Source organism: Rousettus aegyptiacus, unplaced genomic scaffold (assembly GCF_014176215.1).
Source record: "Rousettus aegyptiacus isolate mRouAeg1 unplaced genomic scaffold, mRouAeg1.p scaffold_m13_p_6, whole genome shotgun sequence".
Taxonomy (NCBI): Eukaryota; Metazoa; Chordata; class Mammalia; order Chiroptera; family Pteropodidae; genus Rousettus; species Rousettus aegyptiacus.
This window is the reverse complement of record NW_023416309.1, coordinates 5,319,311-5,463,489: the sequence shown is the minus strand read 5'-3', so window position 1 is coordinate 5,463,489 and position 144,179 is coordinate 5,319,311. Positions and strand designations below refer to the sequence as shown.

General features: G+C 40.3%; 3 protein-coding genes, 2 long non-coding RNA genes and 1 other non-coding gene across 11 annotated transcripts; 4 read left to right on the top strand and 2 right to left on the bottom strand.

The window, feature by feature from the left end:
• Positions 1–39,099: 39,099 nt before the first annotated feature.
• Positions 39,100–51,298, bottom strand: LOC107498385. Its single transcript, XR_001594051.2, has 3 exons — positions 51,027–51,298; positions 48,420–48,565; positions 39,100–44,572 (listed from the first exon to the last, which is right to left on the bottom strand). It is a non-coding gene; the product is annotated as an uncharacterized LOC107498385 (long non-coding RNA).
• Positions 51,299–68,205: 16,907 nt separating this feature from the next.
• On the bottom strand, positions 68,206–69,669 carry LOC118603912. The gene is made up of 2 exons (XR_004951475.1): positions 69,621–69,669; positions 68,206–69,485 (listed from the first exon to the last, which is right to left on the bottom strand). It is a non-coding gene; the product is annotated as an uncharacterized LOC118603912 (long non-coding RNA).
• A 3,324-nt stretch (positions 69,670–72,993) lies between these two features.
• On the top strand, positions 72,994–88,930 carry GHITM (growth hormone inducible transmembrane protein). Of its 5 annotated transcripts, none has more exons than XM_016121397.2 (9): positions 72,994–73,127; positions 75,044–75,208; positions 76,189–76,288; positions 77,555–77,666; positions 78,131–78,272; positions 81,233–81,341; positions 85,569–85,757; positions 86,212–86,383; positions 87,626–88,930. In XM_016121397.2, exons 2-9 carry the CDS (start codon positions 75,080–75,082, stop codon positions 87,708–87,710), a joined length of 1,038 nt encoding a protein of 345 aa, XP_015976883.1. In that variant the 5' UTR covers positions 72,994–73,127; positions 75,044–75,079; the 3' UTR covers positions 87,711–88,930. The 5 variants fall into 5 exon arrangements, with proteins under 5 accessions (XP_015976883.1, XP_036078916.1, XP_015976892.1 ...); XM_036223023.1 differs by having other exon boundaries at positions 73,057–73,127; positions 74,985–75,208; XM_016121406.2 differs by having other exon boundaries at positions 73,058–73,199.
• Positions 79,558–79,676, top strand: LOC118604613. The gene has a single exon (XR_004951784.1). It is a non-coding gene; the product is annotated as a 5S ribosomal RNA (ribosomal RNA).
• An 11,358-nt stretch (positions 88,931–100,288) lies between the features above and the next one.
• On the top strand, positions 100,289–108,097 carry CUNH10orf99 (chromosome unknown C10orf99 homolog). Its single transcript, XM_036222333.1, has 3 exons — positions 100,289–101,380; positions 103,050–103,124; positions 107,889–108,097. Exons 1-3 carry the CDS (start codon positions 101,290–101,292, stop codon positions 108,095–108,097), a joined length of 375 nt encoding a protein of 124 aa, XP_036078226.1. The 5' UTR covers positions 100,289–101,289.
• A 6,470-nt stretch (positions 108,098–114,567) lies between these two features.
• Positions 114,568–136,364, top strand: CDHR1 (cadherin related family member 1). 2 transcript variants are annotated; one of them, XM_036223654.1, is made up of 17 exons: positions 114,568–114,736; positions 115,393–115,488; positions 116,411–116,556; positions 117,403–117,453; positions 118,676–118,765; positions 119,955–120,041; positions 121,258–121,374; positions 122,444–122,587; positions 124,367–124,445; positions 125,780–125,880; positions 128,478–128,681; positions 129,237–129,389; positions 130,823–130,987; positions 131,475–131,542; positions 132,100–132,328; positions 132,994–133,251; positions 133,920–136,364. In XM_036223654.1, exons 1-17 carry the CDS (start codon positions 114,682–114,684, stop codon positions 134,457–134,459), a joined length of 2,583 nt encoding a protein of 860 aa, XP_036079547.1. In that variant the 5' UTR covers positions 114,568–114,681; the 3' UTR covers positions 134,460–136,364. The 2 variants fall into 2 exon arrangements, with proteins under 2 accessions (XP_036079547.1, XP_036079548.1); XM_036223655.1 differs by lacking the exon at positions 118,676–118,765 and having other exon boundaries at positions 114,590–114,736.
• The last annotated feature ends 7,815 nt before the right edge of the window (positions 136,365–144,179 follow it).

Here is a 144,179-nt window from a genome sequence, read left to right as displayed (position 1 = left end):
TCAATAACCACCCTAAATGTAAATGGATTAAACTCAACAATAAAAAGGAACAGGGTTGAACAATAGATCACACACACACACACACACACACACACACACACACACACACTGCCTCCAGGAGACACATCTCAGCTCCAAAAACAAATAGACTCAAAGTGAAAGGGTGGGAAATGATATTTCAAGCAAATGGAATTTAGAGGAAGGCAGGAGTAACAGTACTAATATCAGATGAAACAGACTTCAAAATAAAAAAGGTAAAAAAAAGATCCTGAAGGATACTTCATAATGATAAAAGGAATCATGCACCAAGAAGACATAACACTTATTCACATCTATGCTCCCAATCAGGGAGTCCCAAAATATATAAAACAATTACTAACAGAACTAAAGGGAGAAACAGACCAAAACACTATCATAGTAAGGGAACGAAATACCCCATTGTCAGATATGGACAGATCATCCAAACAGAAAATCAGTAAGGAAATAAAATTCTTAAATGACACATTAGACCAACTGGACATATTGACATATACAGAGCCTTCCATCCCAAAACAGCTGCTTATATATTGTTCTTTAGTGCACATGGAACATTCTCAAGAATTGACCACACACAGGGACACAGAGATCGCCTCAACAAATATAAGAGGGTTGAAATCATACCAACCATATTCTCTGATCACAATGCTTTGAAATGAGAGGTCAACTGCATAAAGAAATCAGGAAAACCACAAATACATGGAGACTAAACAACATACAACTGAAGAAATAAAAAGAGAGATCAAGAGATACATAGAAATGAATAATAATGATAGCACAACATATCAAAACTTTGGGGACAAGGAAAAAGCGGTCATAAGAGGAAAGTTTAGATCATTACAGGCCTATCTCCAAAAAAAAGGATAAGCCCAAATAAACAACCTAATGCTTCATTTAAAAAATCTATAAAAGGAAGAACAAATGAAGCCTAAAGTTAGCAGAAGGAAAGAAATCATCAATATTAGAGCAGAAACAAATGAAATTAAAAAAAAAGAAACTAGAAAAAATAATGCAACAAAGAGCTGGTTCTTTGAGAAGGTTAATAAAATTGACAACCCCCTGGCTAGACTCACTAAAGAAAAAAGAAAAAGGACACAGATAAACAAAATCAGGAACAAAATAGTAGAAGTTATGACAGACACTGAAGAAATATTAAGGATCACACAAGAATACCATGAAAAGTATATAACACTTTGGTTAATAACCTAGAAGAAATGGACCAGTACTTAAAAAAATACAACCTTCCTAGACTGAATCGAGAACTGGAAAATCTAAATAGATCGATCGGGAGTATGGAAATTGAAACAATCATCAAAAACCTACCAAGAAGTAAAAGTCCAGAACCAGATGGCTTCACCAGTCAATTCTACCAAACATTCAAAGAAGATTTAATACTTATTTTCCTCAAACCCTTCCAAAAAATTGAAGAGGAGGCAATACTTCTCGATTCATTTTATGAGACCAATATTATCTTGATACCAAAACTTGGTAAAGAGAACACAAAAAAAGAAAACTACAGACCAATATCTCTCATGAACACAGATGCAAAAATCCTAAATAAGATACTAGTGAACCGAATACAGCAACATATTAAAAAGATTATACACCACGATCAAGTGAGCTTCATCCCAGGGGCACAAGGATGGTTCAACATATTCGAATCAGTTAATGTGATACACCACATAAACAAATTAAAAATAAGAATCATATGATCATATCAATAGATGCAGGAAAAGCCTTTGACAAAATATAGCATCCATTTATGATCAAAACACTTAACAAAATCAGTATAGAAGGAAAGTATCTTAACATACTAAAGGCCATATATGAGAAACCCTCAGCCAACATTGTTAATGGTGAAAATATAAAAACCTTCCCTCTAAGATCAGGAACAAAGCAAGGCTGTCCACTCTTGCCACTGTTACTCAATATAACATTGGAGCCCTAGCAAGTGCAATCAGACAAGAGAAAGATATAAAAGGCATCCAAATAGGAAACTGTCGCTATTTGCAGATGACATGATTCTCTGTATAGAAAACCCTAAAGATTCCACAAGAACACTACTAGAAATAGTAAGCAAATACAGTAAAGTTTTTATATACTAAATCAAAGTTCAAAAATTTATAGCATTCCTATACTCTAATAATGAAGTGGCAGGAAAAGAAGCGGAAAAAATAATTCCTTTTGCAATTGCAATAAAAAGAATAAAATATCAAGGAATAAATTTAACAAAACATGTGAAGGACCTATAGAATGAAAACCGTAAGACCCTATTAAAAGAAATTGAAGAAGATACAAAGAAATGGAAAGCTATCCCGTGTTTCTAGATTGGAAGAATCAACATAGTTAAAATGACCATATTACTGAAAGCATTATACAGATTTAATACAATCCCCATTAAAATCCCTTCACCACTTTTTAAAGAAATGGAACCAAAAAATCATCAGATTTGTATGGAAGCACGAAAGACCCTGAACTTCCAAAGCCATCCTGAGAAAAAAAGAATGAGACTGCAGGCATCACTCTGCTCAACTTCAAATTATACTACAAAGCGACAATAATCAAAATGGCATGATATTGGCAACAAAACAGACACACAAACCACTGGAACAGAATTGAGAGTCCAGAATTAAACCATATTCATATGGGCAAAAAAGCCAAAAACATGTAGTGGAGAAAAGACAGCCTCTTCAATAAATGGTGCTGGGAAAACTGGAAAGCTACTGGCAAAAGAATGAAACTAGACCATTGTTTATCGCCACGCACTAAAATTAACTCTAAATGGATTAAGGATCTGAATAGAAACAATAAAATGCATAGAAGAAAACATAAACTCAAGGACCTTGGACTTAAAGAGGATTTTATGAATTTGACCTCGAAAGCAAGGGAAGTAAAAGCTAAACTACATCAAATGGGACTACATCAAACTAAAAAAACTTCTGCTCAGCAAAAGACATTGTCAACAAGGTAAAGAGACAACCATCTGAATGGGGAAATATATTTGCAAGCAACACCTCCTATAAGGGCCTAATATCCAAAATATACAAAGAACTCATACAACTCAATAACAACAAAAAAAAACACATGATCCAATCAATAAATGGGCAGAGGATTTGAACAGACACTTCTCCCTAGAGGACATACAAATGGACATATAAATGGCCAATAAATATTTAAAAAGATGCTCAACATCACTAGCTATTAGGTAAATACAAATCAAAACTATCTCACACCTGTTCGAATAGCTATAATCAACAGGACAAGTAATAACAAATGTTGGAGAGGAAACAGAGAAAAAGGAACCCTCTTACACTGCTGGTGGGACTGCAAATTGGAACAGCCACTATGGAAAACAGTATCGAGGTGCATCAAAACACTAAGAATTGATCTACCATATGATCCAGCAATCCTTCTACTGGGTATTTACCCCAAAGACTTGAAAACCCATATCCAAAATGATATTTGCACACTGATGTTTATAGCGGCATTATTCACAGTGGCCAGGACATAGAAGTAGCCAAAGTGTCCTACAATAGATGATTGGCTAAAAAAGCTGTGGTACATATATACAATGGAATATTACACAGCCATAAAATACTGTCATTTTTGACAACATATATAGTCCTCGAGATAATCATGTTAAGTGAAATAAGCCAGGCAGAAAAAGTTGAAAATTACATGATATCACTTATATGTGGGATATAAATCTAACAGCAACTAATGAACAGGACAAACAGAGATTCATGGACATGACTATAGACTAGTGGTTACCAGAGGGTAGGGGGTTGGGGAGGAGGTGGTATATAGACAGTTAAAGGGGGTCAAATACAGGGGGATAGAGAGAGAGTGAATTGGGTAAAGGGGATCAACTATATGGTAGCCGAAAGAAAGCGGACTTTGGATTGAAAACACACAATAGAATATACAGATGTCGAATTATAATGTACACCTGAAAATCATATAATTTTATTAACCATTGTTATCCCAATAAACTTAAAAAGAAAATAAAAGAAGTAATGGTGATGACAAAAAAAAAATGCAGCATACATGCAAGAAAGTAAAACTTATATATTCAGTTCAATAAATAGTTGTAAAGTCTATTTGTGATCACCACCTAGACAAAGATATAGAACTTTCCAGGAGCCCTCATATGCTACTTCCTAAGGAAAATCTCTTCCTCAAACTTCCAATTAAGATGGCAGAGCAGATAAACATCGTGCTCACTTCTTCTTATTGCCACATGAAAATTACAACTAAATTGTAAAACAATAATTTCTGAGAACCATCTGAAGACTAGCTGAACAGAATTCCTATCACAAAAGATATAAAGAAATCACATTGGAACTGATAAGAGGGGCAGAGATGTGAAATGAGCTGGTCCCATGCCCAGATGTGATAGTTAAATCTCAGGACAGACTTAGCTGCAGAGGTCTCCTGTGAGGAGCATTCCCACACTAGGCTCACCAGCCCAGAACATCAGTATCAAGAAGAGAAGTCCCCAGAGCTTCTGGCTATGAAAAGCAGCAGAGATTGTGACTGAGCAAATTAGAAGGCAGCTGGAGTCTCAGATATTTCCCTTAAAGGGCCCATGCACAGACTTACTCATTGATGAACTCACTGGCCCTGAGCTCCATCTCTGGGGCAGCAGCTGGAAAGGCACTGGGGACATATGTGGAGGGACTGAATTGTCTGCTTTCAGGGCTAGGGCTGGAAGAGGAGCTCTCTTTAAGACTAATGGGTCTGTAGGTGCCATTGTTCCTTCGTTGAGCCCCTCCCCACAGAGCCTTCAGGCACAGGTGGGTGCCAAATATGAGCTTTCTGTTAACCTGTCTAACACTGCTCTCAGCTACCCTTGTGATTCTCCAAGACTTATCCCACCCAATTCACACACCTAGCTGGAACCTCTTTCAGAAACTAACTCACACAAGTGGCTGGCCTGGGCCCACACTGTGAACTTTCCTAAAATCTCTCAAAGATCTACAAATCCCTAACAAGCAGTATCTGGCCTCAATACGCCATATACCTTTTGCTTAGTGGTCCCCATACCACATTAGTGGCAGCCAGCCTCAGTTCACAGCATAGCCTCTCCCATGTACCTCGAGGCCAATATAGGCAGTACCAATGGCAGATAACTTTGTAGCTCCTACCAGGTGACCCTGGGCTATAGCTGACCTGAGCCTGCACCAGAGCTTCTCCCAAAAGGCTCCAGAACCAACATACCTGTTATCAGTTTCAGACCACAGCAGAGCACCACCCAATTATCACCACAGACATACTCAGGAGTGGTTTCAGCAGACACCAGTGGCCCACTAAAGTGAATCCCTCTCCATGGGGTCAGGCTCTACTAGACAGCTTGTCTTCTGCAGTAACAGCCATTCTTCACAGCCAGTCAGCCTGAGGGTCAATCTCACCTACTGACATGACAACAGCAATCAAGACTCAACTACAACAGGAAAGCACATACCACCCATAAAAGGGAAATACCTAAAGAACCTGGCTCGGTTGATCAGGGAGACTGTATCCTGGGTACCACAGGACACCTACTACATAAGGTCACTCTTCCAAGATTTGGAGACATAGCATATCTACCTAATACATAGAAACAAATAGAGAGAAGCAGCCAAAACGAGGAGACCAAAAAAGTCCCAAATGAAAGAACAGAACAAAGCTTCAGAAAAAGAACTAAACAAAATGGAGACAAGCAATCTACCAGATGCAGAGTTCAAAACATTGCTTTTAAGGATGCTTGATGAACTTGGGGGAAGAATAGGTGATTTCAGTGAGAACTTCAACAAAGAGATGGGAAACATTAAAAAGGAAATATAATACATAAGAAAGCTACAATAAAGGAATAATACAATAAAGGAAGGAAGTGAAAAATACATTACATGGAACTAATAGCAGATTAGATGAAGCAGAGGATTGAATCAGTGATTTAAAAAACAAAATAGCAGAAAACGGCCAATCAGAACAGCAAAAAAAAAAAAAAAAAAAAAGAATTTTAAAAATTCAGGAGAGTTTAAGGGACCTCGGGGACAACATCCAGTGTAACAACATTCACACCATAGGGGTACTAGAAAGAAAAAAGAAAGAACAAAGAATTGAAAACCTATTTGAAAAAATAGTGACAGAAAATTTCCCTAACTTCGCAAAGGAGATAAGCATGCAGGTCCCAGAAGTACAGAGAGTCCCAAACAAGATGAACCCAAAGAGGCCCACACTAAGACACATCAAAATTAAAATGCCAAAGGTTAAGAACAAAGAGAAAAATCTTAAAAGCAGTAAGAGAAATGCATTTAGTTACATACAAGGGAGCTCCCATACAACTGTCAGCTGATTTCTCCACAGAAATCTGTGAGCCAGAAGGGATTGGCAAGAAATATTCAAAGTGATAAAAAAAAGCAAGGATCTACAACCAGGATTACTCTACCAAAGAGACCAGAAAAAAAAAAAAAGAAAAAACAGCTGGGGAAGTTTTTCACCACCAAACCAGTATTACAAGAAATGTTAAAGGAATTTCTTTAAAAAGAAGAATTAAAAATATAATGTAAGAAAATATCATAAAGAAAAATATTCTTACTGACAAAGGCAAACACATAATAAAAGCGGTGGATCAATCAACACTAAAGGTAGTACAAAGGTTAAAAAGAAAAGTAGAAAGATCATGGGTAATTACAACAATAAATAAGGGATACACACACATACAAAAAAACTCAGAATAACAAAAACATAAATATGGAGGAGGTGAGTAAAAATGGTATGTGTTAAAATGTGTTCAAACTTAAGTGACTATCAACTTAAAATAGACTGCTATAAATGTAGTTTGGTATATAAAAAGTATGTGGTTATCACAAACCAAAAATCTACAGAGATATACAGGAAATAAAGAGAAAGGAATCAAAACACAACACTATGGAAAGTCATCAGTATATAAGAGAAGAGAGCAAGAGAGTAAGAAAGAGAGAACTACAAAAACAATCAAAAAACAACAAAGTGTCAATAACTGCATATCTATCAATAATTAGCTTATATGTAAATGAATTAAATCCTCCAATACAAAGACAAGTGGATAAAGGACAGGTGGTACATACAGACAATGGAATACTACTCATCCACAAAAAAGAATAAAATCTTACCATTTGCAACAACAGGGATGGATCTAAAGGGTATTATGCTAAGAGAAATAAGTCAGACAGAGAAAGACAAATATCATATGATTTCACTTATATGTGAAATCTAAAAAAAAAAAAAAAAAACAAGACAGAAACAAATTCATAGATGGTTGAACAACTGATGGTTGCCAGATAGATGGGAGAGACGCAGGGGAGGGCTGGATGCAAAAGATGAATGAATTAAGAAGCATAAATTCAGTTACAAAAGAGTCATGGAATGTAAAGTACAGCTTAGGAATATAGTCGATAATGCTGTAATAACTATAAAGGTGTCAGATAGGTGCAAGACTTATTTGGGGATCACTTTGTAAGTTATGTAAATGACTAACCAATATGCTATACATCTGAAACTGATATCCTATTGAATGTTAACTGTAATTAAAAAAATAGAAAATAAATTTAAAATAACCTCTCCTTCAGATGTACCAACTCTCTTAAATTTATGGTAACAATCTTCCGTCCTAAGAGTGACATGTTTAATTCTCCCAATATGATTGTGTATTTTTCTATTCTTCTTGTAAGTCTATCATCAACTTTTGCTTTATATATATTTGATACTATAACAAATTGAAATTTCCATATCATCTTGGCGAACTAAACCTTGTTTTGAAATGATTCTCATTACCTCTAGTAATTTTTAGCATTGATGTTCATTTTTTCCAATAATAATTTAAATGTTAACCAACTTTCTTTTGGTTAACATTTCTATGTTTTTTACTTTTAAACTTTCTGAATCCTTATATTTTAGGTATATCTCATAGGAATATCATATGCTATTAGATGGAATTTTAAGATCCAATCTGATAATTTTTGTATTAACCTGAACATTTAGAACATTTAAATTTAATGTAATTACTAATATTGTGGAGTTTAACTATCCCATATTTTTCACACTGTATTTGTTTCACCTGTTTCCTGTCTTTTTTTCTCTCCTTTACCACATTCATTTAGATTGACAATATTTTTTTTATTTCATTCCTTTATACTTTATGAGTTTAGAGATTATACTCTCTCTATTTCTTAGTGATTGTCTTAGTCAGCAAAGGCTACCATAATAAAATACCATAGAGTTGATGGCTTAAACAACAGAATTTTATAGTTCTGGAGGCTGGGAAGTCCAAGATCAAGGTGCTGGCAAAGCTGTTGTGTCGTAAGAGCTCTCTCTTTGGGTGGCAGTCAGCTTCGTTCTTACAGTGTTCTCACATAGCCTTTTCTAGATGTGTGCATATCCTATGAAGAGAGGGATCTCTTCCTCTTAGAGGCCACTGGTCCCATCATGAGGGCCCTACCCTCATGACCTAATCTAACTCTAATTACCTCCTAAAGGCCCATCTTCAAACATCATCATGGATCAGGGCTTCAACATACAAATTTGGTGGGGGCAGGGGCACAAACATTCAGTCCATAATAGTGATTACTCTAGAAATTACACCATGCACACTTAAATTATTAAAGTCTAAAGTTAATCAAAATAGTTGTTGATTCCCGATAATATACAAATCTTAGAATACTGATGTTTAATTTTTTTAACACCACCTCGCATTATTATCATATTTCATATACCTGACATTTATTTACATTTCCCCATATATTTTTCACTTTCTTCGACCATAATGCCTTCTGCCCCTCAGTCCTGAATCTGAGGTCACTTTCCTTCCACTTAAAGAACATCCAGTAACATCCACTGGTGATGAAAACCTCAGTTCTTATTTATCTAAAAATGCCTTTATCGTGTTTTGATTCTCGAAGTATATTTTTGCTGGACATTGTTTAGCAACTGTTGTCCCTCAGCATATTCAACATACCTTCTGACTACTACCCCCGCTCTTGAAAAGTTGACTGCCAATTTAATTCCCACTCCTTTGAAGACAATTTTATTTTTCCTCTACCTGATTTTAATATTTATCCTCTTCTTTAGTTCTTACATTCTCACTCTAATGTGTTTAAATGTACTTTATTTTTATTTATCATGTTTTTTCAATGAATTCTGGAAAATTATCAGTCATGTCTCAAAATATTGTTTCTGCACCATTTCTGAAATTCTAACCTCTAACTCCATCCTCCATGTCTCTTACTCTTTTTCCTGAAGTTTCCATACTTTCCTTCTTTCTATGCTACATTATGGATAATTTTTTCTGATATATATATATATATATATATATATATACACACACATATATATCAGATACATGTATGTATGTATGTGTATGTGTATATATATATATGTGTATACACACACACACACACACACACACACACACACAATACTATATATAGTAGTTCACTGTCTGATGAGTCTAACCCAGCCAATTATCTCCACTGAATTTTTAATGTTAATTATTGAACTTCTTACTTTTGTAAGTTCTATGTATTTCTTTCACAAATCTTCTCTTATTATTTTTATGGCTTCCTATTCTCTGTTAATATTTTTAAGTTTACCATTTATTTTCTTAAAATAGAAAGCATAATTGTTTTAGAATCTGTGCCTGATAATTCTGTTATCTAAGGTATTTATGGTCTATTTCTACTCTTTTTTTGGGGGGGGGGCTGGTTCTCACTATGTTGCCTTCTTTTAGGAATTTACTTACCTTTGGATGGTGAACATTGCCTTAGAGAAATGTTTTATAAAGTGTGTATGAGGCAGGATGAATGTTCACTTCATCAGAGATGCTTTTAGTGCTTCTACCAGATATCTTGGGGAGAGGATCGCTTCCAACTGACTTTACAGCTTGAGGTGCCCAAGCCCACTTGGCATACATGTGTATACAAAGGCAAATCTGTTGTCACAACTTTTCAGTAATAATGGGTTTTATTTTTCTTCGATGTTTTGTTTTTATGTCCTGCTCTCTTCAGTAGAAACACAGGCTTTCTCATAGTCCTCTGTCACTGGGTGATAGGGAGGCAGTTTGTTTTAGTTATACCTTATCCTTACCTCGGATTTAACCCTTGGGAATCTCAGCTTAGTGTGGAGAAAGACTTCCTTAAGATGTCCCACCTGGGGCCAACCCCGGACACCTGTCTCTTTTGCTCTTTTAACCACTTAACTGAAGCCTTTGTGTACAGCAGCAGCGGCAGCAGCAGCAGCAGCAGCAGCAGCAGCAGCAGCAGCAGCAGCAGCAACAGCAGCAAATGCCCTTTGGAACCAGCATTCCAATAGTTCATTTACTTTTCTAATGCCAGGCTTCCTCGTGAGATTTAGACCATCTTTTCCTTACTAGAAACAAGAACCTCTCTCTTTTTTGTCTCTTAATCTTGAAGTGCCCCAGGTCCACACCTTTGGATCAGTCCATTTCTCTATCTGCACTCAGTCCCTAGCTGATCTTACCCAGATTCATGGTTTTAAATATATATGTAATGATCGTATGAATACCTCTAGAACCCTCTCTAAATTCCAGACTTACATATATTAGACATCCAAAGGAAGATGTAGAGTCCACTTACAAACACACATATGTATATGTCTGTGTATTTAAGTGGACTCTACATCTTCTTTTGAATGTCTAACAGATTCCTCAGACCTAACATAGCCCCTTTCTACTACTCCTCCCATGCCCATATTCTCCCAATTTTTAAGGCTCATTCCACTTATGCAAATAACTTGCTGGTCTCCAAATCTGCCATGTAACCACTTAGCTCCACACTTTTGTGCCTCCTCCCTCCTCTTGTTCACACAACTTCTATTTGCTTTTTTCCAAAGTTTATTTAAGAAACGACTTACTTCAGGAATCTTTCCTTGACCATGTGTATCTGTTTGGTTGGGTGTCCCTCCTAATTTTTCCCATAGCACACTGTGTGCTTATCTACCACTGTATTTATTAAACTCCTAGTAATAGCACCTGGTTTACTGTCTATAGTCCCCCAGTAGCTGGGACCATTTCACTCATCATTACTTCCTGATTTCTGGTACCATGCTACAGACACACTTGACACCATACTTGACATAACTTTTTCAAGTGAATAAATAAACAAATTGTGTATAAAGAATATTTAAAAAACAATTTTTAAAAAAATCAGTTCTAAAAGTCTGCAACATAGCAATTCCATTTGTAAAAGTGTACTGTCTTTCTAGAAGATTCCTTTGAAGGAGAAAACTAAACAGTTGTTTGCAAATCTTTGCAAATAGGTTGCTTTTTATAGTTTCTTCTTTCTTCACTACACATTTCCACTAAGATTTAATCTTTAGTGCACAATAAAAATAAAAGCCAAACTTAAATAATAGCATGGAGTATAAATAGTTCACTTATACCTGGGCAGGAAAGGTATTATTTATGACTTCCACTTCTCATCCTATCATTTTGCAAAGACAGACAACTGGATTGCCAAATAGAATAATTGTTGTCCTTCCTCTGGCCCTTCGGATACTGTGAGGGAGTAATGCATAAGGCTCGAGAACTTATCTTCCTATTATTCCTTCTGTCAGCTTCAACATTGCCTCTGCTCTCCTTCAAATGGAAGCCTCAATGAACACCATAGATCATATGACTTCTACCAAGAGCTTAAACACAAACAAATATATTAAAAACATTGATAAATGACTTTCTTCATGGGAAGAAATATATCACTTAATATAGGATGTTTATCCTATTTAAATAAAATGCTTTCAAACACAACTTTTGTGACCTACAAAGAAAGGAAAAGAGAGTAGTGGGAGAAGAGGAGTCAAGACTGTTCACATGAAAAGACATCAAATCTAGGCAAAAGATGAATAAATTATTTCAACCTTAAGGAGCAACTCTTCAGTATTCTCCTCTGCTCTGTTTCCAAATCTCTTTCTGTGTTTCTATGTCCAAGATCCACATCCACTGCATCCTAAGGAAATATTACCTAAAGAGAGAGAAAAAGAGAGAGAAATTGAGAGAGAGAGAGAGAGAGAGAGAGAGAGAGAGAGAGAGAGAGAGAGAGAGAGAGAGATTGAGAGAATAAGACAGCCAAAAGCAAAGTGACTTCTGGTTAAAGGAGACCCTTGGGTCAGCCGAAGAACCTCATCCAACAACTTCTGTATATGCCTCCCAAGATTTGAAAATGTGATTCTATCAAATACTTTGAAAGTGAGTTGAAATGTATCAAACTTAGCTAACCAAATTTTCAGGGAATAAGATCAGTCAAGATAAGCTGCAGTAATAACCTCCAAACTCAGGGGTTAACACAACAAACATTCATTTCTCACACTACATGTACAATGCAGGGCAGGGGGCGAGGGAGCTTGAGTTATTTTAGTCACTCCAGGACCCAGGCTGATAGAGGATTCCTCTCCATGTGTATTTCACAACCACTGCGGCAGGAGGAAGGGAATGTGGTAGGTCATGTGCTAGCTGCCCAAGTTTCTGCAGGAAGTGACACGCATCATTCCCATCTCTCATTGAACAAAACAAGTCACATAGCTACATCTAAGTTTGAAGTGGGTGAAGAAACACCATCCTACCATGTGCCCGGGAAGAGTGGGGAACTGGGATATTTTTAAACAGCATTATATTCAACCACAGTGATCCTCCCATATTTTCCCATGCTCTGCCCTAAACCCTTTTAGTAAATATATTTTCAGCAAGCCCCACTCCAAGCTAAAAACAACCAGTGAGCCACCTTGAAAAGGAAATGACTGACCTGTCTACAACAAAAGACTACCAAATAAGGATATGGCATAGGGGATTAAAGCATTAGAGTGAATACTGAACTAGATCATCCTGCAAGTCTTTCCTTAGCCAGAGTCTATAGTTCCAGGATATACATGGAAGTCAACCGAGGCCATTTATCAAGTTAAGCTAAAGATAAAGCAAGTAAACCAAAGCGAAGATTTTGGGATACTTTGAATTGTCTAGATAAATTATCTTGATGGCCATTAATTCACTCAAGAATGAATAAATTATGTCAGTAAGGGAGGAAGATATGATGGGTGCTGTTATGATAGGGAAGATAATTATTAGGTAGTTATTTATAATTCCTATTTTCTAAGAACAGTAGATACTGAGGAGGATCTTTGATTTTTTTTAATTTTTATTTTTCAATTAGAGTTGAAATTCAACATTATTTCATATTAATTTCAGTGTACAGCATAGTGGTTAGACATTTATATAATTTACAAAGTGATACACCTGTTTAGTCTAGTACCCACCTGGCACTATACAAAGTTATATTATTATTGACTATATTCCTTATGCTGTACTTTACATCTCCATGACTGTTTCGTAACTGCCAATTTGTACTTCTTAATCCCTTCACCTTTTTCACCCATGTCCCCAAAACCTCTCTCCCATTTAGCAATCATCTGCCTGTCCTCTGTATCTATGAGTCTGTTGTCATTTTGTTTGTTCATTTACTTTGTTCATTAGATTCCACATATAAATATAATCATATGGCATTTGTCTTTCTCTGTCTAACTTGTTTCGCTTAGCAAAATACCCTTTAGTTCCATTCGTGTTATTACAAATAGTAAGATTTCATTTTTTATGGCTGAGTAATATTCCATTGTATATATGTACCACATCTTCTTTATCCAATCATCTATTGATAGGCACTTCAGTTGCTTCCATATCTTGGGTATTGTAAATAGTGCCAAAGTGAACATGGGAGTGCATATATCTTTTCAAATTAGTGTTCTGGATTTCTTCAGATAAATACCCAGAAGTAGAATTGCTGGGTCATAAAGTAGTTTTATCTTTAATTCTTAGAGGAACATCCAAACTGTTTTCCATAGCGGCTGTACCAATTTGCAATCTCACCAACAGTGCACAAGGGTTCCCTTTTCTTCACATTCTCATCAACACTTGTTTTTTAATTTATTCATAATAGTCATTCTGACAGATGTGAGATGATGTCTCATTGTGGTTTTAATTTGCATTTATCTAATGATTAGTGACATAGAACATATTATCACATGTCTGTTGGTCATTCGAATGCCCTCTTTGAAGAAATGCCTATTCAGGTCCTTTGCCCATTTTTTAATTGGATGTTTGTCTGTTTGTTTGTTTTTTGTGGTGTTGAGTTACTTGAGTTCTCAATAAATTTTGGATATTAACCCCTTATCAGAGTTATCATTGGCAAATATCTTCTCCCATTCAATAGATTGTCTTTTTGTTTTGTTAATGGTTTCCTTTGCTGTCCAAAAACTTTTGAGGTGATTAGTCTCATTTATTTATTTTTATTTGTTTGTTTCCCTCACATGAAACTACACATCAGAAGAAAAATATATTACTAAGAGCAACGTCAGAGAATTTGCTGGCTTATGTTTTCTTCCCGGAGTTTTATGGTTTCGGGTCTTACATTTAAGTTTTTAATCTATTTTGAGTTTATTCTTGTATATGGTGTAAGAGGTGGTTCAGTTTCATTTTTTTTTGCATGTATCTGTCCAGTTTTCTCAAAATTATTTATTGAAAAGACTGCTTTTATCCCATTATATATTCTTGCCTCTTTTGTCATAGATTAAATGACCATATAGGCATGAATTCATTTCTGGGCTATTCTGTTCTATTGAATCTTTGATTTTTTTCTTTCATTCTAGGGTTAAAAGTAAGGATGAAAACTGCAAAAGAAGAGAAGACTAAATCGAAACATAAAAGAAGTAATAAAGAGATATGGAGGGGAGGACCCAGATATGGGGATGAGACTAGAACACTTGTGGTCGAGAAAAGGCTAGAAATGGAGAGAAGAAGAGAGGGATTGGCAATGGAGGAGGCAAGGGAGAGGAAAAGCAGTAAACAGGGCAGTTTCCCAGGGTTAAGACATTTGGAAAGGAATCAAGACATTAAAGGAGGAAGGAGAGATAACTTTTGCTGTGTGGGGTGCAATATAAGCTTGTCCTTACAAAGGTCTCCTCTGTGAGCCATCAGTGTATTAAAATACATAATTGTATTTAAGGAGGAAGTTATAATATACTGAAATCGGCCCCAAGAGTCACCCAAAGAAATCTAGGAGGTTACCCTGTAAAAGCAACATGGATAAAATAATGCAGAAACACAGGTGCAGGAAATTCAACTTTGTTGAAGAAGAGGAATTGGGAATAATTCAAAAAGGAGATGGAATAGGCTAAGACTTTTAGAGACCTTGAGATTGAAAGAACATATTTTGCATGAGGGAGGATGTGAATCATTGGAGGCCAGAGGGTAGACTGTGGCAGACACACCCTAAGGTGAATTCCAGTGAGTCATACATACTGTGTAATCCCTGCTCCCTGGGTGTGTGTAGAATCTATGACTTGTTTCTACCCAATAGAATAAGGTGAAGGTGAAGGGATAGTTATTTCCTTAATTGTGCTCTGTTATATAAGACTCCATCTTAGCTGAGTACAGTGAGAAAGCCTCCTGCTGGCCTTGAAGAGTAAATTGCTGTGTTATAAGGAAGCCACAAGGTAGGGAGCTACAGGAGCCTCAAGGATATGAGAGTGGCCTGCTGCAGACAGGCAGCAAGAAAGCGGGAACCTCAAAGCTGCACCCACAAAGAACTGAATTCTGACAATAACCTCAAGAGCTTAAGAGAAGATCCTGAGTTCTAGATAGGAGTTCAGCCCAGCCAACACCTTGACTGAAGCCAACAAATCCATGCCCAAACTACTGTCTGACAGAAACTATGAAATAATAAATACATGTTGTTCTAAGTTAATATGATTGTGGTAATGTTATGTGGCAATGGTAAATCAATACAAGAGGTGAGCTTCAAGGACCAAGTGGGAAGAGGAAAACCACTCCAGGCAAAGAAAGTGGCACAAGAGCAGAGAAAATGCTGGCTTATCTGGGGAACAGTGAGTAGTTAGGTGTGGCTAGTCTAAAGGAAAGCCTACAGAAAGAGAGTAGACAGCGAGCTACAGAGAGGGGAATGGATGAGATCATGGAGAGTCTGCTCTTTTGCCAGAGAGGGAATTTAGACTTCATTACTAGGTTATAGGGGACTCTTAATAGACACTTTTTGCTCTGTTTTCAGATTTCTAAAGCTTATCCAATATAAAAGACAAACTGTGGATCACAGCTACCTTGATTCCTTCATGTCCGACACTCAGCCTGCTGCCACCTTCCATTGAGTTCCTATGCAATGGAGCGAGAACACATTATGAAAAATTGTTCCTAGCTCCTCAAGAGTAGACACTTTCTTATTTCTAAGTCCAACATATGAAATTGATTTTCTATCCATTTATCTATTTAATATGTATTTATTGAATATTGTATGGATCCAGCACTTTTACAGATGCTTTGGACACAACCATGAATAAGACTTGAACTTAAGGTTTATATTCTATTAAGTAATGTTAGTAATCAATGCTTCAGCTGTCAACTAGCAATTCTTCACTCTAATATAGAACTTGGAAGTTAACTACTTTGGCAGTTATTTTTAAATGCTTTTACATAGGAATTCAAAATTATTACCATTCCCATATTCACTTGTCAGAGAAACTACTTGATCTGCAGACAGACATGTTTTCTATCACATGACACCCCTACCCTACACAATGCCACCATAATTGATTGGACCAAGCGTAAGCACTTGGTTCAAGAGCAGCAAATTCATTGTCTTACCAATGACAAATGACCCAGCATTGCCACAAGTTGGATCAATTTAGTTGTCTTAGAAATTTTAGCTAAAAGAAAAGAAATTAATTAATTAAATTAAATTAAATTACATTAAACAGAGAATGAGCCAGTTAACAAAGAGAGCTGAAACTGAAAAACTGATGTAAAATACTTCCAGTAAGGGTGACCACATAATTTATCAGCTCAACTGAGACACTTCCAAGATTGAAAGAGGACACTAAAACTATTTAAAATTATGCAATTATAATTACTGAAAATTTTAAAAGCATAAAAATATGATCAAAAACAAAATACAGAGCTATAGATTTATACCACACAACAAATTACAAAACCACCATAGTAAGAACATTCAGAATGTCATTAATAGGGTTTATGCCAGGACTGCTCAGCCTCTATTTTACTGCACTTAGTTCACATACCTCACCTACAATTTCCTAAATTTCTTAATGACTTTGTGACGACTTTGTGCATATATATCACAGGCTCAGACCTCAGAACAACCAGCTGGTAAATCAAGTGATTGGCCAAGGCAACACTGGAATATTTCTCTTACAGCCAGCCAAGCCCCACAGCTACCTCTAGCTGTCCCTAGCTAAGGTGTATATTTTATCAGTGAGAGCCCTAGATACTATCCATGAAATGGGAGCATTAGTTACATTACATCTAGAAAAGTCCAGAAAAGAGAAACTAGTTATCATGGTCTTCTCTCAGATTTAACCAAGGGTTAACAAGTTTGCTGCACTTGTATCTCATGTTTGGCTAGACAAAACCATGGCAAAAGCTGAAAGTACAAAGTCAAAGCCTACCAAACCTATTCTAGCTTATTTTAATGCTATTATTAATAATAATATTTCATTAAAAATGAAATATCCAGGAGAAATGTTAAAGCAGAAGGGATGCCAGGACAAGAGATATAAAACCGATATATCCCACCCATAGAGGGACGTATATTACCCAATATAACAGCTGAGTGCAAATTGAAGTTCTGAGTCACACAGCAGAGGCCCAAAGTGAAGCAGAGATATTAAGATGTGTGATATGATGGGAACATTGAGAAGGCAGAGAGAGCAAAAGGTAGGTAGAATTGTTCCTTGCTGGGTTCTACTGTCACTCCATGCATATCTTTATAATTCACTTCCATTTTCCAGTGAGAGCTTAAATCAATCTTGATTTAAAATCAAAAGAACTCAATTACAGCGGTACACCATTTGGAGTAGTTAGAATTCTTTTGGTTACAAGCAACAGAAAATTCAACCTAAACTGTCTGAAGTTAAAGGGAATGTTTTGGGTCACATAGCTATACAACCTGGCTTTAAATAGGTGTGGGTCTATACCTCAAATGACATCACCAGGACTAACCTCTTGGCTCTGCTTCCTCTAGATACAATCCATACTCAGGCTCCTGACCATGTTTCCCAACAATCCAAGCTCTCTCCTCGTGGGGTTAGCAGCTCTAAACCTCATATCTTACCCAGGGTACAGAAGCTGTGTCCTAGAATTTCTGTAAAAGTCCTGAGGTTTGCCCTGATAGGATCGGCTTAGATCACTTCCCAGAGTTTGAGCTAACAATGATGTCCAAAATTATGAGATAAGATAATTGATCTAAACCCCATAGGGCCCTCCCCTAGCATCCTGAGTGGAGTCAATTCTATCTAAACCTCATGAGACAGATCCTGGCTAGTTGTCCACCAAAGCGTTTCCCTTTTCCTTGGGGGCACAGTTTCCCTTGTGGCCAAGTCACCTAATTCTACCTGATGGGTTGGAAACAGAAATGAAGTGCACTCCCTCCCAGCCTGGCCCATAAAACCTCCCACACAATCTCCCAGGTTGTTCTAAACACACTTTAAGGTTTTTCAGTAACTGAATTAAATATCATTCTTAAATTTTTAATTCAAAAACTAAAATTAAATTAGAAATTTAGTTCCTTGATTGCACTAGCCATGTATCAAGTGCTCAAAAGTCACATGTGGCTAGTGCTACTTTATTGGACAAGAGAGTCTCTACTTTACAAAGTCGCTAGATTTTCTCCCTTCCAAATCATTCATTTGCCTTTGACTGTAATATTGGGGGGGGGGGGAGGGATGGGAATTGGCTGAATTTCTTGTTTATCTCACTTCTCAGAATTTCTTTGGCAGTGTAGAATTTGCCCCAAGTATCTTGTGCTAAATTTTGATCATCGCCCTAAGTATTCATATGAGAGAACGTACTAAAATTTAGAATAAGTTTTAGATTCTATAGTTCCCTTTCTGGTCATCAATATCTACCATAATTGTCTCTTGGTGCACGGTTAAATAAAGGAGTAAAACAATGATTATTAAGAGCATGCTACATAATATAGTAAAAGAGTGAGTGTGCTAGAAGGTAAAGAAACTAAGTCCCAATGTCCTCTGTGCTACTTGTCATTTAATGCCTCTCAGGTCCAAAACCACTCTCCAATGCCCTTCTGGGATGCTGGGATTTCTCCTCCGCCTACTAGCACGATATTAACCTTTGTCAGTAGAGGGCGCTGGAGGGACACAAGCATAGGAAAGCCTTTCCTCCTGGGTGTTTAAGTTATTTCCTTCTCCCTGTTGGCTACGTTGAGCTGGTGTGAGGGCACCAAATGAAGCCCTCTCCTAAAAAATTTAAGTGACGCTTGTGCAGATGGAATCTCATTGAGATCATGGGTGCTCCAGCTAGCTTCCTTGCAGCAAGTTCAGCAGCATCCTCTATGGGCAGCTTTCCAGGAAGATTTGAAGATTTTAGCTGCACTCCCACCCAATAGATGGATTCCCAGAAAATTCCATGAGTGCCCCAACTGGTTTCCTAGTGGTGAATTCAGCAGCACTCCTCCACAGATAGCGTCCAAGGAAATTTCATCAGCACTCCGGCAGGCACTTTCAGGTCAGTGTAGGACTACTGGCTCCCCAGGATAGTTATTTTCAGGCACAAGCCCCAATCCATAGCTCCAAAGCCAATTATAGACCAGCTCTGGCCAGGCAACCCAGTAAACTTTTCTCCCATCCAGTGAGCTGTAACCACACCCTCTTCAATGAGGTCTAAATCCCAGGTATGGGGAAGGCCCCCATTTCCAAGTTAGCCGGTCCTTGGGTAGTCTCTCAGAGTCCTAGAGTACATTTTAGAGTTCTTTTCTATCTTGCCTCAGTAAAGTTCCCGTAAATAGTTAGTAATTCTTTATATGAAATATCCCTGTCCAAATTACTGTTTGGGTCCTGCCTTCTGATGGGAACCTAAGTGATATACCACCTTGAAATTCCTTGTCCTGGTGATATTGGATGAGATATTGAAGAGCCATTTCTCCAGAATTTGTTTTTTCTGTAAAATAAGAATATCTGATTAGCTTGTTGTGGTGTGTTCAAATTTAAGACCCACGGAGCCAATTGAGATTAATTATGAACCTTTATTAGCTGGCCGGTGACTGACTCTCTACCATGCAGGGTTAGAGGAGATCAGCCCCGGGTCTTTGTTTGGGGCAGTTTTATAAAGCCTCGGACTACATCTTAGAACAAAGAGAGAGTAAGGAAATTACAGAAAGCAGAAGTTAACCATTAATGTCCTTTACAAAGATAAATGTATCTGGGGAATTGCTAGATCAAACATAGCCTGGTAGACAGTCTTGTTATCTGTATCTTGGAATGTTGTGCCTCTTCCTGGGACTTTGGTGCCTAGAGGAATCACCTCCTTGTTACTCATTTACTGGGAAGTCTTCACTCTTACAATTTCAAAAGAGGCAACCCACAAAGACCAAAACTACATTAAACAAGTAAGCAGTTTACAGAAAGCAGAAGTCGACCATTAACACAATACAAATACATCACCTCGTACTACACTCTGGTTAATAAGTGAGCAGATTACAGAAGCAGACACTGGCCATCTTCATATCCTATACATTTCCTAAACCCACACTCAAGCAAATAGGACAACTTCTGGTATCTAAAGATATTTCTTTCCTGTAACTGACTTAGCTAGTTGGCTCACTTTGAAGATTTTCCACCCTTAACAAGCTCAGAACTAGGTAGACAGAGCTACAATCCTTGGGAATCCATGAATTGCCAGTTGAAAATGATTAAAAAGCAACTTCACCATTTTTCATGCAATTATTAAAACCACCGACTTCTCAGTTTGAGAGAGAAAACAAAAACTATCACAATTCAAGTTTTTCTGTAACCTGTGAAAATGGAGAAATGTCTTACTGAAGTGGATTGTAAATGAAACGCTGATATTGTCCCTCATGCTATCTCACTGGCATTTTTTTTTTCATATTTAACATTGTTGAGTGGCATTTTCCTCCAGTGTGGGTCTCCAGAGATCATGAATAGAGAGTGTAAGAGGCGCTGCATGTACAACTAAAGCTGACCTGAATCTTCTTGTGCTGCTGGGCATTGAGCAAGGAAGGTATCTTCAATTATTCATGCTGGCTTTCCTGTGAGATAAATCTTTTCAGCTGTTAATCTGCCCATCTCAAAGCACAGTGTTGTGAAACCCTTTGTGAAGGTAATGTGGTTTTCTCTGGCCTGCTGTGGCTTGCCTGGCATTTGGGCCTCAAGCCTGGAAACTCTGTTCTATGGGAATTTCAAACAGAAATTTTACTAGTGTAAAAACACCACAAAACTTTCAACAGGAAGTATAGTTAGATGCAGAAATCACACTGCTATCAAGCAGGGATCACCAGTCCTGATCTATAGTGTGCAGATTGGACAAAGGAAGAAAAGGAAGAAGGAGATAATGAGGTGGGAGCCATATGCAGTAGCACCACCAGAATGAGCTAGTTTGAGCACTTAAAAGAAGCTATTAAAATAAGAGAGAAAAAGAGAGAAAGATTCAAATCCAAGTTAATTTAAAATGACACAATTTAAAATGGCAAAATTATAAAAATCAAGTATATAACTTCAAAGGTGTTTTTACATATGGTCTACACTTTTCTGATTTTAACTCGTTGAGTTTTAGAACTCTGATTAGCATAGTCAGAGGAGGAAAGAACCTTTTTTCTACCCTTCTAGATTCACTGAATGGCACCGTGCAAATCGAATTGAGAAAAGACAGATTAGCAAGAGAAGATGGTTTGTTTCAGATACATGAGTATGGCCTCACAGAAATGAAATAAAAACTTCAAAGAGGTGACCAGACCTGAAGGCTTTATACCATTTTAACAAAGGGCAATAAATTTGTGGAGAAATGATAAGATAAAGGGAAAAGGTTTCCATTTCCAGGGGTGGTAAATTGTGGGAAGGTAAATAGATGGAGAAACTAATGGAAAATAAGGGTTATTTGGTAAACTTTGTGCAGGCCCATCTTGGCACTGACTTTTCATTTTCTTCTAAACCATAAAATTCCCCTGAGAGAGGAGATTTATGGCAGTCTTCATTTCTCAGAAGTTTCTGCTCTTAGTCAGATAAGGGAAGCTCTAAAAGGCTTCATTCTGTATCTATTGATTCTTAATGGCCATCAGCTAAAAATAATCCATATGCAAAAGTGGCATATTTTGGGATGGTATAACAAGTGTTATTATCATGAATATATATAATTGCTGTCTTATTTTAAAGTGAATTTTACCTGAATAGTAAAAGTTTTATAAATACCAAGTCCTACTTGGAAGAAAAAATTTTTTTCACTCCAGGAATTAGCCGCAACAGGAAGGTAACATGAAATATTGAAAGTTATTCCAAGATTACATGAAACCATGCCCCAAATATGCAGATGCTATTATGCTTCACAAAGCATTTTCATATTTATTCAACAAACATATTTAGTGCTACTAAGCATCAAGTACTATTCTGAGCATAGTGAATAAAATAGACAAAATGCTGACTGTCACAAGCTTACAATCATCATTTCACTGGGCTCTTAGTCTTGCTATTTTGAGATAAATAGTCTAGTCTAGCATTATAAGCTGTACTATGTGGCTAGAAAACTGAGACTAGAAAAAAAAGAAAATTTGTTCGTGCAATATATTGAAGAAGGGGTATGGGTATCATTGCAAGCCTTGAAATCACACATAGCCTGATTCAAATCCCACTTCCATTTCTTATTAACTGTGATCTTTGGTTAATAACTGAATTTTTCTTAGCTTTGGTTTCCTGTTCTGTAAAATGGAAATGATAGCAGCCTAACACCCCGCATAGTAGTGACAACTAAATCAAATTATGGACACATCGTTACCAGGTTTACAACAACAAAAAAAGGTGTATTGTTTATGTTGTTGTTGTTGCCTTTCTTATACTTTCCATTCCATTAAAAAAAAAGTTTTTGTAATGAATCGATTGAATTGAATGGAATTGAGCTTACTTGAATTGAATTAATAAGGAGTACTATAAAACCAACGGGGATAGGAGCATTCTTGATTATCTCATTTATTGCCTAAGAATCATTTAAAGAGTGGATTCAAAAGATTAGTAGTTTGTAAACTGCTTGAACAAAATTGAATCTTTGTTGGTACTAACAGTAATAATCAAAAGTAATAAAAATAATTGAGTATTTATCACATAACTGGTACTTTACAAGTTAGGTTCTTTATGTACACAATTTTATTTAATTATTCAAAACAAAAATGTAGATACTATTATTTAGGGAACTAAAAGACAAAATTTAAAGTTAAAGCTTTGGTTTATAAAAGCACTGCATGGTGCCTAAGAGTTTGGCCATTTGCTTGAAAACTGCCTCCTGCCCAGACCATGCACTGGTCTCTTATGTAGCTCATTGCTGTGGCCTCTTTAGTAGTTTTCCCATCTCCATTACTGCTCCCTCTGTCTATCCTCTATACTGTGGCTAGAGTACTATAAACATGTTTAGTTGTGTTTTTAATCTGTTTAAAACCATGTAGTACAATGTTTCTCGAACTAAAAAGTGCACACGGATTACTCAAGGGTATCATTTAAGTGCAAATTCTGACACTGTGGGAATGGGGTAGAGGCTGAAATTCTGCTTTTCTAGCAAGCCCACAAAGGATGCCAATGCTTCTGGTCCAAGGACCATACTTTGTGTAGCAAAGCTATAATAGATTATCATGACATACAAAGCAGAACCCAAACAATCTGGTTCAATAAGCCTTATACAATTATATTTCCTGTCACACTCTCAACTAGCTCCAGAGGCTCGACAGAACTACTCCATGTTACTAGGAAGTTTTCTTTTTGCCTAGTTGAATATTTGTTCTTTGGCAAGACTGTCTTCCAGACTGCCTTTTACACCTACTCCCAATTGCCCATCCCACCCCCAGCCTCTTAGAGCTCCTCCCCACCCGTGAAGCTTCAGCTCAATAGCAATTTGATGAAACGCCTTCTCAAGCAGAATTAATTATTCCCTTCTCTGCCCATCTCAGCACTTTGTATGCATTCAGAACTAATTGCCTTGTATGGCTGCATTATGGAGTGCCTATTTCCATCTCCAGACCTGTGGCCCTTGCTAGCCTAATTCATGTTTGTGTTTGCTGTTCGCTTTGTGCTAAATATCAACAAATGCTTGTCAAGTTGATATGTACTAGAGAAGTTTAAATCACTTTTAGAATGCTATTATAGACACTAGAAGGGTCTGTAGAGACACTGCCTCCCAGAACAGAGTAAGCTAATTTATTATCTAAGATCTGGAGCTGAGATCTCCAGCAACAAAATATTGAAAAATGAAAGGTCTCTTGAGCTTAACACCTTGTTGATAGCTATGAGAAAGAGAGAAGGTGGGGGAGGGGAGAGTAATGAGAGAGAGGGTGGAGGGAAGGAGGGAGGAAGGGAGGGAGGGAGGGAGAGAGAGAAAGAGAGGAAAAAACCTGTGCTGTGGCATCTCGAACAAAGCTTGGTTTATGACTTATATTTTGTTTGAGGACATATTTGTTCCACTCAACATTCACAGGGGAATGCCAGTGATTCAGAGAGTTTTCAAGCCATGTTTCGCTTCATTTTCCATTTCAGTGGTGACCTTGCCCTCTCCTCTGTTTCATTGTTTTTCATCCACAATTTATTATTCCAGTCCAATAGCTTTCTCAGAAACGTGGCACTAAAAGGCAATGAGAAACACTTTCTATGACTCAGTGTCAAAGTGATTTTTCCCCTTCTTGTATGTTTTACTTTACTAGATCTTAAATTACAAAAGTTATGGATGTAACAAGTTGTACACTGAAAATATAAATTTTCTAAGTTAATTATCTCCTCCTGAACTGTCTTCCCTAAATTCCAGTTTTAAAGGTAAAGACAGAATTTGCTAATAGATGAGATTAAAAGGTGAGGGACCACAGAAGGCTCTCTGGTCAAAGTGGTACCATTTACGAAGATGAGAAAACAGCAGGGAAGGACCAACGAGAGGAGAGGAGGTGAGCAGTTCAGGAGCTCCAGCTTGGCCATCGAAAGATTCTACGTTATCCAAGTGAAGATTCAGAGTAGGCATTTCAGTATCAATCTGTTCTAAAGAGAGAAGCCCAATCTGAAGGTGCCCATTATAAGTCATCAGCACATAAAGGACATCTAAAGCAATGAGTCTGACAGAAAAGGACAGCAGGCGTGCATGTCCTGTGAATAATTTTTAGGACAATGGCTTTAGTGTTTCACCATGTATAGTGATTACTATTCACCTCTAGGAAATAGTCTGTTTCATACTAGGTTTTTTAGTTTATTTGATTTTTTGTTGTTTTTTAGAATTGGCTATTCAAAATCTTATTACATGGCTTTCAAGCAACTAGGAGCATAACATAATCACAATTTATTGATATAATGATTATGTAAATAGATTTTTAAATATTTAACCATCCATGCTTTGATAGAAGAAATCCTTAGTTTTGATAATTATTCATTTAAAGTGTTTCTAGGACTGATTTATAATTCAGCACTCTATTTGGAATTTTTACATCAATGTTCATAAGTAAAATTGGTATATAATTTTCTTCTTTGTGTTATCTTTTTACGTTTTTGTCATTAAATTTGTATTAGCCTTGAAAATTTTTTCTTATTCTATTATCTAAAGTGTTTCATTAAAATAGAAATTATTTAAAATTTAGATATGTTTCAAGGGTAAAACAATCTGAGCCTGGTAAGTTTTAAATGATGATCTTTATTAAAGTTTCCAATTCTATGTTATTGGTATATTCAACTTTTCTATCTCTTCTTAGATCACATTTAGTAATATATATTTTGAAAGAAAATTTCCTATTTTCTATACATTTTAAAATGCATTTCTACAAAGCTTCATGTAAATTTTCTTACACTTTTAAAAATATTTTTCAGTACTTTGTTTATAGCCTCTTCCTAATATCATCTCTCTTTCTTTCTCTCTCTCTCTCTCTCACACACACACACACACACACACACACACTCACACACACACACACCCCACATACACAGGAGCTTTCTGTTTTTTTGTTTTTAAGAACTGGCTTTAGTTTTACTGACCTCTTCCATTATTTTTTCTTATCTATTTCATAAACATTAGTCCCTTCCTATTTCCTTTTAGCTTATTTTGCTATTTTTTCCAAGTTCCTTTTGTTGAAAACTTAGTTCATTTATTTTCAATAATTTTTTTAAGTTATGAAAGCATCTAAGAACAATGTCCAATTTAACTTCACTCTTTACTAGCTGTAGTCTTCCAGAAAAATAACCCCACCGAGACTCAGTTTTCTCACTTATAAAATGGAGGGAAGATGATTATAATACCTATGCTATCACCCAGCAGAATAATTATGCAAATCAAATGAGGAAATGGATGTGGTCACACCTGGGCAATAGTAGTTTTCCCTTATCATATTAGGTGAATGTTTAAATTTAAAACTAGGTCATTAGGATATGCAATGGGAAGTGAGTGATTTTAATTTCCACCGTCCCAGCATGAAAATAACAACTAGAGCTACTTTGTGGACACAAGAAAGTACCATGGGGGATATTTTCGAAGAAGTTGATGCTGAAAAAGGCAGGACTTGAAATGTTCAAGAGACAGAGCAAGAGCCAATGAAAGGCCAATGTCAATGTCAATTTATACTCCCTGACCTGCAATATTTGGATCACACTCTTAACTGATACAGCAGAGTATACTGGCCCAGAGCTCAGGTGCTCACAATGGCAGAAAGCCTGGGTTTGAAACTTGAGGTACTACTTACTATCCATATCACCATGAAAAATTCCCTGCCATCTCTAGGCCATGTTTTCTCATCTGTAAAATGAGAATAACACGTACATAGCATTCAGAATAGTGCTTGGCACAAAATAGTACATACTCAAATAAATCTTAACAATAATTATTAACTAAAAAATTATTTACAAAATTACCTCTCCTCTCAAATATTCTTGTACTACAATAAGATATGTATTTGAAAGTGCTCCATGAGTTATTTTTGTTTCCTTCAGTGAAAATCCATCAATCACTGCAAACTAAAAACAAACCTATATAGAAATACACTAAATTTAAGAGTGGAAACAAAATATAAGTATTTTCTCAGGCTAAAGAGACAAGAGTTCATTCTGCTGCTGAAATGCTGGTTAAAAAAAGAAGGTAAAGATTTAGGGGGTATATCTGAGCTTGGAGTGAAAACAACAGGGGTCTGCAAGGGTTGGTGGGAACCAGCCTCAAAAGGACAAAAAGGAAAATGCCAGTTCACAGTACACTGTGTTCCTTCTTCAAGGATGCCCAGGCTGAAGGAGATGAGGAAGGAGCAGGCTGAAACCCCAAAGCCAGTGATTGCTTTGCATCACAAAGCCCTCCTGCTCAGCCCCTTGACATCCCCAATCTCCACACCTTCAGTGTTTTTTCTTACCCCACTCTGGCCCCAGACTCTGCAGACTTGGCCAATGCTGGGCTTTCAGTTATCATATCATTTATTTAAATCACTTCGAAAGACTCTGATATGTCACCATCAGTGATGGATAGGAGCTGCAGTCCTTAGAATCAGGCAGTATTCCAAGTGGCTGGCAGATCCTAATCATACCACTTTGAAACAAGATTCTGTGTGCCTTCTTTCCAATACCCAGATTTGAGTTTGCTCCCACTCTCATGTTTTCATATACACGTGTGCATTCACACACACTCTCACACCCATGTACACATCCACACAGTCGTGTAGATTCACTCATTTTTACATGCTTGTGCATGCACTAATACACACTCACAGGCATACATGTGCACACACACGATGCCCTCACAGCAGCAACATCTGGAACAGGCTGCTTCTGGGATGCTCTGGCCTTGTGAGAAGAATAGTGGGGTCAAAGATCATGTGTCTCTCTGGGAGCTGGGGGCAGGGAGAGAAGTCTGCACTGTTGTCGGTAACAGAGGAAAGTACGTGCAGGGTCTACTTTTGGAGTGCATTTTCTATTCATCTCAAAGTGCTACTTTCAAATGGCTTTTCTGACTTCTTTCCATTGCAGCCTTAACAGCCACTTTAACACATGACATTAAAAATTTTTGTAAAGGTGCCACTTTTGGAAAAAGGGCTCAGGAGAGACCAATTGCTACCCCTGCCTCATTCCAAGATCCCTTCACATATTTCTAGGCCTATTAATATCACCTATTTCTGTTATGGCAAGTGTCAGCAAATTTTATCTTCCTAATTTACGATTTGCCAACATTCACTGCTGGTAGTCAAGATAAAACTGGGAAAAGGGTAATTAATTTTGTATCATGAATGTTATGGATAAAAGATGACCACAAATTCTTGCTTATCCTTCCATCAAGACATGGAATCTATGTCCCTTTCCCTTGAATCTAGGCTACAGAGGGACTTTCTCTGACACAGCAGAATGCAGCAAAAATGACAACACATCAGTTGGAGACCTAGACCCTAAAAACCTTGTCAGACTCTCCTTTTGCTCTTCAGGAGCTCTCAGCTACCATATCAGGTGGGCTACCCTGCTGGAGAGGCCATATGAAGAGAGAAGGGCACCTGGCCATGCCCCAGGTGTTCCAGTCATTACAACACAGGTGCCAGATATATGAATAAAGCCATTTTGTTTCTGTCCCAGCCAAGCTTCTGGTGCATGTAGCCACACAAGTGACCCCATTTCCCAACACTTGGAACAACAAAATGTTGTCCCTACTGAATCTTCATCAGGTTGTAGAATACTGTGGTTTAAGGCACTACGTTTTGGGATGATTTGTTACACGGCATTAGATAGCTGATATAAAATGCATACTCAAAGTAATAAGGGTCTTCAACTGAAGGATGAATGTGCACATTGACTTCTGCTCCATGCAACACACTATTGTGATACTTTATATCTAGGTTACTTGTAACTATTTTGAGATGATAGATGATTGATTGATAGATAAATGGACAGATAGATGATAGATACACAGACAGACAGACAGATACCTTCTAAAAATCTCCTCTACAAATCAGGAATAATTATCCTTATTTTATACTTTAAGAAACTGATGCTTAAAGACCAACCTACATATGTCTAGAAAACAACAGAAACAGCCACTAAACAACCCAGGTGAATCTAATTCCAAAGCCTATGTTTTTTCTGATAAAATATACTACCCTTCAATTATCATGTGATTCTCCTGCAGCCTGATGACATTTCTAAAACATGAATTAAGTGAATAGTGCTGGACGAAATAAATTGTTGAGTAAATAAATGCTTCCCAGAAACACTAAGGAAAGCTTCCCCAGCATCTTCCACGTATTTGCAACACACCTTGTGGTGCCCAGGTACTGCTTCCATTGAAAAGCAACCATAGTATTTGTTTCTCTCTGTAAGCCTGATCTTTTACCAGCTATTACAACATGAGTGTGATTTGGATTTTCTGGGGTTTTTCGTTTCATTTTAGTGGATCATTCCCTGGATTTTAAGTAGTGTGAAGTTCGCCAAAATTGATTAAGACCTTTCTCCATGATTTCACATTGAAAATAAAAGAAGGAATAGCAAATTGGTCATTTATCTAGGAGAAAAACAAAAGTGTGTGTGTGTGTGTGTGTGTGTGTGTGTGTGTGTGTGTGAAAGAGAGAGAGGAGAAGGAGGAGAAGGAGGAGGGGAAAGTAGGGGAGGGAAGAGGAGGAGAAGGGGGAGATGGGGGAGAGGGGAGAGAAGGTGAGAGAGGGAAGAGGGAAGAGAGGGAGAAGAGGAGGAAAGGGGACAAAAGGAGGGAGGGGAATAGGGGTAGGAGAGGGACGAGGAGGGGAAGGGGGAGGAAAGTGAAAGAGGGAGAAAGAGAATATGAGAATTAGATTCTGGAAGATGAACCACTATGTATCCTTCAATATGAAGGCCAAAATACTCCCTTAATAAACACTTGTAAAAGCCCTTTTTCTTGCTATGACATTTGGCATCCCAGAAGAAGGTTTAGGGCAAAAGCCCCAGTCCCAGAGTCTGGCCCATTTGACCAACACGTACCCAACCTGCCACTAGACTAGCAGAGGATGTACTAGGCCAATGAACCATCAATTCTTAATTTCCAGAGCAATTTGCCTGGTGCACACATGTGCATGTTTGAACAGCCACGTAGCTATATGATCAATGAGCCTTCCCATCTGCTCCTGGCAGCAGCTTCCTGCTGGTGAAGAAAGATGGAGAAAGAGGCTTTACTGCCAGTCAGCATAACTTAGCTCAAATCCTATCCCCACTACTTACTGTGCAATCATGGAAAAGGAACTCCTCATCTCTAAATTTAAGTTTATAATCTATAAAATCAAAACAGTAATACTTCTAAGTATTGTTGTAAAAGGTAGGGGGCACCCTTTGTCATTGTGTCCCATCAAAGAAAGGCAGAAACACACCATAAGTATGACAGTCCACTGTGGATAAACATATCTGCTACAGAACAAAGGGAAGAGATATGTGACTGACACTATTAATTGTCTCCCGGAATCCATTCTCCATTGTCCTTAGTAAAAGAATCTCCTATATTTAACTGAGCACATGGCTGTCTGGAATAAAGACTACATTTTCAGTCACCGCTTCCAGGTGTGGACACATGACAAAGCTATGGACAATGGAATCTAAGTAGAGTATCGTGTGAGACCCCTGAGAATACTCCTTAATGGAAGGAGCTCTGCTCTTATTAGTCCTTTTCTCATTTTTGCTAGCTGAAATGTAGATGTGGAGGCTGGAGCCAAAGTAGCCATATTGAACCATGAGGGTAGAATCCTAGCAGTGACAGACCAGCAACAAAGAATACTGAGTTGCTGATGATCACAGAGAAACTAAACCTGCCAGATTCCTTTAATAAGAGAGAAACAGACTATTTTTTACCACTATTATATTAAGATTTGCTCTTAATATATGCTCAAGATTATTTTTTTCAAAAACGATTATTTCTGATTCCTTAAAAAATAAATCAGCTAGTCATGTTTCCTGAAATGTTCTTCATCTTCTTCAAGCAAGGACACTGTTGGTCCCTCATCTAGTGTGCTTGTTATCAGAGTCCATGGCACTCAACATTCTTCAAATATTATAGGAATCCCATGGCTTCTGAACTGAAAAGTTAAATTTAAAATGAAAGACACAACTTTTGAGAACTTGTCACACCAAACCAAATTATGTTCATTCCTTAATAATGAAAATAACCCTATCTAGAATGTTTTAATGTTTACTATGTGCTAAATACTATATACTTGATATGGAGCATCTCATTTAATCTTTCGACAAGCTCGTGATTTGGTACTATTGCCATTTCTGTACTGCAGATGAGGCTCTCAGCTACCTCACCAACTCTCTTCCCAAAACATGGCACAGATGGATTCAGCCCTTCAGCCAGGCCCTCAGGACAACATAATCCTATTTATCCATATACTCCCACATCAAATTCTGAAAAAGGTGAAGGGAAACCCCTCTTTTTAGTGCTGCTCTGTGGACAAAGAGATGCTCTTTTGCAGGCTTGATTCCTGAGTGAAGAGGGCTCTCACTTAATAAAGGTTCTTTTATTCTGGTGGGCTCTTGTATGATCTCCCACCTCACATATAACCTCCAAAGCTAGAGACAGGATTTGGATTAACATCTGGTCATACTTTATTGATGACATTTCATTTCAAACACCATTGATATGTCTAGCATTGATAAAGTTCCTGAACTTTTTGTTGATTCTTGAGATTAGTTGTGAAACATGTATGCATACTCTCAGTCACTTTAAAAGATCTGACTGCAGTCTCCAGGATAAATTCTATGCTGTTCTCTAAATTTATCATCACCTTCATTTAAGGTTTGTACTTGTATACACTTGAGTTACCTGGACCTCTAGTTAGATGCCAAAAGTCAGATCCTGACTCATGTTTCGATTCCTGAATCTCATTAAAAATTCTGGATGCACAAAAATTTCAAGTAAGATAAATATTTGGCCCTTCACATTATACTCTAAGATGATTTTGTGTTAGATAAAATTGATATAGACTTTCATTCTAAAGTTAAATAAATTATTCTAAAATACAGAGCCTCTCTCAAAACAGTCCTAGTCAATAAAACACCTGAGTGAAAAAAAAAAATGTTCTTCTTATGCTTGAAGCCAAAGAACAGATTGAATATGTTGATGGTACCGTAAGTAGTTAATGGGTAAAGATTTCTGAACATTCACAACTGAGGAGTGAAGAAGATTTTGGTGAAAGGAGATGAGCTGAATTCCCTTGAGAAAAGCTGGCTGCTGGGCAGGGTTTGCCTTCCCTTGTCACCAGTAGTCACAGGTATCTTCCACTGGTAGCGAAATATGCCCAGGGAGCTTAGGCCAGTGCAGCTGCTGTGGTATGCATCTACAACAAATGAGCAATCCAAAGCCTTATGTTGATTGTCCAGAAGTATTAGACACTGCATCTTACCTTTTTAAAGTGGGTATGCACACACTCATATTGAAAGAGAAAGGGTGGGCTGCTCTGTATGTCTCTATACTTACCAGATCGAGATTAAGGAGAGAGACCTCTGGAGTCCATACACCACGCTCACTAAAGCCATTGATGCTCCTTGAGATGCATGAGAAATCTATTCATTAATTCACCAAAAATGAATTAAGCCCACACTCTATGACCCCACATTGTTCTGGCTGCAGTCTACAAATAACGCTAAATTCCTGCCTTCATAAAGCCTACATACTGGTGTTGGGACACAGACAACAGAAAATAGTTCAGTAAATATATACTGTATGTGATAAGCACTTGCTGCAGATTCTTTGAGTGCTACATTCATATCCCCAGGGTACCCATTACTGACTACAAATGCAGTGCTTCTGATCACAAGCCAGTGAATTGAGTGCTTTCTCTGGCAACAAGAGTATGATTGGCCTTTGTAGAAACAAAGTGCTGGAGAATTAATGCCCCCAGAAATGACTCTTAGTCAAAGAGAAATAGGAGTTGATATATTTGCTTCTCAGTTCCAACCAAATCCACTCACCTCTTGGCGTGTCCCTTGTCAACTGGCACAGCATTAAACTTTGTTAACAGAAGGCACTGGGGAGACCCTAGAGGAGGAAGGGACTCTTTCTGTTCTGGTGTACTCTTCACTTGCTCTTCTGGGGAAACAGCTAGCATTGCAGGGACATCAGGGGCACTCATGCTCCCCCACCAAGCCACTCCTTAGGAGTTTCAGAGGAAACCAATCTCGCAAGTAGCTAGCTCCCCAGAGAGTTCTGTGCAAGGCACATCCCTAGGGTCAACTCCCCCTGGCATCCTAGAGAGTAGATTCCCACAGAGTTCCACAGGTGCAATACCTCAGTAAACTTCACTATTTTGAGTCACAGCCACGTGCTCTATAATTAAATCTAGATTTCTTTCCTAATGGGGAGACCCTTTCAAGATTCATTCCTTCCTCATTGGTCTGTCACAGCCCTAGAGGTAGTGACTGCTCCTTTATTTGTTATTCTTGTGTTCTTTAAGCCTTAGTAGGTAATACCATGATATAGTTATTTCTTTACACAGTATTGAATTTTACCTGTTCAAACTATTCTATAGCTTCTGTCACCTGATTGGACCCTGACAGATATACAATGTTATTTTTTAATGACTATTTCCTTATTCAATTCCTAGCTCAAAATATTAGGGTCATAACCCCAAGCATCCTAAACTTCTCTAAATTATTATCTTCACCTAAAATGCCTGAAAATATATTTATATTCAGAAGCTAGAAATTGATCATCTTTTTCCTGACAACTTCACTTTTAAGAATCTTTAACAATCTGAAGAGTAAGCAAAACTTTGAGCAAGATGTTCATTGCAGCATTATTTGTAATATCTCAGCGCCTTTCCCTTTTATAAAAACTGTTATATTACCTGACAATCTTTTTTGCCATTTGAATTTCTAACCCCAGGTGGAACCTCCTTGAGGAAAGATACCATTTCTTTCCTGTTGAGACTAAATGAAGTCACTGAGGGAGCCAAAGCAGAAGAAAGATCTAAAGAAAATAGGAAAGGGATGGAGAGAAAATGTGTAGAGTGTGAAACTGACACCTTATACGTCCACTCTTACCCATTAGGGTAGACTGGTGTTGTGTGACTAGAGAGTATTTTACTGAGAAGCAGACCCCACAAGTGCACCTGGTACCAACTAAGCATGAGAAGAGAAGAGAGATAGCAGAAAGGTACAGCTGGACAGGAGGGGCAAGAATTGACTTGGAAAAGATTTATAAGGCTCTAAGGGTCCTTTTAGGAAAGCAAAGAATCGATAGCAGAGGTCTGTGTGTGACTACTCACCTTAAGTGAGGCTGTGTGTGTGTACTCATGTAGGCAAGAGGGGAGATGGCTACACACCTAGGAAGTATAGCTGAGAAGCGCAGACTACCTGCATCACAGGCTGAACTAATTGATGCCACCTGTAGAAGACAGGGCTAAATAAGCAGTGTGGATATGGTCCTAGCAGAGAAAAATAGGAGGCTAAGAGGAAGCCAACTTTTTTTTCCTCCAACTATAGTCATCACCAAAGGGAACTCCCCAGGGAAAAGCCAGCAGCGTGAGGGTCACAGCTGTGTACCACATTGGGACTGAGAAAAGAACATTGAGTCCACCTAGGAAAACCAGAAGATCGTGCTTACTATTTATTAAAGGGCCAAGCTTAAGTCCTACCCTATTCCCAGGAATGAAAAACTCATTCACAGTTATAAACTAATTGTGGGTTTCGTTGTTGTGCTCTCAAACTTTGTGGACTGTTAAAACTTCTCAATTTATTATACATGTACCTTATAGTCTTGACAAGTATTTCACAAACTGCAGTTGTGTGTGTGTGTGTGTGTGTGTGTGTACGTGTGTAACAGATATCACTGTTTCAACTTTTACCAGATTTAGGTACCACTTATAATATTATTTACTGTTTTTCTTTAAAACAACTTGTTTTTTTACTTAGCTTCGATCCAAGCAGTAATGTGTTATAGGTTTGTTATACTAATTATATATTTATTACATATTTTATTATATACACTAAAATAAATACCTACTTATTCCTCCTATAAAAATAAAGGTCTGATCTTTATATTACTTAAAATCATTTCACATACCATTGATAAGTGTAACACATTTGGGGAAACATGGTACTACAAAATGTGTAAGGTCCTTCATTATTTCCAAATCACGTGAATGATTTACAGTGTTTTCTGGGAAATGTCAGAAAGATTCAGAAGTGTTGGCATTTTCCTGTCGGAGAGGAAGTTACTCTGCCCTATTTTAAGCTTTTCTCTTTAAACGAATGCTCATAATTAGAGACATTTGAAAATATCAAGAACTTAAAACAGCTAATAGATACTTTCATTTCCTTGCTAGGGTATCAACATCCCAAGTGACACCAGCTTGTACAAAATGAGACCACTAAGTTTTGGTGCTATCTAAACAGACAAAGGGAAGAGAATATTAAGGCAATTATAATATGAAAACAAGTTGCTGTATTCAGTGTCATGGAAATGACACTAAAATAGGAAACTAAGAGGATCCGATTTTCTGCCTTACCTTGGCCACTTGCAAGTTGAGCTAGAGATTCATGAGTTAACTGCTTCCCATTTGTGAACCTCAGTTTTTTTTTTTCAATAATGAGAGGGTTGCATTAAACAAAAGTTTCTCAATCTAACTTATTGGATAGACAACATTATTTAGTAACATCCTAATAAGAATGCAAAATATGCAGTAATGTTCATTAATTTTTCTAAATTTTGTAATTCTCCTGGGAACAAAAAAGAAGCAACCACTGGACAAGGTGGTCTCTGACACGTATCTGAAGCCAATATTCCATCCAAGGTCCCAAGTCAACTCCCCATAAAGAAGATTTCAGAGGGGGCATCTTCTCAGTGAGGAGGTCCTGGGAAAGTGATGTGGGTTGGGACCTGATGACGAAAGCCTGCACTCACCCAGGACAGAACAGATGGGGACTTTCCTTTTTCCCTAGGCAGGGAAGTTGGACCTTGAGTACAGAGCACGAAAGGCTAGCCTCAAATACTTTCCCATGTCTTTGCTGCCTTCCTCATCTTTCCACTCAATAGTCTGGCTTCCTCTGGGGACACTCAGACTCAGCCCTGAGGTGCTGCAGAGGTTAATTCATGTGGGCTAATTCATCCTGGTAAAGCTTGGTCCAGCCCATGAGCTGCAACACAATCGGTAGCCTTTTGGGTTCTAGAGCACTGATTTTCACCAAAGAAAACTTATGTTTTCTGCTCTGCAAAACTTTTTCTAAACAGCAAAGTAAAGTTTTGTATTGATTAAGGTAATACCTTCAAGATACACAACATGGCTCAAAGATTTACGGTCTGAATTTTTACTCATTACTCTTTTAACCTTGGTCTTGGTCTTTTAAGCCTGACAAGCATATCTCCCTATACATGCATTTGTATTCTGTAATTTCTTGTTGTTTGTGTGAACTGCCTTAGAATGGAAGCTTCCTGGCACAGGGGTGCAAACTCCTTAAGGGTCATCTTTTTGTGCCTGCACTTACCATCAGCAGGGGCTACATGCTCTTCCAATTCAATCACGTGTCATTTCATTGTATGACAGGTTTATGAGGCCTCCTCCAGGCTTGCCTTAAAAACCAGAGAGGAAGGACTCAGTTTCTTACAGAACCTTGAAATGGGCTAACTTCACTACTAATCTCAATCTGAAATGAAGACCCTCATTCATTTCTGATGTTCCAGCCAGCAAGACTCTTGCCTAAGACTCCTGGCTTCACACTCAAGGTTGTCCCTAAGTCAGCCCCAGCACCCCTTCCCCACCCACAGCTCCTTCCACATGCCCTATTGCACCAGTAAGAGCTAAAACTCAGTAGGTACCATCCAAGTACTTTATACCTATTAACTTACTTAACACACATAATAACGCTGTAAGAAAATAATATGGTTACCACCCATTTACAGATGAGGCAACGCTGAGACAAAGAGAATAAGCAACTTGCCTGAAATCACAAAGACTCTAAGCACTTGAGCTAGTATTAAAAACCAGGCAGCTACCCTCTGCTCCCTCACACAGCATGGAAAGGTACTCGTGTGCTGAGTTCTTGATCCTGCTGCAGGTGATTTGAGCACAAAACTGTAAGCAAGATCCACTGCAAAGCACTCCAACTGAGTTCTGGTTTAATACCTTCTCCTGGTAAAAGGCAGAAAGTCACAACAAAAAAGGGGATATATGTAAAACCACAAGAAACTTGGGTAAGGCCTGTTGGTGTAGCCTATGAGCACTAGTCTTGATGGGCACCTCCCTGTTCTTAGCTCACTGTGGCTGCCTGCACCTTGTTGCTGGGTCCAGGTAGAGCTGTGTACCTCCACCTGGGCATTGGCAGTCGGAAATACATTATGTGACAATGACTACTTCTCTGTATAGTGTTTATTACTAGTTTTGAATCGTTTATCTCTTTATAGCCTTTTAAATAAACTCTGAAATGTCTTGTTTTCTGTTGGAATCTCACTGGGGGACCGTGTTCTCTTTCTCTATGCGCGCACACACACACACACACACACTCCAGTTAAACTAGGCAATTCCTAGTGCCTGCCTGTACTTTCTTTAATGTGCTTCCTCCATATTAAATGCCCGTAAACAAGATTAGAAGTCTAACTCAAATGCAAACTCCAGAAAGCTTTCTTTGATCTCTCCAGGCAAAAGTAATTATATTCTTTCCCCTCTCTAAACTCTAAGAGTTTTTTACTTTATCTCTTGTCTAAAGATATACCTCCATCCTACCTGTTTGTATCTCATCTTCCCTGATCCCCATGAGAATGGATTACGTTACTATGCATTTCAGCTCCATAATGGTTATATCAGTGATAATCAACAGATATTTGTTGAATTTATTTTGATAATTTTGATCCTCAGTAATAGCTGATGTTAGAAATTAGATTGTGATGATCATTCATGATCTCTAGTGATGATAAAGATTAAAAACAATGAAAGACAATAAGAAGTGCAAATGAAGGTGAACAATTTGATTCAGAACAAGAAAATAAAGAAAAATTATGCATCCCATTTCTCATACAAGGAATGTTATAAATTTGCATTGAGTAAGGATCCCTACCAGATAGAGCCAAGAGCCTGCAATTATCACCACCTTACTGCTGAAATTCTGTAGTACACATCCTTAGTTCTTATTCTGGTATAATAATATAAACACATTCATTGATCAAATTTTTAAAACATCTCGACAGGGCAAATAATTATTTTAACATTCTTTTCTCAACCCCATCACCCTCAAGTGATATTGGTGGATGCCTTAAAATATGTAAAAATATTCAATGCCTCGATTATCATCTGGGAATTTTAACTGTTGTTGTCATGTACATTAATAATTTCTTGGTATAATTTTTCCCAGGAGAATGTATCCAAAAAAAGTATGCATAGATTTACATATATAATTGCTAATAAACCTCCCAAGAAGAAAATAGCCTTCCATCCAGGTGGAAACTATATCACTTTAAATCAAAGCTTAACGACTATCAAAGTATTTTTATGAAGTTATAGAAGAATGCTAGGCTGTAAGTCAAAGGCAATTAGGCAATAAAAATGGTAACTTTAACAAGTGGCTACTCATCTGCTGGTTGAGCACATTCCAGCCTCTATTACGCCTTATCTGCCATTTCATCTGCCCAGAGTGTATATACCCTTCTTATGGGAAGGTGATCCAAGACAGCTGGGATATATAGCCCCAAATTCCATCATGGATGCCAAAGGGACAGACATTCCTTCTTCCAGCTCTCTAGCTCCAAGGGTGTAGAATGATGAACCTTGAAGAAGTAATAAAAAGGATTGACTAATCTTTAGAGTTATTGCAAAAATTTAGTTTAAGGAAAGACAGCATCTCAAATTACAGTCATAGTGTCATGGGTAACTTTTTTTTTAAGTCAATAGTGGAAATATAAAATACTTACAAGTGACTGTGATATTTGAAATTGCTTCAAAATACTCCAGCAAAAACATTATAATTAATTTTAAATGGGGGCTAGATTAAATAAGATTATTAGAATTATAATAATCAGAGAAACTGTAAATGGATGTATGGAGCTTTATTATAGTCTGTGATTGTTGTGTATACTTAAATTTTTTCATAAAAAGTTAAAAAAATTATTTTAAAATCCACGAGTGTTGCAGGGAAGATCCCACAGCAGTGCTGGTATTGGAGGGAGTGGTGAGCATCCAGTGGCACAAGGGTCGCCTGCTTAGCTTATCTCCAGTACTGTCAATTTTCTGAGCTAGTTTCTCTAGTCTTCCTGGAGATTGTGAACTATCCAATATCCTACAATACATTTTTGTTTTCTGCTTAAGTGCCTGTAGGTTGCAACCAAGAACCTGAATGTTAACACCTAGTAAATTAAAAACTCCAGAAGATTTTTTGAGTTGCTTCATCTAGTGAATGCAAATATTAATGTGCAACTGGACCAAGAATGGCATATTCATTTTAGGAGTGCAGCTGTTCTCTCCTCCTAAACCCGTGACTGATTTTGATGATTAATCCCACACCTCCTTATAGCCTCAGAATCCTTCTCAACACAGCTTTTCAGGTAGCACTGCCTAACATAGCTGACTGGGGAATTAAAAGATATTTATCATTCCCAATTTAAGCAAAGTGAAATAAACAGGAAAATTTTCCACTTTCCTCTAATAAGAGCACATATTTTTAAACTGATTAAAATGAGTTTAAGATTATTGTATCTGCCCTCTTTTCCATCTTCCCTTTACTACTTACAAAGGTATGTATGACATATACGCAATCTTTGGTATGAATTAATATCAGAAACTCTACAAAAGCAAACTTTACTATAGAGTACTACCTTGGACCTGAAGGCTTTAGAATTCCTTTTGTTCAATCTTATCTCTGTATCTGTTGGTTCATAACCCCAGGAGATCTTCTGGTGAAATCTGAAACTGCCCACCCCTACATAGAGGACGAGGAGAAACCAAAGAAAGGCTCATAAGCTCCCAGATCTTAATTCAAGGCAGTTTATGCCTCCCAGCTTTGCAAAATGACATGCTAAGTTCTCTAATTTACTATCCTCTTCTCCCATCTCATCTGCTAGTCCCAAAGAGTAGTGGATAACCATGTGTTCTTTTTTAACCTCAGCTCTTTCAGTTTCCTAATTCGAGCTTCAGTCTCTGGTTGAACATTGTGCTCAGCCAACCACGCACAGTAGAGCCAGCCCATTGTAGGACCATTCGTTTCCCTTCTTTGCCACAGTGAATTCTCTACAGTTTCTCAAGCCAACACATGAGACCAGCCTGTGTTTTTGAAGTGTCCTTATACACTTGTGATGGCCCACAAGCATCTAACATGTGTGCCACCCCTCCCCACATATAGATCAATAGTCCCTGGAGGAGTCCCCCTCCTCCTAGGATGCCTCTTTCCCAAGAACCATTTCTTTGGTCTCCTGTCTGCCTCTCCAATTGTTAATTTAGGACCCTGGGAGTTTCCCAGGTGAAATCTGAAACCAGCCCCTGTACACAGAAGACAAGGACAAACAAGAATGAGGCTTGGTAGCTGGCAGTTTTAATAAGCAAGGGAACTTACAACGCTTGAGAAGATGTCTGCATTTTCTTGCCAGAATCTTAAAGTTTATAGAGGCCTTAACTATGTTCAGTTATATACATAGTCCACATGGTCGCAGGAACACCTTTCCCTCTCAAGGCTGCATCCTTGAGGCAGCGTCTAGCTGAAGGAAGGTTAGCAGATTGCACATTGCAAGGATGAAGAGGGGCTCACAGGAGCCTCTGATTGCCCAGTCTAGTTCTCAGGTCAACCAGGGGTCACTTGCTCTCAATGACCTCCTCCAACAGAATCATCTAAGCTGATTGCCACAACCACAAACCACTGCCCCATTCATACACCTCATACGTGTTTCATACTGGGTGTTTTTAAGCCCTCCCAAGAACAGGAGAAGGGCACGTGAATTGGCATTCTTCCCACACTGGGAGAGGTGCTAAATTGCATACCACAAATTCATGTTTCTGGAACTTTCTTACTGTAGGGGCAGAAATGAGTAAACAGGATCACACAAAAGATGAAATTCAAAGAAACCACCACGAACAGAAAATTTCTCATGATTTCTTTTTCAAATTAATCTAAATTTCATACCCTATTTCATAAGTCATATTTGTTTAAATATAAAAACAGTGACTTTCCTTCAGGAGTTATTTCAAGAAGGAACGTCAGCTTCCTCTCCCACTCACACACCTCCTAAGACCTTCGTACCCCATTTACTGGACAGAGGGAAAGAAGCTAGGCTCAGGTTTCAGGTCTACTACTTAGAGCTTGACCTTGACAGTAGCCTCGTTCTGGACCTGTCTGCTCTTCAATCTGTGCCCCACCTAGATGTAACAGGACGGCTTTGTGGGATGTTCTTGTTTTCCTGGAATTGGCAACCAAAGCCCATGGCCAAGATAAAAGGGGCCGAGTATCCTTGTAGCATGTTCAAAATTCACCAGCAGTAACCGTTTCAAGGTTTCCTGAGGGTTCATTTCAGTTCCTACTGTCCTTCCACAATCACCCTACCCTGTCCAACCTCAGGAGCAAAAGAATTCCTGTGGAGAGGCATATCTTTCCTTAACCAACCTGCAGGGGGAGGAGGCACTACTGGCTTCATTCCCTGAAGCCAAGAGAAGGAAGCCCCAAGAGAATCCTGCATTACTTTTGCAGGTGATGGGGTATTCAGGAAGGAGGGATTTATATCATATGCTTTGGCATCTGCCTGACCACTGGGACTGCTGGTAGAATAGCCAGGCAGAGAAGGGTAGGAATGGCCCCTACAGTATCTGAGCCCAGAGAGATGCAGAGAATAGACTTGACCATGCCTTCAGACCAAATGAGGTTAGAGCCCTTAGACTTGTTGGAGAAACTGGAAGCCATAGGTGCAGCAAAGTCTAAGAAGCACCGTCCCTCAGGAAGCAGCTAGACATCTATGGGGCTTGTTAGACACTGCCTATCCTCTCTGAGCCTACAGACAACAAGCAAGATCAGTGTTGGTAATCTATAGAAATGGGGTCCAGCACCAGGTTGGCAAGCAGAGGAAAGGGAACAGAGGTGGATGAGAGAGTAGACTGTTCCTTACCTTCCCTATCTCTGGCCTCGCTGCACATTAGAATCACCTGGAGGCTTTTAAACTCCAATTCTACCCCAGCTCAGCAACATCAGCATCTCTGGCACTAGGGCCAGACACTACGTGTCAAGGATTTGTAATGCTTTGCAGGTGATACCAATGTACAGCCAAGGAAGAAGAAACTTTAGAATTGATTATAATTTTGAAGTTTTAAAAGACATGAGAGTGAGTCATAAAACTGGAATGAATTTGTTTAATCATAAGTGGCCAAAAATGTATAGAATTAGGGGAAAATGTGGGGCCTCCCAATCACAAAGAAAGTTTAGCAATATCTATAAAGATTAAACTGTTTTATGTTTATATCCTCCAAAGAGCTGAGAATCCTCAATCACATTCATTATACATGAAATGGTGATAAAAATAACATCTAACTCACAGGGCTGTTGTGAGGCTTGAAAGAGGTATGTGAAGAGATCATGGGAGAAGATATTTTATTTTTTTCAATAGCTAAAATCCTCACCTAGCACACAATAGGCTCTCAAAGGTATTTGTTGAATGAACAGTCATGAACAAATTACTAGTCAAATTTAAGTTTATGTTTCCTTCTTCCTTTAGGTGGCTTTCTTTCCCAGGACACACCACAGCCTACATAAAACCCTCCAAATTAATAAGCTCTTCTTAGTTTGAGTTCCCTAAAAGCAGGGACTGAGACAAGGACATGTGCTCAGGAAGTTAATTTGGGAGGTGATTCTAGGAAGCCAAAGAGAGAGAAGGAAGGAAGGCAGGAGGCCCAATAAAGGTGTTTGATTGAGCTGCTAACTGCTGCACAAGATGAAGTTCTGTCCTGCCAGGGGAGCCATGCAGAAATGAAACTTAAGGTTGTGGTCCAAGGCTTAGGGTTGGGCATTCATCCTGCCTGCAGTGGTGGTGGTTAATGCAGGGACACCAACTCGCTCACACTTCCAGGCCTGAGCATATGGGCTTAACGAGCTCCTTGCACTTTGGAGAAATTTCTAAGGCAAAAAGCTGAGACCCATGAGTATTAGATGTGGGAGGTGGTCTGCATGAGAGCTCTTACCGCACTGCAGCTGGAAACAGAGGTGGGAGAGGGCACGTAACATGGGGCACCAATAGCATCTATTCCATGCCTCCTAGATAATCAAGTGTTAACAGGTGTTAACTATTTATGAAAGTTGCGTGAATACCTCGGGAGACAATCACAATATCTAATCACAGAACAATTTTATAATTTAAAAGGATTTGATTCTCTTCTCTGTCTAGACAGAAAATAAGCTGGGAGAATGATTCAGACTCTGTATATTTAAATAGAACGTTTCATGTCTACCTTAAGTTATGTTAGTCTCTAGTGTGGAAAGTCATATTAATACACATTACTTTGCAGAGAAACTAATTAAATTTTTCTATCTTCTTCCTTGGCCTCTATCAATTAACTGTAATTTAAACTTTACCTGGGTCTTTCCATAGAGGAAATAAAGCACACAAGCAAAGCCCTGAAAAGCAAATATAGTGTTTTTAGGGGGAAATGTGTAAAGTATGAGATAATAACTGAGAACCTGGGTAGTTTGGAGTTCAACTAATTTCACTCTATTGTATATACAAGGATAAAACCTAGATGGCACAAAGAACTCGACAAATGTGCTAGCCCACCTTATCCATTTCAAGGAGATATTAATGAAATATGTATTTCCCAAATAAAGATAATCAAGCAGAAAAAATAAAACAACAACAGACCAAATCACAGGGCAAAGAAAACTACATAATATTGTTCCCTAGGCTTTTTCTTACAGAAGTTCTGGATGTTACTGCAGGCTAACCAAAGTGCTAGTTGAAGGAATGATCAGAATGAGAGAGGACACAAAACTGTTCTTAAAGGGTAATAGGACTTTGCCCAGGCCTTTATAGTCATGGGAGTTAATGGGATGCCATTAGCAAAATAACTCATTTTTCACTAGGTCATGCCTCTAAAGGGCACTTTAAGTGTTTCATAGAATCCCTAGGTATATCACAGGTGGATTTATGAACACATTTGCTTCATCTGAGTGCTGCTATTATTTCCTGCCAGATTTCCCCTCTCACACTGCAGCTGAACTCCTGGAACCCCTAAGATGTCAACATTGCACAGTGGTCCCTCTCCCTTTGTCTTATGCTCTGTTGCAGCTATGTGTCAAAGCTATGTGGCTCATGCCTTAGTGTCTTAGAGAAATAGCCTTGTTGTATTTTACATACTGCATACCTGTTCTCTAAGGGACTCTGATATCTCTTGTGAAATCCAAGGAGTAAGAACTTGGAAACAAACTGAAGTGACAAATACTTCTAAGTCCTACCAACAACATCCCATTGGCTTTGGATGGTTCAAGACTTCTCCATGATTTCTTCTTCCTTTAGGTGGCTTTCTCTCCCAGGAGGCACCAGTCTGCAGATATAACCAGGTGGTCCTTAACTCCAGTCTAGGACTCACTTGATTTAAAAAAAAAAAAAAAAAAAGTATATTTATTTTACTCAACTTTCAATGCTTGTTCTCCTTAATGAGTACTTTCTCTACTAAATTTTTCAATTAGTTTTTATTAAACATATCTAGGAAATCATGTTAAAATGCAGATTCTGATTCAGTAGATTTGGGGAAGGGCCCGAAATCTGTATTCTTAACAAGCCCCCAGGTGATGCTGATGCTTCTGGTCTTGAACCAACCCTTGAGAAGCAAGTCATAAGGGTTTACAGATAAAATGACACACCCCGGTTACAGTTTGGCTAAAAAAATAAATGTACCCCTATACAGTCAGCAATACAAGGAAGTATATATCTGAGAATGAGTACCTATTCTTGAAACTGCTCAGAATGTGCAGTAACATCCAGAACTCCTGTAAGAAAAACTTGGTCCATGACCAAACTCATATAAACATCTTCTACAGCAGAGGTTCTCAAACTTGAGTGTGCATCAGAAACACCTGGAAGCTTGTTAAACTCAGATTACTGGGCCCAACCCCCCAGAGCTTCTGTTTTAGTAGATCTGAGCTGGAGCCCAACAATCTGCATCTCTAACAAGTTCCCAGGTGATTCTGATGCTGCTGGCTTAGGACCCACACCTGGAGAGCCTCTACTATAGCAACATTAGTAAGTCTCCTGCTTACTAGTGTGCCCACCCCCACACTCAACAAAACTTTTAAAGTCCAGACCTCCAAACATATACCCTGCCGCCAGCAAACATATTTACAAGAGTCTTTCAATATTAATCTCCATCCTTTTATCTTTAAGCTGAATCTTTGTATTTAAAGGGGACCACTTATAAGCAATAGACAATTGGGTCTTTTATTTTAATACACTCTCCATCTTTGTCTTTTGATTGGTATATTGAGACAATCTAAATTTAAAGTGATTATTTGGATTAATATTTACCAGGTTTGTAACTGTTGCCTATTGGTCGCATTTGTTTTTTGTTTCTTTTTTTTTTTTTTGCCCCTCTTTTTCTGCCTTGTATGGTTTCAATCAGAATTTCATATGATTCAACTTTAACTTATCTCTTAGTGTATCAATTATACTTCTTTTTAAAAAAAATTTAGTGGTTGCCCCAAAGTATACAATATACATAATAACTAATCTAAATCTACTCAAATTATACTATACTTTTTTCATATATTGTGCAGGCATTTGATAACAGTATTCTCAGTTCCTCTCCTACCCCATGACACTGCTGTCATTCATTTAAATTATCCGTATGTTAATAATCGCCCAATACATTGTTAATATCATTGCCTCAAACACTTATCTTTCGGACCAATTAAAAAGAAAATTAATTACTTTATGTTCTTAATTTATCCCTTTGTCAATTCTCTTCTTTATGTAGATCCAAGTTTCTGACGTATATCATTTTGTTCTGCCTGAAGGATTTCTTTTAACATTTCTTACCGGGCAGACTAGTGATAATAAATTTCCTCAATTTTTATTGTTCCGAGAAGTCTTTATTTCTTCTTCACTTTTAAAGGAACATTTTACTGGATATAGAACTATAGGTTAAAGGGTTTTTGATCAATACTCTAAATATTTCATTCCACTCTCTTCTTGTTTGCATGGTTTCTGATTAGAAATCCAGTATAATTCTTATTCTTGTTTCTCTGTAAGAGGTATGTGATTTGCTACCAGTTTCATTCCAGATTTTCTCTTCATCTTTCATTATCTACAGTTTGAATGTGGTATGCCTAGGCAAGAGTTGGTTTTGTTTGGTTAGTTGGTTGGTGATAGGTCATTTAACTGTTTGGTGCTCTCTGAGCTTCCTGGATCTGTGGTTTGGAGCCTGTCATTTATGTAGGAATATTAAATAGGATAGTCTCAACCATTATTCAAACATCTCTTCCATTCTATTTTTCTTTCTGCTATTCTAATTATGCATATGTTACACCTTTTGAAATTGTCCCTCAGTTTTTAGGTGTTCTGTTGAATTTTTCCCTTTATATATTTTTTTCTCTTTGCATTTTAGTTTTGGGGAAAAAATAAGACCTATGTTTAAGCTCACTAACTCTTTCTTTGGCTGTTTCCAGTCTGTGGATGCCATTCTTCCTCTCTGTTACAGTGTTTTTGTTTTCTAGCATACACTTTTGATTCTTAGATTTTCCATTCTCTGCTTACATCACTTATCTGTTTGTCCATGTTGTCTACTTTTCATATTAGAACCCTTTGCATATTAAGCATAGTCATTTTAAATTCCCTGTCTGATAATTCCAAAATCTGTGTCTGTTTTGAGGATGGTGTTTCTCTTCAAAGTGTGTTTTGTTTTGCCTTTTAGTATGCCTTGAAATTTTATGTTGGAAGGTAGACATGCTGTATCAGGTAATAACAACTGGGGTACATAGGCATTTAGTGTGAAAGTTTATGGTCACTGGATAGAAGTCAGATTATGTTTGCTGGAGCTGTAGGTGCCAGAGGCTTTCCTTAGTTTTTGTCTCCCCTCTCGACTTTAGTCCTCACTTAGTACCCTCCTCAGAGAAAGTCTTTATCTTGTGGCTCTCTCAGCTGTAATCGGCTATTATACTGAAGCCCCATTGTTTACGGGTAAAGGGATGGGGAGTGTTCTGTAATCTTCTGATTAAATCTCAATATTTTAGTGGACCTATGACTCAGTGCTGTAAATTTTACAAGTGTTTAGCAGTATCGCTTTCTTCCCCTCTGCCTTACCTGACTGCAGCATTTCTAGTCCGTGTCCTTGAAGTCCTGACCTCTGTTAACTATTACCCCATTAGGTGAGATAGTAAAGTTAGAGGAGGCTGGAGTGGGAGAAATATGTTCCTCCCAGTTGTGATAAGGCCCTGGTAAAATCTTTACCTCTGTAGAGTAGGTATTTGTTATGAAGAAGACTGTGAGTATATTTCATAATTGTCCTCTGCCAGATCTGCAAGGGGATCTTTCTCAGATATCCACCATGAGAATCTGGTAAGGTACTTGAAGCTAAAGTTCATGAAATTGAAAATTGCTATCCCCAAGAGCTTCTCACTCTCATGCATTCAACATCTAGCAATTTCCCAAAATTACTGACAAGTATTCTTACCAGTTTATGGCTCTAGCAACTCCCACTCCAGGTAAACAGTTCTCAGCTACATCTCTCAGGATGTACCTGTTTCTCCAAATTTTAGGGTAGTAGTTTCCTCTGTATCTTTCCAGTTGAACTGGAAGTCCTTTCAATGTTAATCCAAACACAGTAGTTTCATAAAGAAAAGTTCTTGATAAAAATAAATTTATATGATAATTCAAAATCAAAGTCTATCCCTTCCACTGAAGTATTTGCCTCAGAACTTTTGTTAGAACACAGGACTAAAAACATGAAAACTCAGGTACTTGAGTATGGTGTTTCTGCGCAAGACATCCACAGCCTTTTCTTAGAGGGGCCTAATTTCATCTTCAGTTCACTCCATCTACCCCAAAGATAATGTTTTCTTGTCTTTAATAGCTATGTTTAAAGAGATCTGGTTTCATGTACGATGTGACCCCCACACTGGAATAAGCCATACCTGTGTTCTCTTTTATTTCTAAAGACAAAATAATTATAATAAATAATCATCATAATCTAGAAAGCTTTGCTGTTAGGCAAGCATTCTTGAGTTTAAAAATTGAAAACTTCACTTAGTTTCGTGCTGACTCAATGCTAATTTAGAATATGCGCACCTCCTTCTCTGTAGGTACATTTATCAAATGTGTATACGACCCTATTGTTCGCTTTCCAGTTCATATATTAAAACTGTCTTATTCAAATATTAGACATGACTAAAAACCATAGAAAATGTAAGTTAAATGAAGAATGAAGTATATTTGTACCCACACTATGTTCACGAAATTAGGAACTCCAGGGGAACAGAGAACATGGTGAGGTAATGCGAACGACATCAGATCTCCTGACACAGCTGACGACCGTGTCATCTTAGGAAAGTCACTTGTGTGCTCATCTCTAAACCTTGGCATTCTCACCTGAAAATGAGAGCAATAATGTCAACCATTTAATGATATAATAATGATAAATGAGGGAGTCCATGAGAAACTTAGACAGTATCAACTTGACAGTGAAAACTGAGTAATTATTGCCAAGTCCAGTGTCATTGTGTTTGTCTGAAACACTCCTAATTTGTCAGTTCCACACATGTTTAGCCTATAATTAGTAGAGGCCTGAAACCTATGGTCTCATATTGTCTTTACAGCCCTTTTGGCTTCTCCCACCCCATTGCTTCTTCAACCTTTTACGTGTCTATCAGACTTTTTATACCTTTTTTATTTTTCTTACTTTCTATGTCCTTTTGTTCCCCCCTACTTAGAATTCCATCTCTGGCTTAAGTTCACAGCAGAATTTCAGCTTCAGTAGGTTTTATTGTCAGCAAATCCCTAGACAGAACTTGCATTGCCCTTTTACCTCTTTCCATATGAAGAGACTCAGCCCACCTGACCCTACACTGGTCTCTTGAATACCCCACACACTTGGAAAACCTTAGCTGGTGACATCCTAATCAGTAAACTCTTTTAAAAGGCAATATGAAAATATGTATGAAGAATTTAAATGTTTATTCCCTTTGACTCAGTAATCTCACTTTCAAAAATACATCCTAAGAAAAGAATAAAAAATATAGGAATAAAACCAAGGAATGTAACACCTTTAATATAGATTTATTTATGATAGTGATAAATTAGAAACAAACTAAATGTCCTATAGTGGAGGAATTCTTAATTAACTATGGCACATTTACTCTGTGGAATATTATACAGTCGTTAAAAAGAAAAATTAGAAAGACTGCATAGCAATTCAGAATAATGCTTATGAGTCAAGTGAAAAAGCCAGGGATAAAACTATATATTCTGTATGATTGCAATTAAGTAAAAACATAAATGTATATAGAAATGTATAAGGAAATACTCAAAAAGGATAGAAATTATGTTAACGAGATTAGCAGTGGTTTTTTTTTCAATTTTTAACTTTCTGTAATATTATTGCATCATTTTTATAATTTAAAAAGTTTCTTATAAATGTAAATAAATAATAATAAGGGCAAACTCAGCTTTCGGAATATCTTGTACCTTCAGCTAAAATTGTTTGTATTCTAGGCTTAATTTCTCATGCTCGAAGGATGTTCTAGAGGCAAATATTTTTCTTTCCAGATATAATAAAAGCAGCAATTTAGTTTACTGAGTAAACTATGTTAAAGTAATGTTATACTTAGATAATGCTGTTGCTCCTTTTTGAGCAGGGCTCATGTTTTGAATTGTTTTTCCCTTCATGGGGACAGAGTTAGGCCAAATTATCATCTCTCCTTTCACCTTGCTCTCCATTCAGCTGATGATGAAATATATCTAAGGCTAAGGACAGGGGCGGTGGGCATTCAGAAGCGTGGTCAAGCAAAATGAATTGACCTGTCCACTAAGCAACTTGACCAAATATTCAATCCAAATGAGCTAAATTGAGATATAATAAAATGTTTGTAGGTGATTCTGTGCCAGCCAGGTGAAGCACATTCATTGACATTGGAGTGATGAATTACCTAGAATACCACAAGATAACTGTGTGTGTGTGTGTGTGTGTGTGTGTGTGTGTGTGTATTTTAATATAAAGAACGGGAGAAATGAGGGGAATTATCCGTGTTAATGTATAAAGAATAAATATTATACTTACAGCCATAGTCTATGAGTATGAAAAGAGGAGAGTATGTAATAATAATCTTCTAAATTGGTTCCCCCTTTCTCCTATCATCCTCTTTCCCAGCTCCTTCAAAGCCAATGAAAGGGTTATCTATACACACAGTCTCTCTTCACTTCACATAGGAATCTACCAATCCTGCCTTTGCCATTATATTGAAATTGCTCTGATTAAGGTCACAAATTAACTTATAGTTGCCATCTGTTTTAGTCTTTTTCTTACTTGACTGTTTTGTAACTTGGATGCTGGCGAACATTCCCTTCTCCATGAGATGTGTCCTCACTTTCATTTTCCCACTGCTCTGGTTTTCTTCCTACTGTTTTATATTTTCTCTGCATGAGTTTCTTTTCTTCTTCTTGTCTTTATGTTGCTGTTCATTCACTTACTATGACTTTTCTGTCTCTACATACTTTTCCTGGACAACTTCATGCATGTCCATAATTTCAACTCCCACTTACCTACTGATGACGTACGGATTATATTTCCCTGCCAGACCCCTCTTGTAAGTTCCAGCCTTATGTACAACTAACTTCTGAAACAATCCTCCATGGGGATACCACAACTCTGAACGTTCATTGTTGAGTTTGTTTTAACTCTCTTCTTCCAAAACCATTTATTCCTCCAATATTACTTACCTCCAAAGCAGAAACCTGGTATCATACTTGATGCCTTCTTTTTTTGCTCACATCTAATAAGCCACCATGTTATCTTGATTCTACATCTTGAATATTTCTCATATTAATCACTTACCTGCATGCCCTTACCTAAGGCCCTTGTCATCTCTCCTACATTATTTCAGCAGTCTTCTAACTCGAAGTCTTTCTGCTTCCAGTCTTGCTTCCTTCTAATGTCTCATCCGTCTATTAGTTTCACAGTAATTCTGCCATTCCTCAAAATAATTTAGTGGCTTCCTTACAGAACTCCAATAAAGAAATATAGAAGGAATGATGGAAATAGAAAATCATCATTAGAACCTTACAATAGTAATGACTCAGATAAGATTCATGGGTAAATGCTAAAATAAGTAGGCAAAAATTAAGGAGAAACAAGAAATTAGTATGGTGTCAAAGAATTTCCCCCAAAATATTTAGTAATCACAAAGAAAAAAATAACTTCACAGGATAAACTTGGCATATAATACCTTAGCCAAATGAATGAGATTAAAATCACCAATAATAAGCATATAAACATGAAGTATTACCTGGTATGATGCCCTGAGAAAGGTAAATCACTTCTGTAGTATTCTTACCAAAAAATCATAGCCTTAGTCTATTAATGAGGGAACTTCAGATGAACCTAAACTGAGAGACATTCTACAAAATACCTAATCAGTACTTTCAAACACACAAAGGTTAGGAAAGACAAAAAAGGGCTGAAAACTGTCACAGATTAGAGAATGCTAAAGAGATATGACAATTAAATACAATGTGGCATCCCGGATTGGATTTTGGAACAGAAAAAAACAGTGGGAAAAATGGTAAAAATATGAATAAAGACTAGAATTTAGTTTTCAGTATTATACCAATGTAAAATTTCTAATTTTGACAAACATATTACTTGTTGACATTAGAAGAAGCTGGGTAAACAGCATATGGCAATTTGTACTATTTTTGCAACTCTTATATAAGTATGAAATTATTTCTAATTAAAAAGTGAAAAATGAATATTTCTCTAATATCTAAAAAATAAAATCCAATTTATTTGGCATGACATATATTGTCCCTCATGATCTGACTTAACTTGTTCACCTCTATCTCCCACCAATGCTCATAACACACCATATTTTAGCTATGCTAAACTTCTTAACTTGTACCATTTTTATGAACATACACACAAATACACAGACACACACACACACACACACACACACACACTCTTATACACTTACACACCCCAAACACATGAGGCCCACAGACAATTGCTGAATTTTGTTTTGAATAGGCAGGACTATCCAGGTTTCCTGATTCCTAAAGTGCTAATCTCTAGTGAATCACTATAATTCCGATCCACTTTCTCGGACATTCAAGTTATGACATATGACATGTTATAGCTAAGTCAAGGTAGTCAACTTAATTTTACCATCAGCTAAATTGAACCTTTTGGTGGAGAGTAATACCGATAATGGTGTATGTCACACATGGAATTGAGGTCTGAATCCATTCGTCTCAAATGCAAACAATTCTCATAAAGCCAAAAATGGGCACACTTATGTATATTTACAAAATGCAAAGTTCTGCTTTTCTCAGTCCTATTACAATCTTGTCTAAATCCTAAAGTGAAAATAAATGTCACAATGAAAAAATTTCTGGTACATATGAAAAAATTACTGGTACATATGAAAAAACCTGGACTAACTTTTTAATTTATTCATAGATAGGGATTTGATTATTCCACTAGTTGTTAGGAAAGGTTGCATTAATATTCAGTAGTTAAAACATGCCATTCTAAATTTTTAATAATTTCCCATGGGGGAATACATTTTTTTTGAAAATATTCCCAGTAGGTGAATGACTTTAATAGCACTGTGTCTGTGAAAATGACAAACATAATGGCTCATAGGTCGATGCTTTGGCAAATAGTTGAAATAGCTTTTCTTTATAGACAAGTGTTAGCCTTACTCATCTGCGGTTGACTGAGATTGGTTAGCTTCTGTATATAAGTATGCTGACAGTTCTTTGAGTCCTATTGACTTTTTAGGCCCCCAAATTCTTTCCTGGAAACTTTAAAAGCTAATGGCTTAGTAGAGAGAGCAGAGAGTACAGACAGATGGGCTTGAGAGAACTGAAAGGCTCCGAAACTTAAAAAATAAGAATACTAAATGAACTCTCTCTCTCTCTCTCTCTCTCTCTCTCTCTCTCTCTCTCTCTCTCTCTCTCTTTCACACACACACACACACACACACACACACACACACACACACACACCCTTTCTTTCTTGATTGTGGAGGAGAAAATGACCAACCTCTAATTTTTTAGAAGAATACTAACTTGAAGTAGCAGAAGGGGAAACTTCTTATTAAAGTGAGGAAAATTGCTATGAGAAGCCTCAGGAGCCAAGAAGTGCCAAAAGAGAGCCAGAAAGAACTGCAATCCCATCGAAAGCTTTTCTTCATGGGCTATTGGAGAGCACCATGGAGCACTCTGCAATTCACAGGTGGGACTGGATGCAAAATTGTCTAGATAGAATCACAGCAACTACACACAAGGCAAGTGATGGACTCTCCTTTAGAAATTGTTCACAATCAGATAAACAATGTTTTTCCTTGAGACTGCCACGTGTGAAGATTACAACCTTTTGAAGTAGAAACTACTTTTCTGTCTCTCGAAGTTCCGAGGTAGGTTTGTAGATGTAGATGTAGCGACTGGCAATACCCAGGCAGGCTCACATTCACAGGCAAAAACCTCAGAGACAGTAGGAAAGGGATGGGGAGAAGATTTGAGGACAGTCCCCAAACTCCTTTCTCTGAGGGAGAGGACAAGAAAGTACATGAAAATAGCAACAGTCCTAAAAGGGGTAAAATGACCTTATAGATACATATATATTGGAGAAACATAAATATAGATCAATGAAAGAGTTACGTGGATAGACAGATAGACCAACAGTGATTAATCTACATCGTGGAAAAAGTTCTAGAGGAGCATAACCATTGTATTAACAGTGCTTATCTCTGAGCACTGGCATTATGGGTTGCTTTGTTTTTCTTATTTTTGATTCTGTGGAGCTTTTACTTTTTATAAGTCTCTGGAATAATCTTGATTGTTCATTGGAAGCCTTGGCTTTAGGTAGCACACTTCCAGGAAAAAAGATCAAATCAAATGAAAAAATGTTCTTCTTGGGCCTAGGATTTTGTCATAGAGAACTAAAGAGAGGACAAAGAAAATTATACAGAAATCTGGACACTTTGCTAAGTGTTTTTTTTGTTGTTGTTGAAAAAAGAATAAACTCTTAGTGTATATTTCTACAGAAATGCCAATTTTATTTGATGATTACCTCTCACATATTTCTATATTACCCTTATTATTTTAATCACTTTTTAAATTAGTCTATAAAAATTACAAATGAATTGTGTTACAGTAGAACAGCATTATACCTTACATTAATGCAATTCTAAATTAGGAAGAAAAAATTAACCCTAGTTTTTATTTTAGAGATGTTTGTTAACTTACACTTGAAACCCACTGAAATAAACACTTATTCTAATTTGCCTTTACTGACCTCAAACTCTAAAGGAATGTATAATTAAATACCATAATCTCTTGTAGAAATGGTAAGATAAAATATTACTTTGTGGTAAAATTACTGAATTCTGATTCCTCACAGTGTGTCATTAGGACTTTTGAATAAAAAGCTCGGCTCCACTACTCAGAGGCACTGGCTCATGAGTACTCACAACCAGGCAATAGGGAGAAAATGCTGTATCCTCACTGACTTAATAATTCAAATTTTATGGCAAATGTGCAAAATGTTCAGCTCCCATTGGGTATAGTGAACTTGATAGTTCTGAAATACATGATGACTTCCTTCCTTGAAATTAGCCTCAAAGGAGGTTGCATATTGCAAGTGGATACTAATAAACCTATAGCTTTGTACAAATTCCTTCCTTTCTCTAGGTTACATGAGAGAGTGTTAGGATCTCTTTAACTCCAACTGTCAGTAGCCTCAACATTAGTCTTTGTCCTACAAGCTTCAAATTTACATTCATTTCTAAATCAAGAGCCAAGAATAAATAGTAAATGGAGAATGAATGAATGAGTGATGATGAATATAAATGATTCTACATAAAAAGGATTTGGATCTAAATATTATTCTAGTTTCTTTCAAGGGCAAGACTCAAGAACCCCAATGTGCTAAATATTCAAGACTCAGGAACTCTGCTCCTAAGTCTGCAGTGATACGGGTGCTGTCCCCATGTGTCCCTGTTAAAATATTTATTATAAAGGCTAGAACAGAAAATTTTCTTTTATTTAATAGATACAATAATATAAACAGCTTTAATAGATAAGCCCCCAAAACACTGTGAAACATACCGAGAGAGGCATCTAGGATGCACAGCAGGAGGCAAAGCCATGGATGCTCAGATTTTCCCCCCAGATCTAATTTTACAAACTTCAGTGCAAGTTAACTCCAAGGAGAAATTGTATTAAGCACAGACTCATTTATTTTCTGCTGATGAACACAGCCATGTGAACAGCTGATAAAGTCATCTCTCTCTGAAAAAGGATGCCAGCCATGTAGTTATAAGTTTCAGCTCCAAATTTCAAAATCACCCAGTTTGTTAATGCAATTATAGGTTTGCATTAGGCTAAATATATAGGTGACTTAGTTCCATCTTTTTTAATTAGAATGTGTTCTGCCTACCAGAAAAAAAAATCTTATATCTATTTGGGAAATCAATGCAATGGGAGGTGATATGAGTATTTCTGGAAAAGTGTCAAAAATTCTTAACAAAAGAAGTTCTCAGCATCAGTATGCTGAGAGTGCATTTTTAAATTGGATGAGTAAAGGCTAGCAGCAGTTTTCAGCTGCCATCTGCTCAGGGTCTACAGAGAAGTCTCCTCCATGGCCCATTGCCAGTGACCCTGTGCTGGGGTCATTTTCAGGGAATTTCTTATTGAGTCTCCATTTCATTCCATTTCAAATCCTTGAAGATAGTTACATAGAATATGGCATCTATTACAAATTTCTCCACTCTAGTCCTGCAACTGTTTTTAAAGCTATTAAGCTTATAGATGGGACCACATAAATGATCTGAAGGGTCCAATAAGAAATAAAATTCTTGATAATGTTTTAACATTTTCTAGACAGGAAAAGCAGAGAGCATTAAACCAAGTACTTAGGATTCTCCTAAGCAGAGAGCCGTATGTGACTGCATAGGCCACACACCCATAAAAACATCCGTGCCTATATAAATGTCATTTGCCTTCTCCTGCAATCAGTGTCATATATAATGGCTACACTTCTCTCCCCAAATCCATGTGATTTCCCTGATTTTGTTCTCCCCTCATTAAGCTAACATGATCAACTTCTTATATATAGACACCATGTGCTTATTTATGTGTGTGTGTGTCTGTGCGTGGAGGTCGGGGATGTGGGGGCTCGGGGGGAGGCGGGAGAAGGGAAGAACCCTAGGGAATACATTTTGTAAAAAAAAAAAAAGCAGAGAACTCTGATTCTTGTTTACTTGATCTCATCAAGCTCACTGCTAGATTTCTTTAGGCATTGGACTTATGGGACAAAGCACAAGATGCTCACATTTAAGTCCTTGCTGTAAATTATTTTTCAAAAGTAAAATATTACCATAGCATAATGATATCAAATGCTCACATCGTAATACAAAAATAATATTGAAAGGAGAAATGTCAGCCCTTTTATTTACATGTTTAATAAAAAGGATGCAGAGAGGTTAGGCATGAAATATTATAAACTATAAAATGCTAGGAGTGCTTCTGCTAATATTAATAATTAGCATTCTGTATTTAACCAGGTATGATTAGTATATAATTTGTTTAAATTAATGTTATAACATAACAGATTCATAATCACTATGAATCACTATTATTTTCTTCAGCATCCAAAGATGTTGAAGACAATCCCATGGATCAGGTTTTAATGACCTGTTTTAGAGCAGCATCTCAAAAACATTGCTTAGGGAAATTCTCTAAGAGTAAGTAAATACAAAGCAAAAATCTTGAGAGAAAGAAGGGAAATCAAATGACTATTCAAGTATGTCTAAGCAAGGTTAATTTTTAGCCCAATTTATCGCTTTTCAAATGCACAACTAGCGCCACCTATAGAAACAAGAGCGGAAAATTATGTTGACAGCAAATAGGTTATTTCTGCAACAATTGAATGGGATCAAACGTCACAAAGGAATGAGTAAGCATTTTAGCAGAAAACTGGTCTTTGTTCAGTAAACAAAGAAAACTACTTTAATGAGCTCCTACACTGAACAACTAAAGATTTATTGGAAATAGAAATGTGGTTTATTATCAAGGCTGCTTCTAAGTCTTATCCCAGCCTATTATCAGAGAAAATACAAAAGTGAAACAAGCACAATTCCACCAGAGAGGAAAGGAGTATTGAGATTTTAATTTCAACAAAAATACCACACTGCTTATCCTTTTCTTCTCTAAATTAATTGTTAGGGTACATTATAAAATATGTGGTGGGACATCTACATTCTGCCAGGTACTTGAAAATAAAATGCTTATTCTATTTTCAGGAGTATGTAGCCTAATTGAAAAAAAAATACATACAGATGTACATAAATAAAGAATACAGCAAAGTAGAATAAAGTTTATTTAGGGTATTATTAAGATTTGAACTCTGGAGTCACAAATTAGGAAAAATTGAAATGTGTTCTGGGAAAGACAAAACTAGAGCTTTTAAAGGCAGAAAACCATGTGTGCAGTTCCTATTCTGGTCCTCTCGGGCAAATGAAGGATTCTGACTAGTGTAGCACAGATTGGTCAGGTTCATTATGTAAACAAAAGATTAGGATTGGTAAAACCAATTGGCTCTTTTCAAGGTGAAGAATACAGATGGTCTAGAGGCCTTGGTAAGGAGGAAGTAAAGTTTCACAGCTGGCTTAAATGTTCAAAAGTTTATGAGTCAAACATGCTCAAGGCAGATTTCTTCAGGGTTTCCCAGCTCCATTTCTTTTCTGTTCCCTTGACATAAATGACTCTATCTTGGTAACTTCCATTCGCAGGGCAGAGATAAAAGCTGTGATGTGTAGATGAGGGAGAAGATACTCCTAGCAGGGAAGATCAAAGAAAGGCACACAGAGAATGGGTACGTACATAAGTTGAACTTCAAAAAGTTTGATTTGGAAATGAAACAATTGGGACAGAAGGTAAAAGTGAGAGGTACCATTTGTGAATGGAGAATAGCAAACAGCTCGGAAAGAAAGCAGAGAGAGAAACATTGGGAAGGGTACTTCTGGATCTAGATCATAAAGCATCAACAACACAGTGATAAAATAGTAAAAGCACTTATACAGTATATGCAAAGCGCCAGGTACCGGCCCACAGCTTTCTATAGATTTACTCATGTCATCCTCAGAATGGTCATTAATAGATAAGTACTATATTTAATATCTCAGTTTTAAAGATAAGAAACTGAAATACAGTATAACAATCTAGATCACTTACATAACCAGTAATGTTTGAACCATACTCATAACGACCGCCTGCTACTGCTTCCTGATTAATTTTCAAAAGTAAACAAATTCTTCTCATATAGAAAAGAAGTAAAAGAACTACACAGATTAACTAAGTAATGTTAAACCAAGTGAAATTCAGAGCCTGCTACTTGCCAGTTAGCCTGGGGAACCTGGTTAATCATCCATATAGCCAGACCATGCGGAACCTACAGGAAGATTTCTGCTGAGACTACTAACAACTTGCTTCCTCATACCTTTAACACCGCTTACCCATATCATGAAAGGAAAACAGGAAAAAAAAAAAACCTTTAAACTCTACCCTGCACAAGTTAAAGATAAATCCAACCATTCATTCCATTCTTTGCTCCCCGTAATCAGTAATTTTCCACAGAACCTAAGAAGCAGATATAAACCCAATTCCTAAAACACTCAGGGTCTCATTCTCTGACTTTGAGAGAAGACATGTGTCTGTCTATGGAGCATTATCCCTTCTCTAATAAACTTTCCTTTATCCCTAACTCTGGCTTGCTCTTGAATTCTTTCCTGTGCACAGCCAAGGACCTTCTCTGGTGGGCAAAGGACTTGAGTACCCACTCTGGGGGATTCGTTAGTCCTGCATCACTTCCATGAAAAAGGAAATAAATGCTCATTATAGAGAACTCAAAAAATAAAGCAAAAAGAAGTGGGGAAATACAGTTTTACTTTCCAGAGACAAATGCTGTTAACATTTTATTTTGTTTTATTACAATATGTTTTAAAACCTCTTGGAAGCGAATCAGAGAATAAAAAAGAGTTCAGGCTGAAAAGAAACATCACCTACCCCCTACCGTGCCTGTTCTCCACCAATTTCCAGAGGCAGCCTCTTTCTTGATTTGAAAATTGGAGGCAAAATCTATTGATTTCAGGTGTGCTACTCATCCTTCTCCTAATGTTTGACAATTACAGTATTGCTTTTAAGACTACTGTTGGTTATCTTTATCACTTTAAATAATATAGTAGTCCTGTACTTATTCTATCAAGTTTAGTTGGTTCATTCTACCCTTTGCAAAATGAGAATATTAATGCCTCTTATCATTCTTCAGTTATCCTTCCTTGACTCCTACAGCCGCACTTTCACTGTTACAGTAGCAAGCTGTTAACATTTATGTCCTTTGCTGCAACCACAATAAAGTCTTCCATCTTTTGTATTTAGGCTGACTTTAAAAGTTAAAAGACCAATAAACCAGCATTTACATTAATATGACTCAATATTTTTTACTGCAAGACCAAGTATAAAGCTAGGATTATATTTCCTTTTTTTTCAAGTCCTGTGTAACAACTCCTGGACCATGAAGAAAAGAATGATTCCTGCATCAAGGTAAAATGAGTTGTTTTACTTTCTATCAATTTTGTTTAAAATCATTGCAGTTTTTATTTTACTTTAAGTTTGGATCATAACATCGTGTCATTTTACATGGATTTCATTGGGGGGTGGGGCGGAGTGGTTTTAAATTGCCTTTTTTCAGACTTCTGTACTCCTATTTCAAGCTGCAGTGTTTGTGCTCCAGACCTGTGGCATAGTTCTTACTCTGGCTTTTCTTTCACTGCTTCTAGAATTCAAACCACTGCTCACTCTTGTCCTCTTAGAGTGAATCCAGCTTCGTTTTTTGAATTCCTCTTTTCCTTTTCTAGAGTATATATCATCATGAAACTCCCTAACAGACAGTATGCCAGAGGTAATCTTTCTGATCCCATAAATTTTTGAAAATGTCTTATCTTGCCGTATCACTCAGATTCCCAAAAGGGAAAGTGAAACCACTATAAGCATTTAAACTGATGAAAATTAATGGAGAAAATCAGCTATCGAAGAACTGAGAAACCAAACAAGAAAGGCAACCCAGATATTATAGATAGTGCACATTCAAAAATCGAGGCTGGCAGGACAAAGCGAGAGTTGATGTTAGCAGATCCCAGCCCTGGGCCAGATCACCTGAGAGAAACCGAAGCCACAGGAAACACACACAACAAAGGTCAGATTTTACTAGAGGGGTAGGAGTAGGAGGAATTGGAAAGAATTATGCCCCAGTTACTTCATTCCTCCTGAATTCTCATGCTTGAACCCAACCAGAAGCCAATGAAACAGAAGCCTGGGAACTGCAGGCTGTAGAGCCAGCCCCCTACAATATGGAGCATAGAAGAAAGAAAGGCAAAGGAGCCATTCCAGTGCAAACTCCTGCCCTCACTCACACTCGATTTGTATTCTTACTTGGTATAAAATTCTAGGTCCTCAGTTCTATTTTTTTCAGATCTTTGAAGGCATTCTTCCACTGACATCTAACATCTAATGTTGTGCATAAGGAATCTGATGTTAGTTTGATTCTTCTTCCATTTTAGGTGGCTTGTCTTTTCTCCAGCTCATCAAGTCCCAACCTTCCTATTTAAGTAAGACATTGCTCCCATCAACATTCTGTCCTTCTCATCCTCCTCGACCCATCCAGCCTGTTGTACCACTTTGCCCCCAGAAGAGAGAGAAGAAGATTTGCGCAACTCAAATTGCTGCTATTCAGGAGAACTGTCCTCAGGAGGATACACTAACTTGCCCACAGGCCACCAAACTGTTCATGCCCCTCTCAGAGTAGGGGTTGAATAAATCTGTGTTGAAAAAAGAAATGCAACTACCCAGAGATAAGAAACCTTCAGGACTCTCCCCCTCACCTCCTTGTTTATCCAGATGCCACCAGAAACCTAAGCTCCTGGATCCTCCATCAATATATACTTATAATGATCTGGACCCACCCTAATTTGATCTTTTTTTTGCACCTTTCCCAAACCTTCCATCGTAAGCCCTGGAACTCATGATATATCATCTGTCAGATTCCTTCCTCAAACCCTAGCAACATTTAAACGTAAATTGAGGCATTGAGTCCTCAATTATCATTCATTATCCCACCTCCTACCCACTGCTAGCGCTCACCCTACTTTATTAATGACTCATATCTGCTATGTTCATTTCCTACAGCCGCTATAAAAAATTATCACAAACTTATTGGCTTAAAACAACACAAATTTATTATCTTACTGTTCTGGAGTTTAAAATGGCTTTAGCCGGGCTACATTCCTTCTAGAGGGGAGAATCTGTTTCTGTGCCTATTCTAGCTCCTAGAGTTGCCCACATTCCTTGACCCATGCCCCACATTACTCCAACCTCTTTCTCCATTGTCACATCTCCTTCTCAGACTAAGCTCTATTGCCTCACTCTTAATAAGAATCGTTATGACTTGCCCCTCACACCCGTAGTCAAAGATAAATTCCCAATCTGAAGATTTTTAATTTAATTATACATGCAAAGCCCCTTTTGCCAACTAGAGTAACATAGTTGTGGGTTCTAGGAATTAGAACGTGGGTATTTTTAGGAAGCCCTTATTGTACTTACTACACCTGCCATCCCTTCCACCCCTATTCCAGTCACCACTCTCAGTACATCAGCATTCACTGGAAGATCAGTCCAATACCTAGACCACTTAGCTCTTTGTCACTTAAAATCTTTTCTACTACTATACCTCAGTCTCCTACACCCATGGTCTTACTCATGACCTTGCCATTAGTAATAACCACACTTCCTCCAAAATCTGAATTTCAAATATCCAGTTTTTTTACTACAACCTCATTTTATTGAAATCATAAACTCTAGCAATTAAATGAATTCAAAAACTTCTAACCCATTAGCTATACCAGTTTTTTTATTTTCTCTCAACCTTCGCACATCCATCCTGAACCAGCCTAGATCCTATGGTCCATCGTTCAATCTCTCCCTTGGAAACTCTTAATTTATTTTCTCCTTTTACCTGCTTACATTCACCTAGAAAAACCCCATCTCTGGTTAAATCCAATCGAGTGGTTTAAATTCTTCTGGGTGGGGTGAGTAGCAGAGGAGAAGGCAGAGCCAAGTGTCCAACAGTCTTACAATAATACATACAACATGACCAACAACTAGTAATATCTACCCATGGTAGAATTCAATAAGCCGTCGCTATTATTAAACTATTCTTTTGTCCTAATTTCTGTATTATTGCTAAAACAGAATAATCTTAACAGCTAACACACTATTTCACCATTATCATCCTTTTTTAAAAGATTCATGTGAGCCCCACACTTCTGGGTTTCTGTCATGTGGTCCAGTACTAGAATATCTGGATAATAGTGTTGTATTACAAGCATACCTACTGTTCCAGTAAATCTAAATAATTTGAGTCCTAAAATATAATTTTTTTTACCTGAAAAGATTTCAGTATTTTTTAAATCTATCAGTGTGTTCGATGCTTGAAACTGACATATAAAATCGTATGAAATTAGTGCTTTTGCCCATAAGCATTTATGAACTAAAAAGACAAGCAAGGCAAGATGTAAAACATAGAAGATAAAAATAAAAATAATGTTGAGTCTGCTATTAGAGAAGAACATGTTGATACATGGTAGGTGAGCTTCATCAGGGACTGATACAAAGTAATTCACTCAGAAAAAAAATAATATAATCAACATTTATAGAATAATGAACTCAGAACCATCTGTTATAAACCAGCAAAGACATTATAAACTGCTAAAACGAGACACTAATCCAACATGCTACAGAGGTGAGAGAGGGGTGTGAGAGATCAACAAAAAACAGGTTACAAATAAAATGTAAAAAGGCATATTAAACCACATAGTATATATAATGTATGAACACCTATATGATTCACCTCAAAAAAGATAACTGAAGCTCAAAAGAAAAACCAGAGAGTATTATCTAAAAATCTTAAAATGAGATTCAGTGTTAACTCTTAACACTGATAATAAAAATAATGAAGTGATTAATTATTGTGTATCAACCCAGCTCAGAAACTTATTGTATGTTATGTCATTTAATCCCCACAGGAATGCCATGAGACACGTGTTACAATCATCATCTTATAGATGATGTGTTAGTCAGCTTTTGCTGTAACAAAATACCACAGACTGAGTGGCTTAAATAACAGAAATTTATTTTCCCACAGTTCTGGAAGCTAGAAGTCTAAGATCAAGGTGCCATGAGGGTTGGTGTCTCGTGAGACCTCTATTCCTAGCTTATATACAGCTGTCTTCTCACTGTGTCCTAAGATAAGAATGAATAAGAGAGAGAGGGAGAGAGACAGAGAGATCTGGTGTTTATTCCTCTTCTTATAAGGACATTAGTCCTACCAGATTAAGACCCTACTGTTATGACATCATTTACCTTTACCTCAGTAAAGGCCCCATCTTCAAATATAGTCACATTGGGGTTTCAACATAGGATTCTGGGGAGACACAATTCAGCCTATAGCAAATGAAAAACTTGAGACCCAATCCCCACACTTCTCTACCCTGTCATGGACCCTGGAAGACTGATCTCTGAGGACTGCATTGTCCTACTTCCCTCTGGCTTGGATTTGGGTTCAGCCATTGGGAGCCACCATCAGGTAGTCAGAGGTGAGAGGTTGGATTATTTATTCCCCTGGCTCCCATTCTGCCATGGTATGGAATTAATGGTGGTCACAGCTTCTGCTTGCTGATCTCTCTCCAATACCTGCAACTTTTGCCAGGATTCACTAACCATTCCTTCCCTTTGTCCCTCCAGGACTAGGGTGATAACAGCTTCCTACTGCTGCTAATTCCTGGGTGCTTTACTATCCCCATGTGTGTGTTATCCCAAAACACATTTGCAAATAGTGACTTTATTAGTCTCTTCAATTGTCTCTTTTCAATGTATCACCTGTTTCCTACCAGATGCTAATACAATCAGTGGTACCCAAGAGACTGGCTCTCAAAAAAGGATCCTAAAATGGATCACATATTTGATGAGAGGACAAATAACCTCTTTTCCAGACATGTAGTAGCATCACAATTACTCACATTATTCCTGGTAGTGGCAAGGGATGCAGTTTGGGTCCAGAGAAAAGAGCTGAGAGATAGTTTTGGCATGTACTTGCTAAGACAAAAATGTAGCATTTATTTGTTAAGGCAACAGAGGTCATTATAAACATTATTGGGCAAACCAGATATTCTGACTGTCCTACACAGAGGAGAGGACACTGAAACTTTGAAATCCAAACTCAAGTAATGGATGTGAAATCAAAATACCTCTATGACAAGAATTTCATGTCTCCTGTGACATTAGGACAGATGTAGTTCCTCGAGGCCTGATTGGAAGGGTTATGAAGTTGCAGTATGAATTAACGGGGGAAATCTGCCAAGTCTCTTATGCATTGGTACAGAGAAAAAAGTGTTCCTTAATCTTCTTTGCTGACAGTAGTAGACACATGCACACACATACACACACAACCCAGAAAGAGAAGTACAAAGCCTACTCCTAGAGAGACATATTACATACCAAAGGAGTCATAGGATCTCACCAATTGGTATCATCAGAAGTCTAATTAGCATGTATGGAAGTGGACTTTGAGTGTATTAGATTAAACAAAATAAAATGTATGGTTTGATTATCAATATAAATGCATTTGCCTGTAATTCAGGATTCAGATGTGTTAGTGTAAGCTTGCGGAAGAGCCTCTATTGTTTTCTCCTTGGTGAATTGAAGCTTAGACTCAATAATGGCCTATAGTCTGAGTATGAGATGCCATAATTTCTAGGGCATACCGTACAGTGAGTTTTAAATTTTAACATGCATACGTACCACCTAAAGATCATAGTTAGACAGTTTCCTGGGCCCCATACTGAGAAATTCTGATTAAGTAAGGAGAGGGGCTTGAATTTGCCTTCTTTCAAGCTCGTGGGTGATGCTAATGGTGCTGGCTTTGGAACCTAGGATTACACTGTGAGAAGCACTGCAGTAAAGAGATCTCACGGCTCAGGGAGAAAGAAAATTGAAGTATATCTATCATGTGCAGTCTTCTAGGCCAGCCCTGTTGGCCACACTCACTGACAGTGCTTTGGTAAGAGGATAACCAACATCTTTAAAAATTTCCATGGTGGCTGGGCTTTATAGGTTGGGGAGGGCAGTCTGGAGATGCCAGCATGGAATTGGGCTCCCTGGGCTCAATGGAAATACTAATGAGATCTCAGTGCAGCTGAGACCAGGTTTTGATCCTTAACAATTATGTAAAGATGGGAATAATTACCCCCAAAGAAAGAGTTATACTCAGAGTCCTTTGCCTCACAGGCAAATGTGACTGACTAAATGGACCATTTAGTCCCTGGGAATGAAATGAATAAGTAGCCTAATGAAGTTCCAATGGAAAATATATAAGAAAAATTCTTGGTTTAATGAACACATACCAGACTAAGTTGCTACAGTAGAGATTTATGGCTTCTTGCCATAAATCTTTATCTGAGTGGTAGGATGGGTCCCTCTGAAGTAGGATTGTGAAATATGGCCATAAGCATGGACTGTGACTCTTCCTCCAAGTCTTCTTTGGAAAGATTTATGGCCATTTACTAGTGAAACGAAAATACTCAGACCTTACAGGGGTTCTTGTATTCTGACTCTGAAGTGTCACTACTCCCTGGAGAATCACAACATCATCATGATCCATTATTACAAGTGAGGACTATGGAGGTCAGGTGATATGTGGAATGCTAGCTTGAGTCTATCTCACAGTAAATCTAATGGGTCTGTAGGCACATCCTGTGGTCATTTTTCAAGAACTGACATGCATGGTGAGAAGATTACTTTGTAACTGGAAGAATCTCCACATTGCTTTCCTGACCATGAAAATTATGGAAGAAAGGGTCAAGTGGAAACTGCTGGAATACTCCCTGACAAAATAGAAAACACAGAGCAATATTCTTGAAGAAATGCAAAGATTAATGTCACCACCAAAGTCTAAAAAGATACAAGGGTGGTAATTTCTATCAAATCCCCATTTAACTTGCCAAGATGGCTGGTGCAAAAGTCTTCTTGATCTTGAATATGGGTCTGAGTTATCATAAATTTAATCAGGTGGTGATGTCAATTGCAGCTGAAGTTCCAGATACAGTATCATTACTGGAGCAACCATCTGGTATGTAACAGTTAATATAGCATATTTTTTTTCCTATTACCATCAATTAAGATCACCAGATAAATTTTGCCTTTACATGGTAGAGTGATCAGTTCACCTCTGCTTTAACTCAGGACTACGTCAACTAGACTGCTCAGTCCTAATATACTCCAGAGCAACACTATCCAATATGGTAACCATTCATGATTACTGAGTACTTGAAATGTGGCTATTCTGAATGGAAATGCATTGTAAATATAAAATACACACCAGACTTCAAAGACTTGATACAAAAAAAAATAAAACAGTTCATTAATAATTTTGTATGTTGTATATTGAAATTATAATATTTTGAATAAGTTTGGTTAAATAAAAAGATTATTAAAACTAATTTTACTTCTTCCTTTTTACTTTTTAAATGCAGTTCACTAGAAAAATTTAAATTTTATGAGGTTCATATTATATTTCAATTGGACAATTCTAGTTTATTGAACCTGGTCAACAGAGAGGAGCAAGTACCCAGGATGCCTTAGTAAGACATAAGGATATGCCAAAGAATAAGAAATAAAACCTACAAAAGTACAGAGGCTGCCAAACTGGCAGTTTCTACAGGTTCCAGAGGTCTAGTAGGATGTGCCAAGACATCCATTCTGGAATGAGACACAAGTCACTGTACCTCACACTATCTACCACAAAAAAAAAAAAAAAAATGCTTGGTAGGTCTATCTGAAATTTAGAGGATACATATATCACACTCAAGTGTGCTACTCACAGATTTTATGTGTGTGTTGTTTGTGGTATTCCCTTTTGATTTCTGTTTCAATTTCACTGATTTCTGCTCTTATCTTTAGTTTCCTTCTTTCTGCCTTTTTTGGTTTTAATTGCTCCTCCGGTACTAATTTCTTAAAGTTGGAGCTTTGATTGTGGATTTGAGACCATTTTTCTTTTCTAACATAAGTACTCAGTGCTATAAATCTCTCTATAAGCATTGCGTTAACTGCATCACACAAATTTTCTATGTGGTACTTTGATTTTAATTGTTTAAAAAATATTTTCTCTATTCCCTCTAAAAATTCTTCTTGGATCCATGGTTTATATGTAATATTGGAGACAACTTGATTTTAGATATGTTAGAGAGAGCTCTCCTAAAATCATTAGAAGAAAGATATTGGAACTCAAAAAATATAGTTATGTAGTCTTTAATTATAAATCAAGAGATGGTAAAATTACCTCATACAACATCTCGCTGATAGAATTATAGAGGTAAACACCCAAAACTTTTCTGCTGAGCAAACCTCACATCAGCTTGGAACACCATGAGTCTAGAAGTCCTAGATTCTAGGCCAGTGTTTCTCAACCATTTCTTCATATTTATTTCCCTAAAGAGCCTTTTTAGACATTTTATTCCTCATTATCTGCCCCCCATGAAATTTTAATGCCACATATATACTAGCATATGTACTATATCTAATCTATAACTGTGAGATATGTACATATAGATATATAAGTATATATATTTATATATAATAAAGATATGTATACATACACATATCTATAAAGATTTTTTTCACCTCTCAAGAACTGGTTTATACTCCCATTGAAATATTCTAGACCCAGACCTACCATTACCTTGTTATGTTTTCTTAAGCTATTATCATTTCTTAGTCTTAGTTTCCTCTTTGCAACCTGACTAGGAAGCAGCAGTTTATTCTCAAGATTCCTCCAAAGTTCTGCTTCTTCACAGATACTATCTCATTAATGAACTCATCCTTTGACCCATCTACAGCATTTGATTGCATCTTTGTGAGGGGTATTCATTGATAAATTGCCAGTAAAATGAGTACAAAATGAATTACATTTTTCCTTATTCTGGCATCAATGTTGTTTTTGAGACCCCAGTCAGCCTAAAGCAGATAGTTTAGTTTACTATATTCTGGAAAGCTGAAAACAGTCTGACAATTTGTTAGTCAGATTTAGGACTTATCAGCATGTCACCTTGGACTTTGATAAACTTAAAAAAATAGCCAGATATTCCTCCAGGAAAATTAGATTTATTCAGAAACAACGAAGAATTGCAATTTGAGACATGCAGTCTAATGGCAAACAACATGCAAGTCCAGGGAAATAAATCATACAATACTTTTTTTATAGAAGAGAAGAGGAAGTTAGAAGAACTATTATAAACAGAGTTCTTGTCAAGCTCCATGATTCATATAGGGCATCAAAGCTTCCCTCTGGCCTCCCAACTTCATTTTAAACAAGGTTTTTGTTTATTAACTTTTACAAGTTCAAAGCCCTTTCTCCTCCCCTGAGCCCCATATGGATTAGAAATACACACATTAAACAAGAAGAAAGGGTGTGGCCAGCTTATTATTCCTCCATTCTACTTCCTGGTCAGGGAACCAGCTCCCACGTAATGCCTTCAGCAGGACCCAGATGGAGCAGCTCCCTCCTCAGTCATGGCTTCATTTTCTTTCAGTTGCTGGAAGGATTTCACTGCTGAGATTGGTGCAGCTCTGTCTCTCAGATGAAGTCGGATGTTGGTTTTGTTATGTAGCACACACCATTATCTCTTGCTACCCATTTTATGCATTTCGCCTATACATATTTCTGGTGTCCCCCCTCACTACTGAGCAGTGTCTTGAAGGGTGCAAGCAAGCCTGCCCATGCTTACAGTTATAGTTTTGGTTTATCCAGGCCTCAAAGATTTTAGGAATCTCTGACATGGCAAACTTTAAATCCAAGGGGAAAACAAGGTTGGAAAGATCTTGACTCCTTTCCATCCATTTTGTTTACTGACACTTAATAAACACCATGTGAGAAACAGCTGCCACTTGGTCCCCTACATTCAGAAACATCACCAATCTTTCAGGCAGGAGCATCTTCTGTTTCTTGGGAGCACATAAGGCCCCATTGGGGATGGCAGAGGATAAAGACCTTGCAAACTCCTTGTGAGAAACAGCTGCCACTTGGTCCCCTACATTCAGAAATATCACCAATCTTTCAGGCAGGAGCATCTTCTGTTTCTTGGGAGCACATAAGGCCCCATTGGGGATGGCAGAGGATAAAGACCTTGCAAACTCCTTGTGAGAAACAGCTGCCACTTGGTCCCCTACATTCAGAAATATCACCAATCTTTCAGGCAGGAGCATCTTCTGTTTCTTGGGAGCACATAAGGCCCCATTGGGGATGGCAGAGGATAAAGACCTTGCAAACTCCTTTTCCATGCTCTTTCTTTCACCTACACCACATCTCCTGATGGAAAAGTGTAGTGAGGCAGGATGGGGCATTTGTTTTAACTAAAAAATGTGAACAAAAAGAGTTTTATAGAAAGTGACCTCACCAGGGTGATCTGATCATAAATTCCTAAGTGGGCAAATCATTGTGGGTAGTCATGCACATAACTTTTTCTTATAAGGTTTGACTTCGTCTTAAGCTAGCCCTGTCAATTGTTTTTGTTCATCGAGGTTAACACGCCTTTGCAACAAGCATAACCACCTTCAAGAGACCACATAATCTTGTTAACTATCCTATAATTCAATCCTTGCCTTGCTTTCTCCCACCTTCATGTAATCTTCCTTATGTTTCCTCCTTAATTTCAAATGTATTAAAGACACTGCAGAACTGTCATTCTCCAGAGCATTTGAGATTTTCTTTGCCTGTAGTTGTCTGTTTGCCTCCAATAAACTCATAAAAATTTTCTATGCATTTGGACATTCTTTTATCTACAAAAGAAAATATTTTTACTTTAGTCCCTGGCTTTTTCTCCTCTATAATCCTGCACTTTCCACTTAGCCAGGAGGCAGAGGATAAGAAATCAGTCAGCAGCCTTAGAATTAGGATTCATGATTCACACTTTTTTCTTATCTGTGTATGCTCCAAGGCCTTAGAAGCAGAGAACTTATAATTTAACACAACATGCTGAGTTTTATTTATCTACTTCCCCCTCATTTATATCCCTTCCTGTATTCTATCTCTAAATTAATGGTGTAATTATCCACTCTATTTCACTCAATTCAGAACAGAGAGATTATCCTGAGTGTCTCCCTCATCTTTATCAGCTATATTTAATGGTCATTAAACCCTGTAAATTCCTCCTCAGTCATGTATCTCTGTCTTAAACCCCTTCTCTGTCCCTCTATTGTCTTGATTTCAGCCTTCATCACCTTTTGCTTGAACAATTGCAATAAATTCCTAATTGGCCTCCCAGTCAATGAAATCTCTCCCCATCCCACACTGAGCATACCTTCCTGAAGATGTGACCAGATAATTTTCCTGACTCAAAACACTTAATATCTGTGGAAACAATTCAAGTCCCATACTTGAGTAAAGAAAATATTAAACCAGAAAATTTCTTTCTTATTGAAGAGAATATTAATAAGACTCTTGAAGCGAATCACTTGGACTTAAAAAGTTATTTTGTTTATTCAGGTACTTTGTTGTGAATTTTTTACCTTTGCCGAAAATGATAGAATCTCTGGGGGAGGTGGGGGATATCGCGGAAGGAGCCAAACAGAAGATCCATTTGCTAGGTAATCAAATTGGGTGAAGATCTAAAATAAGATAAATTGATCATACTGTATCTGTTCACTATCTTAAGTCACAGATTTCTCTACAATATTTTCCTACCATTTTTGGAGAAAAAAAAAATAAGAATTGTGTGCCGCCAAACTGTTTCATTACCCACATAAAATGCAAATCTTTATGTTTGCCAAGATTTACATAGTTAGAGGATTATTATAAATCACAATTAACAATAGCTCAGGAGAAAAGGTTATAAATTTTACATAGTGTTAATCACTTTATCTAAAATAGCACCCCTCTGGGCTTTATACAACTTTGTTTTTCTTCATAGTTCTATTACCACCAAACATTTTGTCTCTTTTTCCTCTCCACAAAGGCAAGGACTTTATTTTGCCAAGTCATGTGTTTTACTCATTAGTTTACAATAGTCCCCATTTATCTTCAGAGAATACAAGATCCCCAGTGGATGCCTAATAGCATCAAACCCTATATATATATATATATATATATATATATATATATATATATATATATCGTGTTTTTTTCCTATATGTACATATCAGTAATAAAGTTGCATGTATAAATTAGGAGCAGTAAGAGATTAACAACAATGATATAAAAGAGAACAATTGTAATAATACGGGCTCTCTTCTCTCTCTCTCAAAATATCTGATAATCTGGTAACCAAGACAGCAAGGATATGTCACTGGGCTATCATCCAAAGCCCCTAATGTTTCTCAATACCTAAAAAATTTCGGGAGCTTTGCTTGCTTATGGGAACTGAAAAGGATTCCCAACTGCAAAGACCAAGGTGTGGAACACAAACACCATGTGGCAATGAGGCATCCTGTGCAAAAGAGTTAAATGCAACAGAATAACTATAAATGCCTAAACGAATTTATTCACTCCAGGAAACAGCCTACAAATACAGATAGCTCCTCTCAGTCAGGAAGAAAGTGCCCTTAGAGCAGTTAGAGCATGAGCCTACCCTTCTCTAGTCTTTGAGTTTCTGGTCTGCTTTACCCAACCCTGTCTCATTCTACTGGCTTTAACAATAGGGTAAGTGCTAGGCAGAAGGACCTTGGTTTGGGTCCTTGGCCCAGAAGGACCTGAAACAGATATGCTGGATTAAAGTGATTATTCGTGTCCTGGGCAGGACAGGGCAAGACAGTGCAAGATTTCTTCATGCTACTGAACAGTGTGCAGTTTGAAACTTATGAATTACTTATTTCGGGAATTTTCTATTTAACATTTTCTGACCCAATGTTGACCACAAGTAACTGACACTGTGGAAAGCAAAACCAAGGATAACAGGGTGCTACTCTATAACCCTAGAACAGTACTTGGTATTAAAAAAAAAAAAAACCTTGGTAAATATGCAGTAGGTAAAATAGTGAAAGAAAACAACCACCTCCCTCATATAGCAGAGAAACGCTTTTCACAAATTATGTTCAACAAAAATATTTGAATAGTCAGTCCTCAGAACAACTCTGGGTACTGGGCAAAGCCTACCTTATCTGCCCTATTACACCAGAATACACTGAAGCTTTAAAATGAGGTCAAAAAAGCAGTGAAAAAAAAAATGAAATCCTGCCAGGTCGCTCTCTAACCTCTTGTGACCTCTTTTCTAGATTTCAGGAGCTAACCTTTGGTATCGGACCCAAGAAGCTAGCGGGCGCTTGTCTGAAATTGCCACATTTAGCATACTATTTATCTTGCAATACATTCTTGAGAAGGCGCAAGGGAATAAGAGTAAAGGAACAGCCGAAGGGACAATTTTTAATTCTCACACCACTCTCTTTAAATTTTTACATAATTTTTGCAGCTGTTGCAAGTGAAATCGTTAAGACAAAAAAGGCGAACATCGCTACTCAGAGATAAGATGGCCTAAACGCCTTCTCCGTCCACACCCAAAACGCACGCTGACGCTACCGCTACTACAATGCTCCACTGGCCCCGCCCCTCCATCCCAGAAGCCCTCCTCCCTACTGTGCCCGCCCTTCTGTCAGAGATATGCTCATGATTGGCTACCCGTAGTGTTTGTCGCTTCTCCGGATGTTGCGTCACGCAGGGAGCGGAGGAACTGCGTTCTCACAAACTGAAAGTGGCGGGTGGGCGGTCAGGGTGTACGCTTTTGCGTCTCTCTGGCCCGGAAGGAGACCAGCGCGGTTGAGGTGACTGGGGACTAAGGTACTGCTATCCCGAGCTAACAGGCACTCGAGGTCCACCGTACTCTTCATGCCAGGCCCGCGGGGCTTCTGGGTGCGTCTGGAGAGGGCTGGAGGCGGTGGCGCTGCTGCCTGCGTCACAGCCTGGCGGCACATCAGAATGGTCGTCCTGCGGTTGACCCTGTGAATGGGGCGGTGACTGCGGGGCCTGGGGTAGGTGGGCAGGGGTTCGCCCATGCGGCCCTGCTCTCCTTGGGTAGCGGGGTGCTGAATCATACTCACTGCTGGCCCGTACAGCCGCCGTCCTGGGAAATAAGGAGGATGCTTGAGGCGAGGCTGCTGTAGACTTGCGCTCAGACTTTGGGAGGCTGGAGGCTTGCTGCAGAGTCTAGTGAACTGGGTGAGCTTTCTCTGAGGACTAGACGCCTGAGCTCATCAGTGCTCACAGAAACGTACAGGGTTGGTGTTTTACCTATTTTGTAGCTAAGGAACCTGAGTCCTAGAGGTCAAACACTCGGCGCGAGGCCACTTCTAACATGCTGGGATAAGACTCATTTTGTACTGTCACGTGATGTGCAGGCCTCTCTGAGCTGGGCCTCTTTCCCAGTCGGTGTGTTGAGGACTGAGGGAGATAGATGCACAGCAGCTATAAGCTGATGCAATGGCATGAAAGTGCTAGAAGAACTCGGTATTCTCCCAAAGGACAGGTGCCCGATGTTGTATGCGCAGTGTACATAGAGCTGGTGGTTGAGCTGGAAGTACACTAGATAGGTATTTTTAAGCAAGGCTTTTTAACCTTAGGGGTTCTAGTTAAAATACATAGTCCTGCGTCCCATTCCTGGAGGTTGAATCCTTAAGACCAGAGTAAGACCCAGGAAATATACATTTTGAATTACATCCCAGGCGGTTTCAATAGCTTGAATATTTTTTTTCATATTCTGTCATGTTTGGCAGAAATTTATAATGTTTGGTTCCCATAGATGTCTTACAGCTTTGCAATGCACTGTGACCTTGAAGAGTTACTCACCTCTTCCTTGGATGACATTTTTCCTATGCTCAAAAGTTATACTATGGAGTCTTCTTTTAAATTTCCCCATTGAATGCTGATATAAATCTTAAGTGAAAACCACATTTATAAAAGCAATCACAACCCTGTAAATTCTCTTAAGATATTAACATCCACTCTATATTAGCCATATAACTTATACAGTCATGCATTTTGTTATTGGTCAAAGTGGGACTTAAACCTAAAATCTCAAAACTGGGTTTTATGGGATGGATTTCTTGAATTCACATGGGACAAGCAGAGGATTCATTATTAACACTTAACCCATTCCCTGTTTGCCCCGAAAATGCTCGCTGGCAGTGCTTGCAGCATTACAGTCCTAACCTTGCCCCCAAAGGTTGCCATGAGATATCTCGCTTTTATCACCGTAGTATATCGATAGTCTTTGGAAACATGACATCATCCTATTTATAGCATTCTGTTTTGGGTAGTGGTATTTCCATTTACAAAATATAGTAATTCTTGATCGCTGAAAATGTCAAATCCTAGAAAATCTAGCATTCCTATGCATGATGTTATCATTCTCGAACAGTTGTTAGCCAAAAATTCATTTGATGAATACAATTTATGTATACATTTCTGTTACATTAGGCTAGAGACAGTTCTATTTAGAAATAACTCCAGGAATAGTTTTTATGTTTTATTTTCACGTTGAAAACCAGTCAGATTTGCTTCAGCCTCAGAGAATATGTTTATATAAAATTAAATTTAACGCTGGCAGCAAGCTGCACTTTTTTTTCTTAATGAGAAATCGGTTAAACAGGTAATTCTGCCTTTTCTACTAAAATGTAATTGGTTCCGTCTTGTTTCTAGACTCCTTATGACCTTTCCTCGCTTGGAAATGTGTTATTTTTTGTCTCTGGTGTAACTAGCATTTTAGATCGGTTTGGTAAACCTGGTGCACCACCATGCTGGCCGCAAGACTTGTGTGTCTCCGGACACTACCTTCCAAGGTTTTCCACCCAGCTTTCACCAAGGCCTCCCCAGTTGTGAAGAATTCCATCACAAAGAATCAATGGCTCTTAACACCCAGCAGGGTAAAGACAATCTGAATTGTTTTTATATTGTCTGTCTTTCTCTTTGTGCTCCTAAAACCATTTTTTTCTTTGATAATATGAAGCTCCCTACTCTCCCAGTAGTCATTTACTGAAACAGCCTTGATAATGTCCCAAATCAGCTCTTTCTCCTCATTAGTTTTGTATCATTCTATTCCATCTTTATCTCATATGAAAGAAAAAGAAAGAACTCCTATAACTGTTTCTTTCCTTACAGCTCTTGGAGTTTCTCATTTAGAGTAATTTGTGAGGGATTGAGAACTGTATGATGTAGCATAGAGATCGTGGAGCCTATAATCAAAAGCTTCAGAATCTAAGAATATGACTAGTTGACCAATAACTCATTAAGACATTATTAAATATGTCATTTCAGTTCTTGTTTAGATAATGGCAAAATAAAATCTGTCAGGTTAGAGAGACACTGATTTCTTTTGATAATAGATTTCTCCTCTGGAATTCAAAGGAGAAGTATAAATTTCGCAATGTGAAGTAGATAAGGAAATACACAGAATCTAAAGGAGACAATGTTCAATGTTCCTTTCTCTTAAACTCACCATTCCACTGTTGAAAAGGAGCTAAAATATAGATAGTAGTCATCCCTCCCTTTGGCTTTTGTTAAGGAAAGAAACCCAGATGAAAACATGTAGCTAATACTGAATGAATGTTTTTAAAAAGTTAGTGTTTAAAATATAATTCTAGAGATATAAATATAATTTGTAGTATGAAATAAACAACTATTCTGAAACTTAAACTAAAAAGTGGTAATGCATTAGTGGGTCACTTCAAAGATAGAGTACAAGTAGGGTCTCTATGTAATTTTTTAGATTGGCTAACACTGCTTTCACAGTGAAATTACATAGAAAGTACCAAATTATATAGAGATTTCTAATGTAATTAGATCTCCCATTTCATTTTATTATTATTATTAACATTCTGTTTGTCTTTGTTTTCATGAATATCAGGAATATGCCACCAAGACAAGAATTGGGGTCCGGCGTGGGAAAACTGGCCAAGAACTCAAGGAGGCAGCATTGGAACCATCAATGGAAAAAATATTTAAAAGTAAGTGTCAGTCTTTAGTTTTTCAACAAGGTCCATGAACAGCTTCCTAAAAATATTTACAAACTTGTGTATATGTTCATTTTCTGGGAAGAAAGATAATCATTTTTGTTGTTCTTAGGGATCTGATAACCCAAAAAAGATTGGTACTTCACACTGGATTCAGTGGTTCTCAGTCATAGTTCTTTCTGAGAAAATTTTACTTTCATTATTTTTTTTAAGTATTATTAGATAATATGCCATAATCTAAAATGTATACTCTGTTAAGAAAGTTCATTTGAAGTTACATAGAATCTTCATTAAAGCATATGATAGTTGTGTATATTTCAGGTCTGGATTATATCTTCAAAACACAGATGTTAATAAAAGCCTAGCTGTTCAGGAAGGGTCCTCTTAACTGGCTGCCACTTCAGAGCCTCTTAGGAAGCAATACCTTAATGAAGTCAGTTTGGTCCACAGTTTAGATTTCAGCTTTGCAAGCTCAGAAACTAGTTTATGAATCTAGCCAAAGTCAGTCAAATTACACTACTGCTCCTTAACCTTGCAAAATGTCAATATGTTTGTTATAGTCGGAGAGATCCCTAATTGGTATCAGGGTATTGCTGACAAGTGAGTTGACCCTAGAAACCAAATTATATGAATCATATAGTGACAGAACAGTAACATTCTCGATGAACAAATTTAGACTAAAGAGGGGAATAAAAATACCTTCATCCAGTTAAAGTTGATAAGTTTGTTTTTCTCAGTACTCCGAAACAAGGGCACCCTCCCTTGATTGTGCTGCAGAAACACCACTTGTATTTTTCTTTGGTTTCTTTTTTTCTTGACTCCATTTAAATGAACATTTTTGCTAATAGCTCTTTATATACAATGTGATATGACTATTAACATTTCTTTTTCATCTTTATTTTCTAAGCATCATGTGAACACATCCCAGACTCATCAGTAAAACACATACCACAGAAGTCTTCCCACATCTATAGGTACACTGCCTCCTCCAATTTTGTTGGAGTGAGATTAAAGGTTAATCAAGTCAGATCCTTTTTGTACTGATTATTACACCTATGTTTCTGCAGTGTTCTTTTTTACTAGGCCCCTAATTTGGAGGCCATTTCTATGTCCCCTTATGTACTAAATATGGCTGTTACAAAGAATTATGGTATATGGTTTGATTTCCCTCATTTAAATATTAGAAAGGGCTTACCACCAGCACTTTAACTTAGGTAAGAGATGATAGTATTAACCTGCATTTCCGCCTGTGTTCTACAGTTGATCAGATGGGAAGATGGTTTATTGCTGGAGGGGCTGCTGTTGGCCTTGGAGCATTGTGCTACTATGGTTTGGGAATGTCTAATGAGATTGGAGCTATCGAAAAGGCTGTGTAAGTAAATTGTTCCCAAACAATTCCAACCTTAAGGGTTTCGATTTTCTTGTCATCCTCATCTTTTGCCACTTTTGCTTTGTGTATAGTCTTTCATTTATGTAGAAATATACATGAGTAAAATTAGAATCTCATAAGGTGACATTAAAGAATTTAAAATTAAAAAAATTAGAATCTCTTGTTTCCCTCACATATTTGTTCAGAACAAAATAAAAATCTTCCAAGTTTATATGTGTTTAAACAGAGAGAAAATGTATTGCTATGTACATGAGCCATGTGCTTATGTTTTCTATCATTTGCTTTTTATAGTAACTCCAACATATGCATTATCATTTCCATGACAAATGAGGTGAATAGATTTAGAGCAGTAAAGCAGTATTTCCCAAGGCCTCCCAGCCTATAAATGATTCGACCAAAAGTCATATCCCTAGTCTTATAAATTAACCATATTGTGCTTTTTACAGAATTTGGCCTCAATATGTGAAGGACAGAATTCATTCAACCTACATGTACTTAGCAGGAAGTATTGGCTTAACAGCTTTATCTGCCCTGGCAGTGAGCAGAACTCCTGTTCTCATGAACTTCATGATGAGAGGCTCTTGGGTGGTAAGTCAACTTGTTTTTGTTTTCCTTTTCTACTACATATCAAAAGATTAGACAAAAATTACTCAGGGAGGGGTGTTAAATGGAAAGAATACCTTACTATATCAAACAAATTCAACTGAGACAAAGTAGGAAGTCAGCTATTCTGATATTCTGAAGTCAGCTATTCTTTGTTAAATATGTATTTTATAGCAGCAAAGGGGTTGGCAGCCAAATTTACAGGCACATTGTACTTATAGCAGCAGATATCAAACAGCCTTTATTTTATAGTAATTTACTAAAAAATAAGGCAGACCCAAAACCATGTTAGAGGCCAGTGGAAAATACCTGTCTCAAAAACCCAAGCATTCAACTATTCTGAACTTTCTTAACCCTATATAAATTTATATATTCAGCAAATGTCTCTTGAGCATTTTTTGTTTTGCTTGATACCAAAAAAATGATTTCAAATGTGGTGGCTGGAGAGATGAACTGGAGTAAGTGGTTAAGGATATACAATAAGTAGAAAGTGTAAAATCAGTTGCAAGACTGTTTTTGTCTTGGACTAATAGGGAAGTTCCATGAAGGAGACATTTCTTTTATCAGAACCATTGAAGCCTAGCATTTTTAATTTTAGGAGAGGATAGCAGTAGTCCAAGTTTGCAAAACAGCTTGAGCAAAAGAGGTAGTCAATCAAAATAACTTTACAATCCTATTAGAGTGAAGTCAGAGTACTTGAGATCTGCAGTGTGAGTAAGACAGAAAGGTAATGTTTAGTTGCCAAGCTGAGGAGAGTGCCTACGCAGTGAGAGGCCATTGCAGATACTGGAATAGCAAAACTCTGATGTGTATTTGAGTATTAAGGACTAAGGTGGAAGAGAGAAGCAGGTATACTAGCTGTGCCTTTGCAAGATCTGAAATGAGGGATGACAGTGTTAACTAGAGCAATGAGTATGAGCCTGGATGGGAAGGGAAGGCAGGAGAGTTTATATAATTCATATTTTCCACAGCAAACTGATTTTCCCCATAGGTAACCCAAATCCGTCTAACCTCCAGATCCATAATATTTTGACTATAGTGTACATTCCAAAATGAGAACCATTCATAGTAGCATAGCTATTTGGACATTCCAGTATTCTTAGGGTATTACTTCTCAGATGGGTGTTGTGAATTTCCTAGTTTAGAGATTCATAAAAGCACAGAATAAGCATGGTGCATTCCCACCAGGAATGTCAGTTTTAATCAGAGGTAAATAATTTAAAATAGTGCTTTTTTAAATAAAGCAAACATGACTGTTAAAACATGAGGAGTCTACGGCCATGCCACCCTGAATGTGCCCGATCTCATCTGATCTCAGAAGCTAAGCAGGGTTGGGCTTGGTTAGTACTTGGATGGGAGACTACTTAGGAATACCAGGTGCTGTAGCCATAAAAAATAATAATAATAAAAATAAAAAATAAAACATGAGGAAGATCAAAATATGCAAGAATTTAGCCCCCAAAATAAGACTTAACAGTTTTGTGTTTAGGCCATATTCTCAATCCCCTGTGGACATAAGATTACTCTTACCTACTGTTAGGGCTTAAGTAAAATCGTTTGGAAAGCCAGGCAGGTGCTTTAGAGATGAAGCTTTTGTAGGGATATCAGACATACACACAGATAATGTCAACATTCGTATCAAGTGCTTTTGGAACAGAGAAGAGACATCTGACACCTGTTATGACAGCTAAAGGACCTACCAGAAAAACTCTCCAGATAAGGAGGTATTCCTTGAATAAATCAAACAACAGGAAGGGGGTATTTTTAGGCTCAATGAATATAATTAAAGCTCAACAAACAATTAAAGAAGCGTGAAACTGGGGCATGTTTGTAGCTCTACCATTTCAGTGTAGCTGGAGGGAGCATAGAGTATGGAAAGATAAAAGGCGAAAAAATGGAACTGAATCATGAATGACCTTAAAAGAAAAAGTTATAATTGTGATAAATATCCTGAAAATGCTTTGCATTAAGATGTATGAAGTAGTTTTTAGTAGATTTTAGTTTTGTCATTAGAAAATGGTAGAGTAGAACCCAGTGTGCTTTTCTGTATTAGTATGAGTAAGGACTTTAATTTTCAGCAAAATATTATTCTTGTTACTCGTACTTTACATCAAAGGTTACACATTCAGATGCATGTGTCAGATAATGCAGATAAGTGAAGCAGGCCTGGTTTGTGGAAAGGGATTATTGGCAGCTAGAGAAAAGCATTCCTAACCAAGAGCAGTCTCATTCAATTGCTTTTTGAGTAGCCGGCCAAACAAAATACTTGCTGCCTGATTCTGTCCGAAGGCTGCAAGTTTGCAGTTTCTGCTTTAAATCAATCTCCTGAAGATTCATTATCACTTTACATTATCTGCTTATCTCCCTTGTCATGCACAAGGAGTATTTAAATGTAATAACAGTGGAATCTAACTTAAGCAAAGAAAAAGGAAGAAGACCAAGTCAGCCAGAACACTGGGAGGATAGAAACATAAAATCTTTTTCCATGCGCTTCTATCTTTCAGGTTTTTATTTAAGTAAATATGGAATTCAAGGCAATGTGTGATATATTCTAATTGGTATATTATGACTAATTTTTCTAACTTTTTGTCCTACCGAAAGAAATATAATTAAAAATAATTATTCTGCAATTCTTAAAGGGGTTCTGTTAAACCTCTTCTCTAACAATAAAATTTTTAAAAGATGATGCTGTCAGTCACAGCTCAACTCATTCATTTGAAGCTATCTGCAAAACTTTATGTATGGCATTAGGGGGCACTCTTTCTAACCTCACCAAACTGAAATTAACCCAAGGCCTTTATATGCTGGAAAAAAATAGGATTCAGTTCATTGTCCTTCATCTTTGTAAACGTGGTATATTGGTGGGACTCACTGAACTTAGGATTTGTGGGTTTCTACTTTGTTGTTTTAAAGATCGATTTTTCTTAGTAATATGTGTCTTTCAGACCATTGGTGCAACCTTCGCAGCCATGATTGGAGCTGGAATGCTGGTACAGTCAATACCATATGACCAGAGCCCAGGCCCAAAGCATCTTGCTTGGTTACTACACTCTGGTATGTTCTGGTTTCCAATTATTATTAAACAGTATTGAATACTATATTTTTGGTGACTCTTCACAACCGTAAATTATTTGTACATAACTAAGCTCCGTGTTTAGGAAACAGTTCCCTGTGCTTATTACTGGTTGTAAAATTGCCAGATCTCTATTCTGGAAAGTTCATGATTCTGATACTAAGACCATGGACATCCCCGATATTATACTTGCATACTTTGACAGTTCCAAAAATGTAAATATTTCTTTTTATCTAATTTGTCTAATAACAAGAACATTTAAAATCTTGATACACATCACTTGAAAATTGTTTTTGTTATATATCTTTAAAAAAATAAAAAACAGGTAAATAGAAGAAAGGTAAAATGTGAAAGAATGGGAGATTTTTGCAGTGGAGCCTTGAAAGAAAGCAGTCAAAAAAATCTTTGGAAATGCACGTTTGGGTCTGATATGCTTAGCTAGGTCAGTATTAAAATAGTTCTTGGCACGCAATGTTGACAAATTTCTGGTATGAAATATGTCATTTATATTCTTCATGTGCTGTCTTTATTTTGGTAAATATGAGACAGCATGATTTCCCAACCTCGGTTTTTAAGGCTCTCTTCCATTAGGTATTAGGTTATTCACCCATTAATAGATAGTCTCTGTGGAGCTTTAAAGGGCAAAACCCGTGTGGTTGAGAAAGAAGTGGTCTTTTATCTTCTAGTACCAATAACCTGCTTTTAATTTAAAAAAACATTACTCAAAATATAGTATGTACATTTGCCAAGTATGTATCCTTTCATTGAAACACCATAATTCTCACCATCTAAATTTTAACATTTACATTTATGTTTCTAAATAGAGTGTTGCACCTGTTTCCCATTTTAGACACCAAATTTCTTGAGAAAACAGGTTCACTCTTTTTTTTTATCTCTGCTAAATAATAATCACTTCTCAAACAGGATTAAACTAGCTATGTAGTTTTAATTTGAATATGTAAGCTTTCTACCCGGTTTGCTTAGAAAACTCTTTGTAATCTAATATTGTAGCATGTAAATTAGTTGAGCAAGAGTATTTTATGTGTGCTGGGCGGTCCCCAAGACCACCCATTCATTCTGGATTGATGTGTTAGGAGGAGTCACAGAACTCAGCATATAGTTTATACTCAAGCTAAAGTTTATTACAGCAAAAGGACACGTGGCAGGATCAGCACAGGAGAATCACACACAGTCTTTCACTGCTCTCTTCTTCCTGTATGGGGACACGCCAAGGTTTTGAAAAGTGCAGTAATGTGCGATGTTTCTGCCCAGGGAAGCCCAGTAGAACTCAGTGTCCAAAATTTTTATTGAGGACTGGTCGTGTAAGCACTCTGCTAGCAACTCTCAAAAACCAGATTCCGTGGAGGAAAGAAGGCCTTCAGCATAAATCAAAGTGTGTAATCTAACCCTCTCAGTTATGGAGTGGTTAAGGTGTCAAGTTCTCAGATTATCAGTCAAAGACTAACCTTGTAATCAGGCTTTAGTAAAGATAGCCTTAGACCTGTCATGTCAACCCATTCCTGCAAAGTATGAAGATCAGTTTTTTTTTTCTTTTTCTTTTGTTGTTCAAAATTTGGTTTATTCTTCACACACATTTTTGAAAGTTGAGCAGACATTAGCATGCTCATTTCTTAGATGAGGAAGCTGAGAGTGGGTGAGGTCACATACCAAGAAGCGCCAAAATCAAGACATAACACCTCAATCTTATTTCTTCAAGACCCACGCTTTGTCCATTTCTTTATTCATTGGCATGATTGAGATGAGACCCAAAGATGGTTTGGATTACCCAAGGGCAACCACTCACAGCTGCAAAGGGACATCAAAGTTGGCTTTTAACCTACTATTCACATCCGAATACTTTTCATTTTCATTTTTTTATCCAGATATTTAGTACCACCATGTAGACACAGCTGTGGTCTCAGGACTAAATAATATTTGCTGAAATTACTAAAATACTCATTGAAAAACTATTCTAATTGTTATTCCCCCAGTTTTATTGAGATATAATTGAAACATAACATCGTGTAAGTCTAAGACATGCAACTTGTTGATTTTATATATTTATGTATTGCAGAATGTTTACTACCATAGCTTATGGTTACTACCTCCATTCCATATTTACCTTTTATTTTTCCTGGTGAGAACATTTACAGCGTACTTCCTTAGCAACATTTAGGTGTATGATTCAGTGTTACTAGCTGTCAAAAGTTCAGAAATAGTAGAAGTAAAACCAATGACTTACTGAAATGGCAATTAGTAAAAATTTATTGTGCACATACCAAATGAGTTTGCAAGCCAAAAACACTGAATCAAAAATATAGACGGAGGCTCAGGAGTATATTATTATAAAGCAGTTTATAGATTGAGAAAGCAGTGACTTTTTCACAGTGATTGGTTATAATATTAGAATTTTTTGTGGTTACCTCAAATCAACCTTGGGAAACAGTTTGAGTTTTTCTTAGGATTTCTAGAAGCATAAGCAAGAAATGACCCAGAGCAAGTTAGTCTTTCACTATAAACTAAATTAAGTTTTATTTATATGACCAAACTGGTTTTGTCTGCCCAGGGAATATTAAAGGCTGGTCCTTGTTTCTTTTTTGTTTTAATGTCACCATGGTGTTCATTAGATCCTCAACCTTGTTAATCTTATAACTAGAAGTTAAACCCTTTAACTAATATTTCCCCATCCTCTGCACTCCAATTCCTGGTAACCACCACTCTACTCTGTTTCTCTGAGTTTTGACTTTTTTTTTAGTTTCCACATAAAAGTGAGATTATACAATATTTATCTTTCTCTGACTTATTTCACTTAGCATAGTGCCATCAGGATTCATCCATGTTATCAAAAATGGCAATATTTCATTCACTTTTTATTGCTAAATAATATTCCAGTGTGTGTGTGTGTGTGTGTGTGTGTGTGTGTGTGTGTGTGTGTGTGTGTGTATCACATCTTTATCCATTTATCTGTTGATGGACACTTAGGTTGTCTTCATATCTTGGCTGTTGTGAGTAATGCTACAATGAACAATGAAAGTCCTGATATCAGTCCCTTTTGATAAAAACCCAGAAGTGAGATTGCTGGATCATATGGTTTTTCTACCTTTAATTTTTTGAAAAACCTTCATATTTGTTTTCTATACTGACAGTATCAATTTGCTTCATCCCAGTTTTCATTCAAAATAATATTGATAAGCTGCTGTTGTTAGTTTTGCACTTAGTTTGTCCTTAAGTAGCAAACATCTATTACCATTTAAGATTTTTATCAAAATAGCATTGAAAAATCTCTAAATAATCTTAAAAGTTTTGCTAAGAATTTTGTTGTCAATTGAAAAACTGATGGGAATCCTAATAGAAATACCATACAGAGGAATTTTTATTCACTATCTTTCCTGTAGCAAAAAATACTTAATTATTCATCATTGTGAGACACAATTACTTTATTACACTTGATCTAGAAACGTTATTCTCTTAAAAGAAACACACTAATATTGAAATTTCAGTATGAGGACAGCTCTATGCCTATTCTGTGAATTAAACTGTGCACGTTTAATATTTAAGAAAAAGGTAAGTTGTTCTACTCACCACTGAAATAATGCCTTATCTAAGATTCATTTTTTAGTTGAGTTCTATTTACCTTTGCTAATTATATTATTGCTACCTTTCACTGTAATTTTTTCTTCTCTCTTTATAAATATTTGACAAATTATTTTTTAAAAGCTATGATAACATTCCTTATTACCCAAGATAATAGCAGTGCCTGCCTTTGAAGTTTCTGCATTTTAGGATTAGTACCATGTACTTTTTCTCTCATTTTTACTTTGTTTCTTCTTATCAGCAGGAGGTTTGCCCTTCAGTTATTCATTTCAGGCCATTTTAACTCAATTCTTACTTACATGAATATTGTTGAGACTAGTGTTAGGTTCATATCCAACATAGAACTACACAGAATTTGACAGAGTTACCAAAAATTTAGATTAGTATTTGTACTTGTGTGAGGTGTTACTGTTGTGATTTAGAATATGGATAGCCACAAGTTTTGATTGTGGAATTTTGGGGGTAGTATTACCTAAATAAGAGGAAGACTTTTTATAATCCTACTTTTTAACAATGAGGTATAATGTGTTCAAATGATACATTAGATAGAAGTGGCATTTTCCCTTTGGTTGTTACTTGGTAAATACTTAAGTGCCCACTTGTTCTTTCTCCAGGTGTGATGGGTGCAGTGGTGGCTCCTCTCACAATATTGGGGGGTCCTCTTCTCATCAAAGCGGCATGGTACACGGCAGGCATCGTGGGAGGCCTCTCCACTGTGGCTATGTGTGCACCCAGTGAGAAGTTTCTGAACTTGGGAGCACCCCTGGGAGTGGGCCTAGGCCTTGTCTTTGTATCGTCACTGGGTAAGGCACTGTGCTTTGACACTTGGTTCTTGGTTCATGATGTCACAAAATCATCTTACATACCCAGGTATTCTACTGGAGGGAATTTATGTAGTCATTTTTAAAAGCTATTTAAAAGATATATGCTAATTTGACTTGATTTTCCTTTTTGGCATCATGGTAAACCATCATTATTGGTTTTACCAAACATATCTAAAATGGTAATAATGTTGGTCTAGAGAACATGAAAATTGCTCTGATGCAAGAGCCTTCCTGTAATGTGGGCAAGTGGCCCTTTGCAGGAATGAGTATCATGGGGTTTGAACTGAATGTACATAAAATTACTGCTTATACACACATTTTCTTATTCGTGCCGTATAGCAAAGAAATTTTTTTTTAAGTATTGGTAATTAGAAATCTGGTTATAGAAAAGTCCTTTTTTAAAAAAATCTTTTTTTTTCCATTTTAATTTCAGGATCTATGTTTCTTCCACCTACCACTGTGGCTGGTGCCACTCTGTACTCAGTGGCAATTTATGGTGGATTAGCTCTTTTCAGCATGTTCCTTCTGTATGATACACAGAAAGTAATCAAGCGTGCTGAAATAGTACCAGTGTTTGGAGTTCAAAAATATGATCCCATCAATTCGTAAGTAGTCTTTAATGTCTTTCCTTTATTACATAAAACATTTGTGTTATTTTGTCCTATTGTTTTATGGCTGTATTAGTTTCCTAGGGCTGTTGGAACAAATAATACAAACTTGGTGGTTTAAAAGAAATCTAAAATCAAGATGCCATCAGGGTTGGTACCTTTAGATTAAGGCTCACCCTACTCCAGTATTACTTCATCTTAACTCACGTGTTAATTATATTTGCAAAGATCCCGTTCCCAAATAGGTCACATTTACAGATCACCAAAGATTGGGACTTCAGTATATCTTTTGAATTCAACCTGCAACAATGTCTTTGTCGAATTTTACTATTTTACTTCTGTTGTTGTTTGTTCTATTCTTTCTCTAGTAGCCATAGAAATTTGATCATATTGCAACTAAGTGTGATAGGTAGGTATTTATTCAGTTAATTCAGAGTATTTTACCTTATGGTACTCTTGATGGTCAATTAATTTAGTATTTAACACTTTAGAACTGAAGAAAAGATGTATTTGTTAAGTATTTGTTGGAAAGTATACAAAATCGACTTGAAATTTTTAGTGTGAAAGCCTATTTTATTAAAAATTAAAAACACTTTAATATGAAAATTTTATTTTGGAGATATTCAAATTTAACTGCCATTAAGTATTACATAATAATACTTTTGTCCTTTTCTTGGCCTCTCCACCAAAGTAGGTTATTTAAACAATTTTTTTTTGAGTTTAATGGTGCTAATCACTTTTTTAAAAGTAATTTTACCCTTTTTCTTTCAAACTAAAAATGTAGTGGTTTTATAAAATGCTGCTATAACACTTACAGATTTATAACAGTTTCTTTGGGTGGGGTGGGAGGCGGTGGCGGGGTGTTAAGGGGTTATATTATATTTAAAAATGCCAGACTTGTGTCTCACACATTTTGTGAAGGTGTTTCTTTGGTTTGGTTTTGATTCTTTTGTTGTCTATCACCCATTTTTTCTTTTAACTCAAGATACTATGCTCATAGTAAAGTGCAGAGGAAAGAATAATGATTTATAAACTCCCCATTAACATTTAAAAGATGACTGCCAGAAGAAAATCTTGACTGTTTTCTAGTCCAAGACTTCCTTAGTTGGCATCTTTTTAAAAAGTTTCCAACTTATATACCTGGAACAAGTAATCAGTATTGCTTTTACTTTTCTCTATAATAGTATTTATCATTGTTATTAGAATTATATCATATTTAATAGGCACTTTCTTTTCTAGGATGCTGGGAATCTACATGGATACATTAAATATATTTATGCGAGTTGCCAGTATTCTAGCAACTGGAAGCAACAGAAAGAAATGATGTGACTCAGCTTCTGACTTCTTTAACGCATCAGATACCTTGCTTGTTTAATAGGGGCAGATATTCATTAAGTTATTTGTTCAAGCAGCTTTTGTTGAAGTTTAGAGGGTAAGAACTTGTCATCATGTTTCAGACGTTCCAGTTATGTGATGCTTCAGGTGTGCATTTTCTTCTGGAGAATAAATTCAGTAGTTCTCATCCAAATAAGCATAAACATGTCCATTTCTCATGTTCGATTAATTCTAAAATGAATCAATGAATGTGAAGACCGAAGTTTGTGTTGTGAGAATTTAACTTTTATCTATTTTTTAAAATTATTTGGTTAAGTAAAAATTTAAAAACTTGTGTTTACCTGCATGTGTTTTGGAATGCAGAATATTAACAAGTAATGTCATGAGTGAGATAGAGGTTTGGTAAAGGGACCGGAGAGAAGTAAGGGGTCACTGGCAGTCTGAGGACTTAGAACTTAAAACTTGTGTAATTGGTCATGAGCCAGTGAAAGGGCTCTGGCTGTGTGGAAACAAGTCATCTCTTTTTATATTTGTCTGCTAAACTTATCAAAGTATTGAACATAAAACAAAGACATAGGTGATGCATTTTTCCACTGTTCCTTTTCAGTGCTCTCTTTGCACTGTAGATGTGATCATGTTTGGCTTCTCATTCTTTGACATTGTTAGAATAGTCCAGAATGTTAATCATATGGAGAATTCCTGATATATAAAATATGTGTGTATACGTGTAGGAAAATTTTACTTTTGAATCTTCTAGAATAAAATGTTCTTAAAATATCTTCTCAGGATAAAATATCAATACATGAAAATTGTTCTATTTTCAAGTATACAAACAGTATATTCATAATTGATTTTTTCACATATTTATTGAAATGTTTAATAGATTAGATGCTTGCCCTTATCTATTCAAGCTTTGAAGCTTTTATTAGAAAAGCCTATTTGTGGCTTACACTTGAGATCATGAAAGCAGTTTTTTTCTAAGACTTGGTTTCTTGCGTTTTCTCTCAGACTAAGCACTAAAAAAAAAAAAAGGAAAGCAAAGCTAGTCTTCATGAGCTCTATAAATCAAAAACTTAATGGGTGGAATGCTTCATTAGAGTGTCCCCTAGCAGAATTTCCCTTCTCTCCTGCACAGACCATTACTTAACTCTCCTGTGACATTTCTGATAAGTTGTTTTTGGAAGTTCTTAATGAAATAAGTATATATGATTATTGAGATGATTTGTGTTCTTGATAAGCATTTATTACATAATCCAGAAATAACTATTCTACCATTGGCAGTTTTTTCTCTAAGAAAACAAGTGCTAAACTGTTTTTCCCTTCTCTACTTTAGTCCCTGTATATGTCAGTGTGATCTTTAAAGTGAAATCTTAAAGGTCCTATTGGTCCTGTTGTCTTCAGTCACATTTTAGAACCCAAAGTATATATCCTTATGAATGGATGGCATCACGCACAAAAAAAACAAAATGATATAAATTTAACGATGAGTATCAGGCAGAAGCTTATCTAGAAAATCAAAGGTTTTTTTTTTTTTTTAATTTAATGACTTCGTATTTTAACTTTTTCTGACTTTACTAGGACAGTGAAGACTTTTCAATATGAAAAGTTATGTAAAATGTGAGTACTTTTAAAATATACTAGATCTAAAGTGACGACAAAAAAAATCGCTAGTCCCTTGGTTCCTTTAAAATACTGCTGGGGTTTTCTTCACATCTTCACTCACAGGGAAGACTGAAGACTTGAAAATTGATAGGCTTAAGCAAAAAAGTAAAATATAATTTCTGAAATATTAAAGGATAACTTGGGATGTGTTGTTAAAAATCATAAACAAAACAAACGCCCCTTATGTTTGCTTAGAATGGTATCTAACATTCAATCAGAAAACATGAGTGTAACAGGCAGGCTTGCCAGCTGGACGCAGTAGAGACAATGATGAATAAAAATTGCCTTATAAAGAGTAACATCCTCATGTAAACCATAGTCTATTGTGGTGATGAGTGTCAGAAGAGAAGTGAACAAAGTAATGAGTTCCCAAGATATCCGAGGAGGAAAGTCTTCAAGAGTAAATATAGTAGTTAAAAGCACATTAAAAACAACAACAACAACAACATATCACACAGCAGAAGTATGGAATAAGAGTAAGGATATGGAGAAAGATGGCAAGAAACAAATTTCCCTGGAAGCCTGATTTCCTGCTCACAGCAGGTTTATGTTCTGTGCCTAGGGTCCTGAACACTTGAGTACTTTTTGTGCATTTTAAAATGTTAGAACCTGGGAAGAAAGGCAGTAATGCTTCCCTTAAAATTGTTACCTGGCTGCTGTGTCCACATTAAAGTTCCTAAAACTAAGTGATACCCAAGATTTATGTCATTCCAATAGAGTAGGAATGTCCAGATAGACCGGTAATAGCTAAGGATTGAATTGATTTTTTTAAAAAACTTTTTTTGTATATTGTATGCTAAGCCATTTGCACAAATCAAGTACTGCCATCCCCATTTTGCAGAGAAGTAAACTGAAGCCAAGTTCAATCTTTGCACAATGTCGTCTGACTGGGAAGGATAAAGAGATAGAGTAGAACCTCCTAACCAAGTATGCCTGGGAAGTCTGTGACGAATGCCATAGGGTAAAGTCCTATTTGAGAATCAAAAGCACTGTACAAATTAAATATGCAAGTTGAGAATCTGCTGAACACACAACTTAAGAAATTTAGTGTTTATCAAAAGAGATCGACCTTAGTGTCTGAGGATAAATGGTAATGTTTTACTTCCCCTGATACTATTTCTTTATATATAGAGTACCAGAACTCCCAGTCTACTTTGAGCTATAAATCAAACCAATTTTTTAGGGTCAATTGATGTGTAGACTCCTCCCTAAATGTACTCAATTTAGCACTCAAAATGGAAGCCAGCTTTTAGGAAAAATGAAAGCTGTGGCTTTGAGGTCTTAGTCTTTTGTATAGCAGTTCAGGAAGATGGAGAAAGTTTCCCCAGTATTCACACTTGAAAACAGCAAAAGAGCATTTTATTCTAGAAGCAAAGGTGAAATCAATTAGAATTCTGAAGCTGGAGAGGGGAGGGAGTAATGTGGACCATTCTGACCAGTATCTCACAGGGCTGCTGGTCAGTTAGCATGAGGGCAGGTCCAGCACAGTCTCTTCTCAGCCTCAGCATTCCATTCTCCCTCACTCTTGGCTTGTACAGGTAGGTTCCTCACCTAGTGGGATATCAGTCCTCCTAAGGGGCCTCTCAACCTTCCGCCTAAAACTGAGATTGTTGGGTGGTAGGAGTGTTGCAACCTCATTGGATGTAATTAGAAGCCTTGGGGATCCCTATAGCTACACCCATAAATACAGAACTGATACTTTCCAGCAGGACCAAATTAACAGTTTTCATAACTGGGCACACAAGTTGAGAATTTTGAAACATTTAAAACAAATGCCTTTCACTGAGCACTTTGTAAAAGCTGCCTGATCACTTGTTAGTATGGTTTCAGCTGGCCATCATACTTCCAGGTTAGCTTTCCATGGGCCTAGAACATGTGGACTGCTCACCTTTGCATTCCTGAGTGGTTTTACATAGCATCGCAATTTGGTATAATGAGGTTCATATGGTGGTCTCATAGGAAAGGTGTTATATGTCTTAATTTCATTACTTTTTAGTCATGTTACCTCAATTATAAGATGCAATATTTTTCACACTTCGTTTCTGAAATGTATATTCAATTTTTTTTTTTTTTTTTTTTTGCAAACTAAATAGCATATCTTAAAATCAGTGGCATTTTAGAATTGAAGAAATATGCTCTTTTCCACTGGTTTGTTTTCTGTACTTTTCGAGTAGTTCATTGTCCTATAAGAACAGGTATACGAAGGTTTGTCTTTTGATAATTGTTGTAACAACTAACTTTCACTGAGGATTCAAGAAAGTACAGAAACATGGCAGCATGAGAGATATTCCCAGATCTTTCCCCTTGAAACACCAATAAGCTGAACACCTAAAACTCAACAGAAAAAAACACCCAAACTGCACACCAGCACATCTGAGCATGGAATCTGAGCATAAGAGCTACCACAGGTCAGAACCCTGGGTATTTGGTGGTGGACTGGGATAAACAAAAAAGCTGCTTCTCGCAGCAGGAGCTTCCTATAGGAGGAGAGGGAGGGGAGAAGGTGCGGAGAGGTCCCTAAACAGCCCTGCCTGAGAGTGCTGTGAGCTCCACACGGCAGTGCCCAATCATCAGGGAAGAAGGCAGAGAAACAGACGGCAGAAAAGTGGGGACAACAGAGAAACAACAGTTGATTTTTATCAGCTCCAGTTGCAAAACTGATGTTTCAAGCAAATGCCATCCAGAGAAAAGCAGTAGCAGTACTAATATCACCGAAATAGACTTCGAAATCAAAAAAGGTAAGGATAGATACTGAGGGACACTTGATAATGACAAAAGGAATCATGCACCAAGAAGACATAACACTTATTCATATCTATGCTCCCAATCAGGGAGCTCCAAAATATGTAAAGCAATTACTAATAAGGCTAAAGGGAGAAACAGACCAAAACATATCTGTCAGATATGGACAGATCATCCAAACAAAATCAATAAGGAAGTGACATCTTTAAATGCACATTAGACCAACTGGACATAATTCACATTTACAGAGCCTTACATCGCAAAACAGCTGCTTATACATTCTTCTCTAGTGCACATAGAACATTCTCAAGGATTGACCACATACTGGGACACAGAGATAGCCTCAACAAATATAAGAGGTTTGAAATAATTCCAACCATATTCTCTGATCATAATGCTTTGAAACTAGAGATCAACTGTAAAAAGAAAGTAGAAAGAACCACAAATAAATGAAGATTAAACAACATAATACTGAAAAATAACTGAGTCAGAGAAGAAATACAAAGAGAGATCAAGAGATACGTAGAAATGAATGATAATGATAGTACAACATATCAAAACTTTTGGGACACGGCAAAAGAGGTCGTAAGAGGAAAGTTCATATCATTGCAGGCCTACATACCTCCAAAAACAAGAAAGAACCCAAAGAAACGACCTAATGCTTCATCTTAAAAAACCAGAAAAGGAAGAACAAATGAAGCCTAAAGTCAGCAGACAAAAATCAAAATTAGAGCAGAAACAAATGAAATTGAAAACAAAAAGTAGAAAAAAACGAATGCAACAAAGAGCTGGTTCTTTAAGAATGTCAATAAAATTGACAAACCCCTGGTTAGACTCCCTAAAGAAAAAAGAGAAAGGACACAACAAAATCAGGGATGAAAGAGGGGAAATTATGACAGACACTGCAGAAATACTAAGGCTCATACAAGAATACTATGAAAAGTATATAACACCAAGTTTAATAACCTAGAAGAAATGGACCAGTATTTAAAAAATACAACCTTCCTAGACTGAATCAAGAACTGGAAAATCTAAATAGACCGATCAGCAGTATGGAAATTGAAACAATCATAAACAACCTACCAAAAAGTAAAAGTCCAGGACCAGATGGCTTCACCAGTGAATTCTACCAAACATTCGAAGAAGATTTAATACCTATTCTCCTCAAACTCTTCCAAAAAACTGAAGAGGAGACGATACTTCCCACTCATTTTTTGAGGACAATATTACCCTGATACCAAAACCGGATAAAGAAAACACAAAAAAAGAAAACTACTGACCAATATCTCTCATCAACACAGATGCAAATATCCTAAATAAGATACTAGGGAACCGAATACAGCAACGTATTAAAAGATTATACACCATGATCAAGTGGGCTTCATCTCAGGGGCACAGGGATGGTTCAACATACGCAAATCGATTAATGCGATACACCACATAAATTAAAAATAAGAATCATATAATTATCGCTAGATGTAGAAAAAGCCTTTGATGAATTAAAGCACCCATTTATGATCAAAACACTTAACAAAATCAGTGTAGAAGGAAAGTATCTTAACATAATAAAGGCCATATATGAGAAACCCTCAGCCAACATTATACTTAATAGTGAAAATATAAAAACCTTCCTTCTAGGATCAGGAACACAGCAAGGCTGTCCACTATCGCCACTGTTATTCAGTATAACATTGGAAATCCTAATAAGTGCAATTAGGCAACAGAAAGATACCAAAGGCATCCGAATAGAAAACGAAGAAGTCAAACTGTCACTATTTGTGGATGACATGATTCTCGGTAGAAAACTCTAAAGACTCCACAAGAACACTACTAGAAACAATAAGCAAATACAATAAAGTATCTGGATACAAAATCAATGTTCAAAAATCCATAGCGTTCCTATATTCTTATAATGAAGTGTCAGAAAAAGAAGTGGAAAAAATAATTCCTTTTGCAGTTGCGACAAAAAAACTAAATACCTAGGAATAAATCTAGCAAAACATGTGAAGGACCTATTATATAATGAGAACTATTAGACCCTATTAAAAGAGATCAAAGAAGATACAAAGAAATGGAAAGATATTCCATGTTCTTAGATTGGAAGAATCAACATAGTTAAAATAACCATACTACCTAAAGCATTATACAGTTGTAATGCAATCCTCATCAAAATTCCATTGACATTTTTTAAAGAAATAGAACACAAAAATCATTAGATTTATATGGAAGCGCAAAAAACCTTGAATTGCCAAAGCCATCCTGAGAAAAAAGAATAAGACTGGAGGTATCATTCTGCCCAACTTCAAATTATACTACAAAGCGACAGTAATCAAAATGTCATGGTATTGAAAGAAATATAGACATGGACCAAGGGAACAGAATTAAGAGTCCAGAAATAAGCTTATATTTATATGGGCAAATAATTTTCGTCAAAAACGCCACAAACATACAATGGAGAAAGTCTCTTCAATGAATCGTGCTGGGAAATTGGAAGGCCACCTGCAAAAGAATGAAACTAGTCTGTTGTCTATCACCACAAACCAAAATTTACTCAAAATGAATTAAGGACATGAATATAAGACCGGAATCAATAAAAATGCATAGAAGAAAACATAGGAAATAAATTCAAGGACCTTAGACTTAAAGAGGATTTTATGAATTTGACCTCAAAGGCAAGGGAAGTAAAAGCAGAAATAAATGAATGGGACTACATCAAACTAAAAAGCTTCTGCTCAGCAAAAGAAACCATCAACGAGGTGAAGAGACAACCATCCAAATGGGAGAATGTATTTGCAAGCGACACCTCTGATAAGGGCCCAATATCCAAAATATACAAAGAACTCATACAACTCAATAACAATGAAAAAAACAATTTAATCCAAAAATGGGCAGAGGACCTGAATAGCCACTTCTTCCTAGAGGACATACAAATGGCCAACAAATATATGAAAAGATGCTCAACATCGCTAGCTATAAGGGAAATGAAAATCAAAACCACAATGAGATACTATCTCACACCTGTTAGAATGGCTATAATCAACAGGACAAGTAATAACAAATGTTAGGATGTGGAGAAATGGGAACCCTCATGTACTGCTGGTGGGACTGCAAATTGGTATGGCCACTATGGAAAGGCATAAGGAGGTTCCTCAAAAAATTAAGAATTGACCTACCATATGATCCAGCAATCCCTCTACTGGGTATTTACTCCAAAGACTTGAAAACCCATATCTGAAAAGATATTTGCACACCGATGTTCATAGCAGCATTATTTATGGTGGCCAGGACATGGAAACAACCAAAGTGTCCTACAATATATGATTGGCTAAAGAAGCTGTGGTACATATATACAATAGAATATTACTCAGCCATAAGAAAAGATGAAATATTGCCATTTGCAACAACATGGATGAACCTTGAACTAATCATACTCAGCAAAATAAGCCAAATAGAAAAGGTTGAAAATCACATAGTATCACATATGTGGGATATAAACCTAAAAGCAACAAATAAACAGGACAAACAAACAGACACTCATGGATGTGGACAGTGGTTACCAGAAGGGAGGGAGAGGGTGGAGGGTGAAAATAAAAATAATGAAATGTTAAAATAAATATGTATATATAGTATGAAAAATAATAATAAATAAACTGCATTAAAAAAAAAAGAAGAAAGTACAAACTTAGCCCCACCAAGTTATATACTTCATACAGGTTGAATGCAGAATGACTCCCAAACAGGAAGACCAGTGGAAGCTGAGAGCGAGCATTAGTGGTTTGGTATGATCTGTTTATGAAGAAAATAAAGGATTTACTAAGTTTGTTCAGTTTGGTACTCCTTGAAAGAATTCTTAGCAACAACTAATTCTTAGCAACAACTTAGCAACAATTAGTTCTTAGCAACAACTATGAGGAGAAACAAGGACGAACGAGCCCCCTTCTGCCTTTGCGTCACAGCCTGGCTACAAATTGGCCGGTCTAGAAAGACAGCATCTAGTGGGCGGAGGCGGTAAGTAGTAGCCAGGAGAAACCTAATAGTGAGAGACAGCTCAGGCCATGCTGACCTTTCATCAGGGAATGCTGGAAACAGAATACCTTACTGTAGATGGAAAATTTAGGGCCCGAATACAACAGCGTTAATCATGACAAGCCAACTCTTTAAAGATATCAAGTCAACAGATAGATATTAGGCACTGTATTAGGTACCATGCAATTAAAATATGAGAAATAGCAACAAATGACTAAAGGTAATTATGATGTAGTTATCCAGAAACTACAAAACCATTATAAAGACTAATTGTTATAGAAGTTCAAAGAAAAGGGACAGTTATGCCAAGTGCCCCCAGGAACATAAGTGTCCGACACACAAAACAACACAGGTTTGGTGGCTGGAAGGGACTCCTTGCTTCAGTGGGAAGGGAATTGTCTGGGGTACCCTCCACGTGAAGCATCATGGGAAGTATCCTGACCTATTTACAGAAGACTCAGGCTTCTCTGACTGCAAACCAAATGTGTTTGTGACTCTACTTGCGTGCTCACAAATTATATCACCCTTATCATACTCGTACCTCACAAAAGATGAGCATTTGCTCACCTACCTCATTTAAGCAGAAGAATCATTTTAAAAGAAGTAAAAGAAGTTGGAAAAATTACAAGATTTTCACTGTTATTAATTCTGAGTGGCAAAAAAAAAAAAAAAAAGAACATTTGGTAGGAAAATGAGGTGTTTGGTATCTTTTTAAGTATATTATGGCTGCCCCTAAGTAATTTTTTACAAAATACACATGGAGAGAAAATACATTGAAACACACTTTTCAGATTTAAGAAACTTAGTAGAAAGCAGAACATCTACTATCTTGTGGCCTTTAGCGTGTCTCATTTCTGAGTAGAACTAGACCCAGAGCCTGCAAGGTCCTCATAGCCCTGGCATGCTGTGTCTGCAATGACACCATGGTTAAAATTTTCCCCAGGACTGCAGAGTTCTGTCTGCACCTGACAACATACCCTCTGTCCTGGGTGTTGCTAGATATGGGGGTGGTAATAAGGAAATGTGACACCTCTTTTCTGGGAAGCCTGCTGAAGAGCCTGCAGGGCACAGAACAGACACTGACAAACAGCATCCATCCATTCCTACTTGTGGTTCTCTAGTTCCAAGGGCTGCCCAAAGCAGGAAACCTTGGCATTCTCGTTCTCCCTACTGCCCAAGTCTCTCATATTTGCTCTACCAGTCCTCCCACTTTTCTCTATCGAAATCCACATTTGTGAGTGGCTCTGGTATCAGTCATTAGACCTGAATTTCAGGGTGAGTATTTTTCTTTGCCCCAAATTGTGATAAGAAAGAAAAGTCATTTTTTCATGTGAAAGAAGACTCACACATCCTTGAAAGTAGGAGTTTGATATTTTTTTTTGGAGACAGGTTCCTGTTGAAAAGAGAGAACGCTATGCACCCCCACTTTTAGCAATTGACCACCTCATATAACAAAAAAATTGTTTTCGGATAACACAGCACTTTAGCACTACACTCTCATCAGAAAGATCTGGTTTTCTCCGGCTTCAGCTACTGTTTTACACAGTAACAGAGAAACTAAGGAACAAAGAAGTTAAGTAACTTCTACAGGGTCATACAGCTAAAATGTGGCAGAGCTCTGTTTAGAGCCAGGATCATGTGACCCTAGAGCCTATGCTTTTAACAAGTGTAGGGGAGGTAAAGAGACAGAAATCAAAGACAAAGGTCTCGAGTCCCCCAGTCTAGGCTAAAGCCATGGGGTGGGTGTGACAGGGTGGGAAGCAAAAGGCCAGGAATTTTGCAGAGAGACTAAGAGTAGAGAGCATAAAGCCAAGGGACTCAGAGGTGGCTTCACTGATGCTTCGGCATCAACAAGGAGTAGCCACAGGCTAGAAAAGACGGCACCTTCTAGTTTCCCCAGGTACCTTTATGTCATGGAAGAGAAGGTGGCATTACAGCAGGATCCCCAGTAGGAGCCCACAATCCTGCTGGCAGTCACCACTGTGAAGCAGATAGCCCATAGCCATGGCTTTGGGTAGACAGCCCCCACCAGGCGTAGAGAGATGTGAGTAACTGAGAGGATGCACAGCATCAGCAAGAAACAAGGGAGTCATAGAGGGCGGGTGTGGAAGGGGCAGAACCCAGATTTACCAGCTTTGACCCCAGCAGCAGGACTCCCAGAAGCAGGCAAGACCCATCACCCAATAGGTCGTAGGCTTATGAGGAAGTTGAGATTAATTGTAAAAAATAGAGGAAGCTGTTGGGGTTTTTGTGTGTGTGTGCAATTTGGTGGTGGTGTGTAAACATCAACATTATTTTCAATGATTTATGAGATCTCATGGAACTAACAACAGGAAAGAACTTTGGAGTTAGACATGGTTCCAAGTGAGAAAATGCCATAATTTATTTTGCGAGGTGAAGGAAACTTCACTTTCCCTTGTTGCAAGATGAAATTTAAATGCCTGCCTCTCTGAGGTTGGGGAAGAATTCAATGAGAAGAGAATTGAACAGTCACTGGAGTGAACTTGGAGTCTAACCCCTCCTTCTATTATAAACTGATCTGCAATTTGCTAAGCAAATAAAAGAAGGAGAGTCATTTCTGATCAATTATAAGATCCATACCCTTGGAAGAAGAGTGTGGCAGCCGAGTGAAGGGAAGGACGCAGGCAAAAAATGCTCTAACTGTAAAGGGTGGAAATGCTTCAGGCATTTTCCTAATTGATCTTAGAAATCACAAATTAGACTTGAAAATTTTTTCTTCCTTATAAATTCCCCTGTTCTAAGCATTTAGAGACTTTTTTCTCAGGAAGGCTGCCAAGTGTTCAAAACCATCTCTGGAAATTATTCAAAGCCTCAAATTTAATTATTTTTGTACCTAAACTGTGTATACTTAAAACTAACAGGTGTTCCTGTTAAAACACTTCTCATTTTCACCTCTCTCGGCTCAACATGAGATTTCAAATATTCTAAAAAGCCAGAGGTGTTTCTTCCTTTTATTAAGTAAGATGTCAACAGCTATCTTTCGAATGTTAAAAAAGCAGGTGAAACCCTGTGAACAGGGATTATCTCTGGGGAGTGCTATTTGGGGTGGAACTTGTACTTTATACCCTAACTTAGTGCAGACAGAGATTGCTTCAGTCATATATATATAAGCACTTAAAAAGCAGGTGGAATTCTGACATCTGAATCTATCCTTCCCATTAAACATGTTCCTGGGGACACTTGTGTATCTTTGGATCATATATGTCAGTGTGTAAGGAACAGAGACTCAGATAGCCAGTTTTTCCTGCTTCTAGTTGTGCAGGGCCCTTACGGCTCTGTTCTGTCGTGAGAAAAAAAGCTTCATTGAGAACCTGATGTCTGTTTCTGAATCCTTGGTTGAGTGGCTTAGAGTCCTGGGGAAATTACCCAAGGCCTGGCTTAGTTGGACAGTGGATGCAGATGAATCTCTCTTTTCTAGGCAGAGAATCTCTCCTAATTTCTACACAATTGCTAAGCAATTAGAGTTCAGCTTTAAGATTTGACCTAATTCCTGCCCTTTCTGCCAGGTAGGTTGTTCTTTTCCCTTCTATGATGGTTTCCCAAAAGCAAAAAGGAACCATGCCAATGCAAAAAGTACTTGTTACAACAGGTAATGGATGAATGGGAATCAAAGGTATGCTGTTGCCCAGAGGACTCGGTGGTGGCACTCCAAACTACTCCAGATAAAAATAAATAAAAGAGAGTAATAGTCCTAGATACGAACAAGGGCTATAATCCTAACCTCAGGAAGCATCTGTAGGAAACCTGGCTGAGTGTATGGACCTGTAACATGCAATCTAAGTAAGAACAGCCAGCTGGCTGGCCTATGCAGCCTCAAGACAATGGCACCGCCCCCCCCCACCCCCACCCCTCGCCCCGCCGCTCCCCCACCAAGTCTCTCCCCAGAACCAGCTCTGGAGTTGCTCCTGAGAGACCTCCTGGGTCTTCCTGACCACACCCTCTGCCATGGCCATGCTGGCTTAGCACAACCATCAGCATTCAGAACACAGCTTGGAAAGGGAAGAAGGCTGGATCTGGGCCAGTGACTAACAGCATGACATATGGGCCTTAATTCCAGTAAGCTCCAACCAGTTCCTTTGTGTGGATTGGTTTCAAAGTTTTATAAACACATGACTGTCAAAATATGCCCTGAACCCTAATTTGCTCACTGAGTTGTCTGAGCATGTGGTCAAAGCTTCGAATGGAGTTTGTTCTTTGGTTAGAAGGGCACACTTGTTAAGGCAAAGGAGAGATGATATCACAGGGCAAATACAAATTCTGTGTATCCAAATGGCTGCCTCCACTAACAGAAGCTCCCTGAGGTCAGGCACAGTGTCTTCAGTGTCCCTGGGGCCAAACACACAGACAAACTCATAGTACATGTCCAGTGAATAGGTGACAACTGGCCATCCTGTACTCATCACCATGCTCTACCCCATGCTTGCCCTTGTAGGATTTTTCCTTCCTCCACACCTTTGCTCAGGCTAATTCTGTACCTGAAGTGCATTTTCATTTTGTCTTAAACACCCATCAGGGTCCAGCTGCAGCCCCACCTCCTTTGCAAATGGCTTCTACACATGGTTTCTTGTTCAGACTCAGAGGCACTCAATGGTAAGTTCAAGGTCATATAGCTGATGTGTGGCAGAGCAAGGACTAAAACCCAAATCGTCTGATTCCCAGCCCTCTGCTCCCTACATTTCACCCATTGTTCAAGACTGTTCCCTAAGGCTTTGCAAAAGGTTTTATGATCCTCCTTCCTGCCACGTCTAAGGAATGAGAAGGACGATCTGTATTTGATGAAATTATTACTGACACTAAAAGTTAACGTTCAATCCTGGGAAGTGACTCTCCCCTGGCAGAAGTTTCCTGCTTTGATCACTGAGGCCATTGCTGGTAGCTCCCTGGACTGGACCTTTACTGCTCTGTGTCTTATACTTGACTAAATGCTCTCAACTTCTCGAAAAGCTGGTTTTTTCCTCTTGGGAGGGGCTGACTCTACCCAACATGAGAATTCCAAGGTTGCCACTGCCCTGCCCATCTGGAAATACCTTTCATCACTTTATAAAAATCTGGGTGGCCTCAAGTGAGGACTTCTGCAGCACAGACGCCTCCCTAGGACGAGAGATCAACTCCCTGCCATGAGGTTTCTAGTCTACTTCAGCCTGCTGTGTGTCTTGCTTCTCTGCTTCTCCGTCTTCTCCATAGAAGGTAAGGCTATCCCCCTGGGATGTGGGGGCCCTGAGTGACAATGATTCCAGTGTCTGGGAAGGCTGCAATCAAAAATTGTTGGAAGGCAGGCCCCCAGCAGGCAGCCAGGCTCTCACTCCTAAACTTATGTAGCACCTCTACCCATAGTAGCAGTACCAAGAGTGCCTCAAGAGCTTTCAACCCCGCAATCTCCATTTATGGCCCTACCTCCCCCAAACACACATACAAGCTAAGTAAGAGCAGTGTGCTTACCACGCAACACACAACCTCTCAGCTAGATTGCTTTATGCCCCTAAGTCCTATCTAACTAGAAGTTCTAGAGCCACTTTGTTGTCTTGTATCATGCTTAGAACACAGTAAATTTATGTTAGGTAAATGAATACATTAATTATTAGATTCTCTCAGTCTGAACATTCCCAAAATTCATACACAGTAAACACCTGTGGTTGATGGAATGTGTGCCTATGGTTGGGGCAGGCATGTCTGTGTGTGTGTTTAGAAGTGGGGAAGATAGTCCTTGCACCTCTGTGGATGTGAATATGTAGCTCTCCTAACTTTTTTGATCAGATAGCTGAGTATTTTTAGCATATTCTCTTGCCTAACTCGCTAGAAACTGCCTACTTTTATTCTTTGTTTTAGCGGTTATTTTAACATTTATTGGAGTTGGGGATAAAGAAATATATATAGGGGTGAAAATACCCATAATTTCATGATGCAAGAATAGCCATATTCAACATTTTGTTAATTTCTTTTCAGTATTGCACGTGAGCATGACATTTTTTGTAATCGATGTCTCTGTATGTTCGATGTCATATCATTATTTGTCACTATATTATTATAATCACCAAAAATACTTATGATTGGATTTTTCTGGAAGCACTTACACCAGAATGTCAACAGCTATAATCTCTAAACAATAGATTACAGGAAGTATTTGTTTTCTAACATTTCTGTAATGATCATAGCTACATATATAATATAGAAAACAGTGATTAGAATTCCTTGTAAACACAGTCCGTAGCAATGCATATAAGACCTGGATTTCAGACATGTTTGAGGTTGCCAGTGTTGCCTTAATGACGATTCAATGAATATGAATATCTTTCCCCATAAAGTTTTCCATTCATTTAAATATGTCTCTAGTGGTTTCCTCAAAGTGATGCCTTTTAATTAATATTTTTTAGGTATATCTTACCATGAAGTGAATGTGCTATGATGAATTTATATGCTTAGACATTTAGATGGTTCACAACTTTACACTATTTTTAGTTTGCAGCAAAAAAAGAATGTATATATAAAATATTTTCTATATTTAGGCTAGATTGCCAAAGGGAGAAGCATACGTCAAAACACAGAGACACTTCTGAGCAAAGGTGTTGAATTGTTTCTCAGAAAGGAATATGAGGAAGACATATTCCGGGGCCAGGGTGTCTCCCCACTTTGACTTTGTTAGTTCTGGAAAATAAATTGCCCAAGGCCCACCTTTTCCCCCAGGCCCTCCCATAGCCTGGCCTCTCTTGAGTTTTTGTGAATAAAATATTCCTGAACCCTGAGCCTTGGGAACTGAACAGCTCACCCCCATCATTCCCGTACAGACCCACCCCATGGTGTCTCCAACCTCCCGTTGTCCCCAGCCCCCTAGTGTCCCCAAACATGGTAAGAAAGGGTCTCTGCTCCTCTGTGTCCTTAGGGAAAAAGCGTCCTGCCAAACCCTGGAAAGACAAGCCATGCTGTCCCCAAGCCTCTACTCTGAGGGGCCAGAAAGGTAAGCACTACACCTTATGCAGATGGAGGGAGAGGCTCTGAGGAAGTCATAGGACAAGCACTGGTACGGAGGGGCCACAAGCAGATATGATCTCAGCCTCATGGAGCTTCCAGTCTAGTGGGGAAAACTGAGCGTCCGCCCTGCACCCTCCCCCGCCCCAAGTCAAAAGAAAGAGCAGGAAGAAATTAGCAAGTGGTGTAGGGAACAAGGAGGGTGACAGTAAATTGTGCAAGCAGGGAAAGCAGCAGGTGTGGAGGCCTCAGATGGGCAAGAGGGAGGCATGAAAGACAGAGGGATGGGGGAGGAGGGAGGTGTTCATGGAAGCATCAAACCGAGGAAGGGTTAGCCTTGTGAAATGGCACATGAAGTAGAATGACCAGCAGGTAGATGGGGTACACAGGTCCAGGGAGTCCCAGAGTTGTAGACAAACAGCAGAGCTGAGTTCCACTCCAGGGTGAGGTCTGGCAGAGCAAGGTTGAGTTCTCTCACAAGGCCTGGAGGAGTACTGCATGGTGAGGGAGACAGGCCCAGGGAGGGCTGCAGGCACCCAGCTCCTAGCACTAGAGCTCCAGGCCAGGGGTAAGCTGACACATAGGAGTTGCCTGGCCCAGGGTCAAGGGTAGGACTGCTGGACCTCTACTGGCCTTTGATAGGAAGGTTCTAGAGTCTGGCAGAATACCCAAGGGAAATCTGCAGAGTCTAGAACCAGCCAGGCCTGACACGAACCCAGATCTCCTGCCTCCTACTCTCTGCAGTTTAAGGCTCCTTCTCAGGGATTTGAGCCCTAGCCCTGTTGGCTCCTCTGGGGCCATGGTTCTGATCAGAACTGGAGTCTCCACATCCTTCCCAACTACAAAGAGCCCTGTGTACTAATGGGAGCTTGGGTGTGAAGGAGAGAAGGGGAGGGAGACTGCATGGCTCAGCCTCCGGCCACTTCTCTGTAGAAGGTGATAGCCCCTCCTTCCAAACTGTCATCACATCCAGCTGGAGCTGGGTAAAAATAACCAGGTTTCACACACCGAACCTGAGTGTGAGGCACCCGGCTGAGCAAGGTGGAAGGTAAGCACGATGACTGGCTGCCTGCAACTCTGCTCCCACCTAAGGCCCCAACCTAGCAGAGGAGGAGTGTTTTGTGAAATAAATAAGGCAAAAGTCTAGGGAAGAGAAAAGTAGGGCCCACCCCACAGAGGAGAGCAGGGTATGTTCAAACTCTTCTTTCTCCCCAAACCGCTCCCCAGGCTGAACTTGCTCAGAGGCAGCAAGAAAAAGATAAATTAAGAATGTGTGCACAGGCACACACATAAGTACACAGTTCATAGGAAACAGCCAGGTTAAGGGGACAGTACTAGGGCAGGCGTTCTGTTCATCACACAATACTTTAGAATAATCTCGATGTATGACTCCCATGTTCGGTCTGGATTTTCTTTTAGTGTACATATTTTTAAAATTCCATTGCAGAAATTTGCAAACTACTTAGAACAAGAAGAGCGAAACAGGCATTTTTATTGGGTCCTTATCATGTAATCTCATTTAAATCCTTGAAACCATCTGTAGGAAGCATTGTCACCTACAGAATGGGAAACTGAGGCTCAGGAAGAATCTGAGTCAGAGCCAGAAACTCAGTCTGTCTGCTTCTTTCCACTTTAACAAACTGCTTCCCCAGTAGATAGCAGGTCTCTGGTAGCACACTTACAAACACGTGCGATGCCCAAAGGAGACTGCAGACTTCCCAGAAGGAAAGTACCGGATGGGTTGGCATCTCACCTCTGCCACCTGCTGGCTGTGTGCCCTTAAGCAGGTCACTCAGCTCTGCAGAGCCTCAGTCTCCTCATCTGGGAAAGGATGTGACCATAGAATCTACCTCATTGAGCTTTGGTGAGGAGTCAGTGGGGTTGTGACTATGAAGCCAGGTATCAGCCTGGCCCCAAATACCCTGGAAACACACCCTGCTGTTTCCGTGGAGGAAGTCTGAGCCTAGCCAAGGCATCTGAGTCAGGAGACCAGCAATTTCCACACTGAGAAGTGACGCCAGTGCATTCTTACCCAGTCTTGGTGGCTCCACCCGCTGTCTTCTAGGCTAACCCTGAGGCTCCCTCAACACTGTGTAATGAAGAGCAGGCACTGATTGAGCCTCTGTGCTCTCTCTGGTTGACTGCATAAGAGTGCCCATGCACCTGTATTTCAAAAGAGAAAATAACCTAGGGCTGCATGGAGGATGTTCCTGAGCTGTGACACACACATGCTGGATATCACCTACACCTGAAATTAAAGTGTCTCTCCTGAGTATTGTTTTATATCTAAGCACTGTGCTAGGCCTATGGGGGTGACAGGAAGTGGCAGGCATAGGACTCTGGTCAATTTGACAAAATCCATGATAAAAAATTAACATACCGAGTAGTTGATTTGCTGAATTTACTACATTTACCAGTTCACTGAAAAAGGCTTTCTCTTGAGTATTTGAAAAGTTTGAAGCAATCCACATAGCACATTGTCACAGCATCAATTTTTTTTAAAGGAATGTTCAATTTGTTAATTCTCTTAGCACTTGAGAAGCATCAGGCTTAGGTCGGAGTCAGACTGACAGCTGCTTAGGCTCCACCGGTTAGGAAAGTCTCTGACCCTGGGGCTTGGTCAGGTCACCTTCGTTCCAGGTGTCCTGAAGCTATCAGTGAAAAAGCTCCTGGAGAGACTGGGAAAGTCTTATGAGAAGGCCCCTGGAGCCTGAGAAGGTGCCTGTCCATCCCACAGACTGCCCCCCAGGGCCTGAGAGCTCTGTTCCACTCTCGATGCTTTGAAGTTCAACAAAATGAGTTGACCCATGGTAGGAGACAGGGGGAGGAAGGGACACAGAGAGATTCCTCTCCCACCATGGGTTATCCATGTTTTCAGGAAGGGGTCCAGACTGCAGAAACAAAGGTTACTCATTGAGGATCATGAGTGTGATGAATTGAGAGTTTTGGCAACTTTGGGTGGTACCGAGATGAACATGAGGGATTGGTACAATGGACCTTAAAAGAGAGGAGATAGAGAGGCCTATCCTGCCCAGTGGACCAATCAGAGGAGCTCAGATGTGTAGTCTTGCTCCTTGTAATTATATCCGTTAGCCACAACTGCATAACAAAACACTCTCAACTTCAGTGGCCCAAAACAGTAAATATTTTTATTTATTCCATGAGTCAGTTGGGCAGTTTGTCCAGTCTTGGCTGGGTTCATTCATTCTTCCAAGGGTTGGATAGGCAGTTCTGCTGATCTAGGCTGGGCTCTCTCACATGTTTGGGAGTTAGTGGTCTGTAAGTAGAAATGCCTAAGGCCTCCTGAGGCTTTAGAACTGGCCCAGCTTCATCTCTACTGCATTCTATTGCCCAAAGCAGGTCACCAGGACAACTCAACTTCAAGGAGCCGGGAAATAGATCCGGTATCTTGATGGGAGAAGTTTCAAAGTCACATTGCAAAGGAGGGGCAAAGAATTGTGATCATATTCAGTCAGCTATAGCATTTGTTGTAGAAGCCAGAGAAGAGAGTTGAGGTCTGAAGGTGGGGACAGGAAGTAGGGGGGAAGCAGTGTTAAGGAAATCACAACCCTCTATCAGAAATGCTGGTAGAAAATTCTTACAATGTGATATTAGTAGAAAAGAGTTGTTTGTATTGTATATTACTATGATTATCACTATGGGAAGACAAAAGCACTTTCAAATAGGAAAAAATATAAAAAGGAAACCACACCAATATTAGCACTTATTTATGATTAGACATGAGGCTATGGATGAATTATCATAACTGAATTTATTTGTCATACAGCTAGTGGTTGTATAGCAATTGCTGTGCAGTCCTTACATCTGCACAGGACTAAATCATTTAGTCCTCACAATAATCCTGAGTGCCAGGTACTATTATTATTCCCATTTTTACAGATGAGGAGCCAAAGCACAGAGAGGTTAAGTAATTTGTTGAAGGTCACACAGCTAGTAAGTGGTAAAGCTGGGCTTTGAAACCAAACAATATGGCTCCAGATTCTATGTTCTTAACTATCACACTGCTTTCCTACAGTAATAATCTAGAAACAGAAAGAGAAAAATAGAATAATCTCATTACCATAACTTAATAATTCTTCTCATTCATGTTTCCTTTGTTTCTTTTCACGTAAAATGTTTACCTAGTTTTATTTTTATTGTATCTCATTTTTTAATTTTTAAAATTAACGTTACATTGTAAGCATTTTTTTTCACATTGCTACCTAGTTTTCATAATGCAGGGTTTTATCTCCATTAAACAGCTCCATCATTATGAAGTACCTTTACTGATTAATCATTTTCTACTATAGAATATTCAGATTGTTTCCAGAATTTATTTTATGCTATTAAAAATGAAACTATGAGGAATAGCTTAATGCATTTTTTTGGTGGATCATTCCTCCCATAAATGAAGCCAGTTTGTCAAAAATGCAAATATAGCTTTGAGACACACACATTGCCTGAGAGTGCTGTAAGGAAGAGACAGCCTGAGTGGTCCAAGGGCCTGCAAGTCCGAGTTCATTGACCTTCCTACCCCTGCCATCAGAAGCAGGACTTCTAGGCGCCTCATTTTTAGAGGACTCTGTTCCAGTTGAGCAGATAGAAAAGCTGCCTTCTCTCCATCTTCTGCCCTGACAGAATTAAAATAGCCTGGGCTGGTCATGTTTGCCAAAAAAGGCCCCTTCTGGGACTCCAGGAAGGAGTGTAAAATCTTATTTGTGCTTTGACTTTTTAAAAAAACATTTGTATCTAGAAATGAATCTTACTCGTGTTTTCCCCTTCTCTCCACCCCTGACTCTGCCTGTCTTTCTGCCTCTTGCCTTGCCTTGCCTTGCCTTGCCTTATCTTGTTTTGTTTGTCCATTGCTCCTTCCCAGGACGCCATATAAAGAACTGCAGACGATGCAAGTCCAAGCCAGAGCTCCGCTTTTGGATAGTACCTGGGGCACTCCCACAAGTGTAGTAATTCCAAAATAAAGTTTGGCCTCATGTTCTCCCAGGATTCTCCCTGCTGCCCATGAACCACAGAGACTCCTCTCTTAAAGACAGCAATTCTTGCCTGCTGTGTTGGCTTGTTCTTATGCATAGATTCAAAAGTCAGAGCTTGGAATCCTGTCCTGCTGTGTGGCCTTGGACAAGTAACTTAGCCCCTCTGGACTCACGTTCATTTCAGAGATGTAAAATCCAGTGAGAAAAAAGATGTCCAGGGAAGGCCCTTTGGTCGCTGACATCAACCTTTGTGGCAGTGAGCTGGGATGTTGGAGGGCTTTGTCTTAGGCAGCAAGAGCCCTGGGAAAGTTCTAGAATTCCAGATGTCTGGTCCCAATCATTCCATCACTCTTCAGAGCTGTTGTCAGTCAGGCTCAGTCCACCTGACCTTGGTAGCTCCCTGGCCTCTCCAGCTCTAATAGTCAAGATTCCACTGTGGCCCGTGGCAGCTATAAATTCAGACTTCTGTGCCTGCTGGGCTGCAGAGTAACAGGCACCTCAGAGCAGCCAACCAAAACTGCAGAAGCTCAGCCACCCTAGGTACATTGAGCCCCAAACCATCCATAACTAACAACCCCTGAGGGGACCCCATCCTAACTTCCCAGTGGGAGTCTGCTGGAAAGAACATTAAGGGGGGTGGGCGGGGGGAAGGCAAACAAAACTCATGGCACATCCTTGTCTGAGAAAGTCGGTGTTAGGGCCTGAGCCACACCTTTCCTCTAGAGGAAACCTTTGCCCCCGGAAGCCCCTCCTGCAGGCCAACTCTTCATCCCAGCACATCTAACTATGAGAAGAGAGAATGAGGAACTGTGACAATAGCAAGGGTCTTGGTCCAACACACCAGGACTCAAATCTCAGTCTTGCTCAGGACTTTTTTTCTTATGAAATGAAAAGCACAAGGCCTGTTTAGAGGGCTAACATGAGGCTCTAGCATGTAGATGGATGTAAAGTACCCACGAAATGCCTGGCTCACAAGGAGGCTTGGTTCAGGGAAGTCCCTGCCTCCCTGTCACACACTGGGTGAAGTGTTTATGCTCAGAGTGAATGCAGAGCTACAGAGCTGCTGCTCAGAGGGGACAGATGGCCCAGATCTAAGAGGCTTATTTCTCAATAAAGCTCCCTTCTAATCTGATTTTCCCGGCAAGGTGAGAAGCCCCTCCATGTATCATTCGCACAGCCATGTCTGAGAATGCCAGACCCACCAGGTAGGTACAAGGCTGATGGGCAGAGGCTCTCTGGCACAGGGCTCTGGGGATAACAGTCCTAGGGCAGCCAGAAGTCCTTACCTTGTTATAGGCCAGCCCTTTCACTTCCTTTCAGAAACTTCATTCATGGGTTCACTCACTCACTCACTTACTCGCTCACTCATTCCTTCTTGGGATATGTAATGGTCAGTCTGTGTGAGATTCTGAGGCTCAGGGATGTGCAAATACAGTCTTTGAGGGCTGAGAAGCAATCATGGCTTCACAAAGTTGTGAGCACTAATGTAGATGGCCAGACCTAGGAGAGGAAGTGAGGACATGAGAAGCTGACACTTGAACTGAGTTATAGGAGAGTTCCAGCTGGAGAAGGGGGGAGGGGCTGTGTGTGTGTGTGTGTGTGTGTGTGTGTGCGCGCGCGTGCATGCACACGTGCTTGCACACATGCATATTGGGGTGAAGTAGGGATGCAGCAAGGGCTAGGCAGAGAGACTTGAGTATTTAAGAAAAATTCAGCAACTGGACAGAAAAATCAGGGAACAACAGGGGACGCTGGTGATGCCGTCTGGGGCCATGCGGGCACCTAGAATACCATCAGAAATCTATAGAGTTATTCCTGAGGATGATGAAGAGCTGGAGATATTTGTAATCAGGAGAAAATGCGGGAAGAGAGGGCCATTAGAAAGAGATGGAATGTGCTAGAACTAAGGCAAGGCACAGAGGGAAGGATCAGAGGGCTTCCTGAGCATCAGTGGCTTTGTAGACTTGGCAGCTGGGTGGGCTGTGTGGGCAAGTCCACAGTGACCACTCTTGTGCTATGTCAGACTCTCACCAGAAACTCTTTTGGCAAGGTGAACCCCTCACCTATCAGCAATGTGAGAGCTAGTCCTTCCAGACCCTTGTTCTTCATTCGCCCTTCTCTTCTTCAATCCTCTCCACTCTGTCTGCAGCGCCGCACCCCCCCCCACCACCACCCAGAAAAAAGAAAAAGTAAAGAAAAAAACCTCACACAAAATTAAACACCTGTACTCAAGAGTGAATCGGGGGGACAATTCAAAGGCCATGTGCCTGGCCACTGAACTGAGTCTCTCTTTATGTTTAGGAAGCACAAACCCCAGAAGCCTCAGCCTCTCGGAGGGTGTGGCAGGGAAGGCCAGACATTTAATGTACACAAATAAAAGGAAGACACAGCCTGGTCCTTGGGAATAGGAGGAGCAACAGGAATGCAGTGCTCACAGCTCTGAGCCACTGGCCTTTGGGAGACGGTACCCTAAAAAGCCTGGGCCTGGGTAAGATGGGCAGTGACTCAGAGGGGCCTTCCAAGGACTCTAGCCCCTTGAAGCAGCACAGGCCAAAGGTGGGAGGCACAAAGGGAGCTGAGGACCCTGACCCTGCCTGACCACCCTGCCCCATCTGTCTTTCCTCTGAGGAGTAAGGGAAAGCCTGAGACAGACTCCCAAACAGAGGTGCCCATACATAGCAAGAGGCCCAATGCCAGACACATTCCTTCCCCCTCTCGCCTGGGGGATGCCACCTCCAGAACTTGTCACATGGGCTTGATATTTAATCTTGGTGGAAGAACTTCACCCTTAAAGGGTCTACTGAATCTGTAGGGGCAGTCTTGTGCATAAGGCTATTTAAGGCTATTGGGAACCCTATGAGATTACAAGTAAAACCCAAACATCTGGAAGTGATTTTAAGTTAGAAAACTGGAATTCTTATGTTGCCCTAATTGATTCTCTGAAGAATCTAGATATGTTAGCAAGTTATAGTAGCATCATCAGAGAAAGTGTGCACTCTCCATGGCAACTAAAGGGGCCCACACTCCCTGACTGGGAGAGCTGATGTAGTTTACAGAGCCCAGACTTGGGTTTAAATGATGGCTCTGTCATGAGACAGACTTGGGTTTAAATGATGGCTCTGTCATGAGACAGACTTGGGTTTAAATGATGGCTCTGTCATGTGCCCACCATGTGACATCAGGGAGCTCAGGGGACCTCCCAGAGCCACAGACCGAAACAGCCTATCACAGAAGGCTGTTAGGGAGAGTAAGTGAGCAAATGAGAAATGCCTGGCCCTGAAATAGAAACCAAATAGTCATCACAAACCTGCTTCCACAAAGCTAAGTAGACCCATGCCTCTCCCTCTCCTTGCTGCTGTTCAAGACAGGCCCCCCCTAAGCCAGTTTTATCCCCAGCTATCATAGAGCCTCCTGTTGGGCACCACATGCACTTTACAGTCCTGTGTGCTCACCACTCTGCTGACTCATCTCTAAGCTTACCTCTGGACAAACTGCACAAGGTAGACCATTTTCTGGAGCCCTGTAGAGGCCATGCCCTGGCTGGTTACTGTTCATGAAGAACCGCACACATGATTCCCCTGATTGATTCTGTGGCCATTTTTCCTGCCTTGAAAACACCATAAAACATCTAGGATCTGGGTGTATCCAGGGCTCCAGTCTAGTCTCTCAAGCTGTAGCCAGACCTTGCCAGTTTGCTAGCAGGCTAGTAACATGTGAACAGCTCTAGAAGTAATGGATAGACTTGCTATCTAGCCCTGGAAAAAGTCTTTGGCTCATCAACCATTTAATCTGTCAAACTGTACTGCCCCTCTCAGGACTTGCAAAGGTTGAACCAGAGGGTGGGAGGTACCAAATTATAAGATGTCAGGACTGAAAAGGTCCTTTTCTACATCGAAATGCAACCATTTTGCTTGTTCAACTCCATGTTTAAGTATGCTGTGAATCCGAACACTTACCCATGTGTGGTAATCTGCACCACTCCCTACTACTGTTCACTCAGCCATTTCCACATTTCCATTTCCTGGCATTTCAGTATATAAAATTTGGGGTCAACTTGCTTTGGAACCAGCCTGAACTGGATATGAATCCAGGCTCTGACCCTCACTGACTGTGTGAGCCTGGGCAAGTTACCCTCTCTGTGTTTTGACTTCTTCCTTTCTAAAGCAGGGACAATTGTACCAGGAGAAGCCATGCTGGTTATATAAGATAATATGGGTGACAGTACACACATGCCTGCACACACATACACATGGCATGTGGGGTACTCTTTCCCTATCACTCTCCAGTGTAAGTCTCTTGACTGAGTGAATTGAAGAAAGAAGTCAAGGCCTCAGAACCACTTTATGAGGAGATGGGCGAGCAGGACACAGAAAAGAGCGCGGCCTCTTCTCAGTACACTGAGAAGACATTTGCCTCAGGAAACTCTCGCTCTGCTTCCAGCTCACTGGATGACCTGCAGAAGGCCTCGGTCTTCTTATCTGTATATAGGACTTGTAGAATTCTTACTTTGGTTTTCTCCCAGCATTTTGTGACACAAAGATATAGAAGTGTCTGCGTGACTTAAAGTGCATTTTTCCAATTTTATTGACTATATTCCCTATGCTGTACTTCATATCCCTGTGACTATTTTATAACTACCAATTTGTACTTCTTAATCCTTTCACCATTTTTATCCAGCCCCACCCCACCCCCAACCTCCCTTCCAGTTTGGCAATCGCCAGTTTGTTCTCTGTATCTATTTAATAACTATGTGTAGTGCCAGAGGGGTACTAGACTAATGGGGGGGGTGTCACTTTGTAAACTATATAAATGTCTAACCACTATGCTATACACCAGAAACTAATATAAAATAATATATCGAATGTCAACTGCAGTTGAAAACTAAAAATTTTTAAATCGAAAAAATAGAATGCATCTTTCTAGCCAAAGAGCCAAACTCTTCAACAAGAAGCATTTTGGTTAATTGGGTCTGAAAATTGCCAAACACTCTGGGACCACAGAATCATTTTCTCCTTATCCTGAATCCTTAATCCTTGCTAACAGTATATCAAGGAGGGCTGGGGAGCAGGGTGCAGGCAGTGGGTGCTCTGCTCCTGAGAAAGCCCCTAGGGAGGAATGTTGAGACCCCAGCCACGGAGGCCTCTCCAGAGAGCACACAAAGGAGTCTCCTCTGTCTGTCGACACACCCTCCAAAGGCATCCCGGGGCATGGCCAAGTTTGGGCCTGAGGTGACTACCCTGTGCCCACTGTGAGTAGAAAGGGACTAGGCTTCTTCTCCAATCATACTGCAGTGTCAGAGCAAGAAAATAAGCATCCAGCCCAGGGAAGTTTAATAGCAACCAGAAAGACTCAGAGCTTACCTGCTTCTAGTTCTGAGCATCCAGGGTCCCCATAGCAGTGTCTTGCTTTGCCTAACTATCCTCCCAGGGATGAGGGGAGCTCACCCTCTTGGGGCACTCCACACTAGTGTTAGCCAACTCTGTTAACAAGTCTGTCCCAAGATAGGACTTGAATCTGTCTTCAAACTGTTCCTTGCAAGGTTTAAGTGTATCTGCTGCTTCTCCATGGTCACTGACCCTGTACTGGGAATGGGGAGGGAGGCTAGCCTGCTGCCTGGCAACTTCTGCCTCCTACCTTTGTGGAGACTTGAAGACCCTCCCTGCTGCCCACCACACAAATGAACCCCCACTTTTGAGCAGACTTTTTGGGAGAGCCGACCTGGTCTGAGGCAGGAAAGGAGTGGGTTGAGGTCCTAGACAAGGGAGTCCTGATAACCCCTCACCATCTGCTTCTCTCCAGACCACAACCCTCCTCTTTTCTTTTGATCTCACCCCTAAAGCCTTCGGGGACACGATCCCTGTCCTGAAAGACAGTGCCCTCCCCAAGCCCATCTACTGCCTGCCGCCCCTCCATCCCCGCGCCCCCCGCCCCGCCCCATTTCTAGAGAAGGATTTCTCTAGTCTAAGGCTGGGTTACAGTTTGGAACTTCAGGCTCAGAGACAGCAGCGAACTCCCTGAAAGTCACAGAGGAAGTTTATAGAAAAAGAGAAATCTCCAGAGGAGCCTAGATCCACTGGGACTTGGGGACCCCAAGAGAAGCACCAATTTTCCAGTGCCCCGCTCGGGGCACCCTGGGAGAAGACATTCGGCCTCCTCCGCAGTGCTCCTATCTGGGAACAGGGGCCCCTTGGCTCCTACTCCAGAGTTGGGTGAAGGGGGGTGTGGCCGGAGAGAAGAGTGCCCTCGTCCGTCCTCAAACCCCTCCCTCTTCACCCCTGCGGGCTGCTGGAGTGGGTCCTCTCAGCTTTCCGCGCACTAATTGGCCTCATTAGGCGCCGGCAGGAGCGCTCCAGCAGCGCAGATCCGAGCCTTGTCATCCGCTTAGCACCCTCACACCCCGCCCCCCGCCCCCGCCAGCGCTCCCGCCCTGCGCCCACTCCCGCCGCCGCCGCCGCCACCCCCATTCTCACCTCTGTGTCCCTAGCGGGCCCGGGGCATGCTCGGTTCTCCTACGCCCGGCCTCATCTGCGGCGAGCGACACTACCCTCCTGCGGAGACATGAGGCGCGGCCCGCGGACAGTCCCGGCCCTGGGGCTGATGTGCCTCTGCCTAGGTGAGTGGCCACTGGGTCCCCCGGGCCTCCGTGGGGGTGAGGGGTGGGCGCCGGCGCTACCCGGGGGACACAAAGACATAGTTCTTTACCTGGACCGTTCACTTCCAGAGTGGGACTCGGGTTGCGGGATGGAGATCGGGGCAGGGAGAGGAGGGGCGATCCTTCCAGTTGCCTGGCTTTGCTGGTAGAGGGGCTCCCGGGGCACTTCCCCAAAAGCCGGTGCTGTGGAGACCTCAGATTTGGGGCCAGAACCCCCGTTGCCCTCACCTTCTTCAGAAGCAGGGTAGAAGGTTGGGCAGCTTATCTAATGGGACAGGTGAGGGTTCCCCCTCTCCTGATGTGACCTTGGTCAGGGCACTGTCCCTTTCTGCTCGGGTTCCTCGTCAGCCCATTGATGGATTGAGCTTGGCCGCTGCTTCGATTTAAAAAAAAAAAAAAAAAAAAGCGCCCCAGATGGTCCGTGTCCCTGACAAGCTGGAGTGAGTCCAGGATAGGTGGTGGCAAAGGAACTCTCTTCGTGGCTCCCCAGCCGAGTTTGTCGGTGCGCTAGTATTGGAGAGGGGAGTGCCATCTTGCCCAGGCCAGCGGTCAGAAGCCTAACCAGGCTGATGCAAAGTTGTTCCTCCGAGTGTCATTTGTTCGTGTTTTCTTCCTAGCCCAGGCCAACTTCGCCCCGCACTTCTTTGACAACGGGCTCGGCAGCACTAACGGAAACATGGCCCTATTCAGCCTCCCGGAGGACACCCCTGTTGGTGAGGAGCCCTGGCACTGGCCCCCATAAGTCTCCCAGAGGGGCCGCCCTCGTTCCCCTGGACACAGCACGGAACCATGAGTCCCCCGAGCCTGCAGAGACACAAAGCGCCAGGCTGCTGGCGCTCCCGGGGAGCCCTATTTGCGCTTGGAATTCCCCAGGGCAGTTGCAGGAAAGGAGGTCAGGGCTGCCATGGAGACCTAAGCTGGGCAAATCCTGGAGACCCTGCTGGGAACCAGAAGACAAGGGCTGGCCATAGCCGGCAGGCAGAAGCCCTCAGTATAGTGGTAATGGCTGGGCATGGCGGCAACTGCCTCATAACCACTGTGTGACCTTGAGCAACTGTAGTGACCCCCAGAGCCTCAGATCTTTTAGGGTTTAAACAAGTCTGAGAACATATAATGGATTCACTGGGATATGCAGAGAGATGGAGAAGGAGAAAGAGGAGAGATACTTCCTCTGCCTAGCCCTGAGCAAAAAGTCAGCAGTGAAAAAGAGGCACCTGCTCAGAAATCCGTGAAGAACTAATCCCCAGAGGGGGGAAACAATACTGCCCCATGGGCCACCCCTCCTGCCTTAATGGCACCTTCTTTTTATCCTACCCCCTTCCCCAAAGAGGCCCCAATCTTAGATACAGGCCCTAGAGTTAGGCACAGCAGCGGGAAATTCCTCTGCAATCTTATAGCTGACAATCTGTAAAGTGGCTAATACCAAACATCTCACTGACAATGAAGAATAAAGATAGAGTGAGAGGCAACCAACAGGGCTGCAAGGCCAGTTGTAAGTGCTTAGTTCAGGGTGATACCTTTGACACTGAATCGCAAATTCACTGTATAAATATTTGAATCCTTGGTTCTGAGTTGCTGCCACTATTAGGAAAAGTTGGATTCCACATTCTTGCTCTCCCTTCTGTCTCCTTCCAGGCTCTCATGTATACACCCTAAATGGAACAGACCCGGAGGGAGACCCTGTCTCCTACCATATCAGCTTCGACCCCAGCTCTAGAAGCGTCTTTTCCGTGGACCCCAGTTTTGGAAACATCACCCTGGTTGAAGAGCTGGACAGAGAGGTATGGGAAGGTGCGAGGATTACCGCTTGCAGACAAAATGTTAACTGGAAGGGCCCCTAGAGACTGTCTTTGGAGAATTCCTATAAGCCACAGAAAACTCAGAAAGCAGATCAGGGCTGGAAGGTGTGGTTTAGAGAATGGATCTGAGTTTGGAAAAGCTCTATCCCTGTGCACCCTTCTGAACCCGCAGGTGACAGGGCATGGGCTACATTTCATTTGAGACGCCACACCAGGCTGGTGGGCCCAGCTGGCCACATAACTATAGGGCTGCTGCCAGCTCTGGTCTGATGGTGGACACCACTAGCCACAGGCCAGAATAGGAAAAGTAAAAGGTGGGTCTCAGAGACTGCTGTGGGGGGTAGAAGTGTGACTGGGCTGCCCCTCCCTGGAACCCCCAGAAACCTGGTGATTTTGACGCTCTTCCTCACTGAGGTCCCAGCTTGTCTGAGGGAATGCTTGAGATGCAGACCAGGACCTCTGCAGAAATGTGGAATATGGAGAGGCATGGGAGAGACAGGGGGGAGAAAAAGGTATAGAAAAAAGGAAAAAACTCTTCTTCCAGGGACCTCCACACACTAGGCTAGTTTGTCTCCTCATTCTAGCCAGAGAGTACTTCCTATTGGTGCCTCAGCAATTCCTCTGGGTTCATGAGAACCTCTGACATGCATGCCCCCAAAAGAAGGTGCCGAGCATGGCCGGTATCAACATGGCAAGAATCAACACAACCAGGCCTGCTCTGATGGGCTCAGTAGGGCAGGGACAGCTCCCCACACCCCCACCCCCAGCCTCGGAGAGTCCCTAGGATATGTCACTCCTGGACACTCACTCAGTCTTTGTGTTTCACAGAGAGAGGATGAGATTGAAGCCATCATCAGCATTTCTGATGGCCTGAATCTGGTGAGTGCACACTTGAGCCAGCCTTCTGGCAGCATGCAGCTCCCTGGGCCTGAGCACAGTTCCCTCCTCCAATCTCCTGGTGGGGGGGGGGGTGCTCCTGGCAAATCCACACCAGCGTGCCCACAGAAGAGGGCTGCAGTGGGTGAGACCAGTGGGAAAGGGAGGGAAGAGAGAGACTGAAGAGAGCATGACCCATCAGCTGCACTGCTGATGGAGCATACCTACATTCCACGGCATCTCCTTAAATCTGCTTTCCCTTCTGCCTCCTCTGACCTGGTTCTTGGATCTGCCCTATTGGTCACCTAAGCTGAATACCTGGGCACCCAGACCCCAGCTTCTCCCTTACTTCCTTCCCCACAGCCACCATTTTGCCCCAGGCTCCCATCAGTGCTTCCCTGTTAATCGCAGGGGCTCCCCTGCTTACAGGCTCCCTGACCCCAATCTGCCTCCAAATTCAGCCAGAGCCATCACTGTGGTACACAGGCCTGACCACAGCCCAGCTCAGAAAGCACTAACAGCTGGCACTTGGCACCCTCAGGATGAAACTCAAGCTTCAGTCTGGCCTTCAGGGTGTCCCACTCAGACACTCTCTTCCTTGCCCACATTTTCTCCCACATTCGCCCTCCAACCATCTAACCATAAATCTACTTATGTTCTCTGAACTCACCATGCTTTTCACTCTCTTTGCCTTTGCACGTGTTGCTCCTTTACCTCTTTCCCTCTCTCACCTGACAAACTGCTTCAGAGCTTAATTCTCACTCTTTTGCAAAGCCTCATTGCTCGTCCACCACCAGAGTCCAGTTAGATTCCTCTTCTGGGAGCCTCTGGATGCAGCCTCTTGCACTGTGCACCCATAGCCCCAAGGGATGCATTTACCTAGGCCATGGAGTCATGCAGTGCACGGGCCCTGCCCGCCATGCCTGGGACGCCACAGTTATCACCCTGAATAATATAACCACCATTCTTTTATATGCCAATCTTAGCTCTGCCATCTCATCCTGCAAAATGCACAATATCAGATTGTGTCTTCTGTCCCTGGGATGGAACACAGTGCTTGGCACTAATATTTTCTTAATATTTGTTGCATAAATGAGTAGAAGGAAGAGAGGAGAGAGGAATAAGGATAGGTAGAGACATATACCTGGGGCATTAGGGGCCACTGTCCCTTTATTGACCAGAAGGTCTCACTGTCTCAACTCCTGTCGCCTTTGCCCTTTCTCAGGTGGCAGAAAAAGTCGTGATCCTGGTAACTGATGCCAATGATGAGGCACCCAGGTTCATCCAGGAGCCTTACATCATTCAGGTTCCTGAGGTGAGTGAGGGGCCACTAAGCAGGGCCGATATACTCCCATCTCAGACCTATGGCCTGCCTTCTGAGGCTGCTCCCTGTGACCTGGCCATCAGATTGCAGAGCACCTCTCCATCATTTGTACCCATGAGAGAGCTGTCCTTCATGTCCTCCTCCCCCAGCTCCATTGCCAACCCCTCACACATTCATTTCTCTTCTGAAGAATTGTTCATTTACCATTTTCCGTTATAATCAAAATGTACCTTTATTGTGGAAATGTGAAATAAATAGAAAAGTAGGAAAAAGGTGTCAAAATCTTGAGATGATGTTGTTAAATTTTGGTTTAGTTATTTCTAGTCATTTTGTGATTATCAGATTTATTTTGTTTTACATAGTTGTGACTATACTAAGCATATGCTTTCCATACACTGTTTTTCACTTAATTTTTAGTATAAGCATTTCCCCCATTAATTGTGAAGTTTGTGCAACTATCTTTTTATTCTGTTAAATGAACATTCCATCATTTATGGAACTGTTATCTTATGTTTAGATATTTAAGATACTTTAAATTTTCACTGTCATAAGAAACATCAAATTCTGAATATAAAATTTCGTTTTCTCAAATTAGAATTATTTCCTTAAGATACATTCCAAGATTTAAAACTACCACTTCAAAAGCCTATGAGGTTTTGCCAGATTCCTTTTCCAGAATGACACCAATCTGATCTTTGTCCAGAATGTAGGAGAGGGTATGTCTCCCTGCCTGACACTAACACTGGGAATTCTCAAATTTTTAATGTTTACTAATTCAATAGGAGAAAGATATTTCATCCTGGCTCTAAACTGTAAATATGTGATTCCTGGTAATGCTGAACATGTCCATGTTTATTAACTCTGTTATCATTTCATATTTAAACCCTTTATCATTTGGAGTCTTAGTTTTGTTTTCGCTCTCTCCTTGAGGCCATCTTCAGAGGGAGGATGTCTGTTCTTTTCTTTCTCTTCCTGCTTTCCTGTACTCACTCTGATGTGTCTCCTCTGTCACTGCTCCTCCCCCTTTTGGGGGCTCCCTGGGTTAATCACCATCTTTCCACTTCTTTTCAGCCCTTTACTCCCCCTGAACCCACCTTTCCATGGCCCTCCATACCCCCAGTTCCCTGAACATTCTGTCACTGCCTCAAGACTGACCCCCTATGGCTATATGACCCCTCAGGACACACCTGCCGGGAGCAGTATCTTTAAGGTCCACGCTATGGACAAGGACACAGGTTCTGGAGGGAGCGTCACCTACTTCCTACAGGTAAGGCAGAGCACACAGTACATAACCAGAGGCCCAGGCTAGAGGAAACACCTGGCTGCTCCCCACCTCCATCACCAGAGCCCTTAGATCAGTGCCTCTACTATTCTCAAAGATTGTCAGAGATGCCACATTGGATCTTAATGAGGTCTCAGTAAATACAGGGGTAGAACAGACAAGTGGGGACATGAGAGGGGCCTGGATGGAAGCTGTCTTCCCCTTACTGGCTCCCTATGAGTTGGTCTGCTTCCCTTTCCCAGATCTCCAGGACTCTCAGCTCCCCATCTCCATCCCTTCCCTGGGAGCAGGCCTGGGCACTTCGCACCCTACCAGAGTGGAAGAAAGCTGTTTGGACCTAGAATTGTCAATAGAAACAGGGCAGAAGGGGCAGCTCTCAGAAGGAACAGAGCTATGACGCCCCACCCCACCCCATCCATTCTCCCCACCCTGTCAAAGGCAAAATCCCTCCCTCTACTTCCTGCCTCTCCCTGGGCTTCCCAGGAACCAGCTGCCCTTCACATGGCTGCCATTTCTGTAACATTTCCTCATCTCTCCACATTTACTCACTTGCTCTCACAATTTTCAAAGCAGTATGGCTCGGTGATTAAAAACACAGGTTCTGGAGAAACTCCCTGGGCTCCAGGAATACTGGAATGATCCCACGATTTACCACTTGTGGGGCCTTTGACCCATAATCTAACTTTCTCAGTTCAGTTCCCTCACATGTAAAATGGAAAAGATAAGAGCACATCCTCACTGAATTCCTGATACACAGGAACCCTGTTTTAGATTGCAGATCATCTCCTGCACCAGATGCTGCTTAGGACTGGCCACCAGTCACTAACTTGGTGGAATCTGAAGATCCTACCCTCTAAGTTAGAGCACTCTGCTGATATGTCTACCTGCTGGAATCTCCAGGCCAGAGCTTAGCCCAAAGTTTGGACCAATTGTTTTCTAGCTGAATAGAGAGAAGAGCTAAGGCTCTGCTAGAAGGGAACTCCTTGGTTTTCACTGAAGGAGTGGGAGGGGAAACCCAGAGTCCTAGGAAGGAGGACCCTGGGAGCTAGAAAGGCTGAGTGTCCTGAAGTTTGAACCTCAGCTCCAAACCAGAGTTCCTGTGACCAAGGATAGTGAAGATCCCTTTACGGCAAGCAGAGTAGGCATTCTGGGGCTGGCCAGGTTTCCTCCACAAGGCCCATCCTGCCCCTCACTCTTACAGAATATGCAATCCACAAAATTTGCTGTGGACCGCCACAGCGGTGTGCTGCGCCTCAGGGCTGGGACCACATTGGACTACGAGAAGGCTCGGGCCCATTTCATCACCGTGGTTGCCAAGGTAATAGAGAAGGAGAAATGGGGAGCACCCAGTCTTTTTACAGCCTTTGTCAGGAAAAGCCACCCTTAGATTAGAACAAAGTCAGGTTCTACAATGAAGTGTAGAGAGCAGAGGTATGATTCTGCTCAGAATCTATGTTGAGTGGACCCCGCCCAGACATGGACATATTCTCCAGGGAGGCTGGCATCTGTGGGCTGGAGAGAGCATATTCCCTCCTGGGAGATGATACACACCTCCTCAAGACTGACAGGCCAGCTTCCCCTTTTTTGGACCAGGTAGCCATGGCCTGGAGACTCATGCCCCATCACATCCCCCACAACCTGGCCTCTGGGCACCTCCCAGTCTTGCTCATCCCACCACTTCCTCTGTCTGTGACCAGTTACTCTCTCTGAGCCTCAGTTTCATCATCGGTCCATACCTGAGGCTTAACTAAATTCCTCATGTTTCTAAACTGGGTGATGTGGGACCAGTAACTCAGCAGGGGCCCAGCCAAAGTGTCTCCTCTTCCCCCTGGGGACAGGAAACCCCAGTCCTCCAGGCTCAGTGTTTAATTCTCCAGAAAATCCCTTACTGATCACATGTTAGCTACAGGCCGTTCCGGTCCAGCCTTTGCCAGGGGGCTTGAGACAGCCCCACCTGCAGTTACTCTGTGAGGGCTAGGCTTGGCACATAGCTCCATTGTACGTGTTTGGGCATGGCAGAGTCATACTCTAACAGGTCCTCCGGAGGTGTTTGAGGCTTAGTTCCTGGGTGGGAGGGGAAATGGCTCTGATTCCTTCCTCTGCCACTTGTCCAACATGATTTTCTTGGAAAGAAAACTAAGCCTACTTCCAAAGACCATTTTTAAGTGCCTACTATATACCAGGCACTGACTGAAGACCTTCATGAATCATCTCATTTAATTTTCCCAACATTTCTATGAGAGAAGAATTATCTTCAGTGACACAGAAGCAGACAAACACAGAGAGGGTAGCTGGCTCTGTGGCCAGTAAGTATCAGGAGGCAGATTCTACCGAAGTCTATCTGCCTCTAGATCCCAAACTCTCTTCACTCTCCGATTCTTCCCCAGGATGGCGGAGGGAGGCTGCGAGGGGCTGATGTGGTGTTCTCAGCCACGACCGTGGTCACAGTCAACGTGGAGGATGTGCAGGACACGGCCCCTGTCTTCGTGGGCATACCCTACTATGGCTATGTGTACGAGGACACTGTTCCAGTGAGTGGCTTCACCCCTTGGCCCAGTGTCCCTTCCTGGTGCCTCCTGTCCTGCTCTTCACACTGCGCTGAGGTCCCTTTTGCTGGCAATGGCTGGGCTCAGCCCTGGGTCACCCTCCACACACAGAGGCCACCTTAGCACTCACTCAGGCTCAGGTCACCAACAGGTCTTTTTGTCTCCAGAAACTTAAGGAAGAGAAAGCAGGTGCTTGTGGTGGAGCACCTACTGGGTGCCAAGACTGGGTGCCAGGCATTTCTTCCTTCATTGAAACATACCCCAGACCAACTGCAAGGTTGGCCTTTCAGAAGGGCTGGGAAGAGAGGCTGGAAGGTAGTCGATAGCCTTTGGGTGGGGCCTTTCCTACACCTTGTACAGGAGGTGAAGTGCCTTTGTGCCTCCCCAGCCCCAAGTCTGTAGCCTGGGGCCCTCAGATCAGTAGTTCCCCCAGAATTTGCTGCTGAACCAGAATGACCCTTGGTAGATATCACGTGGGCCCAGCTTGAAGGCTGGCCTCAGCTCTCTCCCCATCCATGCAGTCCCTGCCACCAGTGTTTGGGCTACTGCACTCGTCTTTAGGCCTCTCAGGGAAGGTTGCATTCCTTGGCCTGGCACCTGAGGGCCAGTTGCCCTTACAGCCATGAGCCCTCAATGTCCTCTATCCACCCCGACCTGTCTTGCCACTCGGTCCTTGTTCCTCTGCCTGAAATGTGCCTGTGGGCCTGATGTCCCTTACCCTTCTCAGTTCAGCCCAGGCACTGCATCCCCTGACACCTTTGGTTGAGATGAGAGTTCTGCCTCTCTGTTCCCACACTAGGTACACCCATCCATGAGCACACCCCTCCTTGGTATGCACCCCTGTATTCACAGGACACCCCAGCCAGAGCGTAAACTCCCTACAGAGAGATATAGCCAGAACCAGACTTTATACGACCATGGCTCAAGAATTCTCTGTAGAATTGAATTGCATTCTCAGTGTTCACTTCCCTGGTTTCTGATTATTCCTAACTTTGTAAAATGATGAAAAACACTTACTAATGACCATTCACATGCTCACCCAAGCTAAAATACTAGGTTTTCAGAAGCTGGCAGCTGAATGGTAGAGATGAGCCTAGAGCAAGGGGAAGAGAAATGCTGGGCTGCCCTGGTGGAGGGTGGCAGGATGGAGCAGGGGCAGGCCCATCCCATCCTGCTGAGAAGCTAATGGTGAAAGGAGATGCTGAGGGGAGAGGAGGCAGCACTCGACAGTCAGGAAGCAACCCGAGTATGGATAGGCCAAGGAGAAAGACCTGAGCAGGAAGCTTAGAAGAGGGTGGCAGGCCAAGGCAGAGTAGGATTTGTCTAGTTGTGGCACACCTGCCCAAACCCTTTGAACAGCACTCCAGGGCCACAGAAAAAAATGCATTGGACCTGCCCTGTACAGGCCCTTCTCCCACCAATTTCTTACCTCTCCCTCCACACATCTCTAAAGGCAAAAAATAGATGAGGAAGAAGGAGTGAAGTAGAAGTGAGGGCTGAGTCTTGTATGTGGGAAAAGAGGCAGTGTAAGACGTGTGAAACCTGAGGATACCTGGGCAGCCCACATGCCAACCCTTGCGGGTGAGGAGCAGCGGGGCTCAGGCTGTCCCTCCAGCCCCAGAAGGCCAACGGGTGTTCTGAGCTCCCACAGAGCAGGGATTGGGTGGGGGCAGCACCTCCCTTCCATGATAGGGGCAGTGTCAGGGGAGGGGAGAGCCCTAACATCACCCATGAGCCTCAAGCAGCTGCTCCTGTTCCCCCAAGGGCTCGGAGGTACTGACGGTGGTCGCCATGGATGGAGATCGGGGCAAACCCAACCGTATTCTATACAGTCTTGTGAATGGTGAGTCTGGGGCAGCTTTGGGGACAGGCCATCACTGGGCAGCAGCTCTGAGCAACCAAAGCAAGGTTCCTCAGCCTCTCTGAGTCCTAGTTTCCTCTATAGTGCCAGAAGCATAAGATGTATAAAGAGGAGAGGTTGGGTCCCTCCATCAGGCAGGAAGTCTCCATGGGTATGTCCTCTGGTCCCCACTTGTCATTATATCTTGTGGCAGGGGTAAAAGCATTGGGCGAGGGAGCAAATTTGGTGTCATAGATTTATATTCCCTTCACCCTGGGCATATGTTTATTGACAAGAAAGGGTAGCAACATGTCTTATGCTCTTTAAATTGTTATGTTTTTTTTCTAATTTTTAAAAATATTTTGGCCTTAAACATATACTTGAGTTAAATGAATTAAATGTAATGATCATATGGCATTTCCCTAGTACTAGTCCTATATATAGATGAAAAACCAAGGCTCAGAGAAGCTAAATGGGCATCCCAAGTTCCCACTGGGTTGGAACCTAAGGCTGCTGACTCCGAGTCTATGCTCTTTCCACAACTGAGTAGGTAGGGCCAGCCCTGGGGTGGGCTCTGCAGCATTCAGTGGATAGTCCCTACAGGGCCAGGCCTCTCAGTGGGGTCATCACGCCTAACGTCTGAACCCAGACATGCATATGTCTATATACTCTCACTCAGACGCCATTGCCTCCTCCAACCCTGGCCCTAGGACATGCCTGGTGCACACTTCCCCCTTCGGCAGCTCATTCGTGAACAAACATGCCAACAATCACACACAGCCTCCTTTTTCTAGGAACATAGGCCCTCAACTACCTTCCCTCCCCACCACCACATCAAACCTTTACACAGTCACCAAGCACCCCCTCCTCTCTTTCTTCTGGACTCTCCCTCTCGCTTCTCCAGTCTCTTTCCTCTTCCTCTCTCTTTGTTTTTTGTATTTGTTTTTTTTTTTTGCTCCCCCTCCCTTCCCTTCTCTCTTTCTTCTTCCTTATCACCCTTCCTCTGAATCTCTTTCTTTCTCTCTTTTTCTTTCCAACACATATATACACACATGTATGTGCACACGCACACAATACATAAGAGAAGCAAAGTACTATGGAAGCTGGGAGCCAGACAGAAGTGAGTTCAAATCCCAGCTCTGCACTTATTGTGTAACCTTGGACACAGTTAGCCCCTCTGAGACTCAGTTTCCTCATTGGTAAGACATGGATGATAGAACAGGAAACTTCAGTGAGATAATGCTTAAAGAACATATGGCACCCTACCTGGCACAACTCTCCTGTGCCCTCCTGTGGCCCTGGTCAGAACTGCAGGGTGCATTTTTCTTCTGTGACAGGGAGTGATGGAGCCTTTGAAATTAATGAGACTTCTGGAGCTATCTCCGTCACACAGAGCCCTGCTCAGCTCCAGGGAGAGGTGTATGAGCTACATGTACAGGTAACTTCCCTCTAGCTTGGCCTTCCCTGCCCTCTGGCCCCAGAAGGGCCAGCTCCCAACTCACAGTCTGGGGAGGGGGCTGGCTGTTGCTCCAAGGAGCATCTGTCTCAGGTAGCCTGTGTGAAGGCTGCAGCTAATGCACACTAAGCTTCTGGTGACAGAAAGATGTGCATTTACAAGCAGAGAGCTGTAACAAGGCAGGAGAAGGTAGGACTGAGGCATCTAGGTCTTGAGCACAAGTAGGACCCAACAGGTGGAGACTGGTGGAGGGGAGTGCGGGTGGGGTGGAGGTGGAGTGGAGCCTTTCCAGACTAGGAAAGTGCAAAGAGCCACGCTGGAGGTGAGGGCACATGATGTACTAGGGAGACAAGGAATCGAGTGGAACTGGAGCAAAATGTCCATGGGCAACATGTAGATGGAGGAATGGTTGGATTCTAGGCTGGTGCCAGAGGAGCCATGGCCCAGAATACCAGATAATGTGGGTTTTCCCTGGAGCAAGGCCAGCTTCATGGAAATGTGACCTGTACGATTACACAAGGATCATGGTTAGAAGGGTCCCATGCTGGGCTTAAATGCTCTGCTCTTGCTATCTTGAAATTCTTAATAATTTTTGAACAAGGGGCCCCATATTTTCACCTTTCACTGGGCCTGAAAATTATGTAGCTGCTCTTGCCCCACGGCACTAGAGCCATTGAAAGGTTTTGAGCAGGATTAGAGTCATGTTAAAAAGCTTATGCAGGCTGCTCACTAGACAAGTGGGGTTCTCAAGTTCAGAGAGCATGGTAAATGAAGATTTCTAGAACCCACTCCTGGGAATGGGAACCCAGAGTGGGTGAGGTGAACCCAGAACTCTGCATGTTTTGAGCTCCCAGGTGATTCTGGCACCAGTGCCAGCCTAGCATTTGAAAATACTGGTACTGACTTAGGTTTGGAGAGAAAAAGACAACAGGCAAGGGGGCAGTGCCATCAGCCAAAAGGTGATAGACGAAGAGGACCCATAGAGATGAGGGGATGTGGAATGGCACAAGTGGACAAATCACAAAATATGAAGGAGGCAGATTCCGCAGAAGGTGGCAGTCAACTGGCTGTGTGAGGCGTCAGGGGAAAGAGAGAGACGGATGAGCTTAGGGTGATACCATGCCAAAGGAGGCAAATTGGGTAGGACAGGCATAATGAATTTTGGTGCTTCAGGAACATTCAAGTTAAAACATCCAAACCTGGGTATACGGATTTAGAATTTAGAGGAGAGAGTACAAACATACAGACAGGTCGCTATAAAAGGATGAGAGGGATGAGATCACCCAGAGGATGGCTGTGGGGAGAGATGAGCCGTTGGCCAAGTACACAGCTGTGGGCACATCTAAGGCTTAGGGCAAGAAAGAAGGAGGAGCAAGTGAAGGAGATATCCCAGAGGTTGAGGGGAACCTGCAGAGAGCAGTCACATTAGCCGAGGGCATAGAGCTCCAGGAAAGGTAAAAGGGAGTAGCAATGCCACATGCAACATGGAAGTCAGTGTGAAATATCTGAACTAGGGATGGTCTGAGAATTGATGGGAAGTAGAAAATGAAAACGGCAGATGTAGGCTTCTAAGAAAGGAGAGTTAAGAAACAGGTAGAATGTTACAGACTGAGGTCTGGGAAAAGAAATTTTAGGGTAGGTAAGACAAAAGTGTGTTTTTAGACCAAAAGGGAAGGAAGTCCTTGAAGCGGCTCATACGGTATTTGCCACATGCTTCTTGAGATACCTATGGACTCTCGGCCCTGGCTTTGCAACCTATATTAGCCATTTACTGCTGCCTCTCCACACCTTCCTCCCTGCAGCCTCTCCCTGGTCAATGGACACAGGACAGAACATGTAGAGCTAGGGTTCAAAACCAAGTCTGACTGCAAAGAGAGAGCTGTGTGGTGAGGTAGAAAAAGCACCGACTAAAGAATCAGACACATCTGCTACTCACTAGCTGTGATTCCAGGTGACTTTTTCACCCCTCTGTGCCTCATCTGCTAAGTAGGATTAGTACCAGCACTATATTAGTTTCCTATGGCTGTTATAATATATACCAGAAGCTTAGTGGCTTTAAAAAATGCACATGTGTATCATGAAGTTTCTGTGGGTCAGGAATCCAGACTCAGCTTAGCTGGGTCCTCGATGTCAAAATCTCAAATGGCTGCCATCTAGTTGTCAGCCTGGACTGTGTTCTTACTGAAGGCTCTACTGAGGAAGGAGCACCCTCCAAAGTCACATGGTTATTGGCAAGATTTCATTTCCTCATTTACTGCTGGACTCAGAGCCTCAGTTCCTTGCTGGGTGTTGGCGAGAGGTCACCATTCATTCCTTGAAACATGGGCATTCTACCACAGCTGCTTGCTTCATCAAAGCCAGCAAGAGAGAGTCTGTTAAAAGATGGTAGTTAGAATTTCTTGTAATCTCATCACTAAGTGATATCTCATCATCTTTGCCACATTCTATCAGGTAGAAGCAAGTCACTAGGTCAGGCCACATTTAAGGAGAAGGAATTACTCAAGAACAAATACCAAGATCATTGGAGCCACCTTGGAGTCAGCCTGTCACACAACCTTAGCCACTTGTCCCCATCCTAGGTGACTGAAGTCAGCTCTGCAGGGAGCCCAGCTGCTCAGGCCACAGTCCCAGTCACCATCAGGATCGTGGACCTCAACAACCATCCGCCTACATTCTATGGAGAGAGTGGACCCCAGAACAGATTTGAGCTGTCCATGTATGAGCACCCGCCCCAGGGGGAGATCCTTCGGGGCCTCAAGATCACTGTCAATGACTCGGACCAGGTTTGTGGCCCTGCCCTACATCTTTGTCTTCCTCTAAATTATATGGGGCCAAGGTCCCAAAGCTGAGTCTGCATCAGCCTTTACTGCTTATGTCACAAGGGGCCTGATGGGTCACAAAATGAATAAAACAAGGGGGTATGAGAGAGAGAGAGAGAGAGAGAGAGAGAGAGAGAGAGAGAGAGAGAGAGAGAGAGAGAGAGAATAGCTAACCAAAGACTATCTCCTTGGTCTAAAGACATTTGCAACCATTTAAAAAGTAAAAGCCAGTCAAACAAAAGCACCTCTACATCTGACCTGCCTGACAGGTGTTTGTAAGATATATCCTTTTGCCTCTATGTCCAACACAGAACTAGGCTTATGTGTTTTTTCTCTTGTGTAGCCTTCATAGCCTGCTAAATCTTTCTGAACCTTGATCACCTCACCTATAGAAAAAAGTAATAACACTTACCTCCAAGGTTAAGGGCATATGAAGTCTCTTCACTTAGCAGGACTATGTAATAAATTTCTATTCTCCTTCATCCTCCCTGTTTCCTCTCTCCAAACTGTATTGCCCAGGGAGCCAATGCCAAATTCAACCTACGGCTGGTGGGACCTGGGGGCATCTTCCGAGTGGTCCCTCAGACGGTCCTGAATGAAGCCCAAGTCACAATCATTGTGGAAAACTCAGCTGCCATTGATTTTGAAAAGTTCAAAGTGTTAACCTTCAAGGTAAGTGATGCTTTTCACTGCACTAGATGGGGGTCCCAGCACCTGGACTCATTCCAGAGGAGTCTCTTGTCACCCTCTGACCCTCCTGCTGATTTGAGGAGGCTTTCACTGAGCGCACTGCCTCTCTGAGCTCCGGCTTCTAAACTACAGCTATCCCCAGGAATGCAATGATGGTTGAAGGGAAACTACCAATATATAATGCGCTGTGTTAATAGGTGGAGAAAGAAAAACTATTTAATTGTCAAGATAAATGTTTTTCTCATATACACTTGATATCTGCCATCTATTCCAGAAAAAAAGTTTTAATGGAAGATGAAAAAATACCCCTTTGTATTTATAATTATTTAAAATTATAAACATATAAATGATGTCTATTATACATAAACATCTAATATATTTTAATAAAAAAGAAAAATAAATATTTCATTGCTATGATTTAAATTGTGATAATTATTTAAAATTATACACACCAATAACCAACATCATTCTTAAAAGTGAAATTCTAAAAGCATTCTGTGAATTCAAGAACAAAACATGGATGCCTGCTATCACTGCTATTATTTATACATTATCCCTGGAAATATAATGAAAATAAGAGGTATAAACATTAGAAAGGAAGAGACAAATTATCATTATGTTTAGGTGATGTAATTGTTTGCTTACAAAAAATCTGAGAGAAATCGAAAAACTATTAGAAGTAGCAAAGTGATTAACATGATTGATTACAAAGTTAATACACAAAATCTAATAGTTTTCCTACATACAAAATAATAGCAATGAGAATAAAGTAATAAAAGATTCTCTTTTACAATGACAACTGACAGATAAAATTCCTAAGAATTACCATAACAAGAAACATGCAGCATCTAAATAACAAAAAATGCAAAAATTTAGCAAAGGGATATAAAGAAGACAAGAAATGTATAGGCGTACTCTATTAAAAATGCAAATTCTCTTTAATAAAGAACTCACTATCACCTCAATTAAGTCTTACTTAGAATCTCCTTCAGGGCAGTGGTGAGAGGACTTGACACAATTACGTTGGTTTTTATCTGGAAAAATAAACCTATAAGAATAGTTGGGAAAATTTTTAAAAAGAATATTAGTCAGGAACTGCTCTAAAAATATTAAATTATATCATAAAAAAATAAATTTTAAAATTGGAACTAAAAAGGAATATTCAAGCGTGTGCAACAAAAGGAACTGGCTGGAATACAATTGGAAACTATAAGAAAGCTGGCAATGCAAGTCAGTGGGGAGAAATGATGGAAGGCCTTACAGGTGCCCCTGCAGGTGGTGACAGGAATAGCAGCTGAGAGTAAGAAATGAGAGGAGGCAGATAGGCGCTGGTCTAGGGCTGAGACAGGAAGTGGGAAGGTTCTCTGCAGAGTGATTGCCACCCAAACAAGTCCTCGCTTTCTTTCCTCTCCTAGCTCCTGGCCATTGAAGTGAACACCCCGGAAAAGTTCAGCTCCACAGCAGATGTAGTGATCCAGCTTCTGGACACCAACGACAATGTCCCCAAGTTCACCTCTCACTACTACATTGCCAGGATCCCTGAGAATGCCCCGGGGGGCTCCAACGTAGTGGCTGTCACAGTGGGTTGGGGACTGCCCCAAGGACTGAGGGTGGGGTTGGAACCCCCACCAAAGGGGACATTATGAAGTCAGACAAACTCGAGCTCCAGTTTGAATTGCAAAACCTACTCTTATTAGCTGTGTCCTTGAACAAGCTACAAGCCCTCTGTAAGCCTTTGTTTTTTCCTTCTATACAATGAGAATAACAGAACCTCATAGGACTATAAGAAGGAGATAAGTGTGAATCCCAAGCTCAGAGCACAGGACTCACCTCCTTTTTCTTTCTCATTTCAAAGGAAGAATACATGCCTTCCAGATCTATACTTTCTGGTTCCTCCAACACTGAGCAGAAAACTGGGTCTCCAGGACAGGCATACATATCAGTTTTCCCCAGTTTAGCAAACCCCAAAATCTCTTGTTTTGCCATTGGAAACAACCCTTAGACACATGAGCTGCCAACATGCCCAGACAAAAGGGCAGGTGCCACTAGGAGCTTTCTCTCTTCCAGGCTGTGGATCCAGACACAGGTCCCTGGGGTGAAGTCAAATACTCCATCTATGGGTCTGGGGCAGACCTGTAAGTAGTTCCAAAAATCCTGCACAAGGCGCTAGGCAAGGGATTTGGGAGGCTGAGGGTGAATAGGGTCTATGCCAAAGGCAGGAGGAAACTAGAAAGGACAGGGAGGTAAGCATGGGGGCAAGGAGTGGAGGGAAGCAGTGGAGAGCCTGAGGCAGAAGTATTGAGGACACACTCTGTGAGATGCTGGGATCTGAGAGAGGAAGGGTCATCATGATGGCCTGGAGTTAGGATCCAGGACTTCAGGAGCCAGGCAAGCAGTGCTGGGCTAGGGAGGGGCAGACTGTGGGAGGAAAGGGAAGGGCTGTGACTCAGATCGTTAAGTTCAATTTTGATAGATGAGTGAGTAGATGGGTAGACCTGCCTCCCTCCCTCAGTCACACTGCAAGGAAGGAGATAGGAGCAGGTGGGACATCTTAGAGGAGCTGCATAATGCACTACTGCCACTTCCTAAAGGCAGCTCATTACTGCAGGCATGTGTGCATCCACGTGTGTGCACACATGTGCATGTGCATGTCCTTGTGTACACCCCTGCCTGAGTTCTCTGTGCCCGGCAGCTTCCTGATCCATCCATCTACTGGGATCATCTACACCCAGCCCTGGGCCAGCCTGGATGCTGAGGCCACTGCCAGATTCAACTTCTATGTGAAAGCAGAGGACATGGAAGGCAGGTACAGCCTGGCTGAGGTGTTCGTCACTCTGCTAGATGTCAATGACCACTACCCCCAGTTTGGAAAGAGAATCCAAGAGAAGAAAATGGTGCTGGGGTCCCCAGTGAAAATTGAGGTAGGCTTCCAAGACAGGTAAGCTCCCCTAAAAGCCTTTTCTAGCGTCTATAAGAGACATTGTGGCATAAGAATTTATTTTAAAAGAAAATGTACTGGATTCTCACTCTGAGCCAGGGTTTTTAAGATACTTTATATATTCCCAACCCCACCTCAACTCAGAAATAGCTCTGAAAAGAAGATTCTATTGCCACTTCACAAAACAAAAAATTGACCCTCAGATTGGTTAAGTGTTGGTTTACTTTAGTTCACATAGCTGGTCAGTCCGATTTCAAAGCAACGCTTTTGCAACTGGACTACACTGTCTTCCCAGTGCAGAAAAGCATAGACTCTGAAACCCTGCAGACTTGACTTTGAATCCCAGCTCCCTTTCTTCTACTTATCTATCCTAAGACAAGTCACTAAGTATCCAAACTTTTGTTTTTCAGCAATACCTACTACCTAGACTGTTCTGGGAATGGAACAACATAGCACACATAGATGGCCTGGCACAGACCCTGGCACATAGTAGGGCACACATTCAATTTCTCTCCCAACTCCAGTATACTCAATAAGATCAGAAACATTTTCCGTAACCCAACAAGCTCCATATGATATATTGGTTTAACTAGAGTACATAACTATTGTCCTGGAAGCTCAGCCATGTGTGTCCCTCCCTGTGCACAGGCCACAGACCAGGATGCAGAGGAGCCCAACAACCTGGTGGACTATTCCATCACCCGCTCAGAGCCAGCCAACGTGTTTGACATTGATACACACACGGGGGAGATTTGGCTCAAGAACTCCATCCGCTCCCTGGATGCCCTGCACAATATCACACCCAACGGGGACTACACATGGTCCCTAGAGGTGCAGGCCAAAGACCGCGGCTCCCCATCCTTCAGCACCACAGCCTTACTCAAGATTGACATCACAGATACTGAGGTGGGTATGAATGCCAGATTGGGAAGAGGGTCCGACAGCCAGCCTTGATGTCACTGCAACATGGTCAGAGGGAGAAAGACCATCTCCAGACTCCTTCTAAAAGACAGTGCTAACAAAGTCTCCTGTTCTAGCAAATACACAGGCTTTGGAATCAGGTTGAAATCCTAGTTTTAACACTTATCAATGGTGTGACTTCAGATGTTGCCTAGCCTCCACTTCCCTTCCTATAGAATGGGAATAGTGATGCCTTCTTCTTCACATGGGTGTTGAAAGGCAGAAGTGCAATCATCATGTAGTTTTCAGCTCAGTGTCGGGCAGAAAGTCATCACTTCAGGGGTTCCTGATACATTTGGGTAGATGTGTCCTCCCTAATCAAAGGTGAGAGATATCTTTTGTTCTCTCCAGAGAACAAAGTCCAGCTAATGCAGATCTTAATCTGAAAAGGGGGTATTTGCATCATGCTCTCTCTGTGCATTCTTTTCTGGTGAATTGTGTACATTGTATTTTCTCTGTGTACATTTTTCTGGAATGGAGTCCACAATGCTCATCAGATTCTCAAGGAATGCCTGACGTCAGAAAGTTTAAAAACCATCAGGCTTAACAGAGCTCACAACCCCTGCCCTGTCCATCCAGGAGCAGCTGGATGCAGGGGTGGCTCTCTCTTCCAGATGATGTCCCGAAGCCCCATGGACGCCTTCCTGATGCAGACCAAAGACAACCCCATGAAGGCTGTGGGTGTGCTGGCCGGCATCATGGCCATCATTGTGGCTATAACCGTCCTCATCTCCACTGCCACCTTCTGGCGCAACAAGAAATCCAACAAGGTCCTGCCAGTGCGGCGTGTGCTCCGCAAGCGGCCCAGCCCTGCACCCCGCACTTTCCGCATCGAGTGGCTCAAGTTCAACAAGACCAAGGCGGCTGCCAAGTTTGTGCTCAAAGAGGATCCTCCTAATGATAACTGCAACAACAACAGCCTAGGGACCCCTCCACCCCCCAGAGCCCCAGCTCCCCCTCCACCACCGGGAATGGCCCCCAGCTTGGGTGCAGCCCCCTGGACTGTGCCTACAGTCTCTGGCTCACTCACCCCTCCTCAACCCCAGCGTTCTCCCAAACCCAAGACCTTGGGAAGCCCCGTCCAGTCAGCTCTGGTCTCTGAGCTCAGGCAAAAGTTTGAGAAGAAGAGTGTAGCTAGCAAGGCTTACTTCTAGAATGCGTCTGTGGCCCCTCTCTTCCCCACTCTGTGCTCCCCACTCTGCTCCTTAGGGTCACCCCTGTTTTATACAATGGTGTAACCCCTGTATCCAGGGCTCCGGATTTCTCTGGTTCTGGCTGCGATTGGCAAATACCTCCCTATCACCCAGATCCTTGGCACAGCTATGATGCTCCCCATTCTACAGAGGTTGGGAATCGACAAGGAGCCAACTCTATGTGTCTTCTACTCACCAACCCCAGACCTCACAGTCCCTCAAGTCCTCCTGAGGCCTCAGCAGCCTTAGTCGAGGAGCAGGTCCCCAGCCACACGTGACAAGGCCAACTAGAACCTGGGTCCTATAGCCTCTAGCTAAGAGCAAGAGCAGAAAAAGGTTCAGTGCTGGCTAAACTTGGAGGTCAGTGAACCATGCAGGCTGAGGGAGAACAGATGTGGCAGGAAAGGGCCAAGATGCACTGCAAACACGCGGACTGTGGGATTGTACCTGAAAGCCACTGAGAAGATGGGAACGGTGTTCGGGTAGAGACTGTGGGTCTTTGCTGTGCCTAGAGGAGACCAGGGACACAGATGTGTAAGATGGGCTTTTTGAGAGTGAGGGCAGATACCTAAACCAGGGCTACCCTGGGCCTGAAAATGTCCAAGCTGGAGTCAGAGTGGTGGCCCTAGAGGCATTGGGAGTGGCTTCAATCCCCTCTTTTAGCAGCTGTCTCATCATAAGTCCGTGAAGAGACAATGCAGATGGTGGATGGATACCAAGGCTGAGATCTAGGGAGATGCTTATTTTTGTCCCGCTCTTTTGTGCCCATGGTGTAACCTTGGGAAAGCTGTTTAGACTCCCTGATCATCTTTCTCAATCCCTGTAATTTCCTGTAATTTTCTGTAAAATGAAGAAAGTAAGTCCTGTTTGCCTCATGCAATGGTCCAGGATGAAGATCGAAATAAACAGTGGTGACAAGGGCTTTAATGGAGTGCAAAGCAGCACACATCTAAAGTATTTTCTTGCAGACCAGTTCTCTGGGGTGCAGCTCTTCTGGAAAGTATTAGACACCTCTTAGCTACTCTGTCAAGTACCCCAAGAGGTGCTGTGCTGTGCTGAGTAAGGGTGTTGCCATTGATCCACAGCATCCAGAGCTGGACGATGACACTGCCTTTGATTTGCACACCTCTCTATCCATTCCCTCTCCCCACTGCCACCACTCCCACACCCCCAGTGCAGCCCTGGCCAGCTGCCATCAGAGAGAACAAGAGCTAGGCAGCACATCCAATCCAACCCTCCATTTGTCAAGATTACAAAAATGAGTCGCCAAGAGAAGAGAGATTGCCAGAGGCCATGTAGGGGTTGGTAGCAGGAACCTGGTCTGAGGACTCCTGGCTCCTCAGCATTGTCTTCTAGCCAGGGCCCACCTTGTAAGCTTGGGACCACCTCCCCCACGAGAAAGACTTGTAGGCCTCTGTGGTTAATACAAAGAGAAATTCTGTCTGACTTTCAGGAAACCTGTTGAAAGGAACTCTAGATGTGAACACACAGAGAAAAATACAACAGTTCATTGCATTTTGTTCTGCTCACTAATAACCCCTCTAGAATACATCAGTGATTTTATTTAAACAGATGATATGCATATATGGGTTTCTTAACTTCTGAGTCTGTGCTTTGAAGTGTTACTCGGATATGCTGGTGTGCAGGATCCTTATTGGGGATTCTACAGTTCCCAACCCAGAGATTGTTAAGAGATGGGCTCTAAGAAGTCAGGAGCCCAGACTGAACAAATAGGTCCTTTGCAGTCCGTGTTTCAGGAGAGGGCTGTGCTGGACCAAGTTCACCTTCCACAGCGAGTACAGCATCCTCCTCCCAATTTGCATGCAATCATCCTCTTTTGTAAATGGTAAATAAAATCTCTTAACTGACATCCAAACTGATCTGCAGCTCCTTGCTGATATTCCTGTTAGTTGACTTGTACAGACTAGTCTTCATGACACACATCCAAGCTCAGCCAGCCTCCTGGCTCCTTTGGTGACTGGATCTATCTCTCCATCCCCAGATCTGACTCTGTGAAAGGCTGCAAAACTTTGTTCAAATGGCCACGTGAACACCTCTAACAGCAGCACATTTGCAGGGTTTGTGTACCTGAGTGTGGCACGTCATGGGCCTGGGCTGGGCTTTCCTCCCAAGCAAACAAGCTGATTGGGAAGGAATGGGATCTGGAGCTAGAAGTAATTATCCCCAAACCAGCCCAGCAAGGTCAGGAGTTTGGAAGCCTGGTGTAAGCATAAAAACCTGGTAAGCAGTGCTGTCTTTGGGGGCAGTGGTTATGAAGGGCCTCTGGACTGGAAGCTCAGGCCAACATCTGGGGTCTGTGTGTTGGGGTAGGCTCCTGGACAAACCCAGGTACTTGAAGAAAGGCAAAACCAATCTTGGAAACTGGGCATGTGGGCAACTCTTGCACTGGGAAGTTTGGGGAAAGTCCCATACTTCATAAAGCATGAGCCATACTGAGAAAGAGGAGGAGGGTACCACCAAATATAAGAGACAAGCACATATATTTGGCATTAGAGAATACTCCCAGCCTGTGGCAGTGAGGCCAGGCTGATTTCACTGCTTTAGGGAATGATGGAGGCCAAGGAACTGCCGGCTCGGTCACACTGGGAAGGGCCTAGACTACAAGCTGGCACAATGTTAGGCCTCAAGGTAAAGAGCTGGGAGGCAGGGGTTACAGATTGGGCAGGATCTGCTCCTCCTAGACCCTAAGAATGGAGCTTTAGACGATGGGCAATCAACAGAGATGACTCAAAGAAGTCTGCAGAACAGTGTGTGTTTTTTCCTGTGACTTAGCTCAGACTTTTCAGTTATATGCTTTAAAGTCTGACAGCCCTGGATCTGAATCTTGGTTCTGCCACCTAAGTGTAACTTTGGGCAAGAGATAAAGCCACCTTGGGCCACATTTTCCTCATTATTACATGCAACAAAGAATCATTGCTGCTAGGATGACAAGAACTAGTCTGTGTTAAACACCTGCCACCAACTTTGTATCTGCTGATACAAGCTCAGAGGACAATTGCTATTCTTAGTTGTATAAAAAGGCATTTGAGGATGGCTGATAGCCCACATGCTAGACCGTCACATCCTGGAGAAGAGGACACCCCTCCGCATCTCCTTAACTCTGGATGTTTTAACGCACTGATAGGCCTGGGAACCTTCCCTTTGTACCTGAAGAAGAGAGGAGAGTGGACTAGAGGGACGTGGAGGAGAGCAGGGCAGGCACCACAGGGCTGCAGACCTGTGCAGCCTTGCAGCCTGCAATTGAGCATCTACACTGTGAGGGAGTTAGGAACTTATGAGCCTATCTCTAAGAAAACCTGTGGAACTTGACTAAACATCTATCCCCAGGGACCAGCTGGCAATGGGTGGCAAGACCTAAGGAAGAGCCAGTTTCCTGCTTCTCTAAGGACTTCAAAACTTGGTCACTCTGAGGTCTGGAACTTTGGAGAGAATCCAGGGTCAGCCCACCTAGCATGGATGTTGGCATATGTTGGCAGGCAGTGAGGCTTCCCTGATAGTCTTCAAGGCCCTGGCCACAAAAGGATGGACCAGGGGAGTGGGGAAGATGCCATGTGAGGACTAAGGCTTCCAGACTGGCATGTGGACACAAAGACCCCTTAGGAGATTCACGGAAATAACTTTTTTGGGGGGGGTTGTGGGGGGGGGCAGTGGCAGGGAGGCAGTGCTCTGAAGGGACTAGTTTCCCAAATGAAGCGGTAATGGATTAAGTGACCATAATTTGATTAATAAAGCAAGCGACTTTATTTTGCAGCAACAGGCTGGTGATGCTGCATGATATTATGAAGTTGTGCAAAAGCGTCTCTATGGCTAAATAAGGTCCAGTCATTTGTTAATTAGCTCAATCATCCCTTTAATAGCACATTTTCTGAGTATATCATCTGTGCCAGGCCCTCTCCCCAGTGTTAGGAATACAGACTCTGATAAACCAGTAGAAAAAAAGAGAAAAGAGAGAAAATTTACCCCTTAGGTTGCTAATAGCAGAAGCCTGGGACTAGCAATGGCTTTATTCTAAAAGTAAGTTGCCCTGCTTACAAATATTTCCTGAATCAAAGGCATTTGCCTTAAAATTGCATGGTCAAAACTCTAAATAGATAAATTTCCCAAGAGCATAACAACTGAATCTAAAACTATAACATTGATTAGACATTCATTAAATAGAACATGGAATAATATTAGCATAGTTAACATGTCATTATATATATTTTTATATATACACGCACATGTGATCCTAATAAGATCTGATGTTCCAAATGGCCCTGCTCTGCATGCTGAGTAACAATAACCTCCCCCTCACACACACACAAAAACTGACATAGATACTGTAAATGGTGATAACATTTACTGTAGTGACATTTACTGAGGTCTTACTATGTTCCAAGCATTTTTCTGAGAGCTATATATGCAAAGACTTATGTAATCATCCAGACAAACTTATGAGGCAGGTACTATAATTATACATATTTTACAGACAAGAAAATTAAGGCATAGAAAAATAGAGTAATTTTCCTGATCTTCCAAAGCCAGTAAGAAGCAAAGCTAACATTTAAGCCCAAGAAACTGGGTTCCAGAGTCTATGCTCTTACCCCTATTCTCATATCGCCTAATCAATCTGAGTAATGTGCATCTTTACTTTAGGATTTTTAAAGGGACAGTCTAAGGGTCTAAAGGAATCAGATTTCCAGAAATCCTCTGTGGACCTGTTTGCTCTCCCTAATTTTTTCGTGTTCATAAAAGCAGCTGAACACTTACATGCTCCTGACTCTCACCATATGCTGCATTCCGCTTCCATGACCCCTTCCCTCCTCCTGTCCCTTCTGTCCCTTGTCCACTACAAATCTTTCTTTGCCAGAAGAGCAGGCCAGAATGTCCACTCCTGCCTTCACCATAGCCCCAGGATACTTTATGATGGCTACATCACAAAATCCATGGATGGTACTTGATCCTATGGAAGGAAGCACACAGAGGCCAATTGAAGTACAAGTTCTTGCCTTGCTATGATCACTTTTCTTCACAATTTATCATGAGAATTTCTCAGGAACAAATTCTACTATATCACATATATGTATGGGTGTGTTGTTTATGCAAATGTAATCATATATTTCAAAATACATCTTCTTAGGTATGATAAGAGTATAGTTTTTTTTTAACTTTTTTATCTGTTAGAGATAAAACTAAAATATTCACGAGTAAACTGTGGAGCTTTGTATTTACCTTTAAATACTCTAGTTTTAAAAAAAATGTTGAACACAAGGAGTAAATGAAAGAAAACTAGAAAATGTTAGAAATTATGAAAGCTGACTGTAGGAAAGGACTGTGAAATCCTCTCTGCTTTTGGTGTGACTAAAAATTTTCTTTAAAAAAATGCTTTTTTGTTTGTTTCGGTCAAGATGGAGGAGTAAGTGAACTTTGTGCTTGCCTCCTCTTACAACACATTAAATTACAACTAAACTACAGAAAAACCGTCATTGAGAACTTCCTAAAATCTAGTTGAACAGAAGTCCTACAATTGGGGACACAAAAAAGAGGCCCCCTTGAGACTGGTAGGAGGGACAGAGACATGGAACAGGCTGGTTCCACACCAACATGTGGCAGTTGAGAATTAGGAGAAAGTCATGACTACGGAGATCCCCCTGGAAAAGCGAGGAATCACAGCCCCACACCAGGCTCCCCAGCCCGATGTTCTAATGCTGGGAAGAGAAGTCCTCATAACCTCTGGCTGTGAAAATCAGCAGAGATTATAGCTGAATGAGACAAAGGGCTGACACTTTGAGGGCTCATGCACTGACTTACTCACTGATAGGCTCACATGCTTTGAGCTCCAGCTCTGGGGCAACAGCTCAAAAGGTGTAAGGGACATATAGGGAGTAATTGAATTGTCTAGCTTCAAGGTGAGAGCTGGAGGGTCAACTTTCTCCCAGATAGAAGTTCTGGCAGAAGCCATTGTTCCTTTGTTGAGCCCTCCTCCTTCCTGGTGTACAGACGCAGGTGGCCACCATATCTGAGTCTCCATCAAGCTGGCTCACAGTTTTCCCTGCCCCAGTGATTCCCTGAGACCTCACCTCAACTTGCAGGCCCACCCAAGCTTCTTTCAGTGACATTTCCATACAGCCTGTCTGGGTTTATGCTGCAAACTTTCCTAAAATTTCTCAAAGGTTTACAAAACCTAAACAAGCAGCATCTGGCCTCAGCATGCCCCATACATCTTGCTGAGCAGCCCCAAGCCTGGCACTCGCAGCAGCAGGCCTCAGTTTATGGCTTGGTCATCTGTGTTTTCTTTGGTGGTTCATACTATGTGGCACAGGCTGTATTTGAACTTAACCTGCAGTAGGATCCCTCCCAGGAGGCCCAGGCCCGTGTGCCCAGTGGCCAGCTTTGGTCTGAGCCAGAGCATCACCAGGGCCACATTCAAGAATAACATACTCAAAAGGCAGAGCGGTCAAGCACCAGAGCCCTGCTAAAGTGAAATTTTACTCTGTAGAGTCAGCCCCTGCACAACAACTCCTCCACTGTAGTCACTGGCAGTCTTTATAAGCAACCAGCCTGAGAGTCGGTCCTTCCCACTGCAGTGCAAACAGCAACCAAGTCTCAACTACAACAGAGGGCACATACAACCCATACAAAGGGCATACCTGGAGCACCTGGCCCAGATGAACAGGAAAAACTGCGCCACTGAGCCCCACAAGACACTTACTACATAAGGCTAGTCTATGAAGATGGGGAGACATAGCAGCCCTTACCTAACACATCAAAATGAATGCAGAGAGGCAGCCAAAATGTAGAGATAAAGAAACATGCCCCAAATGAAATAACAGAACAAAGCTCTAGTAAAGAAACTAAACAAAATGGAGATAAGCAATCCACCAGATGCAGAGTTCAAAACACTGGCGATAAGGGTGCTCAATGAACTGAGGGGAAGAGTAAACAAACTCAGGGAGAACTTTAACAAAGACATAGAAAACATAAAAATAGAGATAGAAAACAAAAAAGAACCTGACAGAAATGAATAATACAATAACCGAAATGAAGGAATCAATAGTAGATTAGATAAAGCAAAAGTTCAAATCAGCAATTTAGAAGATAAGGTAGCAGAAGATACCCAATCAGAACAGCAACGAGGAAAAAAAATTCAAAAAATGAAGCTAGTTTAAGAGGTCTCTGAGACAACATCAAATGTTCCAACATTCACATTGTAGGGATACCAGAAAGAGAAGAGAGAGAGCAAGGAATTGAAAACCTGTTTGAGGAAATCATGTTGGAAAACTTCCCTAATCTGACCAAAGAAATAGACATACAAATTGAGGAAGTGCAGAGACTTCCAAATAAGATGAACCCAAAGAGGTCCACACATCATAATTAAAATGCCAAAGGTTAAAGACAAAGAGAGAATTTTAAAAGCACAAGAGAAAAGCAATTAGTTACCAACGAGGGAGCTTCCATAAGACTATCAGCTGATTTCTAAACAGAAATTTTGTAGGCCAGAAGGGATTGGCTTGAAATATTCAAAGTGATGAAAAGCAAGAACTTACAACTAAGATCACTCTACCCAGAAAAGCTGTCATTTAGAATTACAGGACAAATAAAGAGCTTCCCAGACCAACAAAAAGAAAAAAAAAAAAGCTATAGGAATTCATCACCACCAAACCAGTATTATAGGAAATGTTGAAGGGACTTCTCTAAGAAGAAGAAAAAAGAAAAAAGAAAAGAAAATGAAATAGCAGTAACTACATATCTATCAACAAGCACTTTAAATGTAAGTGGATTAAATGCTCCAATCGAAGGACATAGGGTGGCTGAATGGATAAGAAAACAAGATCCTTACATATGCTGCCTACAAGAAACTCACTTCGATTGAAAGTCACATAGAGTGAAGGTAAAGGGATGGACAAAAGATATTTCATAAAAATGGAAACAAACAAAAATGCTAGAGTAACAATACTTATACCAGACAAAATAGACTTTAAAACAAAGGCTGTAACAGAAGACAAAGTAGGACCCAATAATCTCACATCTGGGTATTTACCCAAAGAAACTCAAAACACTACTTCAAAGAGACATGTGTATTTATATGTTGATTGCAGCGTTATTTACAATAGTCAAGATATGGAGAATATTTGGGTGTCCATTGATGGAGAAATGGATAAAGAAGAGGTGGTACATATATATAATGGAATATTACTTAGCCATAAAAAAGAACAAAATCTTGCCATCTGCAATGACATGGATGGACCTAGAGGGTATTGTGCTTAGTAGAGTAAGTTGGACAGAGAAAGATAAATGTCATATGATTTCATTTATAGGTGGAATCTAAAGAACAAATAAAAGAACAAACAAAACAGAAATGAACTCATAGTTACAGGGAACATTTTGATGGTTGCCAGATGGGAAGGGGGTTGGAGTTGGGTGAAAAAGGGAAAGGGATTAAGAAGTACAAATTGGTAGTTACAAAATAGTTATGGGCATGTAAAACATAGCATAAGGAATCTAACTATGTATGGTGTCAAGTGGGTACTAGATTTATCAGGGTGATCACTTTATAAGGAATGTAGACAACTAATCATTGTGCTGTATACCTGAAACTAATATATCATATGCCAACTGCGATTAAAATTTTTTAAGTTATTTAAAACATTAAATAAATAAACAAACATAAGAATGACTGGAAAAAAGAAAGTTTTGCCCTTCAACAAAGTAATAGATGCTCTTTGTATAAAAAAAAAAATTAAGCTATGCGTAACAACTTATAATCTGTAGTGCATTAAGGTATGTTTATTTCTAGTTTGAGTTATGCATTTTGGACATTTGCTTTATACTGATATTTAACCAAATGTGTGATTTTGGGTGCTGAGTTTTTGCTACCAAGTATTATGTCACAACCATTTTCCCATATAAAAGTATGAAAGCTTTTTATTTTGATTTTTTAAAAATGTCTTTTCTTCTAATGCTCTGAAGAAAATAAGTGAGAACTTGAAGAAATGAGAAAATTATTGGTTTGAATATGAGAGTGCCTTCAATTTTTAAAAATTCGCTTCAACCGACATTGATTATAAACACAGTTGGGTGTTGAATGAACCCACTAGCTACAGCAAGAAAGATGGTTCTCTGCCTCCAGAGGGCTCTTGGCCAATGAAAACACTGTGTTTCCTGCTTGATTCATTATTTATTTTCCTTGGAGATGTAAAGCCAAGGAATGTTAATTGGGGGACTGGATACTTGAGATAGTCCTAGGAGGATAAGAAGGAATTGATAAGGAAGGTGGGAAGAAGGGAGAAAACATTTGTGGAGATGTCACAAGGAGGCCAACTTATACTTACAGTCTTCAGGGTATTTTCCTGGGCCCAGTAGGAGAAGAGACGGGGAGACAGATCTGTATTTAAATCCAGAGACAAGGCTCTGCCAGCAGGACTGCCCAGAGGAACTGTGAGCTATTTCTGGGGTTTAGGGGGATCCTCCAGTCCACGAGAGCCCATATGAAAGGAAACGGACACCTCTCTGGGATTTCATAGAAAACATTGACTAGGGACAGGGGAAAGGATTATATTCTCATTTGTATAACAAACATTTGTCATGCTTAGCACTGAGACAATAGCTAGGGACACAGGGCTGAAAAAAAAATAAGTCTGAAGATTACAGTCTCACGGGACTAGATGAGAATCAGAATTC

Coding starts and splice junctions, on each gene's coding strand:
- GHITM (XM_016121397.2), top strand. CDS start 75,080: ATGCTGGCCGCAAGACTTGTGTGTCTCCGGACACTACCTTCCAAGGTT. Junction 75,209..76,188: donor GGCTCTTAACACCCAGCAGG/GTAAAGACAATC, acceptor CATGAATATCAG/GAATATGCCACCAAGACAAG. Junction 86,384..87,625: donor AAATATGATCCCATCAATTC/GTAAGTAGTCTT, acceptor TTTCTTTTCTAG/GATGCTGGGAATCTACATGG.
- CDHR1 (XM_036223654.1), top strand. CDS start 114,682: ATGAGGCGCGGCCCGCGGACAGTCCCGGCCCTGGGGCTGATGTGCCTC. Junction 124,446..125,779: donor TCTATACAGTCTTGTGAATG/GTGAGTCTGGGG, acceptor CTTCTGTGACAG/GGAGTGATGGAGCCTTTGAA. Junction 128,682..129,236: donor CTGTCAATGACTCGGACCAG/GTTTGTGGCCCT, acceptor TGTATTGCCCAG/GGAGCCAATGCCAAATTCAA.
- CUNH10orf99 (XM_036222333.1), top strand. CDS start 101,290: ATGAGGTTTCTAGTCTACTTCAGCCTGCTGTGTGTCTTGCTTCTCTGC. Junction 101,381..103,049: donor TAAGGCTATCCCCCTGGGAT/GTGGGGGCCCTG, acceptor CTGTGTCCTTAG/GGAAAAAGCGTCCTGCCAAA. Junction 103,125..107,888: donor TACTCTGAGGGGCCAGAAAG/GTAAGCACTACA, acceptor ATTTGTATCTAG/AAATGAATCTTACTCGTGTT.